Source organism: Phlebotomus argentipes, unplaced genomic scaffold, assembly GCF_947086385.1.
Source record: "Phlebotomus argentipes unplaced genomic scaffold, Phlebotomus argentipes genome assembly scaffold_4, whole genome shotgun sequence".
Lineage (NCBI taxonomy): Eukaryota > Metazoa > Arthropoda > Insecta > Diptera > Psychodidae > Phlebotomus > Phlebotomus argentipes.
Genome location: NW_026776174.1, coordinates 4,296,946 through 4,418,841, shown reverse-complemented (window position 1 = coordinate 4,418,841; position 121,896 = coordinate 4,296,946). Strand labels below are relative to the sequence as shown.

Genomic DNA, 121,896 nt, shown 5'->3' with positions numbered 1-121,896 from the left:
ATAACGAAATATGGTGCAATGACTTAACTTTTCTTCTCTAGAAATTACCATTCAAATTCTGCCACCCCGTGTGAATTCACATTTTTCTGTTCATTGGGTTCTTTTGATCGAAAATATAGTATCGATATTGTCCATAAATTTCACTCAAATAGAATTCAAATAAGAACGCCCAAAAGATTGTTTCTTTTGTACCACCTTTGGCACCCACTGATTCGTACAAAAGTCCACCCATTGCGATCTCCCATAAAATGCTCTCTCACGATCACCCATCAAATTAATACAATTGAAATCAATGAAAAGAACAGGGCGTTTTTTGTGTCGCCTCTTCTCGAGATCTCGAGGTTCTCCTTCCATGTGACTTTTGCCTCTCAATCTTTCCAGGGGTATGATAATATTAGAATTGTGTGAAAGAAATTCGTGAAACGGTAGCAATTGGCTTTGTCGGCAAAATATGGTGGAGTTCACCTGTGGTGTGTGCACATTATTAGAGGAGAATTGATGATTCTGCTTCCTCCTTTGTAATATTCCTTTCCTCATGTCTTCACCGCCTCGGCAAAATTCCCAATCAAGCGACGAACACTGTGAAGATGGCCCGCAACTCTTCCGTGTGGAGAAACCTTTTTTCTCACTGGGGCTTGAGTTGGAGAAAAAATTGAGATATTTCTCTAATAAGGTCCAAAACGCCTCATCAATGAATCTCTATTGAAATTCCTAATTTTTTGTGCTGCTCCACACTCTCTCTCTCTCTGGGCATCTTCGTGGATTTCTAGTTATTGATGAAATCTCCTATATTATTCCCTATTATAATATTTTTTGTGCCTCCTCTCGGATCGACCTGGAGGAGGCAGAAAGAGATACCGTGGAGGAGAACGTGTGAACATGATGAAAAAGAAAATGTCCAGTAGTTATTTCCTGACTGTGCTGGCCACTGTTTAACTATTTTTTATCCCTCAACGGCTCCCGCCTTGTCTCTCACTAGACACACAAATTACAGTGTTTAGCGTGAAAAATACCACAGATTTTTTTGATTGATTATCGCAATCTCAGAATGCCCCGATATCTCCTTCTGTTCTGACCCAGCATTTTTTCCGATGGGAAATTTCCTGCGCCGAAATTTCGTCTCATTTGCAAAGATTTACTCGTGTTCCGTGCGGAGACCTAATTAATGGGTATTTGTGGAATTCTCATATTCCCTCCAGATCGTCCTGATCAAACCACCACCACTGTGTTGAACGATTTTATTAATAAATCCTCAAGAGCGAGAGAAGGGTTTAACTGACTGGTTGAAGATACTTACATTGATAATGACCTTATGGAGTGAAAATAGTAATAATTGAGTTAACAACCCTTAAATTGATCGTAATCTACCCCCTATTCAATGAATTTGTGTACACATACTCCCGAGCGAGCTGTAATGGTCACGGAATGTCAATATATCACGAGAGGGTGAGATCAATTGTGAGATTTTCCCCATATTTTCCACGGCGTATTTGCGATTTTTATGATGATAGCGCATACAATTGAGGCACACAGTCCATCGAAAAATTGTAGACACATGTTTCCGATTTCTTTCCGGACAACTTGGTAGTGATTTTAATTGGAGTCGACAGCGTGGATATCAACATTATTAGGGGGATTGTTGTCACACCAACTAATCTCTCCTTTCCTGATCACAAAAGGGAATCACAAATAACCGAGACAATGGGTGTATGAGGGACTGATAAAGAGGCTCGAGCAAAATTTTCGACAGAGTTTTTCACAAAAATTCCCAAGAGGGTGAGAAAATGTCATGCACGCGGCCTACAATAATTGTGCAGTTTAGCTTGTTATCCTGGGAAAGGCGGCAATAGGGGGTGGAAATAATGAGCACTAGAAGGTGTGCTCAAAGGCTTGATATCACGACGCATTGCATGAAAAGCCACGAATAACTTTGCGCAAATTGTATGTATTGCCATGAATATTAAAGCTGAATTTTTAATTTATAGTTTTTTTTTGCAACTGAAATGTTAAATGTGATTCCTTTCAATGCATGATTGATTCTTTTGTGCTGCAGTCATGAAAATTCAGATGAAATACATCTCAATTCAAAATGTCTTTGCAATTCAAATTCCGTCACACTAAAAGTGAGAAAAAATGGCAAAATTTTCACATATGAATTACCAAAATTTGCACAATGATTGTGGTCGGGGTTTTTCAAAGTGATCAGTTCCGTGATAGTGATCATTAAGCATAAATAAATAAGACAGAAAATTACCCGGTATGGTCATTGGTATTCTCTCAGACGCAGAATATTCGCAAAATTCTTATCTAAATGATAGCCACTAAAGAGTGAATGAAATTCCTAGACAATTTTTAAGATTTATTCTACGTAGCTAGTCTTCCGCGACGTGGATGGTCAGCGGAAATCAGTAGAAATGTACAGCATAATTCTTTTCCTGTTGGCGTTTTTGTGCTCCCGCCACGGCTTGAGTAGTAGAAGGAGTGACCAAACAAACAGTTGGCACAACATCAATAAACGGTAACACCTCTGGAACAATAGAGCAACATTCTTCTGCCTCCCTCGCAGTGAGGCGACTAAGATGGTAATTTTCTCTCCTCTCCAACTACATGCAGTAATTTATTGCACTTTAACATCTCGTGTTGAGGTGAAAGATGACCCTCTAATGCCTTGTTTGTTTGAACAATGTTAAAGAACGGTGGGCAAAGGTGAGGTAGCTGCTGAGAAAATAATGGGAGACACGAGGGAGTTGTGGCTACCCAATTTGAATTCAACGCCATCCGAAACTGATTGTTGCACTGCGTAAAAGGAGGAAAAAAACGACTGATAAAAATATATTTAAATCGAGTGATTAATGATCTTTGGCACATGGACAACTATATTTTGAACTCCTTCATAGTGTTGCTTTATGCTCTTTGATAAATGACTGCAAGATAATTATCTCTGAATATGGTCTTATATCATATTTTTAGTATTCCTTCAATGCTGTTTGCTTTTTTCCACATCTTCATGTTGTATTAATTCCTTTATTTGTATTTTTTGCCTCCTCGCCAGGGAGCAGACACGATATGGCAACATTTTATGAAATTGAGATATTGTAGGGAATGAGAAATTGACGAAAAGAATTGGAGGCAGCGGCTCAAATTGAATTGTAAAGTGGATATATCATTAATTACAGAACATTCTTATGTTTTCGGGGCAAAACCATTACCAGTAGCTTCAATACTGACAAATTCAAATCCGAGTGATTTTGGATAACACTTTGAACATCACAGGGTGAGCCATTCTTGAGCACACATCTCACGAAATTCTTCGTATGCGATTAGAGAGCCGGAAAATGTGATAAATTTGAAAAGGTTTTGGGTTTTAATTTTTAACATTTATGTAGGGGTAAATGGGGCAGTTTCAGATTGGGGCAGCTTCAGATTTCTTAATTTTCTCAGTGATTTTTACATGAATAAATTCCTGGTCTTCACACAATGTTTGTAGTCCTTAAGGACTACAATTGACGAAAATTTGCACAGGATTTGTCTTGACTGTTTAGATAAAATAAGTGAAAATTGAAAATCACTCACAAACTAGAATTTTGCTGCCGAATTGATTGCGTGTTTTCTCCATTAAAAAAGCCACAATTCGCGTGAAACACAATCAAAGGTTATTGAGAATTAAGTAGAGATTCTAAATATGCCCGAACTTTTCCTCCTTGGCACGGCCCTTTTCAGTGGGTGGTGGAAAATGCACAAACACTGCACACGGGGCAGTTTCGGATCGCCACGGACTGACAACAGCGCGCTCTGACAGTCTGACGCAACATCACGGTCGAAATTTTCTTGTGGCAAATATTGAAGATTTTTCACAAAGTGCCGTTCTGTGCTGCATTGCTTCATCACGTTAAACGACTTCTTAGTGGAAAAGTGAGAAAATGCACGCGAAAATCACTGATTTGCACTGATTTGATTTGTGGTGGCACTGAAGTTGCCACCACTCACGCATGGTGGCGTTGCGACACAGGAAAAATGACGGGCAACTTGCTTTTCGCTCAGACATTTTGACAGTGCGTGCAAGGGTCCAGAAAAGTCGCGAAAATATTACTTTAAAGGCGATTCTTAGGGAATTAAACAGTTTCAGTGCGTAGAAGAGATATCAAAGTGATCATTTGTTCGCGATTCTACAATTCCACAATGGAATTTAAGGTAAATATCAGTGAAAATCTGAAGCTGCCCCAGAGCAATCCGAAACATCCCCGTGCGGGGCAGTTTCAGATAAATTACAATATTATTTTTATTCTCCTTTAGAGGAAAAACCATCAGTTTTAATGCCCAATGAAAGGCATTTTCTGAAGCTCAATAGACGAGAGTTTATTTGAGCGTTGGGATCATTTCAATATATTCAGCCGATTTTTCAAGAAAAAATCCTAAAGTTGGAACAGCATTTTGAATCTGAAGCTGCCCCACTTACCCCTAATTACAAAAACTGCCTTTCTCGTATAATTCTCCGGAGTGTGTGATCTTCGGCATAAACTTTGAGCACAGCAAGGAATTCTATTATAGAATAGTGGGTGTTCTCCTGAGAAGTGGCTCTCCAGAGGGGGTCCACAATTTTCTGCCCCTCGGGATGGAAATTCTGCCGCAATTCTCATCGTGAGTGCGAGAATGATGAATGTGAGGGTCAATTCGGTGACTTTTATGGTGTGCGGAATTTTTATGATATTCCATTTGTTCCCCTCCTAATCTTAAACTGGAAGATTCTCCGCTCCAGTTTCATTTTCATAAGCCGCAGACTGAGGAGGTGAAAGACAAAAAAAAATGAAGAAAATACAACACGAGGGAGAAAATGATTTATAATTTACATTTCATAAATACATGGTTTTTTCACTTTTATTTTTCAAGATATTTTATAGTCTGTTTTTCATTTTTGACAAGACATACCCTAAGTTTACCTTCCTTGTTAACTTTCTTGTAAAATGAGACACATTTTCATAATGAATTATGTTGAATTTATACATAATGATATTTATGCTCAGAGATCCCAAGGATTAGAGTGACTTGCAACGGAGGGGTCGATCCGAACACCCCCTTTTTTTCAAAATCAACAACAGATTAATAATACAGAGATAAGCTATGACCCATGAAAGAGTTATGTATTTGGGAAGAGACGAAAAAGGAAAAGTCTAGGGTTGAAATTCATTGATAGTCTTATCGAAGTATCAAAACTCACGAGAAGATTTTCCAAGAAATTCCCACATAAATCTCTCCTAGTCTTCTAATTTTCAATGTGCATGTGATGTTAAAGGAAATGTGAAAGACGCAGGGTTATGACAAAGTCACTATAAACCTCAAACATGCATACATGAGCCAAAGCATATGAAATTCAATACTCAAAAGCATGCGACCGGGTGTTCGCAAAGTTACAATATTTTAAAACCGCAACAAACATCTCAAATTTCAAACCATTTTCCCTCATATTCCACCAGACACTCGAGAGCTGAGAAACCAATTTTCAGATTGTACGGCTATTTTGAATTTTCGCCTACCGAAATCCTTGTGAATATGTGTCAAATTTCCCTGACGAGCTCGTCCTTTTTGCGCCTGACCTCATATTTCTTTGATCACTTCCTCCGCATTGCCAGACAAAAAGGATCATTTATTTCAGAGTCACAGACCTTGACAATTTCAAATCAGTTCCATCCCATTTCGTTTTAGGAACAGAAAAAACCCAGTGATTTCAAATCCTTCACAATCTCTTCAGAGTGAATGTCTGAATGAAGAAGATATTTCCCAATTTATGTGATGAGGAAGATCCTGCAGGTACAAAAAGTATGTTAATTGTCTGCGGTGGAGAGAGGAAGAGATAAAAGGTGAATGTTTGTGAAAATAAAGTGGCTTGTTTGCTCTGAAAGCAAATGAAGAGCGCCTGTGTCAACAATAAGGCGGCATGATGCCCTTCGGAAAAAACAGTGAGAGTCAATTCTTTCGGAACTCAATATATATATTTTCCTTTCCTCTTAACACTTACACTCTTGGCATCCGAAGAAGCCTCGCCAAGACGAATCGATAGTGAGAAGTTATGGAGTTAGACTGCTGCCTTATATTTTAAAGTTAGAAGCTGACTAGTTTTTATGTGTAATTTCTAGCTGCAAAGAAAAGTTCAATCTAAAAATTTAAATATTTTTTTCAGTAACTCCTAGTTTTGTTGTCATTATTGATGACCATATAAAAATTTCCTGATGATTGAAAGTATTTTTGTGCCTACAAAAACATATAGCTTAACCATTTTTGTGATTTTGTGAGCTCAATGATAAATCTTCGGGAAAAGTAACAACTTTACCGACAAGAAAATAAACACTCTAATAATATACTTCTCGGTGTTTATTAGTTATTGTCTTAGCAATAGGAAGAAGCAGAAAAAAGGTACACCGATGAACTCAAGTGGGAGATTTCTTACGCACATAAATTTCGTGCATTCTCTTAAGCTTTTTAAATCCCGTACGAGATTTTTATACCTTTTTTTTGTAACTTTGCTTCACGCAATTTTGACAGTTTTCCCGGCTGCCAGCCGGAGCCGACTGACTCCGGAATTATAATTTAAGCCGAATTGTAAATGAATAACAATAAAAATCTCCCGGTGAAATTTATAACTACATTTTTTCTGTCTCCGCGCCATCACAAATATTCTTCACACTGTTTTTCAACTTGTGCCTCTCGCGCTTTTCTACTCCACTTGGAACAACCTCGCGTCTTGCGAAACTCTTGATATTCCTCAATTATCAAGTTGGAGCGAAGTGAATTTACCTTCTTAATTAAAAATTGAGGCAACGGTTCATGCAAATAACGACTGCGAGCGTGTTTCACGTGCACTTGAGAGTTTGACGTGTGCATGAATTGTGACGCCGGCTGTGGATCCATTCATTTGCTGGGTGCACACCCTTGGCCAGAACAACCCTTAGTGCACCACAAGAACTCACATGGTATTATGACACGCATCGAACAATCACAATTTGTTTTTCCCATTCGCAAGCAATTGCTCGCCATTCCCGTCGATGGTCCATTGAAAATGAGCTGCGAGAGCTTGAGAGGTCTCGTGGCGGAATAACATTTCTCCCATGGATTGGCACAAAAAACACACACCCGAGGGGGTGGATGTCCTAACGAATATACTATAATCTCACGTGCAAGGCGCATTGTGCGGAGAAATGGAACCTGGAAGTATCCGAGGAGCAGACCTCCTCGAGGACTCCCTGCCACGAGGTGAGTCCATTGAGATGACTCGGTGCGCTCTTTCGACGTCAAAATCGCCTTAATAGCCCACAAAAATCTGCACGTGTTCATTGAAATTATTTTTTCGGCACGTGCAACAGACAAATCGCACAATTCCCTTTTCCATACCTCTGCACGCCCCTTCTCCCGCGCTCTGAAGGTGTGCGCGTGTGCATGTGTTTTTCGACGCAAGTAAAATTCGATTTGAGATCATTTTCAGGGTGTTCTCAACCTCACAAACACGATGCTTCAATGGAAAACTTACCCCCGACTGAGTGGGAGATTTCCTGCCTCTCAAATTGCGCTATTTTGCTTAATCAGCTTTAACGCTCGCCAGTCCCTGAACTGCAGTGGCAGAATAAAGAAAGATTAACTTAGCCAGATGTGGCGTGATCGGAAATCTTTCGGGTCGTATAACCGCTAACAGATTTTAGCGTGGCCTTTGAGGCCTAAAGTTAAGCTTAAGGGCGACATACTTCAGTATCTTATTTCTGTACCAACAATAACACAGGTAACTATAAAATTCTTACAAGAGATATAATATATTTTTCTTTATATTAAGTCTCTTCCTTGAAATTATCCACATAAATTATCTGCTTAATTCATATAACTAAGTGATCATAAAACTCTCAAAGTCTTCCACAGGAAACCATATTCAAATGGCAGCAAATTTTAACAAATTTTCACACTAAATTTAATTAGGCACATCAGCAGAATTTCTCGCCTAATTTATAATATGATGAGCATTTTTGAGATTTTATGATCAGCCAAAAATGTACGATAATGAGTGGAAGTGCGAAAAAATCATCTGTATCTAAGAAATTTAAATAATTACCCTATTTATATGGCTAAACTATATTTCTTCCCTCTTTATTACATTGTGCCTGAATTTTGATCAAAATATTCCTAATTGATGTAAGATATTCTGAAGTTTAGCAATGTAACGCCATCAGAGATGAGGAATTCTGAGGTGTGAAATTTAAAATTCCGCCAATTTGAAACATGAACAACATTATGTTGTGATTAAGGGATTTTCTTCAACATGAATTTAAGAGTTGCTAACAAGCAAAATTTTAATTACTGGTAATTTCTTGATAAGAATTCCAATGAGCGTAAATTATGCTACGACTGGAAAGTCGATGATCTCTGCGGACCACCTTTGATCTCGCAGCAAAAGTTGAGCAAAATTAATGAAAATGGTTCATTATTATTATCCTGCCGGTGAGAAACTATTAAAACATTTTATAATTAAGAAGGAACATTTCTAATTAGGAAATGCAAATTCACGTGAACGTTGCTCACTTTGCGAAATGAATGTCAATTGAATTCGAGTGTGATATTTTGAAAATCACAATAGTAAACAGAAAGCACTTGATTTTTGGTCCCCTATCGAGAAACCCACAGAGAAGTTCCCCACAGATTGAAACATCCCCATTAATTTGGCAGGCACCAGAAGATTCCACCATGGAAATCAATTGAAGCGTGAAGCACAAGTGGCTCAATTTAGGAGGGATATATCATGTGAAACATATGGAAAATTTCAACTACAACTTCCGTCCCTTTGGCGGAAAATCCCTCTGCGAGGGGTGAAAATTATCCACCACGCCAAAAGTCCGTCGATGTGCAGATTTGCCACAAATAACAATATGGATTTGATCCTTCCCGGCGTCCTCCTGAGTGGAAGGGCTCGTGGGGTGATTTGTGAATTTGATTCCCGTCCGCTTGACTGAGCGCCTCATTAAATTGACATGTGAGACGTTTGAGTGCCATGCGAGGGAAGAACCGTGAAATATCCTCAGCCAACAGGATTAAAGCTGCGCAGAAGTCAGCCTTGGATAGAGATTCCCTAAAGTATTCTTTCGATAACTCCACTTCTTATCAGCCTAATTAATTATTTATGAATTTGAACAAATTACAGAGAACAATGTATACGTCTTATTGGCTTACTACTGACATGCTCTATTTCTATCTCTGGGCAACTTGTCTATGCAGGATAAGAGAGTTCTTTTGACTACTCGATAAGTTAAACAAATTTCTGAGATAAAGCAAATGCTGAAAACATGTTCGGTCTTTTAATTGTTTATCTCGCCTTATCTTCTAAAATCCTGTTGAAGGCTCTAAATTCTCCCCTCGGGGCTTTTTAGTATGTCAGAAGCACACACAAAAAAATGAGAATAAATTTGAGCAAAGATGGTCAAACGGCAGAGCAGGTGTTGGCTAAAATCGCCCGATCAAGAGCAGAAAATTGAGTGAGATAGAGATTGAACGGCGCAATTGCGAGAACGTCGAATTAAATTATCAACCCTCGACGATAAGTCCTTATCAACCCTCTCGATCGTCACTTTATTTATATGCAAATTGCCCTCGATTCGGACAATATGCTACAGAGTTTTGCGCCAATTTAAATGTTTCGTTCTCTCCTTTGGTCTGCTCTATGTGCGCCTCCGAGGTTGCCTGTTGATCCCAAGAGCTCATGAGAGGCACGGGAAGAATCATTAATGTTCAACGGGTCGAGCATCAGCATTACCACCTAATTATTTAAATTGCACGCGAACTCCAGAGCAACATTCATATGAATTATTCGCTTTTAACCTCTTTTTTGTGCTCCTTCTCCTGTTCTGGCTTCTCTTTGCCCCTTCAAAAAATTATTCAGACAATTTTTTATCACTTCCCCCAATCGTAGTTTCATGTGACTCTCGCCTTGTCTCTTCATCAATGTCAAGCGCACATTTTTGTCAAGCTTTATCTAGCGTAAAGCATATTTTGATGTGGAGTCTTTCGTATGGCACACAAGAAGCATAACAAATAACCATCCATGTTGCATGTGGGATGAGATCCAAGAACACTTTTTCATCATTCTCAAATTGACCAATTTGTACTCAATTTACCTGGCGGATCTACTAACAAATTTCTGTAATTTAAATGATAAAATAAATTACGTGAATTTCGTTGCTTCTGGAAAATTATTTTCGCGGTGTTCTTTTAGTGGAGTTACATCGTCCTTGTAAAATTTCTTTGCCTCAATTCTTCTCATTCCTGGAAAGAATGATGCTCATTGTAGCTGGCAAAAGGAGAACAGTCAAATGATGCGTTAAAGTATAACATTTAAATTACTTGCTCAAAGCGCGTCATTTTTCGCAAATTTATTTTCTTCTCATTTGCAAAGAGATCCCTCTTGGCTTTCTCGCCAGAGAACCATCGCACCAAGCATCGCACTTTGCATGTTTCGTGGAGTGAAAATGTCTCTTCTCAGTATTATCGTCCCATTTGGCGTCATTTTAAGTGGGTGTGCGCCAAAAACTTTCTGTTTGTCATCGTTTCTACCCCAATTTGGGATAAAAATTTCACGCCCAGCAGTGCGGAATATTCTAAATGATACATAGCTTGTGATAGACTGTCATGGTGACTCCATGAGGGAACCTCTCGGCGTGATTGCGGCAATGTAAGTGCCAAAAGACATGGGGAGACAGCGTCGAGGTTTGACGGCGAAGAAGAAGCAATTTTGTGACTACGTCCATAGACATTGTGGGAAGTGGCTGACAAGGATGGGGAGAAAATTAAGCATGCGTTTAATGATACATGTGTTTTCAGGAGCTCGCAGCCACGCTGCGCTGCAGAGACATCTCAATGAGTGTGATTATTTCACATGATTTTCATTCTAGAAAATTACGGTTTTCTACTGCATGGGACTCCTTTCGAAAAATTCACAGTCATCAGATCAAATATCAATTGATTCGGCTGTAATTCAAATTCCTAGCGGCTCAATTTTCTCCAGACCAACGGACTACAGGGTGTTCCGCTAAGAGTGCCCCATGATGAATATTTTCTTCACCTTCATTGATTTCAAAAAATGTATTTGTGTAAAATTGAACACAGAGCTTCAATTTATGTGATACATTTTGTTTCACAAGTGTTACAATTGCAATTTCATAGAAAATCGTATTCAATTTTCACGACCACTTCAGTTGCATCGAGAACTTTAAGGCGATCCCAGTGAAATAAAGACAAACCCTTCAGAATATCCCTTTGCTCAGTGGTCCGCCGTTGAAAAGGCAAAGAATGGCGGCATCTGTCACCCTTGAAAGACATTGGATATCGCGGTGGCAATTCGTTATCCTCGATGCATTGTGGCCATGAAGACGCACTCGCACCAGTCATTCCTGTTCGGGACTGTGAATGGCCAAAGAACAGTAGGAGATTTCATGTGTACTCAAATGAAAGCTAATGAATAATTTATTGACTTTTAAAAATGGAATTCCTTCATGTGTCTTAAAACCACAAAAGCCGCTTCAAATGTCCATGCTCGTGATGTATTTCAAAGTTTCAGTGCCTCTCGGAACTCTCTTCGTGGCTGGCAAGTTTCTCTGGCATCTCTCTCGTGATATAGTGGTGACTTCTTGCATTCATACCTCTCCACCCATCACTTGTACCATCACTCATTCAATGTCGCCTCCATGGACAACAGAGCCTGGCCGGAGGGAAAGCCCCTGGAAAATTATTGCTGAGCACTGCTCGAGCAATTCTCTCACTCACACTTCATAGGCAATGCCTCAAAATGAGATGCGCCTTTAGAGATTGAATTGATATCTATAGAAGTAACGTGCGCGCACGCGGAAACTTTCAATAGAAAAGCAAGTGGAATAAATATAAATAAATTTCTGTTTTGCGAAAATGTTACATAAATAAATTCTCGTGCAGAAAAACGATAGTTGAGAATGTTTCTCTCGAATTCCCTCTCTTCGCTCGTTTTTTCCCTTGACAATCCCTCCCGTGAATACCCAGCCTCTTTCTTGGGCGATGACAAGAGTCATGACAAAAGTCAGCAATTGTACACAATTTTCTTCGTCTATTTTTCTTCATCATCTCCTATGCGGAATAAATTTCCACAAATCGCTTACTTGTCTGCTCCGTTCCGTCCGCCTCGGAGTCTCCTTGTGTTGGTTGGTGGCTGAAGTCCCTTGGTTATGCAAAAGGAGCTCACGAGATGGAAGAAAGAACACAAGAAAATTCAGGAGTGGTTCTTGTGGTCTCTCTTGCTATTCCTGCTTCCTTTCATATGCAGTCCACCTTCCTCGATTCGTCACAGCAGCGATAAAATACGAAACATCTGAATAACACTCTTTCTTCTCCGGACACAATCACAACTGCAGAAGTTTACTTCTGAAACCATTCTAACCACCGCAGATCCAATTGACAAAGAATACTTTTAAGAGGCTAATAATCACAAATTCAATTAACAATTCATGAATTAGAGCAAACTGTGAGACTTTTCCATTCAAAGTAAATTCATGTAATCGTGAATGAACATTTTAAAAATTTGAATTTTTTTTTAAACTAAAAAAGCAATGTTGAAAAATGCATAAATGTTGACTTTGGTTGTTTTGGGTCTTATTCCAATATTTAATAAAAGTATTACGTTTGAAAATGCAAATGTAAACTTCCACTTAACGAATATATAAAATGTGTTTTATTTCCAGAATCTTCACGCAATGGAACCTTTTGTGTGTGTTCTTCGGCAGCATTGCGTGTTCTATGTGAAAAACTACAGCCCATTGGATTGGTTATCCCTTTCGCATACAATGGGCAATTTCTAACTCGCCCTTCTGTCGCTTTTTCAGAGATAATCCGCGATTTCTTCTTCTGTGTGCACCTTGGCACGCGGGGCAACCAGAGGGGAAGCCAAGAGAAGAATTGAGAAACATTATTCCACCTCTGTGGCAGCCGCGCACATTTTGTGTTGTTTGCAGCACGATTGGTTTGGCTTCTTGCCAATAAAACAACATTTATGTATAGGAGAATTCGATCGCGAGACGATCACACAAGAACAATGGAATTGAATGAATTTTGTTGTTATGTCGTCCCTGTACGATCGTTCATTCGTTGACATTGTTTTAGCATTTTTATGTACGGCACATGTACACTTTATATGCCACCATGCTCTTATGTGGCGTGGCGAATACCAAAATGTCCTTTTCTTCTGGCACTCAAGTCCACACAGTTACTTTATAGAGAGATTATGTGGCACTGTTGCTGCAAATGCGGAAAAATGTTCGCTCATGCTCAAATTCCGCCCAGTAACTCGGTGGGCGCAAATTTTCAAGAAAAGCCTTGTCCCTGGGCTCTTTTTGGTCATATTGAGTATGCAACCTGTTAGTTTAAGAAAAAAATTGAACGATCGCGTCTCTGTCATTTCCTCTTTTTCTGGTCTTTCACGCTCTTTTGGCTTCGGTTGCCTTTTCGCCAAATAATAAATCTTTGACAGACGAAATAAAAGATACCACATGAAATTGAGCGCAAATATTATGTAAAACTGAATAAAATTTTAATTATTTAAGTCTGTGCTCTTTTCCTGGTAATCCCTACTGAGCCGAGACTCCAAGCAGCGAATATAAAAGTCATCGGAATACCTGACAGTGGTGTAAACTGGGAAGATGGCTTGTTCAGTTAGCAAAAGTAGCAATGCGATCATAGTTTTTTAATGAGGGGATAAAAATTAACATGAGAATTAGCACTACATTAAACATGGACTAATCATTATGCTCATGCTAATTATAACGCAATACATAAATTCACTAAACGACATTCTTGCCTACCATCTTGAGTGGCATAATCTCGTATGAATTACGCACATCTTGAGGGGTTTCTGCTCGCACTCAGCTCACTAATTGCCTTTTAATTGTCGATCTTGAATCTTTATAGAAAATTATTTAAATCCATCAGGTGTGCTCCCCACTTTTGAGCCATTCCACGGAGGTACACACACTCTGGCGCCTTGTTTACAAAATGCGCGTGAAATTGAATTATAAATTGCACAAAACGAATAAGAACATGTTGTGTGTTACAAAAGTTGAATAAGAAAGTCACAATTAATTACACATTTAACTTGTTAACTTCATTTTATATCTTCTCCTCGATAGTAATTTCTTTTGCTGCTCTTGTACCTCTCTTAATTCCCTTTAATCACGACGATACGCCATTACGTCACTGATCATGAACTTTGATTTCGTCTTGTGACCATTTCAATGCTTAATGCTAGTCTGTCTAAATTGTGTAAAAGCAAAGTGTACATACATATGTACCCTTGTGTGTACATATTTATTTCATATTAAAGCATGAACTTGACCAATTTTTCTACAGACTTTCGGATATGAACAATAGTAAGGTGTAAAATCTATTGCCTCAACTTAAACTCCTTATTTTAGCGCTGAAAATAAGAGATTTTCTAGACATTTATGCTAAACCATACCTCGAGTGATGAAGATGGAAAACAAGAGATAAATCAGTAACGACTACTGCATGGCATCATTCAGATGAGGAATGATTCCTGAATGAAGGTGTGTGAGTGCCGCGTTATGGAGAGCGAGAGCGCGCAGCTTCCCGCCTCTTTCGATGCAGAGAGAGCCTTCGGAGCATTTCACAGAAATCGAAATTGGTCGAACGACACACCAATGGCAGTCAAAGGGAGGGTTTCTCTCTCGCTCTCACTCGTCGCATTGTGTTTGAATACAAACAAATTACATCGACGGCAAAGTGTTCTAGAGCGAGAGAGGAAGAACCCCTCCGCGCGTAGCACAAAGGGGTAGAATTAACATGAAGAAAATACCCTTCTACCAAGGGTCCTTGTCTCCTTCTTACATCTCGGTGCGAAAGATATAGGGTGGCAAAAACATGGCGAGGAATCAATATAAATTCTTCTTTTCGCGACAAAGAATTTAAGCTAGAGTGCAAAAACTCAAGCATGATGTTCTTGCTCGGCCTCTACATACATAGTTCTCTATATATAGAAGACAGAACCTACGGAAAAATCGCCGAGTGAACACTAAAGTCAGTCAGCCACTATGTCAACACGCAACCGGAAATAGTTTATTAAGTAATTACCGGTTTTTCACTTGAAGCCACACTTGCGATGTTTCGTAGAGTTTCTTTGGCGCTAGAGAGGAAGGTGTGGAGAGCATAAAAAACGAGTGCACAGGTATACAAAAAGAGCCATGAGATCATAAATTAACATATTGATGCCATACCATCGATTTTATCAGGAAAATTCAATCGATACGAGATAAATCACTCGATTAAATCGGTTACAGTATTACACTTATTATGTTCTAATTGCGTCAATTATGCCATGCACATGCCATATGTAATTGATATCTTGATTTTTATTATCAGAAGAGGCGGAAAATTGCTTTCACCTCATCATATTTGGCACACTTATGCGCAGCACACCCTCCACACGTTTTAGATGCAGGTCCTGGGCTGTATTTCAGCGGAGAGTTACTTGAGTCATAACAGAAATTTTAATTACAATTTCCGTATGTATAAAAAGTTCGTTGAAAATCTCATTAGCAAGATGTAGTCATTTTCGCAGTATAAAATTATTGTGTAATCAAATTTTAATACTGGTTCCTTCTTTCCCCCAACCATGGAGAGAGCGAGAGAGCAAGCAGTGAGAGATAATTTTTATATTTTAATACGAAATTTGAATAATTCTATATTAATGAAATAACGTACGCGTTCATGTGGCAAATGTGGCAAATTGCTGTACGAAAAATGAAGAATGTGTGTATTTCTGAACTTTTATTCTTTTTCCTCCTCTACCCACTATTTAATCTACACGAAATACTTTAAATTAATTGCCATACGAAAATATTTTACTTCTTCACCGTTTACTAGATAGGTAGCACAAAGCGAATGGAAGATGAAATTGAGTAAAGGAGCATGTTCAAGAGCAAGTTGCAATGCTAATTTTGCTGATAATTTAAAATGTTGCTGGTGAAAACTTTTTATAGTACGAACCACTTAAAGACATTCCTGGTGCACAAGATAAGAAGGGGATGATACAGTATCATGAAGAATTACGGTAACACTGAGTATTTAAATAGCTTAGAATAAGAGATTATTCTAATAATGTTTTTTAAAATACGCTATGTGAATGTGGAATAATAAGCAAATGTTTATGAAATATGGTAAATTTAGAATGGTATGAATTCAGTACTGCTTCATTATTTATGGCTTTAAATTATTAATGCATAGTGTAGAAGTTCTGAGTCGACAAATTTGTAAATTACTCAGAAAAATGGAATTTTTTTTTTCAATTCTTCCTGTAATTTCTTGTTTGTGTAGCAGCAGAAAAGTTGATTCATCTTGAAAGTACAAAACAATTGTAAATACGTCGTTATTTTGTGATTAAAAAAAAGTTTTCCTCAGCCGAGTTTTCTGCCCTGAAAACTTTTTCTCGCATCTTTTAGGGTGGCGTGACCCTCCCACCCGAACAAAGGCGGGCTCTGTGAAGCAAAGTTACCCTTCTTTGGCACTGAGAATCTTTTGCTGAGCACGAATTCATCCCCTCGCTGAAAAAAGGTTTTCCCTACTTCGTATGCGAAAGCGAGATGTTGATATGCTCGGTGTCAGTTGATGTTTCCCTCTGAATTTTCCGACATGTCCCTCTCTGTCTCTCTCCTGGAGGGAAATCTCACCAACACAGCAGTGAGTTCTGTTTGATGACATGCAGTGATGAGTGGCAGAAGCTTGCTGGATTCGCGCTTTTTCATCGCGTCAAAACGTGTGGTGTTCCATGGAGTCGTCTCGGTAGTCATCATCTCTCTCGCCTCCGCTGATAATCTCGAGTGTGCGGCGAGCGGGTAAAAAACGGACCGACAGGAAAAACAAATAAAAATATCGGAGGGATAGAGACAAGGAGGACTCAATAGGGGTGCCATGAGAGGAGGGAAAAAATATATAGACGGAAGGCGGCAAAAAATCTCAACACAGTCACACAGTTCGTGGGGCAACACACAATCACGGGTGAAAACGCGAAGGAGAGGAGGATATTGAGAATTTTTCACGAAATAGTCGAATTCTTACCTCCGTTCTGAATGCATCCATCGCTCTGTGCCAGCGTGTTGTCATCACCTCCTGAGAAGTGTTTAGCACTGACCACGCCGTAATTGCCAATCTCACGCGTTCTCGCGAGACGCCACCATTGGATGCTGGGGCAGAGAGGAGAAAAAGCTGCTGTGTAGCCTTTCATTTGATTTATGACACGGCACACATCCAATTAGACTCTCTCACGGCGGAGTAATCCACGAGAGAGAGCTTCCGTTCCGCGGATCACGCCGATGCTCAGTGTCCCCGATCAGTGTCCTGATCGGGGCTCCTGCAGCCACATCAGGAGACCCCGGAAACCATCCTCTGGAGAGTGCATCAAGCGATGACGTGCGAATGAAAGTCGCGAAACCACAATAACCGCCCATGGCGCAATTTTGTGAATGATGTGTAATTTAATTAATTGCTTGTTTGATCATTAATCCGCGAAAAGGAGTGTGGTGTGTGTTAAAATTTAATTCGATGCACTACAATTAAAAGCCCGAGACAAGACGTGACCCGTGAAAATGGTAATTTGAATGGAACAAATTGCAGTGACTCTGTTTCCTTCAGCCAACATTACTCTTTGGCCTTCTCGAGGCAACAGTGCAACTTCACCCCACAGTTTGTCCACTCTTAACCGAGGTTAAGAATGAGACGCATCATTTTTTAATTATTTGGTGAAACACCTTAATGTGCGAATATTGCGGTTATTCACGCAATTCCTCAATGATTCGCCCCTTAAGATTGTTCCCCTCGCGAAATGCACCATAAGATAACACTGCAAAGTTTCCGCATGGCCAATGCATTTCGGTGGTAATTAAATAAATTGTGTAATTAATTAATTACACCATGCTACAGATTGCCACTCTATCAAAAGATTAGTGACAGGAGGCATAAAAGACTCAATTAGGTAGTCAGCGACAGAAACAGATGTTCTGTAACCGTTTGAAATCGCACCTATTAACTTTTTGACATCAACTTGAGCAGTTTATGTATAATTTTAAAGAATATTGCCGTATTAGAATTTTAAATTCTGATAATGAAGCTTTTTCAATTAACTCTGTCATATACATAGTATACATGTTATGTGCACATGAATAATCCTCATTTATTTCACTTTAATTCGCGATACACCCAAGAATAACGACATACTTCTTTAGAGGTCATATCCCAATTTCTTACACGTAATTTATCATCAGTTCTGGCTAATTACCGGAAAAAGTGCATCGACTTGAGTGAGGGTATAAAAAACGATGATTTTGTAAGACATTTTTCATGTTGCGACCTGGCAAAAGGGTGAAGAGGCCAAGAGAGTGCAATTAATCAATATGCGAGTCCTTACGCAAAGTGATGCCATCAGCGTTTAATTTAATTTAATTACCTAACATCGCTAAAGAGGTGGGAAAAGTCATTAAAAACCGATTGGGCTCTCTTGGCAAGGAGCACAATGCTGAAGGATCTCGTGTCGCCAGAGTCCGCCTCGGCGGAAAACACTTGTGCCGGCTGCGGATTATCCATCAAGGACAGGTGAGAATTGAGCAGTTTTTTGCCTCCCACCAGGAAGGGGAATCACGAGTCTCATTATATTGTCCGCACAATGTAGATTCTACCTTCTGGCGGCAGATCGTGCCTGGCATGGACAGTGCCTGAGATGCTGTCGCTGTTCGCAGCCCCTCGACACGGAGCTGAGCTGCTTCTGTCGCGGCGGCAACATCTACTGCAAAGAGGACTACTGTCGGTGAGTCATTGAACCACTTGGGTTCGGGTACAGGTGCAAAATAGTTCGGCCCTGGCGCAATTAAGGCGCTCTCGTGGTCACTGTTTTCACACTTCCTCCGGGGACAATGGGGCTGTCCGAGGCACTTGAGCACCTTCCCACGCGCTTATTTACCTTTCCTCGTCGCTTATGATATTTCCATCAATATTTATCTTTCATCGGAACACCTTCCATCAAATGCCATCGAGAGGGCTTCGCTCCACCCTCCAACATTCGACATCTCTTTTATGTCTTTTTTCCCTGTTGTCTCGAAACTTTCCATCATTGTTCCTGCGTATTTTCATGCGGTGAATCGGAAAATCAATAGAGCTTCCCAGTTGGCGTCCTTTGCTGGGGGGACGTTTTTTTATATATCGTCGTGCCAATGGTAGAAATGTGTGCGCGGCGCAATCGTACAAAGAGGCATCCCAAATGCAGAGTCACCATTGTATCTCTAGTGCGATGGTGCAAGAAATCAAAATTGATTTTACTCCATTCTCCTGACACTTTCTGTCTCACTTGAGTCTCCACCAGAGATTTTCCGCTTAAGGTGAGAGATAAAGCATTGCGGCGAATGCAAAGAACTCATGGTAGCACTGAATTACCTTTTCAAGAGAGGCAGAAATCGAAAAAGCTCCTCTTATCCAACAGAAGGCTCGTTTTCACTGCCACCTTATATGGGATGATTGAGAATTTTCTCGTGCGAGGTGAGACTGAAAGTTCTATAGGCGAACACAATTGCTCGAAAAGTGAAATGAGCATGCAATAGAATTTGTAAACAACACCTTTAATGAAGACTTGCTTTAGCGGGCAAACTTCTCTACATACATAGCCATATATATATATATATAAAGTGTTGATTGATCGTAATGGGGAATTTTTTCAAAATCTTGCCACATACATACAATTGCATTTAGTAGTGTAGGTAAGAGTATCTCCTACGGTTCATAAAAAATTCAAAGTCTACTTTGAGCCTTGATACTGTCAACTATTGTATTTGATATGTTTTTCTGTTGCTTCAAAAGTACATTATACAAACTGCTTCTTAATGGCTGCACACCATCTTTAGAGCATTGTGTTTGCTTGCATCCTCGGAGTCGTGCTCGCCTTTGACTTCACCGCGAGATGCCCATCCAACTGCGAGAAAAACTATCAATTTCCTCGACGCATGGCCCGAAGAGAACTCGTACTGATTACAAATTGACTCTCTCCCTAGGATATTCTCAACGACACGCTGTGCCAAATGTGGCGATGGCCTCAGCTCATCCGAACTGGTGATGCGAGCCAGAGAGATGGTCTTTCACGTCACCTGCTTCTCCTGCACACTTTGCGGTGCACCGCTGAGTGCCGGAGACACAGCCGCCATTCGCGGAGGAAGAGTTTTCTGTGGGGAGCACTATGACGCCGACATCCTCCAGCTCGAGAGGTAACACTTGTGGGATCTCGCCTTGGCCCTCGAGGGGAGTTTCAGGTCAAGAGTCTCATGATGGATCCATCATCTTTTTAGTAACGAACTCAATCTCACACCATCGCCCCAATTCTACTGCAGCAGCCCGCAGAAGGGCAGGCCACGGAAGAGGAAGCCACCATCGGTACAGCCCCAAGAGGCGCCACAGGATGGCATTGAGCAGCAAACTTCTTTGAGATTAGGTGAGTGAAAAGCAATTGAATTGTGCCTTTCTTACTCTAGCTAAAGAATTTTCCATTTCATTTTCATATGATTTAATCGAACTATTCTGTTTGAAATACAAAAAGAAACATGAGGGGAAATTAATTTTTTATTCCACATATACATATGAGGGTAGGAAGTGTTTTACACGCACTTTTTTCTGATGAACATATAAACATCTTCAGTCACTTATCGCAGGATCTCTCGCCTTTCAATCCTGGCGCCGTGTGAATTTGATTACGTGACTTTTCCTTCATGAGATACAAGAGATAACGTGATGTGCAGACTCTTATGCTATTTTTTATTGATTTACCTCTCATGCCTGAACCACTAGAGATGAACCCTCATAGATACGATAGTCTTTTTTGTTTGTCGTGGGAATTTTTCACTTTTTACCCATCACCAGGAGCTGTTCTCGCACTCTCATTGACGTGTTTATGAAAATGTTTGAAAATGTAACTGTTTCCTTTTTGTCCTGGCAGAGCTAATCTCATCGGACATTCAGAGCGGATCGCTGGATCTCTCCTACGACGGCAGCAGTCACTCACCTGGCTCCGGTGGCTGTCTCACGCCGCAGACGCGGACGAAACGTATGCGAACTTCCTTTAAACACCACCAATTGCGAACAATGAAATCTTATTTTGCAATCAATCAGAATCCGGATGCCAAAGACTTGAAGCAATTGGCCCAGAAAACTGGACTCTCCAAACGTGTTTTGCAAGTAAATTGTCTCTCCTTTTGCATCTTTCTCCCATTTTTTGGAGGCTTCTTTTCTGCATCGCCTCACTTTTTTCCCCATGCTGACGAGATTCATGAGTTTCACGTGAGATTTTAGCCACTGACTCGCTGTGTGTGTGTCAATTTGCAGGTCTGGTTCCAAAATGCGCGCGCCAAGTGGCGCAGGAATCTCATGAGGCAGGAAGCACAGCCCCAAATTCAGGGCTCTGGCAAGTCGACTGCCACAATGACGGGTCTCACGATCCCGGGTAGTGGACAGGGTGGCAACGGGGAGGGAAACCCGCCCACGGCCTCGTCCCACGTCCTCGACGAAATGCACCAAATGACTTTTGCCGAACTCTACTGAAAATGCCATAATTAGTCAGGGCGTATTTTACACACTGCAAAGAGATAATATTTGTAGATTTCATGCATATATTGTGATCAAATATAATTTATTAATGAATTCATTGGCGTTTCGCAAATTTTCCAGCTCCTGTGCCCACAGGAAATATGATATTTGCAGAAATTACTCGCGCAATTCTTTCCTCCATATTTCCGGTTCTGGTTAGTTTGGTTTCTCAGCGTGAATGATTTATTTATAAAATGTCGTTTTGTTAAATGATTCCTGAATAATTCATCTGCGTGGAGAAATCTCAAAATGCCAAAATGTTCATGCACAAGGTTTTTGCGTTGCAGAAAAAAAATCATACAAGTGAAAATGAAGACGATGCAGTTTGTAAATACTGATGAGGATAACGATTGGAAATCCATAAAAATTTATCTTTCCTCTTCCAAAAGTCGTACAATCTCACGGAATATTTAATCATTTCCTCAATTGCTCGGCAATCGACAATCTAAATAAATTGTTTCATGTATGCATCATTTTCTTCTCTGTTTGCAAATTGACTTTCGAGCTGGCTTTCAAAATGAAATGCTGACGGAAAAAAGGAAGAAGAATTAAAAGTGCACCGGATTAAGCTTTTAGCGAAATTCGTTGTGTGCATTTTATGATTTGACCAAAAGGCAATGGAAATTTCGTGAGAGAATTGCAAGAAGTGGACAAAGGATTAAAAGATGGGATAAACCTGCTGTCTTGCTTTCCGTCTTCTCTTTTTTTTTTTCATCTCAGCCTAAGAATATCGTCTGCGGGCCGAAAAAAGAATGCCCTTCGCCAGAACAAGTGACACAATAAAAGGATGAACGAATAATAAAAGCGATGGCGAGGAAAGTACAGAGCGAGGGAAAAAGAACATCCCAGAGACAAACATCGATTTGGTCGATCAGCGGAATTTTTATTAGGAATTCGGATCCAATTAACAAATTTCTTTCCCCGGACTTTTCTCAACGGTCGAACGCAGCCGGAGCAGAAGCCTCCGCCATTGGCGAGGACAACGGTGAGTGCGGGAGATGCGCGGTCCGCGCCACAAAAAGTAGCCCGCAAAGAAGTTGGACAATTCCTGTTGGCATTGTTGGTGACCATTTTAGAGGACCGAAAAACCGGGTTCCAATTTTTGCTGCGGTCGCGCGAAAGAGAAGACCACTGAGGAAATTTATTGCCACTGCGTATCGCTCCGCATCTTCCGCCCTGCGTGGCCACGATTCCGCTGCCTCCGCGACTGGCTGCTGGAAGAGACTCCGAGTCTCTCAGAGTCAAGCACTGAATTCCCCGGCCGCCACTGCTGCAGGCACACTCTCTCTACGTATTTCAGCAACGGTTTTGCCCTCACAGAAAAACCAAGAAACTACTTGAGAAAAGACAGCGCAGAAAATTCAACCTTTATCGAGCTTCCTCGCATGATAAACTTTACAGAAATTGAATTACACAGACTCAATAAAGAATAAAGGACTATCCATCAGAAACCCAAAGAGACAAAGATCATATTCACTTTCTAATGCATTTTATCATTCAGAAGATCTGAGTGGATAAACTGCTCTTTTCTACGTCATCTTAAGAAGTGTTTAACACGCGCGAGATGCAGGAAATGCTGAGCAAACAAATATTCATACCTGCTATAAATATTTGGCGTCATCGGTGCAAAAAGGCCGTCAAGAAGATTCACACACCCCCGCGTGTTTAGCTGGTGAAAAATATTGGCAATTCGCAGCAATTTGTGGAGGTGCAACAGAGAAGAAATTGATGTAAATATGCCACAAATCACACTTCATGACTCTACCCTCCAACTACCAGCGATGCTGAGCGCTGAAGAGATTTATGTCCGGCTCGTCGTGTGGCCAGGAGGACGAGGAAAAAATCGCCCGCGAAATGGGAAGATCTCCAACACATTCGCGAATTGACAGTGGATTTATTGCACCACATAAATATATAACACCTCAATTTTCAATCCAATACTCCATCGAGAGCCCTCGTGGCCCAAGATAAATGACTTCTAGGCCAATGTAATTTATATTTCCCAACACAGCTGGAAAAGGTGGTACTTTGATAGTGCGGATGGACTTTTTCTTATAGTAAAAATCTCCGAATGAATTTTAATAATCCCCAGAATAGTTGAGAAGCTTTTTAGAAAGAGTCATAATTTTTTAATACACCGTATTCATAAAACCATTTTACAGTGTACAGGTCAGGTGAAAAATTGCAAAAACAATCAATAACGTCAACACACAGTTGAAAACGACGCTAAAACGAACGAAAAAGGTGTAAAATATCCACAAAATTGAGAATTGAGACGGCGCGAGAGCCACACAGAGAGAAAAACCAATATTGCGAATGAAATCAGCTTTAAATCTTTCAGCTCAATCGATTGCATATCGCGCTATGCTCGCGAGAATACAAATTTATTGCATCCAATAAATAATGCAAAATATGAATGGGGCGATATTGGATTGTTTGTAAACAATCTGCACACTGGCAGTTTCAATTTCCCACTTTGTTCACTCGACATGGGTGGAGGTGGAAAGGTCCTCCGCCATGATATATGACCACTTCTCTGGTTATTTATGCTAAATTAAGTGACTTTTCAATTACTTTGCGCCCTTCTTTCAGCTCTTTCGTGCTCTATTGTTCCTGAGTTCATCTGTTAATTTCAAAGTGTGAGTTTTGCATACATTCCGGCTAAATACCAGCTCGCCGAAGTGCCCTCTGTCGGTGGACATTGCTCAGGCTGAAATGTGAGTGAAGGAAGGAAGAAGTCAGAGTGTTGTTTTCCCTTTTATAAAACCGCATTTACACACAAAATATCAAATGTAATCGGATAATTGAAGTAAAAATCAGATACAGGATGTCCACAATGTATAAATCACTAGCAAGTGTTGTAAGGTAAGTCAGCTGAGTGTCAAATCTAGCGATTTTTGTAATTCAACCTCACTTTTTCAGGGGTCCGGTGTCTCCGTTCCTCTGCCGGGCCATGTCCATGTACAATCCACACTTTGTGGAGCCCGTGTTTCGCAAGGACCAGCAAGCGGTTCTCAAGGAGACTGGAGAGGCTGAAAAACTGGTTCATGTTCGCGTGAAAGCGGCCCGAAATAATGAAACTTCTTCCGTGTTCTTCGACGATCGTGTCCGGAAGTTCACGAACTACATCATGAAGGGCGGACGGAAGGAATTGGCCAGAGATCTGCTGTTCAAGTGCTTCGAGAACATCAAGAGAATCCAATTGGAGCGATATAATCTTGCTACAGCTGAGGAGAAGGATAAAATCAAGACGAATCCCGTGGATATCTTCTACGATGCCGTGGAAAATTGTCGTCCGCTGCTCCAGCTGACGCCCATCAAGAGAGGTGGGCAGTGGTATCAAGTGCCTGTGCCCGTCACCGACAATCGCTCATACTTCCTGTCGATGAAGTGGATCCTCGAGGCGGCGAAGGATAAAGAGCGCCGCGTTCATCTTCCGGAGAAACTGGCGTGGGAATTGCTAGACGCCGCTTCATACCAGGGACGCGTAATCAAGAGGAAGCAGGATCTGCACAGGCAGTGCGAGGCAAACAGAGCATACGCCCACTACAGATGGAGCTAAATGACCAGAAGATGTATTAAATAGTCTGTTCTATTTAGTGGGCCTAAACTAAGTCATAGCCGAAGATGCTGCCAAACTTTTCTATATCCTCGAAGGCTCCTCCCTTGTAAAACACTATATACTTCTCCTTGGAACCGTGGAACGCCAGTGGGTAGAAGAATTTGATCTTCGTAGGCGGCAGATCATCGGCTCTGATCACATCCTTCACCAAGTATTCCACTTCTTTGCGTTGTCCGAGGAAACCGACGTACGCCAGCTTTATCTTCTGCTCAGTGCTATCCAGATAAATGAATCCCACTAAATTCTTTAGCAGCAAACTATATATGGACAGTGCAAGAAAGCCGGTCACGCCTGGAAGTCAAAGATCAGTTTAGGCGGAGAAACACTTCGAAAACTCTGCACTCTTTACCTATTATTGTTACAGTGTTGAAAGTTCCTTGTGGAAGGATCGAACTGCTTTCAGCCGCCCAGGAGAGAGGAGCGATAAGTACCGTGAGGATTCCCTGGTAGACTTTTATCTTTCCTGCTACGGAAAAGAGCCGAATTGGTGGATACTTGTAAATTGGTCTCCATTCGTGAGAAGTTTCAGGGATATTTTCAGATCTTGAGACTTTTGAGCAATTCCTGAGTACATGAGCGGTGGCAAAGCTCCTAATAGATAGCGTGTTACGCAGTATTTTACAAGAATTCAAGGAAATCCTGAGCAGCATCTTGCACACCACAACTTAACCTCCAAAATGAAAACACAAACGGCACATTTTTCTGGATTAATAAACCCTCCGGTGTGTCAAGTGTTATGAGAGCGCGTGGTTCCTAACTTGTTGTTTTCTTGCGGAAAATGCTGTGAAAATCCATCAAAGATGTCGAAAAGCCATGCAAAGGAATCGTAAGTTCATCCAGACGATCATTTCTTATCAAGTTGCCTTACAATTTTGTGCTGTTTTGCAGATTTGAGGTGGAGAATGAGTACGAGGCTTTCTACAAGTCCGGCTTTCTGGCATGGGCAGGAGAAGAAATAGTTTGCCAGGACGCTGAGAAGATCAACTTCGTGAATGTGGAGAGTGGCAAAGTGGATCGCTCGATTCACGGAGGAGCCGATGTCGAGGGCGAAGATGTGATCTACACGTTCGCCGTGAGTTCCAGCGGCGAATCTGTTCTGACGGCACACAAAAGTGGCCTCCTGAAGCTCTGGGACGGCAAATCCTGCGCCCAGGTTAGAATGTGGAAGGGAATTCACAATGGCCCGATCTCCAGAGTGACCTTTCATCCCACCACTGAGCTGGTTGCCAGCGGAGGATGCGACGCTTCCGTGAGAATCTGGGATTACACCAAGAAGATCTGCCTGGCGAATCTTCGCGGATGTCAGGGCGTCATCGGCCTTGTGACCTTCACGAAATCAGGGTCTTGCATTTACGCCGTTGGCGATGACAATCGGATTCTGGGTTGGGACTACAAGACCAGGCAAGTCATTGCGTCCCTGGAAGGCCACTACAGCCGAGTGACTTCACTCTCGCTCACGGATAATGAGGAATTTCTGGTGTCCACAAGCAGAGATAAGGTCCTGATTCTGTGGGATCTGAAACAGAAGAAGAGCATAAAAGTAATTCCCGTTTACGAGACTCTGGAGAGCGCAATCATCCTCCCGAATGGCATTAATCTGCCCGGAGGTCTGCTTGTGCCATCGGAGGGCATCCATGTGGCTGTGGGCGGCGAATCGGGCGTGATAAAAGTGTGGGAGATGACAAAGGCGAAGCTCATCTTTACGCAGACCAACAGCTTGGTCTCCAAGTCCGAAGAGGAAGGCGGTTTGGCAATAACTCAACTGGTGTGGAGCCCGAAATCCCAACAAATCGGCGTCGCGACCGCAGATCATAACATTCTAATCCACAATATCGGCACTTTTCACTGTGCCAAACAGCTCATCGGCTTCAGCGATGAGATCCTGGACATGGCTTTCGTGGGGAAGAAGGACAGATACTTGGCAGTGGCTACAAATAGCCAGGATATCAAGTTCTACGATACGACGACTATGAATTGCCAGGTGCTGAAAGGACACACCGACATTGTGATGGCTCTGTCAGGTGAGCATTTAATTATTTCCATACATTTCTCTTAAAATAATTGGATCTTGTGTTGATTAACAGGAAGAGGAAAGCTGTTTGCCTCTGCGAGTAAAGATTCAAGCGTGAGGCTGTGGAGCTTGAAGCCAGACTGCTTCGAGGTGACTTGCATTGGTGTGGGCAGCAAACACACGTCTTCAGTCAGTTCAATCGCCATGAGTCGATCGGGAACGTCTTTCTTCGCTTCCGTGAGTCAGGATCTGTGCCTGAAGCTGTGGACGATTCCTAAGGAAAGCTCAGAAGCTGCGCCTCTTGTCTGTTCAGCCACCCAAATTGTCCACGACAAGGAGATCAATTCAGTGTCTGTGGCGCCCAATGACAAACTCCTAGCGACCGCTTCGCAGGACAAGACGGCGAAGATCTGGAACGCCAGCGATTTGTCTCTCGTGGGAGTGCTGAAGGGACACAAGAGAGGAGTTTGGTGTGTGCGATTCTCGCCCGTGGATCAGGTGATTCTGACCAGTTCGGCCGACGGAAGCATTCGCATTTGGGCAGTGAACTCGCTGTCGTGCCTGAAGAGTCTGGAGGGACACGAATCGTCGGTCCTGAGGGTGGAATTCATCTCTCGTGGAATGCAAATTCTCTCGACGGCCGCCGATGGACTCCTGAAGCTGTGGAGCATCAAGACTAGTGAGTGTGTGACGACGCTGGAGCGTCACGAGGGCAGAGTGTGGACTGTGGCGCTGCCGGCAAGCGAGAAGTTCTTCTTCAGTGGAGGATCAGATTCGAGGCTGATTCAGTGGCGCGACGTGACGGAAGAGAAGAAGACGGAGGAGAAGAAGAAGGTGCAGGAGACAGTTCTGCAGGAGCAGGAACTGAACAATCTGCTGCACCAGAAGAAGTACCTAAAAGCCCTCAGAGTGGCCATTCGGCTGGAGAAGCCGCAAATGACGCTGAAAATTGTGAAGAGCATCGTGGAAGTGCAGGAGGAAGGCGTCGAGGAGACGATTAGTGGGCTGAATGAGATGGACAAGGAGACTCTCTTAAATCACGCCGCCAAGTGGAACACAAACAGCAAAAACTGCCGCGCAGCTCAGTTAGTCATCAACATCCTGCTGAAGGATATGCTCGCAGGCAGCTTCAGACCAAGTGGTGCATTCAGAATTGTGGAGACACTCTTGCCTTACACGGATCGCCATCTGAGGAGAGTCACAGAGTACATGAAGGACTTAAACTTTGTGGAATACACCTTAAAGGCAATGCAACCGCATGCGGATGCAAGTTGAGTATGAGGAGTATAAGAGTTCTAGATAAAGAATTGACGAATATCTATGAATTTGTTTTACATGGAAAATTAAATAGGAATTCAAACGATGTTGAGTTGTGATTTTGTTGACCTAGCATTCACAGTTCGAGGGTAGATAACAGATGGCGCACAGTCATTCTCAGCCAAGACAACACACTGAGTGGTGTGCACCTTGACTAATTAGGACTAAGCAATTTATACTGTTCTGATGAATGAAAACCACAACGTCGGAGGAAGGAAAATCTCTTTAACTTTGTAGATAAAATTTATAGCTTTTTTATTTGTCTTAAAAGTGAAATTTCAGATAAAACAGACAATCCTCAGAGACTCTGCATAAAGTCAACACTTTAAAAATTCTTTATTCACAAGGAATAAAAGGTTTCTGAACATTTCCCCGTCATGCAATCACCGGAGAAATATAGTTTCTGACAAAATTCTCTATCCTTTGGCTTTTTGAGAGCTTCTGTCTCTACTATGTTTTCTATTGAGGAGTAAAATCATTTGTAAAATATCATTTGTTTAAGAGTAAAAAGTATATAAAAAGGGAAAATTCATGATAAAAAAGATTTGTTCATTCGCTAAATGAGAGAAAAAAAAATCGTATTTTGGCTATAAATGCATTTTAAATTAAAACGTTTCTTCTGTATTGGATCAGTTTTCACTTGGTAAATAAGTAAGTGAAGTAAGTATTTTCTCTCTTTTCTCTCACTTTTCGTCACTATACTAAAAAGAAATCTTGAGTTCACAATCTCGAGGTGATATTGAGTGTGTGCTTCTGATCACACTCGAGGAAGATAAAATCTAAGCGCTAGGGAGGGACAATAAATGGTAAGTGATTCAATTCTTCTTGCCAGGCTCCTTGGTGGTGGCATTTGGTGGCTGAACGTGGACGTTGTTGGGCATCGCGAGACGCCTGGACACTCCCAGTGGCACAGCGGCGCGCTGATCCTCCATCCGTCCGCCCTGGACGCGCGAGATCAGCGAGAAAAAGTCCTCATCAGGTACGGTGGCGCCAATGTTTGACCGGCCCCTGCGAGTGCCCTCCTCGCTGTCCTCCAGAATATCGCCCGGCCGCGGCAGCTCCGACCGCTGCTCTTCCAGTCGCGAGCCCTGGCACCGCATCAGCATGTCCAGGAACGCGTCATCCGGCGCCACACCCGTCGCACCCGGCGGCGGCTTCAGCGCCAGCCCAGCGCGATTCACCAGTCCAGGCAACGTCGCTCGCTGCTCGTCCATTCGCTCCGACTGCAGATCCGCGATCATCTCCAGCAGCGCATTCCTGTTGTCCTTCGTCTGCGGTGGGTTTCTGTTCTGCGCTGTCAGCGGCTTCCGCATCGCGCCCTCCACAACCGACACAGATCCGCCGGCCACCTTCAACGTGCACCGCTGATCGTCCATCCTCTTGCTCTGCGAGTTCGTCAGGAGATCGAAGAAGTCGTCCTCCTGCATAATTGTACCACTCTCGCTCTTCGTGTGATGCTCCACTTTCTTCCCGTCCGGCGTCAGCTGAAGCAGAACAAGGAATATCAGTAAATTTTCCCTCAATTCGCCCCAAAACCATCAATAAGAGTGCACACAAAATGGGTGAAATAATAAGAAAAACAAAATAAAACCTTAAGCAAATCCAATTGTTCCATGCTTTGCCTTCGTACCCGATATTGGCGCACCGTCTGTGCAGTCTCTTGCTCCTCGGGCGACGACTTGGACCGCTGGCTGTCCGATGACATGGCATCAAAGTCTGTGGGTGTGATTTCAGGCAATCCCAGAACCTTCCGCAAGTCCGTGATATTCATGCGAGCCGTGGATTCACCAACAGGATCGCCGAGCTGCAAACACACACAAAAATGTCCAAAATTAATCACTATATCTTCTGATCGAGTATCGCTTGTCTTTCATATCACGTCCAACAAATTTGTATTTGGCAATGCATAGCAACGCTCGCATGATTGTGATTGTACGTTTGGGCCTCAAAGACACCCATAAAGGAAAGTGTTGGACACAATCTTCACTTGAATTTCCGTGACCACGTGTTGCTTCTCATAAAACACTGTCGCACATTTTAGTCATCAATATTCTGGACAACTCTTTTGTGGATAAAAATACAATTGAAAACAGCCCGAGCAATATTTCAACTGATTACCAGGAAGATACAAAGCGTGTGACATTCATAGTTGCGAACTTTCAAGTGAAAGACGAAAAGGCACAGCTACGAAAAGAACTTACTTCTGTGGCTAAACTGTAGTGCGACTGGGCGTAGTGGAGGGCTTTCTCGTAGTTACCGATGGCTGAGTACGCATTCCCGAGGCTCCAGCAGGCTCTGGCCTCGCCCACCTTGTCGCCCAGCTCCTGGGCGATGGCCAAATGCCTCTGGTGGTATTCGATGGCGAGCGAGAAGTCCTTCAGCAGCGTGTAGGTGTTGCCCAGGCTGTAGCACGCCTGAGCTTCCACCGCCCGCTCGCCGAGCTCAATGGCCAGCGACAGCGTCCGCTTGTAGTTCTCCGCCGCCAATTCGAACTGCCCGAGGAAGATATGAGAATTTCCCAGATTGCTGTTGGCGCGTCGCTCAGCCGCCTTGTCGCCAAACTCGCGCGCAATGCTGAGTCGCTCCTGATGATGGACGATTGCCGCTTGGAAGTCTCCGAGGAGATAGTAAGTATTGCCCAGGTTGCCACAGGCTCGGCCTTGAGCCCCGCGATCCCCAATCTGACGCATTAGGGCGAGGTTTTGCCTGGAAAGAGTAGTAAAATGATGAATGTAAACACTTCTCCTCAATGCTTCTCAACTCTGCGCGAGTTGCTGATGAAGTGAGGCGAATGGATTGTTTCTTTTGGCTAGAGAATGTCAATACTTGAGTGCGTGTAAATCACAATGCTCGTCACGAGCTGATCATGGCACTCTTTAGCCTTCTTTTCTAATGTTGTCAACAAGAACAATGCTGAAATGTTGTGTATGTGCGCTGTATTCAAATATCCTTATCTATCATCATTAAGGAATTAATTTAGAAAATACGTCTATACTGAATCTGTTGCAAATCTAACTAATTTGTCTCTTTATTTGCAATGAATTTCCATTGATTTCTTGGAATAATATCACAAAATGCACTACAAATTCCAATCAATCACTTGATTTCCGCTCAATTTCACTCTATTTCAATTTACCAAACATTTTTTGGACACTTCTTCTTGAGCAAACACTATAAATTGCGCGAAGTTTAAACAGATTTCAGGTCAGCATCACACAGCCAAAGCTCCAACGAAAAGCATTCGCATCTGTATATTTAGACTAAAAGGGGGCTATAAAATGGACCGTGTTGAGTAAATATACATCTATGTTTGGCTTCAATTTTCCTACTCTGTCGATGCCGATATTCATCCATTTAGAATTCCCATACAAAAACAAATTTCCCATTGGAAACATTAGAGTAAACTTTCCTTGTTTGCACAGGACAATTGTAATTTGAAGAACAATCAACCACCACTCTGCCCGTGTGAATTGTCCCCAACAATGCCAATCGAACAAGCGCTCAGCGAAAGTCGCTATAAATGTAGTTGCACACCGGAGGCGTTCATCTGCTCTCTTATTGTGCGCTATGAAGGGTCAAAGGACATACTCGGAGATGCGAACATAGAAGCAATTCATGAATCAGAGTGATTCTAATTGCTTCTCTGCCAGCATTGCGGAGGAAGTTCATTTGTCTCAACAAACAGTGGCGTCAATTGTGAGTGTGAGAAGTAGTAAAACGCCGTTTATGATTCCAATGAGAGGAATTTGTTAGAGACCTAATGAGCATGACCAATAAAAGTGTGGGCAATTAATTGTGTGTGATTTTCAGCCTCTTCGTCACTTTTCCGTGAACAGACTCTCTCTCTCTTTTACACACACACTTTCATTCGCGAGGACTTACTGATAGTATCCCACGGCCTTCATGAGGGCCTCCTTCACGTCATCGGAAAAGTCGCCCGGATCGCGCTGTCCCATGTGCTTCCCCTTGGAATGATACACATTGCCGAGGTTGTACAGCGCTCGGCTCTCACTCAGGCGGTCTCCCAGCTGCCGCGCTAGCGTGAGGTGTCGTTCGCAGCAGATGGCCGCCTCGTCGAAGCGCCCCATCACCTTCAGCGTGTTCCCCAGGTTGCCCGATGACTTGGCCTCGCCCAGCTTGTCGTTCATGGAGCGCGCCAGCGTGAGGTCCAGCTTGTGGAAGTCCATGGCTTTGGCGTAGTCGCCCAGGTAGAAGTAGGCGTTGCCCAGTTGGCTGTAGATGGCACTCAAAATCCGGAGATCATCAGTTCCCGCCTGGATGGCAGCCTGCAATGCAAAGAATGTCGTCAATTTCCTGTCTTCCGCGCCTCCAGAGACGCCTCATTACCTGGAAGAATGCGACTCCTGCTCTGCAGTCGCCACTTTTGCAGAGCCTCTCGCCCTCGAGGGCCAGCTCGAGACACATGGAAGAGCCATCGTTGGTCTGGAAAGGCGTTAATTGGACGCAATTAGAGTCATTCCATGACGAATTCACACAGTTCAAGTGATATGTGATTCACGGTGACTCATCTTCAGCCTCTCCCTCTTTCCGTGCACTTTCAACACTGTCTTGACGAAGAGGCGGAAGTGCTGGAAATCTTAAGATTGTGCCTGGCTTGGCTTTATCGTGTAGGAAAATTATTCCTCAAAGGATAATCTCTTTTTCACCCAATTCCTTCAATTCTCAGAATAAAAAACCCATGAACTTTCACCCAGATCACTTGCATATGAGCATTGCACAATAATTTCCCGGAAAATTCACATGGAAAAGTGTGAAATTACAAGAAATGCGATGTTGTTGTGGGTGGGAAAACCAACCTGGGTGTCTGTTAGATTTTCCGCACTTGCAGAGAGGGAGGACATATTTCTGGCTATTTCACACACAATCACAACACATTCGTCACCCCGTCACACATTAATGAACGCGTTTTCACGGAAAATATCGTAGAAATGGGGGAAATTTTTGATTTTCTTCACGGAAGAATTCGTCTTTGTAAACGTCCAGCCTCGCGTCGAACACTCGCGGCGGCGCCACCAGCAGTCGATGAGTCGACTGGCCGACATGCTGTCAGTCAGGGATTGTCAAATGCTTTGTCGATCGGCTACAAAAAAAACATCAATTTCGCCATAGATAAAATTTATCGTGCATTTTGCGTGGATTTTGCTGTGATAGGGTCCCAGAAGAGAGTATTTCTGTCATTTGTGATGCAATTAGTGTGATGAACAGCACGGCAGCGATGAACGGTGGTCGTAAATGTGAGGAAAAGCGCGAGGAAAGTGAAGAGAAGCATCTCCACAGGGTGCTCAGTGTTTTCCTAGAGCCGGGAGTTCGTATCAACAATGATGTTTATTTAGAAATGCTAATTACACACTTATCCGGAAAGAACAGAAATGCTGAAGGTGTGTTATCTGGTCTATTTGCCGTCTGAGATTACTGTGCACTGATAACCAGGCGCTTCTTTTTCTCCAGATTGCACGAAATTCCTCAAGTCACCAAAGATTCTGGCCTGGATCGAGAGGGCAGTGGATCAATGGGGTGCAAAGGGTCTCCCGGATCATCACATTGTGGGTTTTACACTCAGACTACTTGCCTTATACATTGAAGATTCCTTAAACTTTGCTGTGGTAAAAGAAAAGCATCTTCTGGACAGGTAATCTTCTGGCGCCAGGCGAATTTCGCAATTCTAGTCAATTTTTTGGGTGTCTGGGCGTGCCTTCCCTCTCTCCGGACAGTCAATAAGCACCCTGAGATGGCTGAAATGTTTCAGTGCGGAAAAGTAAACATCTTCAGTGATACTTTACACTTGGGAGCAAATTTGCTGTAAACTATCAAATTCTTTATCACGTGTTATCTTATACGTGCCTCCCCGGAAAAAAAGGTTCTCTGATAAAAGCATTGAACTCTTCTGCTGATAATTATATTTACTCTATACAAAATATTTAATCATTCGAGTAATTTGCTACGTCTTCCCTCAATTCGAGGTCAAACTTTTTTCTTAAATCGCGTTGAAGTTTCCTATTGAAATTTTTTTTTTCGCTTGCTGATAGAGAAAAATTGTGTGATGGGTTAATTGGACAAGTTCACAGCATTGTAAGCTATCAAGGACATCAATAAGTCAGTAAATTATAATTGAATAAATGTAGTTTTGTCCTCCTGATTCATTTGCGATAGGAAAAGATATAAATAAATCGATTCCTTTGTGCTTTCAGGGTCCACGAGATTATTAACAGCCCATCGACTACCCAAACACCATCCATTCAACTTGCCAATGTGATCCTCCTGGCGGGGATTGCGAAACACGATGCCGGCCTGGCGTGGATCAGAGACAAGAGAGCCTGGCTGATCACCGTCGACTACTGTCACACCGATCGCACCGTGTACGTCGTTCGTGAGGCACTGAACTTCATTCACGGCATCATCGGAAAGTACTGCTTCAGCGAAGATCGCAGCACATGCATTGAGATCTTCGGGGAGATCTGCAAGCCGCTGGAGGAGATAAAGAAGACAGATTTGAGTCCCGTGCTATCAGTGGACGATTCGGAGATGCAGAAGTACGTCACGCCGACTCTCCACATCCTGGGCTACATTCTGTACAAGACCATCAAGGGGAACGAGTGTGGAAAGATCTCCAAGTACATCATCGAGACGTGTGAGTTGGAGCACTATTTGTGGCGTCTGGCGGCTGTGACGCACGATCATCGCTTCCTCGGGAAGCTCATGAGGATCTTCGTGCTGACGAACTTCGCACAGGTGCAGGTGCGCCGGAGCGAGATGGGACACGACGAGGAGAACTTCAATGAGTTCGGCGTGAGATTCTTCAACTGCATGAACTTCTGCATCCAGCGTCGCAGCGGCGGAAACATCCTGATGATGGCCGAGCTGAGTCACATCCTGTGGAAGTCTCTCAATCCCCCACCGCCCATCGAAGTGGCCATGGAGAACCAGAAGATTCAGTTCGAGGATCAATTCATCGTGCTGCAAATAATGCCGGTGATCTTCAAGATTCACAGCCGTCGCGAGGACACGGCGTGTCTGGACATGTACACGATGAAGCTCCTCAATGTGTCTTCCGAGCACACCATCCGCCTCTGCTACGCCTTCAGGGATCTCATGCTCACCGTGGACAGCGAAACGGTGACGGATTTCGCGTGCAGAGCCATCCAGAGCATCATGGGAATGAAGGAGGTTCTCACGCGTGAGAGAGCAGTGATTGTTTTCCAGGCCCTGATCTACTGTCTGTACTCTGTGGAGCCGAAGAACAGCTGTCTGCTCGATCGGCCCAATATCATCTCCACGGATCTGCTGGTGAAATCCCCCAATCTCCTATCTTTCGTGCTCACGGGACTGCATGGCCTCGTGAAAGAGTACAAAATCACGTGGAAAGAGTGCCTTGAATCCACAATAGTGATAAACTTCATGCTGGCACTGCTCGAGGATCCGAATTTGTCATCGCGGGTGAGTTTATCTCATGATTGCATTTGATTTGGTGGCCTTATCAATGCTATTTTTTCCACCAGCACGTCGTTCAAGCACTTCAGCTCACTCAACTGTCCATTGAGCACTTTTTGGCGCCCAACTTGGCGCTTCTCGTGGACACGCTGAAGGGATCGGCGATGGAGGGATTAGGTCAGATGATCTTCAAGAAGCTCCACGATAACTCCTGGGAGACGAGAGACAGCACACTCGAGCTGCTGTCTGCGATGGTGATGATTTCTGAGCAGAGTGAGTAAAATAATTGCAATTTATTGGGCGAATCTTGAAATCAAATAATTTGCTTGTATTGGCAGAATTCCCGGCCTTTCAGCAGCATATCTTGGACAATAAACTGTGTCCAATTGTGGGCAGCATGGCGAAGAATGACACAGAGCCTTATGTGAGGGCATCCGCTCTTCACTGCATGTACAAAATGATGAGCATTCCGGGATATTGGGAGAAATCACTGAATTCCCTGGATCTGGTGGTAAGATTCTGTGGCTTCTCTGCAAATTGAGATGTTTTACGGATGTTTTCTCTTTTCAGAATCACCTACTCAGGGCCCTGGGCAATGAAAGCGAGGGTGTGGTGAGAAGAGAAGCCGTGTGTCTTCTCTGTTCCTTGTACGATCACCAAAAAGTGCCCAAGGCTCAGCTAGATTCCGTTCTCTCGACAATGGCGCACTGTGCTGTGAATGATCTGCACTGGGAGGTGAAGATCAATGGTCTTCTCTTCTGGAGGAATGTCATAAGGCGTCAGTGTCAGCATCAGGGTGTGATTGATGGCGTGTTTCCGTCAGTGACCTTTTCGAAGGAGAACAAAAAGATCGTGACACTAAACGAAAGGGAGATCTCCCTCCGGATAGGGCGGATTCTCGATGAATTGTCTGTCCGGGGGTGTTTGGGAGTGCTGCTCGAGTGTCTCAAAGATGACTGTGACTTGGCCGTGGTGAAGGAAGCTGTGAAGATTATTGAGAATGTCAAGGTGTTTCTGTCGAAGTACAACTATCTCGAGTCAAGGAAGAAACTCGAGCAGGAGAGCCCGCGAGAGCAGCCGGTGTATGATGTGCCCTACCAGAAATCACCGCCCAAAGTGCCCGAAGGCGGCAGTCTGGAGAGGAATAATGCTGATGTGTCTCCAGGGTGCAATCCTGATGTGGTCATTGAGTCTATTCTCGATGCCACGGATGTGAATCTGCTGGCCATAGCGTATGAGAATCAGATGAGCGTAAATGGGTGCGAAGAGGAAGCGCAGAAAGAGTCTCCCATCGATCCAGAGCTGTACAAGCAGTTTGCCAAGGTGTCGCCGAATGAATTCCTAACGGCACTGCTGAAGATTGACCTGAACGAACTGGTAAAGTCCAAATCGGAATGGATCTCGCAGACAGAGAGCTTCAGTTCCCTCCTGGACGACATTCTTCTCTCGTTCAAGGACATCAAGGTGAACGATGCCGATTGCTATTGAGAAAAGGTGTTTCTCTAGTGATGCACTGAGAGCTTTTAATAATGATTGTAACTATGTACACGAATTTCGCTATGAAATAAATATCAGGGTGATTATAGAGAATGTGTTACATTTCCGGGAGATTCCTTGGAAGATTCTCAAGTATGTTAACGCGCAAAATCACCTCTATCAAGACTATTCTTCGCCAGGTGGCGCTTGGTCTGCAGTGATCGACACTCATCGACTCTCCAAAATTGTCAGTTCCGTAAAGAAATAGAAGAATTCATTTGATTTCTCTTGGTGAAAAACACAAATATTTTCTCTCAAATGTGATTATCTGGGCGTGAAAAGGCGTGAGTCGTGATTGAATGTGAAAATCGGCTGGGGCAGTGACTGCGGCAGCACAATGGACAACAATCACGAGTCCTTCTGGCGGCACAATAGCCGTGCTGTGCCCGGGAAAACCGTGGCTGCCACTGTGAAGAGCAAGTCCCAGCAGATGGGATCCACGTCATTTCAGGACTTTCAGGAGTCTGTGCGGGACGCCTGGGAGCTCGGCGACGACGAGTTCTGCATTATGTCAGGCATTGGGGATGGGAGGGCGAGCAAGCGCAGCGCCGGGCCGTCCGCCGCTCTCACCGTCAAGACTCACCGTAGCAATTTGGGCAGAGCCCCCGATGTCAAGCCGGCCGTCCAGGCGCCCCCGCAGAACCACACGCAGGAGAGCAACAATGTGCCTGACGACCTGATAAACGAGCTCAGTCTGGTGGACGACGCCATCAGCCGGGAGCGCGCAAGTTCCGAGCCAAGGTCTGTCCATTGACTCCCAAGATCGGCACTTCCTGATCGTTGGGAATCTGCTTCCAATGCGATTCCATACAAGAGGTTCTCTCGGCCAGTTTGGCACGATTGCCTTGAAGCCACTACCCAGAGATAATCTCGAGACTATTGGCGGAAACGTGCCTGAATGCATGGGAATTTTGTAAATTAATTACATTTATCTGCTTGTTTATCAAATAGCACGAATGGCACGACAATTAGTCAGCACAGAGCGACAAATTGCAAAAGAACGTGCGTTTCCTCAGAATATTACCTAAATTACAGGGTTGAAGATTGCTCTCAGGGGATGCATAGAACTTGTCATTTTCATTAACACATTTTCCGTGCTATTTTTAGTCACACACAAAGTGTAAGGTAAAACCAACTAAAAGCCAAATTTACACACTTGAAAGAATTCTCTAAAATTTATCAAATTTCCACCTGCTACGTGTTTATAGTTGGCTAATTTCATTGTGGCTCTGTTACAATTGTGATAAGAACTCAACCAAACGCATAAAATAGTAAATACATATGCAGTTGAATTTCATTTGATTCGATATTATTGTTACGAAAAGAGAAACATTACAAACTGAGGCTTGAGCAATCTTATGAGAATCACAAAAAAACCATAATCAATTCCATACGTTATATTCGGAAATTTGACGTTATCTTGAGTACCAAAAAAACTACCGCATAGACACTTGAATTGATAGAAGAACTCCTTAAAATTTCCACCGGAAAATGATGACTCTGCGTTGCGTTGCAGGAAGCGTTATCGCCAGTTTCACACATATCCAGGACGTCCTCAGCTCCTCAAACTGTCTTCGAGTTGCCTATCCAAGGATGAGAACAATGAGTCCAAGCTAGAGAAATTCACGGTGCTGCTAGAGGAACCGTTGCTCAACTTAATCGCTCTGAAACAGCTCAGCTGGTCGGGCATCCCGAAGAAGATGCGTCCTGTGACGTGGCGTCTCCTCTCCGGATACTTACCCACAAGTCTCGAGCGTCGCAATTCTGTGCTGGAGCGCAAGAGGCTCGACTATCATAAACTCGTATCTCAGTATTTCCCCGTCGACAGTCGAGACGAGGCTCAGCAGGACACTTATCGTGAGTCAGATCCACTGGCTGTCATAAATGCAGATTTGGGAGTGATTCTATTTTATCTTCAACAGATCAAATTCATATCGATGTGCCGCGAATGAATCCACACGTGCCACTCTTTCAGCAGCATCTCGTGCAGGAAATGTTCGAGAGGATTCTCTTCATTTGGGCCATCAGACACCCGGCCTCGGGATACGTTCAGGGGATTAATGATCTCGTGACGCCCTTCTTCATCATCTTCCTGCAAGAAACTCTTGATTCGAGTGAGTGATATTGATATGTTTATTATTGCTGAATGCATTTGAATGCCAAGAAAACTGCTGCCAATTTTTTGAGTTATTTTGAGAAAAAAGAAAAGTGAGAAAACATTCGAAATTTTGCAGAAGTTGAGCTTGAGACCTTCAAATTGGAGGATTTGTCGGAGGAGCAGCGAAACATCATTGAGGCGGACTCTTTCTGGTGTCTCTCGAAGTTCCTCGACTGCATTCAGGACAACTACATTTTCGCCCAGCTCGGTATTCAGGCGAAGGTGAACCATCTGAAGGAGCTGATTCAGCGCATTGATGGGAATCTGCACAAGCATCTCGTGCAACACGGCGTGGATTATCTGCAGTTCTCTTTCCGCTGGATGAACAATCTCCTGACACGAGAGCTGCCGCTCCACTGCACCATTCGTCTGTGGGACACGTACTTGGCCGAGTCGGATGGCTTCGCCGTGTTCCAGCTGTACGTCTGTGCGGCGTTCCTCCTGCACTGGCGGGAGCAGTTGCTGCAGGAGAAGGATTTCCAGGTGAGATGAGCCACGAAGAGCCAATTTCCAGAGTACTTGAGGGATTCCTTTTGCACTTTCAGGGCCTCATGCTGATGCTGCAGAATTTACCCACTCACAACTGGATGGATTCCCACATCAGCATCCTCGTGGCGGAGGCTTTTCGACTGAAGTTCACTTATGCAGACGCTCCGAAGCACTTCGAGGGCAAGAGTTGACAACCGCTAGGCACGAGCAAATTCATTGGCTGATTTGATCCTTCTCCACAAATCCCTCTGTCCACCAAGCGGATGAAACTGGCCAAAGGGATGCGGTGAACGAGTTTATAAGCGAACTTCTATGGGACGAGAGAATGCATAACAAGTTTAAATTGATAATTCCTGATAGTTGAACTCTTTTGAGAGGTAGCGGACCCCGGAAACGGATGCGATTTTGATGTGTGAGATGCATATTGCAAATTGTATGTAATTTTAAGGAAAAAATTTGGAACACGGACAATCCTGGAGGATTGGTTTTTATTAGATCTCGCCCAGGACTGCCGATCAACTACTTTGAAAATATCGATTGAACTGGAATATTAGAACTTTTTAAATTTATAATAAGTAATAAATATGGCTAAATATATGACTTCAATGTCACGGAAATATGGATTTTGAGTCTTTTTGATTGTTTTCTGGGTTTTTTGAGAGAGAATTTTGGCGGAACATTTTTCCCGCCGGGCCGGGAATTCAATCTGTCAGACACATAACCTCACAACATCTGGGCGGAGGAGCGATAAAAACAACGCGTTTCTGCCGTATTCTTTTGCATTTTTCGTTGCCTCTGCTCATTTGCTTTCGTGCCGTGAGATCGAATTGTGAAGATGAAGTAGTGCTCTTGCAACGTGTGATGAGATCGTGCGAATCTGCTGTTAGTGAAAGTACTTAAGTTTTGGTGAAAGTTTCAACGTCAACGAGAGCTCCAGATCGCTCCAAATTCTCTCTCTGTTTACCGCTCGGGGAAGTCCATTCTAATCGCGATCACGGCGAGATAGTCCAGAGAACGTGCCCGATAGCAGGTGGAAGGCAATGACATACTTGCGGGAGTCGCTGGAGAAGGGTAATGCTGTGCGTGGTGTAAATCAGAAAGTGCCGGACAAGAAAATGGAGAACAAGGTGACGAAAGAGACGCTCCCGGAGGGCTCAGCTACGCACAAAACCGTGTACGTGGTGTTCCTGTCTCTGCTGCTGGATCTGCTGGCCTTCACCATGATCCTTCCACTGCTACCATCACTGCTCGAGTACTATCGGCAGCACGACAAGCAGGGACTCTACCACAGGCTCTCGGAGAGCATCAGCTTCTTTCAAGAGACTGTCGGAGCGCCCGAGAAGTACAATTCTGTTCTCTTCGGTGGCTTCCTGGGATCCATGTTTAGTTTCCTGCAATTCGTGGCGAGTCCCATCGTTGGAGCCCTTTCAGATGTCTATGGCCGGAAAAGGATTATGATGATTTGCATGGTAAGGCTTCCTCAAGTCCCTCTAATCTGGTCTCAATTTACAATTATCGGGAATTTCTCGATTTCAAAGCTGTCTGTCTGGGAATTTTCTTATCGATGATTTATTAATGAATTGTGATTAGTTTGCAAAACCTCTTTTCAGGTCACAAAACGAAAATGCTTCATTTTGCTTTCGTATTTGCTGAATTTGCGAATTCTTTCACATATTCTTCCCCATCAGTTCGTTAATTAAAAGTGCTAATTTACTTTTCCAGAGTGGGATTGCTCTCTCTTATCTGCTGTGGGCTGTGTCAAGCAATTTTGCCATTTTTGTGATTGCGCGCTTCGTTGGAGGCCTCAGCAAGGGGAACATCTCTCTGGCCATGGCGATCATCACGGATGTCTCCAACAGCAAGAATCGCGGAAAAGGAATGGCTCTGGTTGGCATTGCCTTCTCACTGGGTTTCATCGTTGGCCCCATGATTGGAGCGATCTTCTCCAGATACAGTGATAAGAGCTCACCAGACTGGTTTTGGCTTCCTGCCGCTTTTGCAATGTTCCTGGCCATCGCAGATATCCTATTTCTCGGGGTTTGTCTTCAGGAGACACTCCCTCAGGTAATAATCTCTTTTTACCGTACAATAGCCTGATGCTTAATGCTCTTCTTTTCGTGTATTTGCAGAAGAAGCGCGCTAAGAAAGTGCTCATTTCTCTCTCAAGAGCTTTTGAATACATTAATCCTGCATCGCTCTTCAAGTTCGATGCTGTGAAGAATCTCTCAGCGAAAGATCTCGAATCCCTAAAGAGACTAGGTTTTATCTACTTTGTCTACTTGTTCATTTACTCAGGACTGGAGTTCACAGTGACGTTTTTGATGTATCACAAGTTCAGTTTCACGTCCATCGACCAAGCTAAAGTATTCCTCACCACTGGAGTTGTGATGGCTCTGCTTCAGGGATCCGTTGTGCGGCGCTTGCCGGAGAGATTGACCCAGAAGTCAGCTGTATTGGGACTGTACTTAATTGTCCCATCATTTATAGTCGTCGGATTGGCTCAATCATCTTCAATGCTTTATCTAGGGATGATTCTTTTTGCCATTTGTAAGTATTTAGTGTTTGTTTTTTGCGAATAATTGTACTAATTAGATACTCTCTTTATCAGCTACTGCATTTGTGGTCACCTGCATGACAACACTCACCTCAAAGTATGGAAACTTTGACCAGAAAGGCACCGTTTTGGGGATATTCAGGTCTTTGGGTGCTTTGGCGAGAGCTCTGGGACCAATTGTCGCTTCCATGGGTGAGTAATTAACTTTATTCTCCGTTATGTTGCCAATATATAATTATTTTCTTCTTTTTCGATCGTTATTGCAGCATTTTGGAGCATAGGCTCATCATATACGTATATAATTGGTGGTATTTCTTTGTTCTATCCATCACTTTTGCTCCAATTCACAGTATTATCGTAGAAGTCCACCCACAAATACTCTATTATCCTGTGTATACTTAAGAAGAAAAGGCATTTTCTACGATTTTACATGTATTAGTTTATTTGCTTCATGCCTCTTTGATAATATTTAGACTCTATAGCAATATTAACATTAACAAAAGTATTTTTACATACAATTTTTTTTTATCTAATAAATTATACACAGAATTTTCTACAATCTTGCACCTTTTTCTTGAGCAATTGGGAGAGAATAAATAGGGAAATACTCATCAAGATGCGACTCTAACGTAGTATTTGGCAACGGCTGAGATGTTATCTCGTTCTTTGACTGATAGCAGACTCTGTGTGACGACGGGTGGTTCAGTTTAGTAGCACGAGTGCCAGAGAAAGTGTGAGAAACGTGAGAATTCTGCTGGGCGATAGAGTTGGTGATAAGGAACACTCGCCGTTAATATTCACGAGACCCTCCATGCACACGCATCGGCCCTCTTGGCACATGGAGAACGGGTCCAAGGAACAATTTTCATCCATTTCACAGATTCCACCGACTTCCACAGACACGAAGCAAGCCTGAAAGGCAGAGAAATCTTGTTAATTTATGAAACATTAGAGGTGAATGTATTTTTGAAATGAATTGATTAGCTTTCTGGACACGTTTGTGATTAGTGATAAGTTAATAAGCCACGTCTAGAACAAGGTTAATGCAGTTAATTACTCAAAACGTTTGAAGTGTGATTTTTTTTAAACAAATTATGTGTCTCTGATCACTTTGGTTAATTCCAACTAAGTAATATTTGCATGTAATTTTCATTACGTTCTGCCAAACTGAATGACTGTAGTTTGACGACTTTAATTGGAATGCTTACGCCATTGGGCATGATCTTCAAACCCAATGTATGCGACTTCTGAAGTAATTTTCTACTGAATTCTATCGATTTCTTCATTAGTGTTCAATGTCACTATTCACTCAATGTTGATTAATTGAGAAAGTATAGGGTGAGATCGAATTTACCCCGTTGGACTCGTGATATCCGTGCCGACATTTGCACTTTCCCACCGTCTCGGAATCATAGTCAAAGTCACAGCTCGAGTAATTGAGCTGATAAGTACACTGGATAGACTCTTCACACTCGTCGTACAACTGCTCGGCAACTGTAAAGAAAATCCAAGCGTCAGATTAAAGAGTCTCAAGATCACGATTAGATACACTCACTCTTCAAGCATTTCGTACGATCATGACTTAGAACGTGACTCACGCGGCAGCGACAGATATCGTGGCAGCGCGAGTTGTTGGCCACACACTGGGAATCCCTGAAGCAAGACTCTCCGAGTGCGATGTCGTCCTCGCACTCCGTGAAGTCCTCATTTGGGTGCTTGTTGAAAGGACACAGACACACACCCGATCGGCAGACAGTTCCCTCGCCCAGGCAATTGTTTGTCAAGCGGCACCAGTCGTTGATCTCTGTGAAAGACGATGGGGCTTTTAAGTTAAGAGATCGGATTTTCGATGAACGTGTAAATTGATTTGATCCATGAATGTTCTCATTAGCGATTTGCTGGAAGATTTTCTCGTGAATTCTCGCCGCCACTTCCATCTGCATGTTTGTTTGTTTGGTGGAAGCTACAATTTCTCAATACGATATTTTTAGTCGAGGTCTGACTTCAATCAAATGAAAGCTTAGCCTTAAGTGGAGGATCGTTGAATGACTTCAGACAGTGCGTATAAAATTGAATATGGAGGAAAGTAATGAAATAATTCAGTTTCGCCAACGATTTAATGTAAGATCAGATAACATTCAGGGCTGTTTTTCACGCAGAGACAACAGTAATAATTTTGAGGCTTTCAAAAGTGATGTTTTGCAATTTTTGGGGAATCTTCACTCATTGCTTCATGACCAATGCTTATAAGGAGATGAACTTACTGACACTTTTGTAGCAGGTGTTCTCGCGCCTGACAAAGTGCGTTCCTAGTTTGCAGTCGCACCTTCCCTGGAAGCACTCTGATTCCGTACTGAAAGCCATTTGACACTGATCATCGTGCGTGCAAGAATCTCCCAGATTCTTCGCCACCGGATAGCACTCGCGTTTCTTGTTCTCCGCCACAATGATGTAGCCAGGATTGCAGACACACTGGCCGGTGTCGAGAGGATCTGCATTGTACTCGCAGTACGCGTTCGGTGGACAAACGCTGCTCGACTGACATACATTGCTGGTACCTGGCCGGAAGAGAGAACACAATTGTCAGTTGTCTTCCCACAATCTGAGTTGATCTCAGTTCACAACAATGCCAAAAATATGGGAGAAAACTGTTGAAATCTCTTTTCAATCAGTGTGACAGAGAAAATTAATGTGAGGAAAATGTGCCAGTGCATTCTAGCTATTTTTCCTTCCCAGCTCCAGCCTTGGACCACCCATTGCATAACTCCCTGACTCATTTACTACGCATCAGAGAATCTGCCTGAAAGAGATTGTTGTCTAGTGAGCTCAGAGTATTCAATATGTTACCATTTCTGATGATTCTTTGTCATGGAGATTTTATGGAGCTTGAGAAAAATGAGAGGAAATCCACTCAATGTGGGTCATTTGAGTTCACTCTGGGTGAGAGTGTCTCTTTCCCGTGTCGGAAATTTAGTAAATTGCCCCACTAGCAATTTTAATTTAATTTAATTACATTGAGAGATTCAAAATTCTCCTCAATTGCGCCTCACTTTGGATCGGAGTGTCTTCAAAAGAGTGCCCATTTATTCTCTGAAGAGGCCACAGAGTCGAGTTTCGGCGATTACGATTCTTACAAGATAAGATATTTCATCGAAGAATGGTAGTCCCATCAGATTAGGCGACGATTTAAGATTAGGGTTTAGGGAGTGAAGGTGAAAGTTATAGTTGAACATAATGAAGACCATAAATGCCCACAATTCTTAACGATATTTGTATTCGATCTTCAAGAATGATTCATGTAATTTAATTTACATATTTAGTATTCTTATTGTGCGCCCTAAATGCATTCCTAATAGGGCGATAAATCAGCTTTTTTATTGATCAAGACGATCGAGTTGGAAATGCGCCTCGATCTATTATCTGAGTGAATTGTAACTCTGAAACTCTGAAAAAGAACGATCATTGTCTTCAATAAAATCGCAATGGCTTCCATCGAGACGTTCCACTCGAGCAATTTTGATAATTTTTCACGATTTTACCATTTTCAATAGGGTGACTCTCATTCTTTGTAACATATCAGCTTGAGAATGTTCTCACCTAAGTAGGACCGAAAAGATCGTCAAACACGATCACGTCAGGGCAAATGAGCAAGAGTTCTCATGTGTATTTTTGTTAATTGATTAACATCTGTGACTTTTTGTCTAGCTTTCTTGCTGGCTTTTTCCTCCCATCTTGCACTCGCATGTGTCGAATCCAGAAGGAGGAAGAGAAATTGGAGATGAGAGTGAAAAATGATCGTGAAAACTTTCCCGGGAAGACCATTGAAATTTTATCCACACTTTTTGTTCCTCCTTTTATCTCAGCTGGTGTACCGCGAGGTAAAGAGTTTGTGGTTCAATCAACAATAACGGATGAGGAATTTCTGTGAGAATTCTGTCGAATCACGGTGCACAGGAATATTTTTTTTCCACCTCAAACTCACACTGAAATTATCTCGAGAGTGAGAGAGAGAGCGAAAATGTTGGCTGAAAAATCAAATAGAACGGTGATTGTCATGATAATTTTATTCTCCTTTTGACTTCCTTCTCGCTCTCACACAAAATTACTAAAAATAGTCATGAAATGAAAATTATGCTCAGTGAAGGTGAATGTTTGTTCATAGTGGCGAACGGAAAGTGATGGGAATTTCTCACTTCCAATTGAAATTCTGTCTCAAAGTTTGTCTTGCACAATTATTTGCACTCACGAGCGATAACATATTTAATACAAAAGTGAGTAATATTTCGTAATCCAACCGATAACAAGCCAATCGTAAGGTTTTCCCCGGTGAAGATCATCTGAAGATCACTTCTAATTTACATCAGAAAATTAACTGACAGTCGCTGATGGTAAAGTATCACTTCGAGTGTCGGAAATTGTGCGCGGAATTGCCTTTACGCAAGCAGAAAGCGCGATCTTCATGAGTGATCTTTCAATGAAAATTGGACAGAAGATAATTGAGGAAAATTTCACAACGCCAAAATGAGCAATGAATGTCCGAAGGAGACTCTGTCTTTATGTTTTTGGCTCCCAAGAAAAGCATTTGAAGAACCATCAATTTTTCCAAATTTACGATCACGATCTTTCATAAAGGCATTCGATGAAATATTATGAAGTCAAACACTTGTATTGCAAGATGAACATTCAAATGGAGAATTTGTTGTCTGTTTTCCCAAGTGTTGTTTACATGGCAAGACAATCTATTTATACAGCTAAAATGTATCTTTAATAAAAGACTAGATTAGACACTCAAGGAATGAGAGGCAAATATTCGAGTAATATCTAAATATTGTGATAGATTGAACATAAATTATTTTACAATCTCAGTTCTTTTGGTCAAATCCAATTAGAGTGTCTGAAAAGTGTGAGAGTAATGAATAGGTTGGAAAAAGTTGAGATAATGAGGACATGAATTATTCAAATTTCCTTTCGTCAATAAATTTTCACATACAAGCACATTAGGAGCGATAATAAAGGGATTATCTTTACACTTTTATGTTTGTTTTATGCGATAAGAAGTGTAGAAATAGAAAGTTGTCTGCCATCTATAGTCTCTTGAGGGGACGTGCATTGAAATAATCTATTTCCTTTCAACATAAAATAGTAGATCACATTTGAGAAAGGGAATAACAAATCGGAGAAAAAAACGCATTTGAAGAGCATTACCTGGGATAAAATGCAGTGATTCGAGTCAGTTGTTTTATTCAGCTTATAAAATTCTAACACGTTTCCCGACTGCTCTATCATTTCCTTTTACTCTTATTGATCAACATATAAAATACCTCGAATGTCGTTGCACCAAACTTTCCCTATACAGCTCTGTAATTAAACGCACAAAGAACTAAAAATATTCTTCATAAAAATACAGTATCGATTTAACACTCGGAGAATTTAAATGTTTCATTATATGAAACGTCGTTGGTCCCAAATATGACGCGCTTTCGGAGCCTTGAGCAATAAATCAATATGGAATTTCTCATTACATCTCATCACAGACGACGTAGTTGGTCTTGAGAGCCACACACAACATAGTCATGAAGGGTTCCTAATCAAAAAGTCACACCAATGATGCTCTCTTCGGGAATTGATTGGGTGAATGATCAATAGATCACAAATGAGAGATCACTTTTAGTGACTTGTGAAGAATTTATAATTTAACTGTGACAGATGCGTGTTAGGCACGAGTTAAGAACTACTTTGTAAGCACCTTCTTGGGAGTCAGTGTGGAAAATATGGAAAACACGAGAATGTGACATTGATATAAATTTATATTTAATATGTAAATTGAGATTACGCCAACAAATGGCCATAAAAAAGAGGGGAAACAACACAAAAAACCACACGCAATTGAGCTAAGGTAAAAACTGAGGAAAATCGGCATTGTATTTGAGGGGATAATCATATTAATTAGAAGTGATGAAAACATCCATAATAGACGTGCTGCCAAATATTCATGTGCTGGATTTATTTAACAATTCAATCACTTTTCAACTATTCGTAGAATGTCGTCTAATAATGCATAAAGTATGACATTTAGTTGAAATGTATATAAATTGCAGTAATGACGATCCCTTTCATTTATTGTAAATTGAGATGTGTTTGCTATACTTACGTCGCCTCACCAAGTCTTGAGCACTGCCAGAAATGAGAAGGCTGCAAATGAGGATGGTGCCGAGGGTGAGAGCTTGGACACGCTTCTTGGGCAGCATTTTTGGCTTCCTCTGGTAAAATGTTAAGGTACACTATGGGGGAGTCTCAAATGTACACCGCACATAATTCTATCTCACTCCTCTTCACACACCACGCCACGGAATTGGCGCAATTCTCGAATTTCCCTTCCTTTTCGCTGCACAATTCGAGCGGGTGGACGTTTTTGTAGTTCACTTTTTTCAGCAGCAAACTCCGCGATGCGAGACCATATTCTTCCTCTGTCACTGAATCCGTGAAAGTGAGCCAGCGGAAATCACTCGTGGGAGAGACACGATTCTGGAATGTCTTATCACACTGTGCAAGACGCTCTCCTGAGGGACACTTATCAAGTGTGTGCACCCACGAACTTCACTCCAAGCACTGAACGGCCGCGGCTCTTGAGGTGAAACTCTCCACCTGCTGAGCCCACACACACGCAGAGCCTCGGTTCTATGTACAATGATAACACAGAATTTTCTATACTGAGCACCTGAGAGTCGCCGACGCACGGAGTTGGAATTTCGGTGGGAAAGTGTGGGCGGTGGAGATTAGAATTTCCTCTCGGGAGGTGAGAAATGCACCGGCAACTGAGGTGAGGGAAATTGAGGGAAAATACCGAAGGACGCGCGCGCGCGAGATCGAGACGCCAGAGTTTGTTGATGCTTTGACTTCTCGGTGGAAACTGAGAGACTTGGTCAGTTGAAGATCACGAATTGAAGATCGCGGAGAATGAGATGTGTAGAGAGAGGAATAAAAAATAATGGAAGGGAACAAGAGAGCGAGAGAGAACAACGAATGGCACTCAGCGTGGTATTTTTTTTACTCCTTATTATTCTTATTGTTCTTTTTTTCACCTATTTATATGTTTTATTTCCAAAGTGCCTTTTATTACACATTGAGCTGGTCTACCTTCCCACCGCCGTCCAGAATCACTCTCCTGCGCACCGACACAAAAAAGCACTCTCTTACGAGAAGGTAAAGGCTTCTAAGTGAAATGGGTCAAGTTGGATCGTGATGCGATCGTCATGGCGGCTCTGATCACACTGCGTACTCCTGACTGCGGAAAATGGAATTTATGGGAGGAGGAGGCGAAGTCATGCATCGTGCCCATACGGTCGAAATTTCAGCGAGTTTGACGATCGTGGCTGGAGATGGCAAATGATCGTGGTGTTGCGGGAAGGAAAGACAAATTACAATTTAAATTTCCCACACTGACTTTACTCTGGCGAGCAACAATAGTTGATTGCTCAGGAATGAAATGGGAGAAAGAGAATTTGTAGTACAAATACACAAAGAAAAGATGGGAAATTGATTCACTGAAGACTATGGAAGCCGACAATTTTGGCGCTTAAACGGTCGACAAATTGTGTACGACTTGGTGTACGATAGAGTGCTGTGTCGATGGTGGAAACCACCAGAGGGCCATGAGAAAAGTAGCGAAGACACACTTCGTGCGCATAAAATTGTTATACAAGAAGTATTGTTCTTGGAAAGCTGATAATCATTGAAGAATCGTAATCATTGAGCAAAATGACTTATCATCTGATAATTGAAATTATCTGAATTTTATATGAAATATATTTGTGATAATATTTATAACTTTTGTTGATTGTTGAACGCACATTGATCCAGTGATTGGCGAATGAGACCCCAGATTAAAATCCAATCAAAATGAATGATTTTGCAATTACTCATAATATACTCGCAAGGTTTAATTGCTCTTGTGAATTAGTTCATGATTATTTTTGGCCATATCGATGGTTATCACGAAGCCAAATAAAATTTCTGATAACACTCCATGAAGTCTCTCTCATGGAAATGTGAATCAGAAGAAAAGTCTTCAATCGAAGTCATAAAATGACGCAAATGCCTCTGAAAAACTTACACCTCAAGTCCAAGAGTTCATGTTGACGAATAGAAGGCAGAATTTTATTGGATTTCGATTGGATTTTCTATCTATATAATACTGACAATTTTGCAAGAGCTATTCGATCGTGATTATGACACATTTATGGGTGAGTTGGATTCTTCAAAATTGTCGTCCTCATCGGATGAAGTATCATTTTGCTGGGCTTTTGCACTGGAGTTGTATTTCGTGTTGGGTCCAGTCAAATTCAGAGGCGGAGTTGCATTATCATCCGAATGGGTGTCTGAAGGTCCTGTATTGGGAGAGTCCAGAGTTGTTGCACCATTGTTGGATCTTCTCCACTTGGCACGTCTGTTTTGGAACCATGTCTTAACCTGTTGACAGAGAAATCTCCTTATTATTTGAAAATGATCTGTGGTACTATTATGCTTAACCTGTCGATCGCTAAGTTTCAGTTGCATGGCCAAGTGTCTTCGGTCTTCGGGCGAGAGGTATTTGTGATTGGAGAATCTTCGCTCTAGACTTTGTGTCTGCTGCGGTGTGAATCGCACCTGTCCGCCTTTTCTCTTTGACCCGCAAGGTGGGAGTAGGTAGCCGCCATAGGGATGAGGATAGAAAGGCCAGAGGCGTGGCGATGCTGAAAGAATAAGAAAACAAGAAAAAACAACATTAAAGCTTTAACCGAATGTAAACACTTCACTATCGCAGAAAATATCACGAGTGCTACAGGTAGAGAAATCCACCATGATATCGCAAGAGCGAGTGTAAAGTAATTTAAGACCATTATTATGAGTGGATTGATCTCGTATCGCGAAGGCAATTAATTTCTCGGCAAATCACATTTTATCTTCAAATTAAATTGCCATATTATTGGGTCGGTGGCATTTTACTTGAAGTGGGCTCACGGAGACATTTCACCCACTGAAGGATTCCGACAAAACACAGTTCCTCAATACTCTACGCCAAGTAGCGAGTGAGATAAGGAGAAAAATGGCTCAGCGGTGGTGATAGCGTGTCGGCAAAATGAATTTATTGGAGTGGCCCATACAATATTGAACCGAGGATCAGCAATATAACACTCCTAAATTGAGGGAATGATCGATTTGATTGATTATCAGATTTACAATACTCTCCAGGGCGACTCACAACACTCCAAATAGAAATGCTCTTTCAACGCTACGCGCGAGGCTCTTGAGAATTTCTCGCGGAAAATATACGATCACCGTGATGTGGTTAATGCAGCTGAGCAAATTGCCAAAAAAAAAATTCCATATCAATCCACACGAGAATCTCACGCGATTTTTCCACGGTGAAAATACGTGGTGCGTGCTATTCTGCACAGTGACAATATTTCAGGGTGAATAATTGGTAACACATGCAAGTTTTGCGATAAATCAGAGCTTTTATGTATTTTGTGATTAACACGCTTTTCCACTTCTTCCAAATAGCCAAATATTTTGTCCCCTTCCTCAATCACGGTGATAGCTCCTCATGAGGCTCTGATAATGTCGAAATGAGTGGTGATATCAGAGGGTCTAGCTCAGCGTTTTTGACTGAAAAATGGATCACCCGTTGTTATTATTTTCAATCATGCAACAGCGGAAAAAGCTCTAAAACAAGATTTCGGGTAAGTACCCCAATATAGAATTAAAAGATCACTAGAAACAAATGATGATTCATTAAAATTTTTGCCTAACTTGATTAAAATGCGTGCTGTAACAATGATATTTCGAGTGCATGAGGCTCTGTATTACCCTATCAATTGCTGTTACTGATTGATAAAAGGGTGTCAGTGGCAATTTATGTTGATTATGGAAGATGACACGATGGTTGGAAAACACGGGTTCGGGACATATTTTGTATGAAATTGAGCACGGTGATGGCAGGAAGGACAGAAAGGTAAATAATTTCAGTGTAATCTCAGCTACTGGACGTAATTGATGACTTCCATCGCGTTTCGCTCTTATCGATTAGGTGATTGAGTATCGAATGATGGTGTTCAATTAGATGTTTGATTTTTTCTATTCGACATTTATTGATGTTTTCTGCGTCTCTGAATTTAATTTAGTTCAGAGTTTGATTGCACTATCACTCGTTTTTGTATAGAGACAAGTCCATAAGCCATAAATCAAACTCTATCAGAGTTTCAATTCAATTGCAAATGCTAGAAGATACACAAGCATAGAACATGCATATTTCATGAAATATTTCTTAATACAGCATAAAAATCTTTTTATTACTATTTTCGGGAGAAATAGAGTGTTTTTGTATGCATCTGACATGATATTGTCTTTTATATTTATTATTATTGTGTTAAACACTCGCGTGTGTGTCAACCAACACAATTTGATCATCATTTACCTGATATCGACGAGCGATAAAGTGGTATAGCAGTTAATTTACACGCTGGTAGAGATACTGAAGAAGTGGCTAAAATGTGTGTTTATTGGTTCAACCAAATTGATTTTTCCACAATGTTGGTGGTGTGTGCTGACGATCGCACTTAATATTTGTCAACTCTCTCAAAATTGATGGCGAAATTCATTTGTGGCAGTGAAATGGGATTTACAATCACGGACAGACAACGATATTGAAGACATTCGAAGCGATTTGAGGGAATTTTTTCTTCACGGAAAATTAATTTCAAACTGATAAGTTGAGCTAGATTTTTTGATGGACTACATGACATTCGTATATTTCTTTAAACGCAATTCTCATTGGTTTTTCGATACAACTATTCCTGTGTTAAATCGCTTCAACAGAATCAACATAATTAAGTCAATAATTTATATATATACAGTGAATTAATAATTGGATAAATATTTCACCGATAATGCAAGGGTCTTAAATAACAGATGGAATTGACTAAAATCCATCCACATGACAAAATAATGCAGCGTCACAAATGATAATGCTTTATCAAATGAAGAAGATTATGGGGGAGAATTAGACGATCGTGCTCACTGGAATAAGTCTCTTCGTGGATATCAATTGATGTGAAAATGTTATCAAATCACTAATCAAAGCGTTTGTCTGTCTACGAGGGACCTGAGACCTCGAGAGGCAAATTCACGATAAAATAGCAACTTTTCGTCTTCGATGTGGTTATAATTTAGCAGTAGATAAAAATGCAATTAATTTTCTGACGAACTCATTCGAATGTGATTAGCAGATTATTTGAGCCACACTCACTCAGGCAAACGTGGTAAATCCTCTTTCAATTAATTAGGAAATCATTATCAGCGTGAAAAGCATACGTGGATTAAGTATCTAAATTGCCTGTTTTTCGCCTCAAATTCCATCATTTGCGCACTGATTAAGTGGTCTTGAGCACTACAGGGTGAGTTTCACATTTTTTCTCTTTGAGCGGTTTTATGCGTATTTCAGGAGCAATAACTCAATGCGACAGAGTCGAAGAATTGGAAATTTTCAGCGGCTAAATATGAAGTCATCGAGAGCGGCTTCTTTTGATCTGGAGTGGTGCAAAAAGGTTCTCGCTTCCAGTAAATACATTTATTGGAAGATTTTCTCTAAATAGACCTCATTCAAGTCCGCCACTTTGTGTGTAATCAAGAGGCTTATTAAACGTGATAAAATGTTTTTTGGACTCTGATATAACCACAGAAATATTAGTCATAATCCCTTCACACACTCGGCATTCTGATATATTCTAATCATGTGCACTGTTGAACTCGTATTTGCACTTTTATTGTGCGGGTGTGATCATCATTTTGAGGGTAATGAATGTGAAAGTAATCCTCAGTGCGACGGTGGGGTGGAGGGAAGAAAATCAAATTCCAATTATCACAACTTGATGACGGATTGCTTTTTGGAAAAAGGTGTATTCTTCACAAATATGATATCAACACCGAAATTGATCCCCAATGGCGCCAAGTCACTATCTGTTCTTACAATTGATGTTCAACTTTCGAAAAATGTATGATCTAATTGTGAAATACTTTGTCAATTGACACAGGAATTTGTGTGATTTTCTGTTCATTTATGATGAAGTAATTCTTATTGCATTCTTTGTTTGTTTTGTCATGCAATCATTAATTTTAGACAGATTTTAGATTCGATTTCAGATAATGTTAATTCTTTCTCATACATCATGAAACTCGCTATAACAAATTTCATTTCAGTCAATGAGACTTAAGAGAAGTTATTCTATTTGTAATTACTAATAGCCGTTGGAATGCCAGTGACACATTTTATTGCCAATAGATTTTTCATTTTCTTTTCAATTGGGTAATTTTGGCGTTGTTGATGAACTGAAACACTCAGTTTGGCTTCTTAATCTTCCCAAGACTTTTGTTCCGCTTTTAGAAAACAGGAAGGAGATGCGATTAGGATTATCGTTATCAATTGCTTTACTTAATTGTTGCAATATATTCTCGCTTGTGTACATGATAATAAATTGTATAATTAAACACAAACCTTTGTGTAGCGCATTGGCATAGTGCTCGAGGTACGCGGCGGCTGGTGAAAAGGGCTGAGGGAATCCCACAGGAATGGGGAAGCATAGATTGGGTGCCTTTTGCAAATCGAGCATTTGAGGGTAGATGGGTGTGGGCTTTCTGGGCGACTCCCTGCCAGACTGCAGAGCGTTTGACGACGACACAGTGGATGCTGAGAGATCAGGTGGCGGAGAAGATGATCGGTTGCTGGAAGTGGCTTCCATGTCACTGTTCTTGATCACTGTGTTGGTTTGCTGACGCTGCGTGGCCATCTGATGCTCTGTCTGTTGCTGCAGAATATCATCAATCCGGAATGAAGATTTGCGTTTCGATGAGCCCATAGCACGAAGTATTACTTGCTGGCAATTCTTCAAGTGTCCTTTTATTGATACAATCCTACACAAGCACTCGGCCAAAAAAACAAGCCTACAGTTCGATGTGCTCACGATGAGGTCTAAATAGTAACTAAATATTTTATCAATTGGCAGAGGCCACATAGAAGGCTTAAGGCATGAGCTTATATCAGGGAAAAAACTCTTTCCCGATAAAGTCATGATAAAAGACTCAAATGGATTTCATATTTGGGCATTAATGGGCTGCGTTTGACGTTTTATTCCTCAGTTTGCTCGAAAAATCACACACAATAAATTACACAAATTTCAACTTTATGCGCCATTAAAGCTGTGCTTCAGAGAGATGAAACGGCATCAGTTTTCTTTCTCAAAATGCTCCATAGAAATTTTTCAAAGGAATTTTCCAATTCTATTTCTCCTTATCAAGTGCTTAAAGTGATAATAATCTGCTTTTCCGTCCATATGCAATGTGATTTGTATCATCCAATAAGCTTCGTGATTCATAATCTTAGATTAAGATAGTGATAAGGTCATTCCTACTGTGGTATTTAGTGACGCTTATGATAATGAAACGCTAGAAGTTCCACGAGAAAGACAAGAAAAGCGATCAAAAGTCCCATGGCTAAGACAAAAAGAGCTCCTGAAATATGGGAAACCTGCAGCTCAATAACACCTGGATTCATGTGATGACCGCTGGCGATGTGCTGAAGAACGAGTTCAGTCGTCACATCGAAGTATTTCGCTGTGCTCCTCCGTTCCCAAAAATCAAAAAGTCCATGCTGAAGGACTTCGAGGAGGTGCTTGTTGAAGTATTCCATCAATGGCCATCCTCTAACAGCATTAGGTGTGCTCCATTCGAAGAAGAGGAATTTCTTAAAAAGCTGAAAATTACACATTTTACATATCTCATATTTCTGTAAAATTGAATTTAGCAATTTTCCAACCTCGAAATGATCCAGAACATCCAGTTTGATATGAGGGCCAAAAGCATATCTTCCAGAAGTTGTCTTTTCAAATGCTAATCCATAGTCATGTCTGAATGATAGCTCTCGGAGCTTTTCCACTGGATGGACTTCAAAGTTCTTGATTAATGCCTGATAATCAGGATCTTCTGCTCGCATTATAGTGTTAACCCAAGCGAGTGACGGTCCTCCCCATTTATATCCTTTATCCACAATTTTTCGAACAGTGTCAACTGAGTCTTCGTATGATGGCACCGTGAGGACACTGGACAGGGCTCCACCATATGAATTTCCCAAGACGAGACTAGAAACGAGGAGAATAGCTACGAGACCTCGCACTGAAGAGTCTTTCTTCGTATCCGGAATGCACTGTTGAAGGTAAATTCCTCCGACAATCAGCATTGCAGAGCTCCAACTTGACTCCTTGCCTGACTCTTTCAATGAGTGCCATCCGAGCCAATAGTAAACGAGGATGTCTATAAGAATTGTAAGCGTTATTCCCAGCCAAACTTTCCATGTGAAGGGCAGTAATGGTGCTATAGCTGGGGGTAACATTTTAGCAGCGGGAATGATAAGAACTACAGTGGATGCAGCGTTTACGTGAGAGTAATCCAACAGTTCGTAATACCTGAGAAAAGGAAGGGAGAAATTACTTACATAATAATCTTTAATCATCATTACAAATTATTTACCACAATGACGTGCAGCCAAACCCAAAATCAATATTTTTTAGGTAAATATTTCCAAGTATACCTTCTCCTGTGCCGTTGGCATAAATAGATCCGAACTCCTCAATTCCAACTGAAGGGATTTAAGGATTAAATTAATTGAAAATCACTTTAACGTATTATAACTTACACATTTTGAATTTCATAGTGAAATTCTTGAGTCGGCTGAATTCAATCACCATTATTGCTTCAGTTCCATCAATAAACAAAGTCTTTGGTTGATCTTCACCCAATTCATCAACATTTCCTTTGTTCCCATTATATGGAGCTTTCTGTATGACTGAATACGGGAGATAAGTGTGAGTGCCCATCGGAATGTCCCTGCCTTGCAAGTTATTCAATTTGTCAGGGAATATTGCAGCATTTTCTTTCAAGGAACCGTCCTTTTGAAGAATATCTAGCAGCATGCCCTCTTCATTATTGAAATTACTGACAAATTTCTGTGTTATCAAGTCAAAGGTTCCATTTTTGGAGTTTCTCACTATTAAGTGTGATGGATATACTGGAAAATATATAAATATATAAATTTACTTATTTTAAATTGCGTGTATGATTTTCATACTTACGTTTCATTGCACTATGATGAAGGATCTCTTGCGTGAGGCTGCCGTCTTGGTCATCAAGAAGAAAGATGAAATAGTCATTCCGACGGTGTAGAATTGACTTCTGCGTAACGTTGTATTTCAGTGTGATAAAGTCCTTAACCCTTGGAGTCGCAACTATGTATCCTTGACATCCCAAATTCGCAACTGAGAGAATTCTGTCCTCGAAACTTTTATCTTCCTGTGATTTATTCAGAGAAATCCATGTGATTGGAGGGTAAGAATGCAATTTCAAGAAGTTCTCGAGCCCATTTGTGTATTCCCAGTAAATATCACTCGATGGCTTCTCATCCATCACAACTGCGAGAGAGTGTAGTTCTGAGAAGTTCTGAGGAACTATAAGAATTGGAACCGTTGAGAAAATTTGTTTAATGAAGGGAAATTGATTCTTGAAATAAACCAACCGATTTGATTGAAGAGAGAAATAATGGAAATATTTAGAATGACGCCACCAGCCAAAATATCCATTTAAAATTTTGTTCCGTTCAATTTCTCACTGCGATTTGCCACAAGAATCTGTGTATCAAGAAGCTTTGGAAAGTTTCTACAGAAGTTGTGGTGTTTGAGTGTGGGATTTTTATACCACATGGAGAATTGTTTACTTACTCAATGACTTTCTTTGCCTTGCGCATATGAATGCTTAATGTGTTTTCTGTTGAAATAATTACAAATGTTGATGTTTCATCTCTTTTTCAAAAGGAGCAAACAATGTGGCTATGGCATGAAGCAATCAGCCAATTTGAATTATTGATCTTATTTGAGATTGTCTGGCTTTCTGCGCAAATGTACTGTCTCTTATCGTGAAATTGCTTCATCGCAAGAGACAGTCACAGACGATAATTGCCATTGACGGGGAATTAGTGAAAATTAACTATATGAAGCTCTTATTAGCAATTTAGTTCATGTCGTCAGTGGAAAATCTCTTAAAATTCCATCAATCATGGGAACTCTGTCTCTCGAAGAGGGAAGAAGTCGTGTGACGGAATTGTGTGAAAAGAGCCACATTTCGGCCCAAAAGCCACACACGCAGTGAAAATGGTATCAGAGATGATTTTACACACTTGTAGCGTCCACAGAAGCCGCCTCTCTTGCCGTCGTCATCCCTATGATGTTGCCTAATGGCATTTCCAATGTGATGGCAAAACACACAGTGATCCAATAGAAAGTGAAATGCGTAAGTAAATGCACACAAGAAAAGGGTTAGTCAATGCGGAATTCCACTCTTGGCCTTTGAGAAGGTAAATTGTGTAATTTTCTTTTTATTCCTATGCATGCAAAATCTGCAACTGGAGCAATAGAACAAAAATCGATTATAGCATATCTAAAATAAATAAGTACAAAATATTTAGAATTGACTTCCCTCTGAGACATCATGAGCCTTGATCTATTCCCTTTAATCCTCAATTTCAACAAAATAACAAAATATGAAAAGTAAGAGTTATTCTTGGAGCTGATGCACCGAAGAAAGTAAATGCTCAACATATTCATTGAGTATCAGGTTATTCTGTGTGATATTTTTGGGTAATCACACCCTCGAAGAAAAAGCAAGTAATAGATACCAATTTTCATCTTCAGTAGTGAATAAATGTGGCAGAATGAATTGCGCTGTGTTTGAACAATTGAGACAAGAGTTTATTTGTCTTTGGGAAAGCAAGATCATTAGGGACCTCCATCTACACGTCTTGAGTGTATCCTGGGCTTAGGAAAAGCAATAACACCTCATGTTTGTTTACACAGTGGCTTTTTTCTGCTATTCAGGCTCATCGAGCCGCCGTCGAGCCATTAGCCTCCATCAAAATATCACTTTGTGTGGTTTCCTCGGCAAATATCAAATTTCCATCTGGTGCAAATCATTGTGTAGCACATCACGAAAATTCTCAGGCGGTATTGCTGTATCTCCGAGGGTGTGTTCAGCGCTCACGCTCAGCGTTTTCGTATCAGGCTCTAGAGTGTCTCTGGCCAGAGATAACGCAATCTCCGACGAGGATTGGATAGAGAGTGCTTCAACGCATTCGGTGGGTAGACTTTTGGCCACGCCCTGGAGGAAAATTCACTGCGCACGAGGGGAAAATCCGCCTGGATGATCCTCGTTGTGAGACTTGAGGGGAAAATGTTACCAGCATCTTCAACAGAATCCCACGATTTGTGTAACTGTCTCGCGCGTGTATCTTTCTCCATCCATCTGTGGACACAAGAGACATCCTTGGATTGGTTTGACTCATCATTTAGCTGTTGGTAGTTCGAGTGATAATCTCGTTTGTGGTGAATCCTCTTGAGAATCCACGGCGTTCAGCTGTTGAAGTGATGTCAAGTGGGAAAAGCTCAAAGATTCTCAATCCGCGAGTGCCAAAGTGTGCCCGTTGCCGGAACCACGGAGTCATTTCAGGGCTGCGAGGTCACAAGAAGCAATGTAGCTATCGAAATTGTCGCTGTGCCAAGTGTGAACTCATCCACGAGAGACAGAGGATTATGGCTGCTCAGGTGACGAATTTTCCTGCAAAAATCTATCCTCCACCAAAATCCTCTTCAGTATTTTGCGATTTTGATTCCTCTGTTTACCAAAGAAATCAAAGAATCCGGAATGCTTGTTGACTCATGAAATAAGATCCTAATCGAATTTATCAATTCATCGCGCTCATCCCTCTGCTCAATTTCATTTGATACCCCCAAATCACTCTTCATGATATTTTTCCATTATGCTTCATGATGTTCAAACAAGATTCACCGCAATCTTGGCTCTTCCTCACCCTTTGGTCGTCCCTCATTTCCAAATAAATCCCGCAGTGTCCTCGCAGAGTTCCAAATTGGTAAAATAAACACATCCTCGAGGCCATTTCTCCTGTTTGTCTTTGCATCCTTCCAGTGGTGAGTGAAAATTGTACTGAGAATATTAATGGTGTGGCATTTCCTCGGTGATTTTTCAGGTTGCCCTGAAGCGTCAGCAAGCAGTTGAAGATGCCATTGCACTCCGCTTGGCATCCAATGAATCTGGCACATCTCTCGACAGTTTGCCACCGGGAAAGATATTTGGGATGAATGTTACAGAGCCAAGAATGACTCCACCGCCAAAAGAAGCAGTGACAACAGCGAAAATTGAGGAATCTCCTTCGAAATCTAACGGTGAGTTGAGGAATATGAAAAAAGGATATTTGAGAGCTTCATATAATTTTTATTACAATCTCAGCAGCTTCTCCTATTCCAAGTCAAAATGGATCAGTTTCTCAAACTGCCATTGACATGCTGGCTCAGCTATTTCCGCATCGCAAGAGATCCGTTTTGGAACTGGTCCTTAAGAGGTGTGACCTGGATCTGTTGAAAGCAATTGAACAGTGCGGATCAGCGACTCCGAGTGCATTTAAACCACCAACAACTGCGAGTCAGGTGTGTATTTATCCACTTCTCCTCTGCATGACTTCTCAAATATTATTGCGACCATATAGGTAAATTTGCAGACTTCGCCTGCCCGGCCAGTCCAGATTCAGTCTTCTTTGCAGCACCAGCAGACGCCGCCGCCGACGCTTCCGCCGCAGCCACACTACACACCCCTGATTGCGTACCCAAAGTGGCTGTTCCCAATCTCGGGCATTCCCGTCCACCTGCCGAATCTGGCGCCTCGATGCACGCTTCCAAACTGCCCGATGTGTCTCCACATCTAGAGTAACACGTGAACGGCCTCTGTGCACATCGCCAGCACGCCAGCGAGAGGGAGTGTGAAAAAACTGTGTTTTGGCTCTAAATATCCCACCAATATGTTTTAAGAATTGTTTATGAGACGCGCTGCTAAATCGCGGAAATTTAACAAAATTCAGGAATGTAGGTTAATTGCGTCCTGAAGCCCGTGTGCACGTTTTTCTTCTCGAGAGAGCTCTCTACACATTACATAAAACACGATAAACAGTGCAATAAACGAGTGTAGGACCAACGCGGTGTGTTCTCCTTCTGGCAAACGTCATAACATCAGATGTGCAGAATTACCTTGGCAAATATGTATTCCCGAAAATGCTTTCATTTACGTATTGCGCTAAAAATTATCTCGATGGTGTTTACTCGAGAATCATTCGATTGTGTGATGCAAAATATTGGCTCAAGCTGTTAGATTCTCAGTTAATAGGAAGTTCACAATTGGCAGTTTCTAATTTTCACTACTGCATCACGCGTGTAAATATTTTCTATTTGCTCAGAATACTTTCCATTAGCCAATGTCAAGTTTATGCGATGTTCTAAGCACACGGAGAGATTGAGAACGATATATGTACCTATCCAAAATATAATCTTATCAGCTTCGAAATTCTAGTGCATATTTGTATTACTCTTGAGAGGCCCAGATTTTCCTGTAAATTGTACGCAATATGCGGAGAAGTAAAACAATTTTATCAGGAAGGAAAGAAATACTCTTCAAACATTTTCTATTTGGAAAAGAAACGACGGTAAAATTTGTATTTTGCTTGTCTTGTGTTAAGTCCTATTTTGGGCAGCTCATGCAAATAAGCAGATTTTTATTTTGGCAAAGTATATTCAAGTGATTTGTGGGCGAACAACGCATGAAGTCGTTAGCATAAATTTCAATGTAATTGATTATTTTGTAAATATTAAATAGAGGAAATGATTAGACAAATTTAATTTTAAGTATGATGATAAGTGAATATAAAATGTATTAAAGCCACAATGAAAATTATACTGAAATATTTAAATATGATTAGATTTAATTTTATTTCTTGACGTAAATAAACATTAGATAAATAAGTCACTTGACTTTTTAAAATTCACACCAAAAGTCTGCTTGATTCTATTATGCATTACAGGAGTGTAAAAATGAGAGCGAATATTTATTTTTAATCGCTTAACTTTGCTCTCGTTTTGTCTGAAATGATAGTCCCAATAGTCCTAAACCACTTTTTCGCGAATTACGCGGAGAAAAGCGAGCTGAAAATCAACAAAAGATTGTAACAATCGACAGCCACGCAGAGTTCATCAAAAAGTCTCACATGATGCAACAGATATAAAATTTACAGAGTTGAAATTGGCTAAAAATCAAATGAATCACAAAGCTAAAAGAAGTTTAATAATTATACTGAATCGTACGACTTTTTTCACGTGGTGTTGAGATAATACCACACAGTAAGACTGTGTGTGTGTGGTGAAAAAGCTGAAACTTTTACAATTTTACATTGACTTTTTATGCATTCAGAATTCATCCTCAGTAGAAGTGAAAAACTATTTCATGGTCAGAAGACGCGAGTGATTGAAAAATAATGAAAATGACACTTTAACTGTTTTATTATGCTTCCATTGCTGATCTTGTTCACACTTCTGTTTAGACATTTTCATTGGATTTCATTCCATTTGCATTTCACTGCGATCGCCCCCGAGGTGTGCGAGCTCGCGAGATGATTTGAAATTGTGTGTAAAGATCTTCGGCCGCGAGATGTTACAAGTGTTATTTTTAGTTTGAAAAATTAATTGTACAACTGCAATGTAATGAGGTTCAAGTGCGTTCAAGCACTAAACATCTTTTTTATCTCGCCACTAACTCTGGCTGATCGGTCCGTGATCGTGCATTTCTCGCATCAATTTCATGCCTACGTGACAGTGATCACTTTTTTCGAGCGACTTTTGTGGGCCAAAGAATTAACGAGAGGTTCTCCATAAAAAAAAGCTGCTGTCCTCTAAAATGGACGAAGAGGCGAAGAACAAAAAGCGGTCAAAAGCGATGACCGATTTGATGAAATGAGGAAAGTTGCATCATGCACTTTACGGTGTAAGAATCGCCCATACATTCGCACAATCACATGGCGAGTGTAGCAGTGTGAGTCACAACCATGAGGCTTGTGAGCCGTTGAGCTCATATCGGCCGGCCAATTGTATCAAAACTGGCCGTGACGTGTATATTATTGTGTATGTGTGAAATAAGCTCCAGAACATTCCGAACACGACACTATATTCTTCTCTAAAATGCTGCCTTTCACTTTCCAATATCTCTCCATAAAAGCCTCCCATCTTTTATTTCCTCTTCCTGACATCCCAGAGCAGCTCTTGCGATGTTGAGACGAAGTTTCATGTGATTGCGGGAGAATGAGGAAGAAAATGAGCATCGCACAAAGAAAGTATATGAAACAGAAATACCATCAATTTATGCGTGATAAACATAAGGAGAATCCATTATTCCCCCGCATACATTTTCGACTTGTCCCCAATGTCACGTAAAATTATAATCAAGAGAGTCACATTTGAATTACAATCTTAAGTAAATATAGTCGCAGAATAGTCTTTAAGAAGTCTCATGACAAATTCATGTGTCGATGCCAGTGAATTTTTTCTTAGGAAAAGGTGATATTGGCGCGAACAAGCGAACTTATCGTGCACCAGAAATGACTGAATAGGAGATGTCATGAGTGTTTAGGGAAATTCCACGAAGTGTGAGCTATTTTGAAGATGAGAGAAGCTGTTCTATTTTCACTTAATGTGTTCGATGAGGAAATAATTGCGTGAGAAACAGAGCAGAATACAAGACGGAAGAACAATGAGAATCTCCTCCACACCTTCTTCAAAATGCGTCTTTTTGGAGTCTCACTCTCACAGAGGTTACACTTTCAATCTGCGAGAAAAAAGTGGAACTCCAACATCAATTGAATGTAATATAGAAAGTGTGGCGCCTCGGAAGACCAACTTATCAGCGCTCAAGGGGCTTAAGTGTCGTCAAGAAAGCCAGAACCGCGTCTACTCTCATTAAAAATAAATTTTTAGTAGTCCAAATTCAGATTGAATCTCCTTAGAAAGAATGCGGCAATATCTCAATGTGTCACGAATATTGCCTACGACTTCAACTTAAAATTAAAAATATTTGAGCTTGGCTATACTCACTATTTATCTCATGTATTTTCCTCGGTGTTTTTCCCTTAGTTCTGAAAGAATTTCAAATCATTTCCCAATGACCTACAATTTCTGTAAACAAACATATGTGATGTGATAATCATCCGTTTCGATGAAACGAGAATCTTATCACAAGAGAATCTCATTTAATCTGCAATTGATATTTCATCACAATCATTAAACTCACGTAAAGTTATGAAATTCAGAGAATTCCTATATGCACAAATTTTAGTCAAAATAAGAGATGCCGCGGAAAATCATGTGCAAAAAGAATCGTGATTTGCTCTTGCAAAAAGCCATAGTAAATTGCTCAGAAAGTGACGTCAAAGCAAGAGAAATTGCGGGAGAATTCCCTGGGATTGTTTATATGAGCTGAACTGAAGTGCAACTGTGAATAGGTTGTGGACGTGACAGAGGCAACGCAGGCAACGCATCCAACAATGCCTTTAACCAAACGATTGCGTGCGCTGGACACTGGCTCGTATGAGTTCATGAAAATAAATAAATTGTACGTCTTGTTGATCTTTTCTTCTTGTGGCTCTTGCCTCTATATCGTCAATAACATGGAAAGTATGATGAGTGTGCGATGAAAACCTGTGATGGTTTTGCAAAAATTTTCATGTTTTCTCAGCAATATAATCTGCTGATTTTACTCTGTAGTGCTCGGCACGTGGTTTTCTCAAAGTTTCAAGCCAGTCAGATTGGGGAAAATGCGCAATTTCTCTGAGAATTTGCGAGAGCGCGGAAAGCAAAAAATCACCAGCTAAACACCAAATAGTCTGGCTAGAAAATAAAACTCTAGCTAACACATTGAGAGCACCTTCTCGTACGATTGCTGACGTAATTCAAAATCTCAAATGACTTGGTGTGAGAGAGTCTCTTATCACATGGAAATATTAAATCTCTCTGCACTCGCGGGCGCTCTTGGAGTTGTGGGTGGAAGTGCCGGAAGGATAGGAGTTTATGTTGTCTCAAGAGAGAGGTGGGAATATGCGAAAATTTATTTATCTGCCCTTTCGAGTCATAAATCATGGTGCGGAGATCTAAAAATTTTAAATAGAATTTCACCACTTGCGCAGCTGCTAAAGTGTGGTGAAAAGATGAGTGAGAATCGCGGCCAATGTAAGACGAGCCGCGGCGGGGCGGACTATACAATTTACTCTTATTGAATCTACACAAAATATGCCTTTGGATCAATCGCCATCAAGTAATGGAAAAATTTAAGAAATAATAAATGTTTAAAAAATATGCAAAATCAGGCGTGAAAAATTTAATAATTCCAAATTTGCTTTGTCAGAGCTCGAATTTCCCGAGCAAAGTGTTCTTCGCCGGTGGAAAGTCCGCTGGCTCTCACTTGTGTGGTGAATATTTCTTGGCAAATAAAGAAACGCAACAATCCGACATTGCGCACGTACACAGCACGCACACACTCGCATGGGGAATGGTGCGACTCGGCGCTGTGAGTCGAAAACAGCATGGCGACGCGTGTACGTGCACGGAAAGTGAGCGAGTGTGCGAGATCGGGAGCCGCTAGAGAGGTATCGGGCGAGGTGCGACGTCAATTGCGCTTCAGTCGGAATTCAAACATCAAAGGGATTGTGTGTAAAATGGAGCGGTAGCTAAATTGAATGAAACATCGGCCTTTGTCCGCTATTTTAGCGTTTATTTAACATCATTTTCGAAAATCTTGCGCGAGTTTTTGTGAGTGTTTTTGATTGAGGAGGAGAGAGCAAGCCACCTTAGAGCACTTTGAGGAGGGCTGAACCAGTGAGCAGATATTGTATGTGCAAAGTCACATAAAGGAAAAAAAACACGTCAAAACCCACGAAATCGGTGCAGAAAGAGGAGGAGAGAAAAGAAATCGATAATCTTTTTTCTTCCTCTACCAACCAAAAAACCATCTACATTGTTTTCCAACCAAGCCAGCAGAATTCATCTGATTGTGAAATCATTTCGGTTTGATTTTCATGCAAGAAACCATCTTCTTTGAATTGAGGATTGACTCCAAAAACCCGAGACTTTGAAAGAAGATTTTCCGTCATCGGTGGAAAATTGGAAGCATCAGCAGCAGCAGCAGACCGATGAGGAAATTCTTGTAAAAAAAAAAGTAGAAGCGGCAAAGGAATTCAACGAGGAAAAGAGCTCCTTTTGAGAGTGCTTGAAATATAACATCGGATATTTCTTCGCTTTCTGGAGACGAGAGGAACACACAGAACATCTCTTTGACAAAGAACAGTCCACTCGCATCAGAAAGACACCTTTTTGAGGAAGGAAAACGCTATAACTCACAATCTCCTAGTGACTCCTTCAGAGAATATCAAGTTGATCATTGAAGAGCAGCAGTTCAAGGATAGCCACATCCGTGATACAGTACAATCTTTGATACCTTCTTTTCTCTGTTGTTTTTGACCACTTTCGGAAGCAGAACTATATTTTCCCTTTATCCGCGGAAGAACTTGTGTGTGCATTTCTTTTTGAATCATAAAGACCCTTCCCCCAGTTCTGTGCAAACATTGCAACAATGGTGGAGCGAATTCTGGAGGAATCTGACGTTGGCGTGATACCTATATCGAATGGTGAGTAGACTTTTCATCTCGTCACATCGCGTACAGTTGCGGCTTCCAATGCAAATGGCAGCTTCGACTCACACTGCTGTGAAATTGGGTGGGCTGTGAAACTGAGTTGATTTTTGGGGACTTTTCCCCGAATATCCCTTCGATTGCCAGTTGCAGAGTGCTTGTGCATCATCCGGTTTTTTCCACTCTCCTTCTTGCTCCGTCCTGGGCCGAGGGAGAGGGATAGCCGAGGTGCAATCGTAACTTTCAGGCAGAATAGAGACCTTTTCCATCGGGTTTTCCTTTTGCTACGCAATTCGGCTGCGAGGTGGTGTGAGTGTGAGGCAATTTCAAGTTTCTCCCGCAGTGGGGAGTGTGTGTGCGTGCGAGAGAGCTCAATTGGAATTGCGGGCGCAGAAGAGAGACAAAGGTAGTGGGCTTGATTGGCAGGGCTGACAAGCATCACCGCGAGTGTAACTGAATTTTTGGCCCTGCCGAAAAAGGGACGCCATGTCAAGGGGTGGCTCTGGGGGTGAAATCCCAATAGGCGACGGGCTGCCTATCAATTGACTTCTCTCATTTTCGAGGGCACCACTACAACTGTCGCCTCACGGGTTCCATTTGTACACCACCAGAAAGCCCCCCGTGAGTGAGTGCACAAAAGGAGGAGGAAAAGGGGAAAGACTAAAGTTATCGAACAGCTGGTTCCCTATTTCTGTCCTTCCGAGAACCGTTACTAGGAACTTTTCCACTCCATTATTCGAAATCTGCCACCTTTCGAATTTCCCTCATCTGTCCAATCGAGAAATTCATCCATTTATGATGGCATGATACGTGAAATTTTTCATGAAACGGTAAAACGATGAGAGAGAGAGAAAGAGAGAAAATTTATAGAGGAAAATTTGTGCCAATGCACTGAATGGAAAAAAGAGAGAAAATTCGCTCTGGCTAAAAGCGAGACAACATCGATGAATGGCTTTTTGGTGTATTTTGCAAGGCCAAATTGCATAATTTTCTATTCTGCGGTCGATGACTCGAGCGCAGAGCGCTTCAAATCCACTTCTCGCTGCATTTATATCAAATTTTAATTGAACGTACAATTTATTTCCCATTCTCTTGACATTTGACGTGGAGATCTCTTTTTACCCACACGCCGTGTGGGAATTTTCACGGGGAATTAACAGTCAATTTCCGTAATATCTTCGCAGGGAAAATTGTATCTCAATCAAAGAGACTTTGTGTGCGCCATAAAATCGATATTTAGATTGAATAGAAGAAGAGGTAGAACCTGATGAAGGTGTGCATCAAAATCACGCTCAGCTGTTCCAATTTTCTAAGTCACTCGCTCTCTCTCTCTGGAACATTCTCGAAAAGTGCAGAGAGTTTACGGGGAAATCAAGTTGGTGGAACAGGAAATGTAAAAGAAATATCGCAGCATTATCTATTCATGAGGCATTACAGCGACCAACTAGAATTCTAGAAATTAGATGTGATACGGCTGATTTGCTTAGTGTGATGATATCGGGAAACTTTTTATTTAAGTTCCTTTGCGTCGTTCTCCAGTTAACAATGTTCGCATTTCACAGAGAACATCTTAACGATATATCGTTAGCATTTTAATTTTTAAATTCTAAGGCTATTAAATTTAATTGTCTGCTTTCTTAACACTCTAGTACTGAAAACATTCTGATGGATAGTTAAAAGAAATTACGCAAAAATAGGAGAATAATTCATGTGAATTTTCAGGATATAATTAAGAACATAATGATAAGTGTTAATGTTATTTTTGGGATCTCCCGAGAAGTCAGGTGTTAATACATTATTAGGTGTTAATTTTATTTTATCTTCAAAATATACCCAAAAATATGGCGCTTGTTATGTAATGAATCCAAAGTAAGTGTAAAATTGTTATAACAACTGGAAATTTGTGATTTTAATTAATTTTCCATATAATTTCGTGAAATAGCGCAATTAAGTGGTCTCGATCACGAACGAATGTGACTACAAATGTCTTAATATGGTTCAGATTATCGCGAGAAACGATATTATTTTAGTTGACTCATCATTTCCTATTTAATTTTCAAGGTGCATTAAATATAATTAATTGAAATATGTAAGTTGATAATTGGACAGGTCGTTTGAGGAGAAGTACATATAAAGTATTGGCACTTTATCCATCCCTAGAGGTGCACAAGAAATAATAATAATAAGATGAATATTCAGGTTTCGGTTTTCACTTTCCCTTCAAGTGTAACCCTCTGAATTTTCCCCTCAATCCGACTCTGAGCGTAACTGAAAATTCAACAGCGAGAGAGAGAATTAGTGAAAGAAGGGAAAAATTTACAAAACTGGTTATTTGAGTGTGTGTTTGATATAAATGCATTTTATATGAAAAAGAGAGGGACAATGGGGTCGGGGATTTCAGTGAGTGTACCTATCTCTCTTGACTTGAAAGAGTTGGATGATGTAAATTCATTTTCCATCTATGTAGAGTTGCAATTGAATTTTTGCATCACGAGTTTTTCTTCTGTTTAAAAGAGTCTAGTTAATTCGAAATGCGCGGTGAAAGATAACGAAAAACTTGTGAGATTTCTCTGCAAAATAACCACATTTTCACAGTCATTTCCACTTACGCTTCCTTGTGGCTCTTTTCTTTGCAGTTTCTCATGCTGAGGTGACGCGTTACAGCAGTGAGGAAATTTCTGGAAATGAGTCCACGGAGACGCGTGTTCTCACGGAGACGGAGAGACAGGCTGACTTCAATCGGCACAAGGAGGAGATGAAGAGGAAGCGCCGCAGGAAGAATAGAACCAACTCTTCTCTTCAATCATCCACTTTCCAGGGTGAGTTTCAAACACTTTCATTATAGTTCTGGATTGTTTCGACTAATCGCAAATCAATTAAACTTTTCTACTGAGTCATTTCATGTTGTATTTCAAGAGGTATTTTGATACGAAGTCTTTATTTTGAGGTCGCGATAACTCAATTTCTCAGAACCGGCTGCTGATTTCGTGCGATTCTAAAAATTTGGAGTACCGATTCCTAAATCTATTTTAAGTTTCCTATTGATTTATTGATATCACATTGCATGTATTTGTTGAGACGACAATTTGGAGATGGTTGCTTCAGTTCTGCACTGTTTGTGATAAGTGAAATGAACTGTGACTTGCGATCTTGCTCAAAGCGGGGAGAAATTTATCGGTCAGTCACGTTTAATTTTGATATGAAGCTTATGAGCTGTTAAATTCAAATATAGATGAGATAGATATAAACCTTCACGTAGTTTCGAGATATTTCTTGCGAAGAAAGTGAGCAGGTCACAGAGTTCACCGAAGGTTATCCCCCCACCGTTGACATTAAAGTGTATGTACAGTTGAAGAGGATATCCCCATAATGGCGCTTTCTATCTCTCTCGCTACAGAATTGTACAAGCTGACTGGAGAAATATTGGGCGAGGGTGCTTATGCATCTGTGCAGACGTGTGTCAATATCTACACGGACCTGGAATACGCTGTGAAGATAATTGATAAGATTCCCGGACATGCTCGTGCTCGTGTATTTCGCGAGGTGGAGACTTTTCATCACTGTCAAGGACATCCGGGTATCCTTCAGTTGATTGAATTCTTCGAGGACGACGAGAAATTCTATCTGGTCTTTGAGAAGGTGAGTTATTTTGCTAAATTGTCACTATCTGCAAATGCTACAGTTTTTGCCAATTTCCAGATTAACGGAGGACCCCTGCTGACGCGCATTCAGGAGTATGTGTGCTTCTCGGAACACGAGGCGGCGCAGATAATTCGGGAGATTGCGTCAGGATTGGATTTCTTGCATAAGAAAGGAATCGCCCATCGCGATCTGAAGCCTGAGAATATTCTCTGTGTGCATACGGACAAGCTGTGCCCCATCAAAATTTGTGATTTCGATCTTGGGTCTGGCATTAAGTTTACCACCAACATCTCGTCACCGGCCGCGACGCCACAACTATTGACGCCGGTAAGTCTAATTTTATCACATATCTTCTCGCAATTATTTATTGAAAATGACGACTCTTCTACTCTTTGTATTTTGTTCCCCATTCCATTTAAATTTTGACTTGAGAAAGAGAGAGAGTAATAATCTGTCTATTTTCGTCGTGTACTTTTCACCGATGCGTTGTCGTGATGAAAATTATCCACGGCAACGACATTCTTTCGACCCTGTGTTTGTTGGATCTTCCTCAGTTTGATATGACTTGCCATTGACGGTTTCAAGAGCACCTTTTCGGGCCATATTCTCTGCTTCACATCTTTTTTCCGCTGACGCAAGAAGCACTTCGTGTTTTCATACAATCAGCCACTCTTCGTTTATTTTTCTCTTTCCCTTCTGTTCGCTCCTTCAAATGTGATGATATTCCTCCTTTGGTCACTTGTGCTGTATGGAAATTTCTTTCCTTGCCATTGCACAGGACATATGGAAATATTTCGTCACGCTCTGTGGGCTCATTAGGAACTTTTTGCCTCTGTGTTTTTATTTCCCTCAAAAACTGTGTTCGACTGTTTGGCTTGCAAGACGAGAGAATTGGGGCGCATTTAATGCTGTCAATTACTGCTTGTATCAACGCTATGACCTCCTCTCCCAGAAAAATTATCAGTAGGAAAGGTGTTGTCACTATCACTATTGATCTTCACGAAGTTGGTTTTTTTCCGCTGCCTAAATATGGCATTATACGAATTCTATAAATAATTAAGTGGATTTGTTTACCGGACTGTAATGTGGTACTATTATATAATACATATGAAAATGGACTGGAGTGAGTTTGAAGCACTTCTTGGTTCTATTTGCTAAATGAAACAGAATTTATTTGATTACCCTGAATGATAAATTGCAAACACAATGATTTTTGAGGGTTGATTCAATTCGATTTTGAGGTAAATATGTTTGAATTCCCGCCAGCACATGTACATGTTTAATTTGTCTATTTCGAAGCGCATCTCTTCGCATAGCTGTATAATTTTGATTCAATGCGTATTAATTTGTCTCATTCAAATCTGTTTATAATTGGAAAATAATGATTTTTAATTTGATTGTAATTTTATCCAATTTCACTCAGAGTCATAAATTTGGCGATGCTGTCACAGGAAATAAATAAATCAATAATAAATTAGCAATTTCGGATGAAATTATTTAACTAACAACCACGTTGTCTTCTCGCATTAAAAACCTCAATTATATACTGATGACCTCTGCAATGAAGAGTGAATGATAAATTGCTTGACATGATGATTGCACAGCAAAATGATTTTCGCACTCAAAAGAATTGCTCTTTTATAAACGGGTTAAAGTGGAAGATATATGTATAAAAAGCATTCTTGTTGCATTTATAAATTGCAATTCGCTCAAAGAAATCCCCAATCAATTTGTCAGTGAGAAATTCAGCAAGTTTCTTTTGAAGCCGCTGATGTTGACTAAAAAAATGCTGTTTGCGATTCACTGGCCAAAAGATCAACTCCTTATTTAGAGTGCGATGTTGAAAGGAGGAAAAAGACTTGAGTGTGTGCCTCTAGCGGGAATAAGATCTTGTCGGTTGTGTCACCTCATAGCTCCATAGACATGGAGATTATGTATGAGCTTTGTTACGAAATTCCCATGAATTTAATGCGAAAATAGCTCGCTAAGCTCGAATCTGCGACAGAGAAGCATATAGAAGGCAACTTTGGCGTTGGAAGTTGGGGAGGAGACAGTGCGGGAAAATCAATTGAATGGCTGGACTTTTCTATTTGACGCCAGAGAAATAGATGGAAATTGATTGATAATTTGTTGGCGTGGTGCGATAGTGGCATAGGAAAAGGTTAACAGCACTTTGTCTGCCTTGGAGAGCGAATGATAGACAGCGCGCGGTGGGCTTGAACTGCAGAGGGAGAGGACACGATAGGTTTATCAAATTCAAACAAATAACTGTGGCCGCGATAGAAGTGCAAAGTTATCTGTATTAAGCAGTGAAAAATATAACAATAAAGGAGGGGAGTCTAAACAAATGGTGATATAATGCCATGATTACACATTTTGCTATTTATTTTATATTTAGGATTGTTATTGTGGGAATTGTATGAGATGGTTTTATTATAAATAATGTGCCTGTTTTCGCCTTATGTGCCCCTTTATTTCCTCAATTGTGCACTATACGAAAAAAAAGCGCAGCTCCATATAGAGACTATATAGTGGGATGATAACGCAGTTGGATGTATGACATTTAAACTCTCTTCTCCAATTCCCACACTGTGTAAAATGAGACAGACAGAAAGCACAGTATAATTTCTTCAGAATGTGTGGCATATTATACGCGAGACTAGAGAGACAGTGGAGTTCACATATAAAATGATTTAAAATGGAAGCAAATTGGATGAGGGATAAAAAGGCAAAATATCGAGTGGAGAAATATAGAGCCAATAGAAAACACACCATATGACTTGAAATGCTGGCGTGTGTCTCTCTCTTTCACTGTCTCAACTTTGACGATCACCTCATCCAGAATTACAATAAAAATGCAAAAGTGACGACGAGAAAAGGTGTGAGAGAGTTCCGAGCAACATTTCAACCTCATATTCACTGCGAAGCGTGTACGATAAATTTTCTGTATCTGTTTTGAAGTAATAGCAGTGGTTTTCAAACTTTCACGTCCATTTTGGACAGTTTTACGACACGAAGCGGAGTTTCTAAGACTGTAACAAAGTAACTTAAGGGAAGACTAATTTATGTTTAGTAAAAGTTTTCGGTGTGTTTGAAAATGATTTTTTAAAATTACTGCAATTTAAGAAATATAATCGGTTTTTGGAAATCGCAACATTTTCACGCGCTAAGGCTGGACAGATTGGATTAATGAAGGTTAGCAAAATATGAGTTTGTGAAACATCCATAGAGGCTAAATACATTAAACGAAGCCACACCCTTAAAATTCTCTAACTAGGACATTTTATTTACATTGTCGTTAATCAAAGTCATCATTGAAAAACTCGCTTCAGCGTTCAGAAAAAGATCAAACAGATTTATTGGTTAATTTGTGTAGTCTTATTTGATGTATTGACCCTCGAGTGATGCTCGTGTAAATACTCAAGTACGAGTGGAGAGAGTTCAATGGAGGGGGTTTAACTTATAATTGGAGACTGATAAGATAATATAATTATAAATAGTGGGCATGATTGAAGACATACATACGTCGTTTGGGAAAAATGGGCATATAATCACAGTCTTGTCTATACGGTTGAGAAACACTACGAAGGGGTCTTGACTGACGCGCAAAAGTCACAATCGCACGATCACAAGCGAGGCAAAGGCACATTTTGAAGACATCAGGCGATTTCTTGTCTGTTTGTTTTTAATGTTTCCAAAAGCATTAAATATTTCTATTCTCTCTCGCTTAAGCTCTTTCGCTTGTTTTCTTCTTCCATCACGTTTTTTTTTCAACTGCTGAATTTTAATCCACCCAAAGACAGAATTAAGAAATCTAGAGAAATGGCTATAAAGAGATTCAAATTCCAGCACTGAGCTGCTAAACATACAAGTCTGTCTTGGCAGGAGATAGAGAGTGAGAGATTTTGTGTGATGTTCTTTTCTCCATCGGCCATAGACTTGTAAGACAATTGTGGCCAATTGAGCTATTTGGTTGATCAACAAAACCCACAAATTAATTTTAATTCAAGGTTGATACAATTCTTTTTTGCCCTCTCGGCTATTTGTTTTCTCTGGTGTGGCTTTTTTCGGATGAAGACTGCGAGCAATTGAATAAATTTAACCCATTTTTGAGTATTCGCGATCTCTTGGCAGTGGAAGAAAAATACACTTATTTGCAAAATGGTGGGAGAACGATCGTGATCACTTTAGTGGCTCTTTTACCACACAATCTCGACCCAAAGTTGTGAATGTGGCTCTTTCATGGTAGCTTATTAGTCACCGCGAAGAGATCGACTGAACTCTCTAATTGAAGATCTCTGCACAGTCGATAGTGATCACTAATATTTCGATCAAACTGAGCTTGTCGGTTGAAGATCACATAAATTTTACCTTGAGACGAAGATAATGGATGCGTGGTACATTTAGAAAGCTCTCTCGAGGTGTTATATTCAAATAATGCACCGTAAAATGGATTATGAGATTAATGTACATATTAATTTAAATATTAAATTATATACGCGATCTTTTTTTATTCCACCTTCTCGCCAAATGAATGGAACTCTTCCACCCAAGCACATTGCAATTCAACGATGAACTTTCCCATTTGTATGTGCAAGAAATTTATATTAGATTTTAGACAATCGTTGTCTGGGAAAGTATTTTCAAAAGGTACATACATAAAGTTTATGTGTAGCATAGGTAAATGATCTTCATGTACACAACACGATGTTAAAGTGTAGATGGAAAATGCTGAGTCTTTGAAAGGAAAGAATAAAAATGCTAAATTGCACAGGTATCAAGAGAGAAATGTGTGTGTGTGTTTGTGTTGCGATAGGAATAGCAAATTGTGAGTCAGAAGAGGTTTTTCAATAGGTGAACCAGCAGAAAAGAGGAAACAATAAGGTGAACCGATGAAAAACAGCCATGGAATTGAGGAAAAAAATAGTCGCAAAATAAACAGTTGGATATTCAATGAAATGACGGTGTTTTTGACTGGTAATGCTTCCCAAGTAGGAATGCTTTTGGCAGTTAGTGGAATATTTTTGTGGAGAAGTATAAGATTAGAAAATGTTGAAAATCAAGAGTCACTCGATTAACCGGCTAATTTTGAAAAAATCCCACAGAGCAGAGTTGTTTTAAATAATTCTTTGATTTCTTTGGGGGTTTTCAAGTGAATTTCATTGAATGTGTTCAGCACCACTCCAGGAAAATAAAGACATTGAATTGGCTAAATATCTTGCAACTTCAACTGATTAGAGTTTTCTTTTTGATACTGAATGGAGTGACTTGCTGAGCTCGCATAAATCTTTTCATCGCGACCCGTTAGAGGATTCTATCGGTGAATAAAATTAAATGGGAAAATACCAGAGTGAAAAATTTTCATTGATCGTCTTAAAGAGTTGTTTGTTTTCCCTGTCTTATTAACTGGTTTCCTACCACAACAATTTATTTTGTTTGCAACAACGTACTCAAGACTAGTTCTGGCGTTTAATGCTCTCTCTCTCTCACTCACTCCGGGATGGTATTCTCAGCGGTGTGCACTATTTCGCAGAATATATCAATGTACGAAGTGCATTTATCAAACAAGAAAGTCTCTTTAAGAGTTTACAACAAATTGCAAATTATGTGTTCAGGGTTCTTCCGGCATTTTACTGTGAGTTGGAGTCTTGCATAAAAGAGCTCTGAAAGAGAGAAAGAGATAAACATCATCTGCATAGGAATGATAACAATAACAAGTAATTAATATATTAGTCGCGTGTAGGCGTTGGAGCAGTCAAACATAAGATAGATGTAGTTCTCTCCATTGTTTGGTCCTGAGATTGTGTGCAGAGCAGATTCAAATAGTCACTTGAATAAGGCGTTGAGATTGATTTAAGTCCAAACTGTGGGTTTCTAAGGTGAATATAATAAAGGGAAGGTGTATGGATTACATGCCCGAAATATGATCTTGCGCGCGACTCGTGCGATGTATGATAAACACAGGGGCTCATGGTCGTTTGTAATTTCATGAGTATAGAAAGAACGTAGAGGACGAAAAATTGCAAGCCTGGCAAGATTCCTGCATACTCAACAATCCCTATCAAGTGTTTAAGCAAAATATGTAGATCTATGTGTGTTGTTGTTTTTTAACCTATACTTTCTGAATCACGTGTTTTGTTGTCCCCTGTGTTTGCTCACCGCAAGCTTTCATGCTGATTCACTAATGAATTGATTGAGTAGTTGTTTTTCATTTGAAAATATCAAGTGGCGCGTTTCTCAATAGCTTTTCTGCAAACAGCGAGAAAATCTCATGCGAGATGTGTTTGCTGCAACTTATATGGGGTGGGCAAAGGAGGAAAAATTATTTAATGCACTCTGCGAGGTCATTAAATTATGATTGTGTACAGTTGTATTAGCTCATGTTGTTTACGTTAGGGGGGAAAAACGGCGCAATTGAAAAGGTGATAAATATTTATGCGTAAATTTAACGTATTTTTAGTCACATGCTCCAACATTTGTGTGAAAGGGAAAGACACTCTCCTCGCGTCGTGTGGTGTGTGGAAATTTTCACAGTCCGCTCGTGATAATAAATATAATCTTAGAGCGAGAATAAAAAAAGAGATCATGCTTTTGCTGTTTTTTCCCCTCAGCATGTTTTATTTCCACTCTGCGTCGCACTTTCTTATGCAATTCGAGGAAGAAGAAAAGATTGATAAAAATATCAGTGAAAACACTGTGACCATATGTTAATTCTGTACACATTGTTTCATATCGCCTTTGATAGTTTCTCGTGCGTCATTTAATTAATTTTCGTGGTTAGTGGGGAAGAAAATAAACGAAATACACAATATTGAATTCTGTAGACTACTTTTTTTCTCATAATAATAGATTACAAGTGCAAACATTCAATGCATTGATGGATCAATTATTAATTAGAGGAGACTCACTGAAAATTAGCGCAGAGTCTATTGATGAAAATTTTCACGTGAAAACAATGTGCGTTTCACACTTTTTTCTTTCTTATGGTTGAATTCAAGTGAAAATTTTCGTTTATTTCTCATTCATATAGAAAACTTTTACACAATTATACCGCTATTCTTGACATATCCAAATGCGAGAGTTGGTGTGAGAAAAGCATTTCACAATTTTATTTCATTTGGCTTTATAAATATGTCTCGAAAACAATCAGATTGATGTTGAAATGTAACTCGTTTAGTTAGTCCACTCTATGGCCTATAAAGTTTTATGGCTCCTCTCTCAAAATACACACGAGAATTTTGTATTAAAATGCAAATTATTGATATTCGCAAGTGAGAATCAAGAGGTGTGCAGAAAAATAAGGGAGTTTCTCAGCGCTGACACGCTGGTTGACTAAGGTGAACTCGGTAGGAATGTCTTTCTGGTGGCACGACTCCTCAACCCTGATCCATGACTTGCATTGATGAATTTCGAAAATGGTCGGTAACGTGCAAAATGCTATTTTGTGCCATTCTTACCAGCAAAACACAGCAACATGTTTGAGTGACTTTACGATGGTGTCACCGAACTATTGTCCCAATTCAATGGCGCTTAAGTGTTGTTTTGTGCTGTTGTATGGTGGTTTCTGATGCAAATAAAATGCAGTTGATACAGAGGAGAAACTCATTAGGTGTCGCCAGTGCAATTTTAGAGAGTGCATTGCAATTGCATGTCTCTTGATTGTGTCACTTTTACGAACGACGGCGCACAAGACACGAAAAATGGCATGACACACAAGTAATTGGAGGAAAGCGCTAATTCGTATGATCAGATAAAAAATGAGTTTCTTTTGAGAGCAAAATTAATTGATTTAGTGAGATGAGAAATTGAGTGGTGTGCAAAAAAAACACCACAATTGCAGACTGTGGTGTGCAATTGAGAATTTTTATTTTTCACGTGCATGATTTTCTCTTTTGAAGATGAGACGCTGAAAAGGAGTGTCAAGCCCCTTTTCGAGGTATTTCATTTGGCAGAGTACCAAACACACGACAGACTAGTAAAACATGAAATTTTATTTTGTCGTGTGGTGCAATTTTTAGTTATACTAACTATTAAGTTGCACCCGTGCAGTTGTGGGCAACGAATGATGTCTCAACTTTTGGATCAGGAAGAGATTCTGGCTGTGCATAAATTTTCACTTAAACTGCCTGACAATTGCAGTTGGTTCCTCAAAGTCTTTAGCCTACATTGTTAGGCAGTATAAAATTGCGTAGGAATTAGCGGTTTTCAGACTCATCAGCACCATTAAATGTTTTGCCTTGCCTCTTGTTTATTGAAATGACAATATTATGATTGTGATATCGAGTATCTAAGAGATTCTCTTATCACTTGCGATAGATTACGGGTTATTCCAAATCGCACAGAATTACACCGACGATTAAGGTGAATGTGATTAAAAATGTTCACAGTGGAAAACAACTTTAGATACTTTAATCTTCAATGTATCTCAAGTAGCTAGCTTTACACACGCGCGTCAGCTAAGAAATGGGGGATGGAAAATGCGACTAATTGAGTTTTTTTTGCACTTGTGATCGGGATACAATTAAATGCTAAGAGGAAATTTCACAAGAGCCACTTTAGTTAAAATTACAAGATGAAACAACGACGTGGAGCTTTTCCAATGTGCGCTGTATTCTGTTTCCTCCAAAGTATCAATTTCTTTTACGATGTATAGCAGCAAATTTCATCTTGATACGAACTTTTTTACACAACGCGAAAACCAGTCGAAGCGAGTCTCATGAAAATGCTGATGCCCAAGTCTCAGGGCGTATATTGATTCCATGATTCATTAAGCCTGGCGTCACTGTGAGAGTCATTTGAAAACGTGGACCGATTGGGTACAGAAAAAGAGCGATCTCGCGGTCTAGTGGGCGCGATCACGGGGAGATCGCGCTACGTGATCTCTCTGAGGTGTACAAGATTGCATGCATCTCTTCAGAGGAGTGAGAAAGAGTTCAAATGAAATGGCAAAACTGGCTAAGCAGGACCATTAATTAAATGTCTAAATGCACATAAAATAATGTCAGTGGAGTTTTTTTTTCTTCTTTAATCGATCTTCAAGAAAGCTCTCAAATGGAATGGCCGATGCACCTTGGACCCTTACTTTGCGTTTCTGTCTGGCCGTTTTTCTCTCTCGACGAGTGTATTGACACACTAAAAGGATTCACGGTACAACCTTTACGGTTAATCAATTCATCTCTTTATTGTCTGGGGCAGAGGAGGCAATAATGAGAGAAAAAGAAGAAAATTTCAATGCAATTGGGTCGCGCACAGAGAAACTGAGCTCAAGTGATCAGAAACCACAAAAAGGTGATCGTTCCTACATACAGATAAATTGGGTGAATGCATTTCAGAGGTGCATTCTTGTGTCGCGCGGTGCAACAATGGGGATTTTCTTTCACGATATGTCCACATCCAATGCTCACGTTATCATTGACTTGTAACGCTTGTAACTCACAAAATGTACGACACTTTGTGACTGAAACACGAGACTCATAACTTCACAGTGTGTCGCGCCGAAGATTAATTTCCGCATTTGTGTGCTGGAAAAATATTGTCCAAAATTGCCGTGGTGAACGCGAAGAGAATGCCAAATAGATTCTGCACGAAGAGACAAAAGGCATGAGGCGAATGGAATTGAAAGATCAATTAAGGTGAAGAAAATAAGGAATAATAGAAAGTCACCTCTTTGTATACAGTGTTATTTATTGCTGACGATGCAGATGACCCAAAAAAAGCTGCGAAAAAATTCAATGTACTCCACCGTGTATGGTTTTATTGCAAAACAATAAGCCCTTTCAGGTACAATCTGCATCGTGCCATATGAAGTGAGGCACGAGAACAATAAAATTTTACTGTGAATTCTACTTTTTATTTTTTTTTTGAAGCGATACACCTTCTTCTCAATGTACGTTTCGTACTATTGTTCATAGAATTCAGTAAATCAATCGATGACAAATTATTTTACAATTGCAACTTCTCAATGGAATTATGCCCCTATGACAGGCACTTGAAGCAATCATGAGCGAGATATTCTTTTTAAGCGGCGTTGCTTGGAAAACACTTCTTTGTTACTTGATGATTATTGTTTTAAGTTAACTACTTGGTTTGCAGATAGCTTGAATATTAATCTCATCGTTGTCACACTTTGTGAGTCCCTGAAATGATTTGCACGGATTTAGAGTGAATAACGAAATTCTTTTAGAAACTGCTCAGTTGATTTTGTAGATTTATGGTGTACTTTTCCTTTTTCTACACGTCATTCCTTGATAATTACTTGGCAATATAATGATGTGTTCAGCGAGACTCACTCGCATTTTAATTCTCACATAGTTTATAGGCGTGAAATAAAACATGATTCTCTTATTGTGCTCTATTTAAAACATCACGCAATTGCGAATGTCCTTGAAATCTTCCCCAGTGACTTTTGTTCTTGGAATTTGTGGTCTATACGCAATTAACGCGGCTCTAGCCATCTAATTACCATTCAGTCTGTTGGGGATTTATGAGATCTGAGAGACAATTTGTCTCATCGAGGGTGGATGTATTTTCTCTAATATTTCTTTTTCTCTCGGAAGAATAGTAATTTTTTGTTGTAATCTTGGAATATTTCTTAGCATCTCAGTGGATTCTTTTCGTCTTTCCAATCATGAAAGAGTTGAATTAATTGCTTTGTCGCAATTAAAAAGCCCAAGAGAGATTGCGATGTGGGGCAAAAGTAGAATAATTTCTTGCTTGGTTTCTCGATTCTTCTTCTCTTGCCTTCGAGCAACTGAGATCCAAAAGAAGAATGACCACTTCTGTGTTGGAGAGAGAATAAAACGAAGACATGAGAAGAAAATAGAGAATGAGAGAAGAAAAAAAAACTCCTCGATTATGTCATAAATAATGAAGCTTTGTTGATGTTTTCGCTTGGCTTGACCAATAACATCGTGAGAGAGAGAAGAAGAAGAAGAAGAGGAACCGAGAAAGAATAATTTGCACAGAAGCGAATTAAATTAAAAAGTAACATGGAAATTGCTATTTTGGTAACCTTGAAGTTAATACACTTAACTCTTTGCACAGATGATGTGTGAGCGAAGCAGGAGAATTCTTCTGCGACGCCACACACAGAAAAGGTCGAAGAGGAGAGAGAGAAAGAGTGGTGAAAAAAAAACACTATATGGCGTTGTATAGTGTTAGTGGAATATACTACGCACTGCCGACTTGGTAAATTTCCATGAGAAACCCCGTGGTGTACATATCAAACAATACCAAATAAATTTTGCTGGATGAGTGAGAAGAGGGAATATATTCAGTTGTGCCGGCTGATGTGATTGGTGAATTTCACATGAACGGGATTGATAATGAGAGTGGCAAAAAATCACACTGTACCATTTGACAAATTAAGGGATATTTGCATGTGAATTGTATGCAAACATGGGAATGAATGTGTGGAATGTTTTCGTGGGATAAAAGCTGTTTTAATATAGATTCAAAAAATTATTTTTGTATCGCCTGCTATTATTGTTTACCCAGAAATGTTAAAAATGTCATTCAAGTACGCTTTGATTAATTGGGGTTGGATTGCATTTAAAAATTTTGCATCGTGCAAATATATGTGCATACTTCAGTGTTGCAAAAATTTTAATTGTTCGCCCGACGTGACAAATAAATCTCATGAGAGTGGGGCTGAGTTAAGACTGCTATTTTGGGTGAAAGTCTTCCTTTTGTCTCATTTTGGATATTTGATGCTGTATTTAATTTGCAAATGCCAATTAATATTCGTTTTCATCCATATTTTTCGGTTGTTGCGTCCTCCAAAGCAGAAATTTCCATTGATGAAGAATTCCTTGAAGCCTGGAACCTTCCATTTCTGTTGACAATAGTCTGATGTTCTTAGCAGGACCTTCGGTGTATGATTTCATGCACACGGGTTAATGCTTGTTTGGCTTGGGTGTTTATCCATTACATAATATTCTCACAATTTGTCAAGACGACAAGAGAACGACTGATGGAGATGATTCTTACATTAAATATATGTCTATGTCTATTTGCTTTCTGACGATGAAGAGAAATAGCAGCTGATGGTCCGTGTTTGTTGATCGTGTGAAGGAGACTTAGGCAATGAACGTCTGTGCAATACCTGAGACACTCTGTGTTCTCCTGATTGAGGATTGTTAAAGGCATTTTTCCGCACAATGGAAGCTCGTGTGTGAAATTTTATTTGCCGTTCATTATCGGCGAATTCATTTATCTGATGGGCTCGAGAGTATCTCTCCAGGTTTAGTGAAGAAAGTCTGCAATTGACAGTGTATTTATTTGTTTTCGCGATGGCATGACAAGAGGCGGGCAGAGGAGGTGAAAGCTGCGCCTTCTGTTCGAGCCCGGTGCAATTTCATGAAAGATGACTTGACTGATCGGTTCTGGAGAATATTTTTTCCTCTCCGCCTCAATATTCAATGCATGTCAATGACTCTTGGCCGAAGGCAAGACGCATACGCGGAAGATGATGAAAAGTTAATTTACGGCAAATATCAACGGGAGATGACAATTATTCGCCTTCTTCAGTTGTTGCAGCGCTTTGTGGAACTCCGATGCCTTTTTTGTACAATTAAAGGTCATTTGTGCTTGAGATGCGATATGGTTCTGTGCCAAATTATTTCCGTCTTTGTGGGCGTTTTTTTTTCTATATATTTGCAAAATTGTAATCAACATTTTTTTTTTAAAATTCGTCTGTTATCAGTTTTATTGTGCGGTCTCGCAAAATGATTCCTCATTTCCTCAAATTTCAGAGAGATAGTAATTTTTTGTGATGAGAAATTGTTTTTGGTTTGAAATCGCGAAAAGTTCAATTTTGAAATTGCAATCGCGTTTGAGTATACAATTATGCTAAAATCCTTCAATTTTACATATAGTTTTCTTCCTTCTGCCAAACGTCAATGACTTTGTTTTCTGGCAGAACGATTTATTCTGACTTTGTCCTCGAGATTTTTCTGCGAGGAGCATAAAACTCTCATTAATCACTTTTATAAACAAAATAAAATTCTCGATAACGCTAATCGCCACCGCCGATATTGCTCTAATTAGATTTTCAGCATTTTGAAGAAGTGTAGTTAAAATTCCAATTAGACTGTTATGACCATTTCACGCTATAAATACCATGATCGCGAGGCTTTTGCGCCACAATTTTGATGATATCCTCACAGCCAAAGACCTTTTTGATGATGATCCTCTTGGGTGTTTGATTCACTATAAAAAATTAATAGTTTGGCCTTTTTGTGCCACTGAATTTGCGATGCGTAGTAAAGTGTGCAAATTTATTATGCGATATTGGCACAGAAAAACAACTTCTGTCGATCGAATGTTCTGGATTTTGAGCATCAGAAAAAATTTCCATACTCAATCTATTGAATATCAAACATTCTTCTGTCGAGAGCTCGTGATAGTGTGTGCCATTTTTTTTTGTCGATGGCTATAAATGAATGAAGATCGCCTGTTTTCTAGCCACGATCGCGTCGATCCTCAGCATCGCAGAAGATATGGTTGTTTTGGTCAGTTGAACATGAGATATGAGAGAGAAACTCACCGTGTGACTTGTCTCATTTATTTATTTGTAACAACCACACGGCAATATCAAGTGAATTTATCTATAGCACTCAAATAGGATAAATGAAGGCTTGTTTATGTTTTTGCGTGTAAATGGGTGCTTTTGGCATATATTTCGGCATATACGCCGGGCATGTTTGTGTTTTCCCGTGGTATATGGATGGTAAAAAATGTTCAAGGGCATCCACAATTTCCTGACGAGTGGCGCGCAAAAAAAACGTGGCGTAGAATTTTTGCAAAAAAAGCCGTTGAAATAGAGAGTCTGAGGAAGTCAGCGATGCGGGAATATAAATAAGGCATTTTGACGAGGGGAATAGAGTATAAATCACTCATGATCGCTCTGTTTTGTCTCTTCCTCAGGTGGGCAGTGCCGAATTCATGGCACCCGAGGTGGTGGATTTGTTTGTCGGCGAGGCGAATCACTATGATAAGCGGTGCGATCTCTGGTCCTTGGGTGTCATCGCCTACATCCTCTTGTGCGGCTATCCGCCATTCTCAGGGAACTGCGAGCAGGACTGCGGGTGGAATCGTGGCGAGAATTGTCGTACCTGTCAGGAGTTGCTGTTCGAGTCCATCCAGGATGGCCGGTTCGGCTTCCCCGAGCCCGAGTGGGATGGTGTCAGTGACGAGGCTAAGGACCTGATCAAGGGGCTCCTGGTGAAGGAGGCTCCGAAGCGCCTCAGCGCCGAGGCCGTGCTCCACCATTCTTGGATCAGGATGGCCGATGAGGAGGACACCATCGACGGGGTGGTGAGAGAGCAGAGGCGCAGGGCTCTCCAGACACCCGGTATTATTCGCCGGTAAGTCTCTCATGGTTTAAATTATGCCTTCCATCTGTTATCGGTGCGTTATCTCAATGATAGATAGAACAGTGTTTTGACTTTGAAGAAGGTGGAGAAAAATTATGCGTAGATATTGCGATAACTTTTATATTTATTTTGGTAGCATATAAAGCAAATATCGAAAAGTGGTGTTATTTCTGGTATGAATAATTCCTTTGAGACAGAAATTGTAGGAAAACATGGAAATGTAGGAAAAATTTGATAAGAACTGTGGACGAAGAGTAGGTTGAGCACCACTTGGGGAATATTTGGAAAAGTAAATCAATTCAAGTGGGGAATAAATCAAAATTATGGCGAAAACATTTGGACATTTCAAGTGACATTGAAAGCGACTAAGAATGTATAATCTGAGTCTTTGGGAGGAAAATATGGGAATATCTTTGGAACAAAGAGAGACACCTATTTATAGATGGAGATAAAAATATGCAGATCTCCGCTGAGAGAAATTTTCCGGGGAAATCCCATGCCAGAAAAGACATCATCGTGAAATTTTATTTATGAAAATTTCTCTCCTCGATGACATCAAACGAGCCCATCTTTCGACTATGGCGGCTATAAAGAAAAGCGAGGAGAGAAAGAGAGAAACTTCGAGGGGGAGATACAATACAATACAAAATAATAAAAAAAAAGACGAGGAAATGATATCAATTTGCAGCAAATTTATTATAGTAAGCGTATTTTAAGACATGTGGAGTGAAAGAAATGTTCGTAAAGTGATCTAATTGAGGCACACTGTTGCGTCTTGAGGGTACATTTTATGGCCACAGATTGCATAAAGCGCAATCCAATTAGCATATTTATTAAATAATGATCTAGACATTTTGTTTGCCATTTATAAGATCACTTTCATCGCGACATGTACTGCAAGATGTTTCCCCCAAGGAAGTTCAAAGTGTTTATCATTCGAAACATGTGCGCACACTTGGGAGATTATCGAAACATTTACAACTCTGCCACAATATAATTTTATCTGGCTGGATTGAGTATAAAATCCCACGAGATTGTCGAGAAAACAAGTCGTTTTTTTGTTGTTGGTTGATTGTCAGGAGAGGAGAAAATGATGAGTTCTCTTTTCTGCGTGCCAGTCACAATATCCGAGCACAAGAGTCACCTTCCTTATCTTTATCTTGAGCGATGGAAAATTTTTTTCTTCCATAGCGCCAAAGAATGCCCTGGATGAAACTGGATGAAGCCGGAAAAGCCCCAATTTCCTGAATGCGCACTTTCAGACCTCAAAATAGTATCAGAAATCTCACTGAATTGCTTCCACCTTCATGAGTGATAAAGTGATTGAGGGAGATCGAGAGAGACCTTGTCCCATTTCCTTTTTTGGCCATTTTCCATGCATATGTGGTCGCCCGGCAAAAAATGGCAAATCGTTATCAGAGCAGAATTGAAAAACAAAAACATAACTCCTTATCGCGCGAGCAATTTTTCTGGGTGGTATTTCTTCACTCACAACAGTCGCATTGAACTGATAACGTACCAGCTAAACATACACTCATAAATTTGCTGATAGAGGAAAAAAAATTGAAGGAGATGTCGATAGAATTTAAAGAAGTAATGACTAATTGCAGGGCACAAGAACGATGAGTTTCTATTTATAAGACTATTACACTCGTGTCAATGTTTCCTACAATGTCAAGGCAATGGATGACTGGAGTTTTTCTCAAGATTTTTAAAAGTGTAGCCATAAAGTCAATAATAGCATTTTTGCTTCTAATGCGGAATTGCTAAATTCGAATCTTTTGCGCTGAAATGACTGGAAGAGAATTTAATTGCTCATCTTGTGATTGAGTTAAGTGAACAGAAATTAACATGATCAAGTTAGTGAGTCATTTCGGCTGTTCATCAATGAGATATCCAAATCTACACATCTAATCAACAAAATTTGGCACATCGAGAAATACTATTGAAATGGCTCAATTACTGATCTGTTACATATCTTAAATTGTGCGCAATTGCAAAGTGATATTCAATGAAATATCACTCGTGTGTTTTATCGCGTGATTGCTCTGTAAGATTTGACTATGAGCAAATTGTTCATATTAAAATAATGAGTTAGCTCAATTAATATGGTAGCTTTTATCGCTTACATTGTTATAAGAATAATTGAGATTTTTATATTGAGACACTATTTTACACACAAGATAACTCTTTACGTCATTTTACACTCATCTGCATTGAATTATACGTCAATTAAACAATTATAAAAGAATTTCTGATGTGTGATCTCGATCGAGAATCATCGGGATTAATTGGAAAAATTGCTAGTGAAGATGAAATTTAGGATGCTTTGTTAAGCTGCTGTGTTGTCTTATAGTATAGTAAAGCGCATGCCTTATCGTAACTTGCAGCTGACGTGAAAATATTTTTCTTCTGTTTCAGCAATCAATCGGCACGTGAATTGTCACAATTTGCTGAATCGGCAATGGCTGTGAAACGTGTAATTTTGCAGCATTTCTCAATGCGCTATGATTACATGACAAAAGAACGTCCAAATATCTATCAGCCATCGAAGAATGGCCTCGAGGACGCCAAGACGACTCTGCGTCAGCACATGGATCAGCACCAGGCGCGCACCAGTTCCGGCGTCGGCTCTGGGGCTTCGGGCAAGTACGGCAAGGGCCTCGAGACGAGTGGGGCGCCCAAGGGGGCGCTCGACAGTATTATGGAGCTGAAGGAGAAGTTGCCGGAGGCGGAGAAGGTGAGGCGCGAGGACTCAAACCGACGAAAGAATCCCACCAAGGGTGGCCAGATGGTGGCCAGAGGTATTCCACCTGAGGAGAATTGGCGCTACAGGAGTAGCACATCGGCTGATAAATATCCACTAGGCTTTAGGAATTATCGTAGTTTTAACAATCAGCAATACAGCAACAATCACATCCGCAATTGGCGCAATGAGTGCGTCTTCGCCCGGCCATGCGGCATGTCCGTCGTGCCGTCCAACACTGGGGCGAACGGTGGCGGCGCTGAGGACGACCACGGGGGCAGCAACTGCATTGGGCTGTCGCCGCCCAGTGAGAGTCTCCTCATGCAGCGCCGCCTGAGGTCCATCTCCTCGCGCGCCTCTAGCATCGAGATCCGCGGCGGAACGGCGGCCACGGCCAGTGGCTAGACTCAGGTGCACGTCCTTCCAACTCATTCACCCTTCCCGGAACCCCAACTATCATGGAATTTCACCCCTCCCGACCGGCATGCTAGTGCTGGGCACACCCGTGGAATTTGTTCTTCCAAGTTGCGAGTGAAGGATATTGTCAGGAACAGAAGTTATTTAGTTTGGATGAACCACGAAGAATTGATTTCTTTGTAACTTGAATTGAAAATTCAATTTGTGTACAGCATAATTTTAGATCTTTGCCACATGTGATTGATAGGATACTATCACTTTTGAAGTTACTGTGATCACTCTTGGAAGAGTAGATCTTTTGCTTTCGAAGGGAAGTTATTCTAATGTCACGTTTTTCTTTTGTATATGAAATAAAAGTGATGAAAAGTTGAAAAATGATTCTGGAAGTGACAACAGCAATTTCTGGAGTGATAGTAACTGTCTTTAAGAACATGATCGGGTACTTTCGAAAGTGATACTACATGATTTAAGAAAGTGATAAGCACCACAATCTCGAAGATCACACTATTTCTTTCACAAAGGGACTATTCGAAGAATAGTCCATCAATTGCGAAGGGGTATAATGTCATCTTCGACAGTTTATCCTCACTCGCATAACAAACTGTCATTTTAGCTCTATAGATTTGGTTTTTAGCACCAATAAAACCCCTTCTTTACTCCATGCTAAAACAATCATAATCACAAGAGAAGAAACAGAAATCCATTATTGAAGTAAAAAAAGAAAATAACAATTATATTGAGAGAAATGAATGGGGACAAATCACACATTCATCCATCCGAGAATCCTTTCATTTCTCTCACGTGAAAGCTTTTGGTGTGAGCGTGCGTGAATGTGAACACAATATTCTGGCAAAAATTTTGAAGACAACGAAGTGAAAGAAAAAAAAAATCCCCTTTCCGTTGTTTTTCTACAATACATATTTAGGTGTGACTGCGAACAAGAGTGTGCTAAGAAATCTGTGAAGACAACAATACGAGAAAAGATGTGGAAAGCAACAAGAATGAATGAGGAAGAAAATTCTGTGGAGGAGAAAAAGTATAATAAAAAATGTGATCATTTGTCAGTCATTCAATTTACATTTTGCATAAAAGAGATGGAATATGAATAATTTTTATAACCATTTAATTAATTATTGAAGATGCTAACGAAGGAACTACGGCAAGGGTAGTGTTGATGAGAAAGATATGGAAAAAAAAGAGAGAGGAGAAGAACACACTTAAAAAAAAATATCCAACATAATCGATGAAAGTCACATGAATAAGTTGCCATGTTATATTTTATAATTTTTGCAAATCTTTTTGTGTACAATTGAAGTCATAAAAAATTGTCAGGATATGAGAAAGAGAAGAGCTGCTCTCCCATGATAGGGAGTGCGGAAATTGTTGAGCAAAATGAAAGTTTTTTTTTTTTAATGTATGATGAGAGAAGAAGTCCAGCACATTTGCTGGTTATCGAGTAACATTGAAGTTTAAGATCATCTCCCAGTGTCAGAGCATTTATTAATTATTTCTTTTGTAAGTTAACAAACCCTGAAAGACCCTCCTCTGGCTGAGTTGCGCAAGGGGGCAAAAGTACATTTCATCGACTGGAATCCATTTGATTTGCAAAATTACTTCCCATACTTAGTATAGTATGTATAGTCATGAAATCACCCATGAAAAAGCATCTCATTTTGACAAAAAAGAATCATGGTAATTTTGTGAGAAATTTCACATTTCACTCATATCATCATTGTAACATTTTTTCAATTGTACTAATTGATGAAGAATAATTGCTAAAAATGAGAAAATACCTTACAAATACCTAAAGATAGTAATTTTAAAGAAAAAAAATATTTACCTTCTAATAAATACCTTTATGTACAACTCTTACATTTAATTAATACCTTGTCAAGTTGACTACAGAAAGTCAACGTGTGGAGAAAATTTGATGAAATTTTTTGTGAATTTTGGTGAGAATTATGATGAGGAGCGAGAGAAAGATGAGATTTTTATGAATGGATTATACAGAGAAAAATATTTTGTAGTAATTTCGAAATATTGTGGTGTAGCAAGATTAAAAAGAAGAAGAAAAGATGTTAGAATTTTTTTCATGCCTCAAAGTGAATTTAGCATAGGCAAAAACAAGAGAGAGAGAGAGAGAGAGAGAACCAAGAGCGAAATTCACTTTGGATTCTGGTCAAAATGTGTGTAGAGAATTCTTTCTTATGTGAAATTTCATTTTAGAAATGTCTTAAAGAATCCTAAAAGAAAGTTATGAGATCGAATAGAGGAAAAGTCTTTGATTGAAACACCATCAAATATTAGAGATGTTAAATTTAAAGAAAAATATATATTTTTATATATGATGAGTGGCGATGGAAGTGAAATGAAATAATACGATGCGAACTGCTCTGTTCTCTTTTCCCATTGGTTTTTATTTCAGAGAGCACAGGGAAAAGAGAATACAGTGATCATCGTGGGAAAAAAAATTGTTTAATCTCTCTTTATTTAGAGGCTCATACGAAAGAGTATGCAAAAAGAAGAAGGAAATTCAGGAGATCGCTGAGAATTTCGAACGGGGAAACTAAAAAGCATGAGCCCGGTATAAAATGCTTCCAAGTAATTATTATTGATAAAAGAGATGAATAATTACTAAGAAATACAAATAATAGAGAAAACCTCACAAAAAAAACTAAAAAAAATCATTTTAAAAAATCTCTAGAAAAAAAATCCACAAAAACTTTTAAAAATCTTTACTATAAAAAGTGTTACTAAAAGGAAAATCTTTAAGATGAGTAAAACTTTTATTGATAATAAGTGAAACGCAATTTTTTCAGATTCAAATCACGATTGAAATTGAATTTCATCTGTTTCTTTCTTTTTCTAATGTTAATCCTACAGAAATTTGAATTTTTTTTTGTCACTTGAGAAAGTATTACAGTTTTTACAAAAAAAAACAAGTAAATGTTTTCTAACAAGCATTTTACTATTTCCATTAATTTTTGAATATCTGGTTTCAGAGAAAAAAAAATGAAAAATTAAAGTTTAGGCTAACTCAGAAAGCTTGAATGAAAATTTGGGTGTAATTTGTCCGTGACATTATTTTTTTCGCATGGATATGTAGGAGCCTAAACTACGCAAAAGAGCAGTTGCAATTTGCAAAGAAAAATTTTACCTCCTTCTCACCACTATTTATATACAAACATTTTTCTCTTTCAAACGGCCATGAAGTTAGTGAACAAAATTCTTATGGATTACAAAACATAGAGATAAGGACAGAATAGAAGTCGAATGTAAAAAAAGGAGCGTTAAAACACAAGAAAAGCTAAAATTTAACTTTTTGTGGAATAAGTCAAGAGATATTTTTCAGAAACTGCAAACAACATCGCATGCTAAAGGAACGAAAAGGAGAAAAATACTGAAAAGTTGGGAGAAATGTTTTTTTTTTAAATGAGAAGAAGAAGAAAAAAACAATATATTTGTGATAAAAGCACTGAATAAAATTGTGAGACGTGAAAGAAGAAGGTGAACAAATAATTTGAAGAGTGACAAGATTCTCGAAAAGGAAAAAAGAAGAAGAAGAGAGAAATCGGATTCAAAAAAGCAATAGAAGTGTTTCGATCGAGTTTGAAAAATAAAAAAGAAGAAGAATGGAGGTAAGAAAATCCGTGAAGAATGATAATAAAGTGAAAGAATTGGAAAGAATGTGGAATAAAACAGCAAACAATACAAGAAGTAGATTTAAAATCTCTATTTTTTCCTTTTATACACTTGTTTACATGTAATTTTAAATGCTTCCAGAGTTCTTTTTTCGCTAAGCAGCAAAATTCAACTTAGTTGTTAACATGAAAAACTATGTAACTGCATAATGAATTTACTTATAACAAACTCTTGACGACTTTGAAATATTATTTTTACTATCTTACACTTTTGCTTGTCTATTTCTACAACTATACACAGATGAATTATTTCTTAGGATTATTTTTTGTCGAAAAAAAAATCAGAAAAACTACTTAAGCATGTAATGTTAACTGAGAATCGGGCCGCCACTCTTAACATAAGCGTGACGGTGAGAAGTGTACCCTAAATTTGCAAGAAATTTGAAAGATAAAACTAGATTTAAGTTCTTTTATACATTTGAAATATACTACAACTTTTTTGTTATTGCTTATGAGAAGAAGAGAAGCCCAACACTGATAGAATGAACACAAAACTACAAAAAAAATGAGGAGGAAATTTGTCATACTATATTGAGAAAGACTGTAATTGAGGAATTTTTTTCATAATAATGTCCAATGTGAAAATTGCGAAGGTGAATTATGGAAAAAAAGTTCTCTAAAAAATATATGAAAAAATATATGGATAAAAATCACTGGAAAAAAATAAGAAAACCAAAATCTTACATTCTCTTTCATATCTAAATAGATGGATTAAAATTAAATGAAAGCAACTAATTAGTTTCTATAATAGCAACAGTAAGGATAAAATATTTCCTAATTAATCATTGCAGGAGATTTTGATTGTGAAGTTCTAACCGTGAAATTTAAATGCAATTTGATTTTTTTAATTGAAATAGTCTTATGCAATATTGTCAAATATGAAAGAAATGTCTCAATAAAAGTGATTTTCCAGAATATTCTTGTTTTTCTTGGGCTGGGAAGTTGAAAAATCGGGATTCCAGGAGGAATTGATGTTTAATGTTGTTCTAGGTTTCATGATTTCATATGTTTCAATGCGATTTCATGTTACAAATTTCGATTTTCATTTTGACGAAAGCGGTTGGTGTCTCGAATATTGACATTTCATTGTTTTTGATAACCTGCTTGTTTACATTTTGTGTGTGTCGTTTTTCTCTCGTTTCCACTAAAAACACTTGTGTAAGATTAGAAAAAACCTTGTGATTTTACTCAATCCTTGACAAAGAAGTAATTTGTAACATTGTCATGGACATCCTTAGAGCGGAAATTGCCAGAAAGCGAAAACTGCTGGAGGAAAAGCAATTGCTCGTAAGTTCTTGCCTTCCAATGTTTACATTCAATATTCCACATTTTCTGAGTTCAAATTGCAGAACAGCAACAAGAAGTACTTCAAGAGAGGCGAGCTGCTGGCCAAGGAGAAGGAGGAGTACTTCCAGAAGTTTGGCGAGAGGGAGGAACAAGCTGAGACCACGAGTTCCGGGAGTTGTGTGACCAGCACCGACGTTACGAGTGAACACTCAATTCTGCCGCGTCCGGAAGTGATCAGGAGACTCAGAGAGCGCTGCGAGCCAATCCTGCTGTTCGGAGAGACGGAGAATGAAGCCTTTCGGCGCCTGAGACAGTGTGAAATCACAGAACCGGAGATTAATCGGGGTTTCCGGAATGACTTCCAAGAGGCGATGGAACAAGTGGATCAGGCGTATCTCGATGAAATCCTCACCTCTCATGGAGCTGAGAGCAGCAGTTCGCGTGAAAAGACTTCCGCTGAAGACTTCAGTGAGGACGACAGTGTCACATGGGAGGCGATTCAGGAGATGGCGAAGCGTCTGGGCCGAGGAAACAAGGATCACGACATGAATGTCATCACTTCTCTGCTGCAGTACGTGCTGAAGCTGTGGAACAACAACCTCAATGAGTGCTCACCAGCCGAAAGGATGTCCACGAAGATGAAAATCGCCCGGGCGACTTTCACGCAGACACGCGTTTACATGAAGCCTCTGTTTCGGAAGTTGAAGAACAAGACTCTGCCCGAGGACATTCTGGACAGCCTCACAGACATTGCTCGTGCTCTTCTAGAGCGAAACTATATTGCCGCGAGTGACGCTTACCTGCAAATGGCAATCGGCAATGCGCCGTGGCCAATCGGAGTCACAATGGTGGGAATTCACGCGCGAACAGGACGTGAGAAGATCTTCAGTAAGAATGTGGCTCACGTGCTGAACGACGAGACGCAGCGGAAGTACATTCAGGGCTTGAAGAGGCTCATGACCAAGTGCCAGGAGTTCTTCCCCACCAATCCATCGAGATGTGTGGAGTACGTGAGCAAGAAAGATCAGGTAGAGTAAAGAGTTCTGTTAAATCCTCAATAGACGACTCTCATCTCCGAAATGATTCTCATTTTGGTATGAAAGATGAAATTCATTTCCATAAAGTTCCAAAATAAACAAAATCATGACGAAAACAATGAAAATACTTTAATTTAGATTAATATTTGTTGAGTCATCAGAATTGACATTGTTTTCTGATTGGATTTAGAACAAGGCTTTTTCTGTCAGCAAAAACTATTTGAAAACCATTTTGCACTGATTCGAGAAGCTCAGAAAGGATCGAACGTACACAGTGATGCCAGAGAAGGGGATAGAGAATGCGTTGGCAGTGAATGTAAAATGAAGAGCAGAACTATAAGTAATTTATATTATGTACAGTAGACAGCTTCATCTATTTCCTAGTGTTTTCACGGATCGAGCGATTGTGGACTGATGTGTCTAGAGCGATGGAACAAGCTTCAATAGCATTCGGCCAACAACAGAAGCGGATGACACACAATCAATTTGTGTCATTCAATCCATCCACAGTGAATTTCCGACCTTTTTCATCCACCCTCTGTCCTCGCGCGGCCTGCATTTGACCCGAAGATTTGTAAACTGACACACTTTCGCTCACTCTGGCAATGGCGTCTAACAAAGGGCAGCGCTGATAACTCTCCACCCACAAAGTCGAGTGATTTTCCACTTTTCCTTCTCCCTCTTATGGTCCAGCATATTGCAGAAAAGGTCATTCTCGAGTGTGTGATTGGGGAAATTGTAATTGAAATTAGCAACAAAAGATTCGCTGGTGAATATCGGATGCCCAGCGTGCAAAGCGACTCTCTCCGACAAATTGGTGCTATTTGCAATTAAGCTCGAGTTTAATTGATAAAACATCACTCAACATGCGGGCTGAGTCTGCAGAGGATGCCAAATATTTAACCATTCCTCAGTGAAAGGGACAATCAATCACAATTTAGCGAGCACGTCACTCATTATTTCATAAAGTCCAATTAAAAGTTGCACGAATGTGCAAGAAAAGTTTCGGCACATGGTATATGATCAGAAAATCAACATTGAAAGCACGGAAATACGGGTTGAGATACAACCAAATCATTTGACACTGCCAAAAGGAGCTCAATTAGTCAGATGTTCCCCAAATACTTGGAGTTTCGGAGATTAATCTCTCAACACGAATACTTGCACATGAGTTATAGTGATATTCCAGAGTTAGAAGAGTTATTCGCAGTTCACATATTGGAGATGTTGCATTCTCGAGAGACTGCGAAAAGTTCTTGATTTAAATGATTGTGATTTTTCGTGAGAATATGAATTTGTGCTACCTATTCAAGTTCTCTTTATATTTCTCTCTGAATAATTCCCGGAAAATTTAATTCCATCTAATGATTTACTTGACTGGCTGTAACATTTTTCTACTTTCTGGCAGAAGATGCTCTAATTGAATGTCTTGTTTAACTATAATTATATAGAAGATGTGGAAGTACAGCTATTCTGATGCAGAAATTGAGGAATGTTTTCGCTCTGAGTCGCTCTCATTAAAGAGAATGAATTTCTGTTTGAAGCAATGGGAAAGTATTCGGCAAAGAAATATGAAAGTTCACGATGAAGTCGTATCAAGATTCACATCTTCTCCTTTATGAGGGAATAATTCATTTTCTTATAAATTAACCATGGCAGTGAGCAGACATCTGAGAACATTTGTATGACATCCAGAAATATGAATTTTCTCCCGTTTTTATTTCAATAGCAAAAACTTGCTGGCATGCTTTTTCATCAAATTTTAATTTCACCTTCATAAAATCATTATTTTCACTCAAAGGATATTATTCTACATTCATCAGGATATTCTTAGATGCTTCCACGTGCATAATATACCTATATAGAGTCGTAAATATCCTTCCTGGATTTACCATGATTATTCCACTTTTGCCAGCTTGGAATGCGAGAAATAAAAATAATAATTCAGGAAAAGTGTCTGAACTCCCGTCTTTGTGCTTTTTCAACTCTCATTAAAGTGCAATCTCGAGTTGTCTTAAATCTTGTCAGGTGGAAAACTTTCCTTGGCTCACAGGCATTTTTCTCTTCTAAACCCCCTTTGGAAGAGATTGATTAAAAACAGTGAATTTTCCCAGAGACCCTCTCGCCAATTCTTGGCCAGAAACGCGGAAAGTCAGCTTGAGGCTGAGAAATGTTTCTGGTGTAACTCATGAATACGGACAAAAAGCGAAAGGGGATAATTTTCAATTTGTCTCAATGATCTAATGTCAACCATCCATTCCTTCTGCCCAGGGAAATTCTTCCATTTCACCCGGCACCTCTTCAGTGACGGTTTATTTAACAAAAGTGACAAAGAAACACGCACCCAGTCAACGTGTTGAGCCAATCATCCACTTTCGCGTGCAAGAAAAAAAAGGTAAATTGAATTACTTTTCTCACACCCGGGCCGCAGGAAAAAAAAATCAGAAGAAGGAATTACTGAAGCAGAGCGAGCACGGGGAAAAATGGAGGACACGACGGTGATTTTTAAAGTTGCGCTCTTAAATTGGGAGCTCGAGCTGGAATGGTCTCGGAAGGAAGATTTAAGCATTTTGTCACCGATCTCTCAGGAATTTTTCAATAGGTCCACACCAGAAGGTGAAAACACGATTTTGCCCATATTTTCACCTTCTCGCCGAACACAGAGCATCGCAAGTAGAGAGACTTTTTAAAATATTCATGCCATTTCTCGGTGAGTCCTCCAATGGGATTTCCTAAAGAGGCCAAAGGTGCTACAAATACTCGAGTGTCGTTAGCCGAGAAAAAAAGTCGGCGAGCAGTGAATAATTTACAGTGGACCTCTTTTACTTTGCAAAAGTGTTCAGAAGTACCCATTGGAATAAGTGGGATTGCAAGAGGTTTGATTTTTAAGAAATTGTGTATAAGAGAATTCCACCCCTGCAAGCATAAATCAGCCATACTTTGAGCTCTTCCCTTGAAAACTCAATAAAAGCCACGCAGAGTGTGGTGAATGGGAAATTTCTCGGCCGAAATTTCCAATCAATTGTGTGTAATCAGAAAGTAAATCAATAAAGGAAGTTCTCTTCGTCTTTGAATGAATCAACAGGATTGCGAAGAGGGAACAAATAAAAAAGCTCTGTCGCTTCTTCCAATATTTCTTCACCCGCGCCAAAACTCATCGTAACATGGCAGAATACTTTGAAAATTAATTTCAATTTTACAAACGGGAAGAGTCAAATAAGCCCATTAGCATTTTATCTCTTCTCAGCGCGCTCTTGTTCGAGCGCCCAAATGCGAATTTCGCCCAGTAAAACTTCCTTCCGCTGCCTCTCAACCCCAATGGCGGTTTGCGGAAGGTTTCCTCACCCGTCGCCCCGTGCCATCGATGGAAAAAAGAAGAAGTTACAAGAACTGAACATGAACAATTTTTGCTCAATGAACGTGAATCGGCGGGTGAGTGGGTGGCAGAAGAGGTGGAAAATTGAACGCACTTGAAGAAAATTTATGGGAATCGGGAAAATATGAATAAAACATATTGGATTTCGCGCTTAATATCCTCAAATACACAACCACATTACTGTATCTACCACGGATACATTTAGCATTCATCCTTCTCACTCATCCTCCCGATTCCCAAATGATTCAGGGCGGCATCCTCGGGGACTCGGAGGCACAAGTGGTTGTTTTTCTGACGGAGAGCAATAACAGTCATGATTTTCTATGCCCTAACGGTGGCCACACGCTGCCGGAAAACATCTCTCGTCCACGAGAGATGTTTTCAGTTCACCACCCACTTCATGCTTGTTGAGGTGATTTATCTGCTATATTTCGCCTCCTTTTCCGCAACGATGCAAAGTGCAGAATAATTTCTTTCGTCTCGCTCAAATACGCACCCTTTTGCTTTCGGAAGGGTTCTTGCTTTGAGAACTTGTTGTAAATCTCTGAGTCATTCAATCTAATCAAGGCTTATTTTCCGTCTTTCTTCTTTCTTTCCAACCTTCATTAAGTTCAACTGAACGCCTTTCAGCCTAGAAATGTTATGTTACGCAATCTAAAGCATATTAATTTTGCCTACTTTTAAAGCGCAACAACAGGAGTTTTGTGTAAAGTGTCACAAGGATATTTCAACAATAATCACGTGCATATATTGATATTCTGCACTATAGAATTGTTGAATAAAGGAAGTGAGTAGTTGAATTGATTCCATAGCAAGTTAATGAAACTCAGCTGCAATTTTCCTTCTGGTTTCACCCTCACCAAATTATCCTTTTCCTACACCTGGTGATGCCTTAAGGAATGGAAATATTATTGGTGCTTCCGGGCAAGGATTGTCTCGTGTCGGAAAGCAAAAACTCCGTGTTCCCGGATAATCCCTCGCGTTCTCACCCTAAAGCCTAGTTGCATGATGGGGTGGCAAAGCTCAGGGGAATGCTTTTGGCGAGTCACACTGCGAAAGCTCAGCTGAAGCTACAATTCTGCCAACTAAGCCCTTCATTCCTTGTCTCCCTCGGCGTCTTGAGACAAGGGAAAGTAAACAACTGAAGGATTTTGCGTATATTTTTCCACTATGCAGTGATGAATAAAACAATCAATAGACAGAAATAGAAGAGATTGCGGAAATGACTGCTTTGATTCTTTATTAAAATTCTCCTGCTCAACATGACAATTATTAACAGTGGAAAGTTTGTAAATTTTGATAAGATCATTGTCAAATATTAAACTTTGCTTCCTACTCTCGGTTTTTGAGATTTCAGATATACACATAGAAAGTTGTATAAATTTATTTCTGATGGATGCTCTCATTTTCGCGAAATTCCATGTGAGATAGAAGACAATAAGATATTCTCTTCCTCATTTCCACGAATTCCTTTCTCTTTTGTGTGGTCACACGAGTTTCCTTTTCTCCTTCGTGAAATGTCAATTAAAAGTAGAAAGGAGAAAATATCAAGGGAGAAAAGCTCAAGTATGAAAGTGGTGGGTGGTAAATTAAAAGAAACTTCATCAATATATTGATATTTTTGAACTGTTTTTGAACTTTCAATAAGTTTCAAGTTTCACTTTGGGTCTTTTTCAGTCGCTGCATTGTTGTGCACCCAAGATGCCCCTGGGAAAAGGGCTGAACTCCCAGCGCGCGAGGGTGGCCAGTAATTTAATGTGCTTCCATTAAGTTCATGTTGTGCAATTAATGGAAGAAAACATGGAAGTGCTCGACTCACACAGGCAATGTGATAATGGCGTAAGTCTCTCCATCCTTGAATTGCAGTGTTTAGCACATTTTACTGTCCCACCCGGCTCTCCTCGTGAAATTGCATACCTTTCAACTCACTCAATGGCCCCGAGTGAAAAGCTCCCAGCTGTGACCAAGTGGATTCTGCATAGTCAAAGAGAGCTCTCTGAGTGGTTAACACCCATTCTCCATATCGTCTTCAAATTCAAATTTACGCCAACAAAATCACATGCAACTCCGCTCAATCTAACCCACATTCCAACCACAAGAGCCTTGCGTGTGTTGAATGCATCACACAGGAAAGGGCTTTAAATAGGACAATTTCCCTTTTTGCGCCTAACATATACTTCGCGCACTCTACACTTTCTTGTTTTGTACATGAGCGGCGACGAGAGCGGATGAAGGCATACTTACCTGGCGTAGGGGCTACCGTGATCATTAAGGCGGTTCCCCCGAGGCGAGGCCTTGCCATTGCACTCCGGCTGGGTTGACCCTTGCGATTATCTCTAATGTAGATAACTCGTGCGCACAATTTTTGATAGCCGGGACTGCGTACGCGCTGTCCCGATTCTTATGCCGCAAAAACTCGCCCGGGAAATTCATCTTGTGGGCACAGCAGAGAACCCTTTTCTGAGATTGTCAATCATTGCGTCAAGACGAGAGATAAAATTCTTTCGAGACAGAAATTCCCAGACAAGGGATTTTCTCTCTGGGGTGTTTCATTGTGTGTCATAAAGAAGGAGAATCTGTTGTTCACAATGGCAAAGCGGTGGTGAAATGCGTAGAGGCGGAGAGAGTGGGAAGACTTTCATGGACAAAAGAAGGTCTGCGTATTCCTATTAAGGGCGTGTGATTGATCATTTGAGACACTCACGAGATGCCTCCGTGATTTCGCTGGGTGGATGCTCAATGGGGGAAAATTGCAGACATCCCAAATATGAACACGGGAATCTAATAAAATAACAATGCCGGGTGGGAATGGTATTCCATTCTGCTCAGGCGGCTCTAAAGTCCGCGTGGGCCAGTTCGAATGGAGGTCAGAAGTCTCAACGCAAGGGATTTCCACCCAGCTCAGCTGGATATGGAGAGACCCCTCGAGGGGGTGTGTAAGCACTTTAACTTTTTTTATGTTTGCACTCAACTTGGAAATGATAAAGTTTAGTCCCTGTTTGATTTGTCATGTACATAATATGATTGTATTGCTCGGGATATGGGAGAATAAACATTTTCCCACTTCCCTCGACTTTTACACATTATCCCTTGGCATCACATATGGATTTTTATGGGGGAGCATTCGGGAGAGACTCTTTGAGGGTCGGGGGTGGTTTTGCGAAAGAAAAATAGAAGAAATACCTTCACGCTCTTCGTGGTGGGTGTTTGAATTCCCCGAGCTTTGAAGACTCCGTTCCTAACTTCACTTCCCCGGACATGTTTCCTCTTGAGGGCTCCAAAGGATGACAAAGACACGTACATATTCTAAATGTGATTAAAATGGTAGAAATTGGCTGTACTCTTATGCCCATCGATCAATTATTCAGAGAAAATAAAAATATAGAGGAAGATTGTTAGATGTTAAGAAGAAAAATTTGTTAATTCTTCTTCTCCGACATTCACGCATTAATCAGAATAAATATATTTTATCTCAAATACACTGCCAATAATGTATATGTATTTTCTGTGAATGTAAAATTTTCTCTCAAAGACCTTTAGAAAAATATACACATAAACTTGGGGTGGATTTTTTCGTCAATTAAAATGCACACGGTAAATTGAACAGCATTGCGAGAAGAAGTTCTTGCAAATCAAGAGAGAACAGAAATAAATGCATTCGTGGTTTCTGTGGGGAATTCACATTGTGTGCTTGAGCTGGGGGAACATTAGGAGAATTGTGAGGCATAAGTGCAAGAAAGGGAGTGATTTAAGGGTGTAAAGGGATTTAGAATAAATCATCTGCCTCCCATGAAAGGAGTTATTAAAAAAGAACGTAACATTCCAAGTAAGGAAAACTGAATTGCAATTTGCAATCTCTTTTGGAGAATCATTAAAGCGATACCTTCTCTAACAGGAAAAAGGAGGAAAAAAACACCCCTCAGGTAGAAACCGCAGAGATGAATGAATCTCCACTGGAGGAACTTGAAATATATCCACTCGTTAGATTATCACATGTTTTGGAAAAGTGCGTTTGCTTCTCTCTTCTCAAGACGGTTTGTCGGCTGAGTGACGTGGAAAGTGCGCGAGTGGGGTTTAAAGGTACGAAATTTATTGCTTTTCTTCGCGCAGAAAGCTCACATTATGTGAAACATATTTCAAGTTTCATCGAAGAAGCGTAAGCGTGTGAGGTTTCCGCTCCTTCTTCTCAACATTTCAACTGATTGTATGTCAAAGAAATGCTGAGTGGATGGAGAATGGCTGCCCCATTCTCTGTATTTGATTCCAATTCCAGAAGCCTATTTATTTTTATGTGATTCCACCGGTTTCGCGTAAGAGGGTTTGGGAATGTTAATGCGGAAAATGTGGCAAAAATCATCTTCCATTGCCACTGAGGGAGATTATGATAAGGCAAGGAGGAAAAATCGTCGTTCTCTATATGGCTTTAGGGATGTCTTGCGGTGAAAAAGTACCCGAATTTTACATTCCTCGAGGATACGATGGAATACACGAGAAAATTTCCCGTGTTTTCCCTTCGACAAAATTGTTAAACACAATTTTCAATTAAGAAGTTTTCATATAATTTACAATAAAAATTCAAGTCAATTATCTCGCTATACAAATGTTCAAACTTTTCTCGTCTTTTTAGTTTTTCAAAATTGAGATAGAGATATACAATTTTTATGGCAAAATGGAAATTCACAAAGGAGACAAGTGTTACAGCCTGATTATACCCAGGATCATGATAAATTGAAGCTTTGGCAGAAGTATAGTTTGACTAAACGAATCTGAACTTACATTTCATTCTTATTCTTATACAATGTTTAAGATATATAAATATAATAACAATAATGGCATTTTTTACAATCGCTATACATTGTTTTCCCCATAAATGAATAATAAAATTTGAGTAGAAACATGGAAAGAGATGAGACATGAAAATAAATGCATTGGCAGTAAAATCAGCATGTGGTATTTGTGAGCTATGAGATTTTAGTTTGACGATCAGACCATGAATTTTCCTCCACATTCGAGGGCAAATCATTCAGGAAAAATGACAATATTTTCAAAATATTCCCAGACCATCTGTGTCAGATTTTCATTTCATTAAATTTAATGATTCTATAATGAGTGTCTTAATTTGTGGAACAGCAGAGTTTAAAAAGACTATCATGTATCATATGTAAATGGGCGCTGGAATTATCAGCCCTCATGTTGTCCTGCTTCACTGCATTTTTGTGCTGTCCCACAAGCAATGTATTTGATTGTAAACAAATGAAGAGCTTTTAATTAATCAAATCAATCACATTTTACATCCTGTGAATGGATGTTTGTGCATTTTTCCCCCCATTCATCAAACAAAGAGCACCAGCTGGGATGGAACAACTTATATGCATCATGAATGACTATGCAATTTTGGTGCTTTTTGTTGGACAAATAAAAAAAAAGTCCTCATTAGACTTTATATCAATTTACTGGTACGTTTTTGTATTGATATAGAACATATGTACGTGTTTTCTTTAATTATACTGGAATATAATTTATGAAAGTGCTAGAATGTTGTAAGAGAAAATGAAGTAATACTTATACTCATCCATTTAGAAATAAATTGCTTATGTCAGGATCAAGATCCATTGGGAGAGCGCCATGGAAGAGAGCTTGGAAAATATTCAAGAGTTTCAAGTGAAATCCGTTGCACTCTCGAGTCTTTCTAAAGTTTGCGCACTTGAGTGGTGTTTGTAAAAAAAAAGGGAGAAAGAAATTCATTTAATTTTGCTCTTCCTTCTGCAAACTTCTAGCACAGGGCGCTTTAAGAGCTTAAAATGTCATCATTACAATAAACCCGAGAGAAATGGAAATTGCTCGGTGTTGGAAGTCCTAAATGGGAGATGCGGGATAAAATTCCCTTATATAGATTTTCATTGAAACTGGGTGTGTGTGTTTATTTTTATTTAGTCCCAAAGAAATGGACCTAATAGGGTAATATTGGAAGATTAGACGATGTCTGTGTGTAAATTTAAATCACTTCCGTAATCTCATTTCGTAATGTTTTCTTGATATTGCTGAGCAAGAATGGGACAATTAACTGGGTGATGTGCCAAGGAAATATCTCTTTAATATGGCACACTGGAAATTTATACATGCATTGTTGGATTTCATTACAGGGGAATAAATAACGAACAACGTATATAAAACGGAGATATTGACGCTTGTGCGGAGTTTGGTTATAAGGGTTTCGTGTGATTTACATCGATAATAAAATCTCTGTCGAGGCTCTGCGGTCATTATTCGGTCTGTTTGGTGTTTTACAGGCTCAAGAAGCAGGATGGAAGGGGGTTTATATTGAAGGCCTGGGAGCGGATGTTGGAGGATAACCGAGGGAGAGAAAACAAAAAGTTACTCTCAGAAACTCTCATCCGAAATCCCTCAAATTCTTTCCGTTCTGCAAAGCTTCAGAAGTTGCGAAAGCTCTTGCAATTTTAGACACATGTTTATGATCGTGGCTAAAACTGACGTCAATTCATATCTTTACCGTGAAATATTAAGGAAGAGTAATTTGAAATTGACAGAATGGGAAGAATTATATCGAATTTATTGAGACAGTGACAGAATTTTCAAACAAATAAACGAAGAAAATCAATTTAAAGTACACGGAAGACGTTCAGCAGAGATTTATGATGGGACCACAATGAGGAAAATTTGAACAATTTTCTCAGTGTGTGACCAATCTTTTGTGTTTGGTTGCCCACTTCTTCCGTCGCCCTTACAATCGCAATGTTCGTCTCTTCTATAATGGGCAAGAATCCTCGGTAACGTACCTCGAATATTAATGAGACGGGCAAATAAAACACAAACAGCAAGTGAGAGAATACACAAAGAAATCCGAAATTTGCACCAGATGCTGCTCATTCTTTTAAGGTTTCGTGGTGGCAAATAATATTTTTGGGCAAAGAAGGGGAGCTTTACGCATCAGGAAAAGCTTCAAGAAACTTTTTCCTCCACAGGCGACACAATTCAAACTCACACCACGATTGCGTGTGGCAGGAAGTTGGTGATATCTTTTGACTTGGGCCTTAATTCCTGCTGTGTCGTCAGAATCTCTCACCATCACCTTACTTTTGTGTGCTTCCCTTTGTGCTCTCTGCCACAGGGAGAATTGCAGAGTGTTATCTTTTTCTTCTCTAGATATATCTCTTATCGCACGCTTCTTGTATTGGTGAAGAGAATGATGTGAAAATGCAAATTGAAATTATTTTTCACAATATTCGAATAAACATGCGGATACAGCCGAAGGTTGATCCCACATCTGGAAGGTTTGCAACTCTCTTCGTGTGTTCGCTTTGAGCTTAGGTTGTAGCCGAGCCACTCCATTGTCAACGAAACGGCACACTCTCGAGTCAACAATGGAAGCGAATAATTAGTCGAAGGAAAAGGTGGTAGAAGAAAAGACAAGAAAATTCCTCCCGAGACTGTATCGTGGAATTGGCATATTTCAAAATGGATTACTTATTATCTTTTATTGCTTACTCTCCTGGAGCTCCTTCGCCGATCCCATTGAAACTCAATTCACCCTGGGCGAAGGAATCTGCTGACGAAGGGACCGGGGGCCTTCTTTTTCAGTGTAAAGTGAGCCATTTGATACAAGTTGATGCTCATTAATGCTTCTTAATTGCTCCACATCGGGACTGTTTCCAGTGGAGCGTGGCTGAGGAGCGGGGAGAAGAGAGACCGTCTTGTGTTTGTCTTGTACCCCAGTGGCAAATTTTCACAAGCCCAGGAATAATGAGACCGAGGAAATTCTTGCATTACTATGCACTTTAGGGAAAGTTTCTAAAATCCCTCTTTTGATTCGGCAGTGTTGAGAAGTTGATGTGGAACAATTACCACTTATGCTCACTGCGAAATACTTTATTTAACTATTATGCTTAATTCCGTAATCTTTTAATTAAATTACAAATTTACACTCTCATCAAGTTTCTCATGCTTGTCGAACAATACCGATGTGGGTAGCAGATTTTCAGCTGTTGGATCAGTTTAGGTGAAGTAATGCGATATGTACGTATATGTAGCACTCCAGCGCCTTTTCTCACCAATTTGCGAGTAGTGGCGTAGAAAAAAACGTAAAATTTCTTACACAGAGGCAAAATGAGAATAGAATGGGAAAGAAACTTTATTCATTTGAGCAAATACAAACAGGAGTTTTCTGGGAATTGGAAGTTTTTCGTTAAACTTTCAGCAAAATTTTCTGCTGCAAAATGTGTAAATAATTCCATCGTGAATTTTACTTTTCACACAAACATTACACAATTATACGAGGGAGAGAGTATAATTCTTGGAAAAGTAAAAACTTGCTCATTGAATAATTTTCAGATTCTTCACCACACTTTTTGTATTTAATATTTCTTATGCGAAGCGCCCTTTTCCCCTCATAGATGTTCATGGGCAGAAAATAGTAGTGAACTTTTTTCGAAATACAAATTTCACGCGATAAGTAAGTAAAAATCATTGAAGCATAATTGCACGTTGAAATATTGTTGACTTTTCCATTTTTAAAAACCTTTTTTCGACTCCCGATGTTTTTACTCTCGAGTGTGTGAATCACAACACAGTTTTATGTCAGTTTAATAGCTTTTATTCCACTTGATGTTGTAACACAAAAAAAGAGATTTACGATAATTCCGAATGTGCAAGATTTGCCAGAATCTAATTAGGGTGCTATATAAAGGATTGAAGGGATTGTGCTTGATTTTATCTCCCCGGGATTGAAGAATGATTTGTTTGTCGAGCACCCAGTGCGTCTCCGTTTCCTGAATCCGTCTCAATTTCATTGGATTCCACATTTTGATCTTCACCAGACAATTTTCATACAGCAATATTTACAGCGCAAACGGAGCTCAGCGAGGAGTGGGAGAATGGCTTGGCAATTGAAGGCGGATTGTCTGGACAAGAGAGCAGCATTTATTGTGTATCCCATTGTATATTCCAGAGATAAAAGAGCGCCAAATGCTATACATATGTGTTGCGGGCAAAATTACTCTTCCGAAAGCAATCCAAGTGGTGAAATCCTGAGGAATCGCAATTGCTGTCGGGTGGAGGGCTCAAAGTAAATCGATAGAGCAAACAATTCGAGGGAAAAATGGGGGTTCCCAAATTGCATTCTTATGCTCTGAAGGTGAGGGAGGGCATTATCGGATTTCCATGTGCAAAGACAGTGCAAGTGTGCGATAGGGATTCAGCACGAGGCAGAAAGAGAGATGGCCAGGGATACCATGAGGGCGCCAGTATCACGTTCTTAGCACCATATAAAAGGAAAAGTACCACATTCGTACGTTGAAGATACACTCAAAACAAACACGCACTCTATCCTTTTTTTTTAGCGAAATAGAAATTAAAGAAATGGTCTACAGAACATTTTAGAAACCCTACATTTATCCCTGAAATATTCAGAATAGTATAATATTTTATTCAAATTGTATTTAAATTCTTTTTATCTGAGTACAATCAATGCATTTTTCCTGTCGGGATCGAATTCCAATACCCCAAATCGAGGTTTACTCATGCCACTTCTCATTTCTTCTGAAGTAAGAATAATATTTATCTATCACTTCTAAGGATTTTGTATGGATTTTCATTGAATAGAAATCATTCTCTTTGTTTGCCGTAACATGCAACATTTTTGCTATCATCGAGGATTGCTAAAATCTCCTTCTATGTCTAGAAATTGTCATTTCCCAGTTCTTTCTATCCAAAATAATTCAGAATATTCTTGCACCACTGGTTCTTGTCTTTATTAAGTTGCTTCGCGGCATTAATTTCGTAACGTGAGAGTTTAGAGCAGGTGCTAAATTCAATGTGATAAGAGAGTGATGTGATTTTGCGGAGAATTTGCAGAGGAAATTTCTTCATTGAGCCACCACATCCTGGGGAGAAGCGTGGACTTTTGTGTGGTGAAAGGAAATTAGTCAGCGGAAGCTCTTAATTGAATTCCTAAGTGGATTAACACAGGGCAGTCGAGTGCAGTGAATTTATGCACCTTTTATGACACCACCCCCGAGACATGGGCGGTCAGTGTGGTTCGCAGGCGGATATCCATTGAGTTGCCGGCGGGATGAAATAATCACGAGGCCGCGTCTTGAGGAAGGAAGAGGCTGCTGTGCCAAAAGAGGCAACCCGGAAGTGCAGGGCAAGCGCGAGAAGTAAATCAACGTCCTCCCACTGCAGCTGGGCTGGAGCGCGTCGCAATGTAACTTAGTGCCCCGAGAAACTTGCGCGATAAATTACCTGGAAGGTGTTTATGTCATTAACTTGGATGATTTAGGTTAAATGCCAACACAAACTTCACACATTGCCCTCGTATTCTTCTTCATTCTTTATTTTTTTATGCTTCCCCGTGACTTAGGCTCAGGACGTGAGGAGTCAAGGACGATTTTTTTTACAGCGCAAAAGAAAATAGCTGAGAAAAGCGTGACGTTGAATTATTTCTATTCTCTGAAAGTTTCTCGATATGAGATGAGTTTACGATAGTCTTCTAAGAAATAGGTGCACATATATTTCATAATTAAATCGTTTAGTGCATTTTCATAACACAAAATCACCCTCAAACAATAATAAAGACGATATATTACTCTTACGTATATAACAAATCAAATGAAATACTGTGTCATACATTTATTAATTCGAGGATTTCTTTGCAATAGAAATTTCTCTAATCACGCCTACCAAAGCCAACATTTAATATCATTTGTGGGATACAATTCATATAAAAATAACTTGCTCTATATACGCATTGCTTTGAGGGGGAAAGCTGTGTTATAAATAGAGATTGGAGATGATGGCTTGAATGTTTCTTTAATTATCCTGGAAATGTGACGAATAGGGTGGAATGTGGGATGCACAATAGGACCAAAATCCATATATCTGCTTGGATTTCCTTCACACTCTCCCCGCTGAATGGCGAGAAGGGATTTGGCGACCCTCTTGCGGGTGAGAAAAACGTCTGCCACGAACTGATATCTTTCCCTGGACAAGGTGATTCGATCCACGCACCCCAAATCTCAGCTCATACATGCCATCGAGGGACTTTCACAATATTATAAGCCGTCGCCTGGATTGTGACCAATAAATAATTCCTTTATACGCGCGTTTTGATCGTGATTTGAAATTGCTTTCTTGCATTATTTCCGTGCGACACGGTGAGATGAGGCGAGCCGGGCCGTTGGCAATGACCAGAGGGTCGTAAATAAGGGTGCTTAATGGTCATTTCTGGCGGGTGGCAGACGTGGAGAGGATGTGTGGCCAGTGAAAGTGCCATGTGATGAAATAATTCCTCCACTGCGTAACTTCCCTATAATGTCTTCTTGCCACGTAGTTGCCATAATCATATTTACTTATATTTAGCCCACACCGAGCCAGAGCGAAGAATGCCATAACGCCACATCTCACATTCCATCCCTGGGAAATATTTACGTGAAATCTCGCCCACTCTGGCCCAGGAATCAAATGTTGTGTGGCTCCAGTAGCGTGAAGGCAGTAATGAAATTGAATTTTGAGTCACATCGGAAGACGCGAGAGAACAGAAATTACACTGGACAGAATTTTCCACTAAATTGAACAAATTGTTTACGTAAATCAACCGAAACACATTCACTTTCACCCACGCACTCACGGAGCAAATCTACTTTTCTCCGCTCACCCCTCCTGAATTAGGTCCTGTCGAGGTATTGGGAAAAAAAATTCAATGAACATTCAAAAGTGGAAGTCAATGAACGAACAGGAGAAACAGTAGAGGAGGAAGAAAAAATTGTAGAAAATTTCCACGAGCTCATAACAATTTTCCACTTCGGCCTCTTCTTTCCACTTCATCCAACGCACGCGTTTTCGACGGAGGGTTGTCATTGAGAAGTTGCTTGAATTCACAGTTTTGCCGATAATCACATTACAAATTTTCCAATTTGAAGTAGAATGAATGTTTCGCAAAGAATTTACTTGCTTGCGTATTTTATAATTTCTATTTTCATTCAATATGCGAGAAATCATTCAGGTAAAAGCCACAATACATCGAATGCCAAAATAACAATCCCCTTGCCATTGTGCGAGTATGTCCTGAAGAATGTGGCATGAGAGTGAAGTATCATCGAGGGAAGTTTCTAATATTGAAAGAAAATTCCAATTATTGGCGGCGGAGTGGGAGACTTTGACACTCGCAAAAAGTGGCGGGAAATTCTTTAACCGTAGAGCGTGAGGTTTTTGTGATCCGAAGAAGCATTTGGGAGAACCACGATGAAAATGATTTTTGCCGAGCTCAGTGGAATCTCACGTACTTGTATTGATGATCTCTTAGCTTCGGCGAAAATTATTCAGTGAAATTCATTAGAATCCTAATGACATTGAATTATGGGGACTTTTGAGTGGATTTCATCTAATTTCACTCCATAAATTTCCTCTGGGATGATATCATGAAAATTGATGGAGGAGACCTTCGAGGACCGGATGAGTCTCGACTCTTCCCTCCCATTCGCAATTCTGCTCGATGGGATTTTTTCTGCACTTGCGAATTAACACAGAATATTAGAATGTTGGCAAAGTTGGAACGTGAATGGAGAGGTCAATTTAGCTAAAGCTAGATTTACCTTAATACCAACTTTTGTTCTTCGTCTTGGGTGGTGAATTTTTGTGTGTTTTTTTTCACGATGTTTCCGGTCGTCTAGCTTCCTGAGAGTGTCTCCTCTGAATACTTTCTTGGCTGTAAAAGTGATGGATGGGCGTGTGTAAAATTGTATGTAAACAATACAAAGTGGCGGCAGACGACACCATTTAAATATTCCAAGCGCGAACTTGCGAAGAAGTGTATCGAAATCAATTATGTGTTCTTGAATAACATTTCTGTGGCACTCATCCAGAATCCCTCCGCTTCCCTCCGCCTTCCTTCCCCTTCATACATCAGTGAACTTGAGAATGGATGCGGCACGAGGGAGACCCAAATCGATTTAAGGACGCAACATTTCCCTCATCTCGTGGGATGCTGTATGTGAATGAGGAGAAAAGTTTTAAAATTGTAGGACAGACTTTCGCTTTGGACCTTTTTCCTTTTCTCCCAGTTCTTCACGAAAAAGCTTCCTGAAAGGCTCATGGGAAATTGGTTTCGCTCGTGAGACTGAATTCGGCATCTTCTTGTATTATAATCAGTGTAAATTAATGCTGCTGAAGCTCTACGTACTATTGTGAATTGAAATTGTATGATTTCTTAATCAGACACTTTAGGTATAGCCTATTGAATACCTACAATCATTTCTAGTTAAGAGAAAATGACGCACAATTTCGTGTTCATGCATTTCATACTTTTTATGCTGACAAAATTTTCAAGAGGAAACATAAAACAAAAGTTAAAATGAGAATTCTTGAGGATAGTCATGCTCAAATTCTGCTATAAAATGCAATCAAAAGTTTTATTAGATGACATTGTGCAGTTGAAGTTCCTCTGCATGCTTTTCTTCCTGTATGCGAAATGTTTGTATTTGTCACATATTGTTGTTGAAGGATATGAATCCAATTTGTGCACACCATTATATGTACATTGAAAATTCTAATTGATTTTTCTGAAGCTAAAAATAACCGAAGTGGAGACATATTTTCCATTAATTTATTTATTGATTCTTTTACGTGAAAACTTGTATTGATTTCTCAATCAATTTAATTGGTAATAATTTCTGTCATTTTTTTCTACAGATGTGCAAGAGTATTCCTTTGATGCTGCACCCACTCCGTTCTCAATCGATGAATCTGTGAAATGTCCCTGCGACGCGGTAAGTGCAATTCTCTGTTTTCTATAAAAGAACCACACAAAATTGAGCTCTCAAGTGAAATTGATTTTATCCCACACTTCCTGGCCACCGATGTCCTCAATCTCATCCCGCATTGTCGCGATGTGAATGACATGGATGGTGGCCAGAGAGCAAGGAGATAGGGAATCACATTAGCAAAATCTTCAGGGAATTAACTCACTGACTCCCCTGTGATTGATTACTCTTGTGTGGGGGTGTCATTAAGTCAAAAACTTCCCACATAAGTTTTTTTTCCCTCGTTTTCACCCTCAAAGTGGATATATAGAATGTTTCTTTTTTCTGTCATTTGCACATTAACAGTGAGAGTAGAGATTTTAGAGAATTATTCTGTCAATATTTCATCTTCACTCACTCAATGATGAATCATGCGGTGATTCTACAATAGAATTTTTGAATGCATGTTTTCTTGCATTCTCGCAAAATGTGAACATTTACGCTGCATTGATGGTAAATTTTCCTCATTTTCCCCCATGAATTTATGGCCACAAACTCAAAGTTAATGGTTTTTTGATATTCACTCTATTGAATAAGTGAGGGTGTCTCTAGTAAATGAATGGCGCTGAAGATTGTCATCTAAATGCAACCTCTGAGGTGAATAAGAAATAGTGAAGGAGATGGGGTGAGCTTGATTGAATTGGAAAGGGACATTCCTTAAATGATAAATGTGCATGGTCATAAATTTTTCACCTTTTCCCTGGAATATTCCTTGTGAGAAAATCCATATGAGATATTTTCCGTGGTATTTCTGCACCTCGAATTCATGTCACTGATTCACCGAAAATCTATCTCTCCCCACTTTTCGGCATCCTCCCTTCAGCATCTTCTTTGGAATTTTCCCCATTTATTCTCATACCTTTTCCACTCCCCCAAAAATTGCTATATGAAGAAATAAACGATTTTCTGTTTGAGATGGGGAGGAGTGAGAAAAGAAGCAATTTCAATAATTATTATTTCTCTACTCACACCCCATTTAATTCTTTTGTTCTCTCCCACGTCTCCCATGGTTGTTTCTCCTTCACTCCAAGACGAAAATTATACAGAGAAAAATTATTTGAGTATTAAATTACATGAATTATTAGTAGAGCGTCACAAGAAAGCGAAGAACAAAAAGAGGGTAGACTACACGCAAAACTGTAGTTATCCACAGGCCGGGTGGCCTGAGATGGTGGAGTGTAGGGGATAAAGAAATATTTTCGGTGGGGTAGGGCTGGCAGGGAATTTCTCGTATACAATGGCTAGGAGTCATTAATTGAAACCAAAACCTTTCAATTATGGAAAATTACAATTTTGACATGCTCACTGTGAGAATTCCAGTTATTTCTGATTGCTATGACTAAACTACATTTTGATTTAAGAAAAAAAAGATGTGAAAGCAATTGAAGTCCTTGATTGATACACATTATATGATTGGAAGAAGCCCAAATTGAATCAAATATGAATGCAATTTACACGGTTGAATGCAACCAGTAGAGGTTTTGAAACTACCAGCACCTTCAGTTTTCAGAAGAGTAATCTCGAAAGCAAGACATGAGGACAATGAAATGAGAGTAAAGCGTTACAGATCTGACTAATAGAAATCGGAAGTTGACAAACAGCCACGTTGACACCCCAGTAATGCTTCAACTGCCGCTCATGCAGTGTGGAGCACTGAGTGCTGATGTCACAGGGTCAGTGGGCGTCATGATTTCTGAAGGATGTCCTAGAGATACTGAATCACTCGGGAAATTGGAAATTTGCTTAATAAAGCATGTGACGGTGTATCAGAGAGAAGCACATGTACTCAATCAATTGATTGCAATTGGTCAAAGTTCTTCATTTCACCCTTGTGCTTTCCTCATATCACCTGGACGTCTCTGACTCCAGACACTGGGATTGCAGAGCTCGTCACATGGGAGCATGTGATTCGTGCAAAAGGTATAAGCTTCATTTAATTGAGATTGCAATTTCCTATGTTTGCTCTATACATATGCACAGCAGAGGTACACATTTGCAATTGCCCTGCTTCATTAGAAAAGTTTCACAGAAATAATTACACTGCACCCAAGCACAGTCAATATTACAAACGTCATTGCAATTAATTAAAAATGAATTAGAAAATACTAAACATTTGCACATTTGAGTTCTATTTCTGTGAAATAATTGCCACAAAATAATCAGCACTGCGCCATTATTTGTGTCCTTTAAAGCTCGATACGAATAAATTTATTGCCGATAGCCCAAACATTAATGCAATGATTCGGTGATCATGTTAAATAAATCCATCATGAATAATAAGCTTTAAGCACTTTTTAGACCGTTAATTGACAGTTTTTCTCTCTATATTTTTTTTCGCAGAGCTATTTTACATCCATTTGTCCCTTTGTCAGAATGACACATTGACACGATCTAATTTAAAATTGCAAATTGTCGGATATTAAATGTACTCTCATTGCTCTCGTGTGGTAAATATGATGAATTTGCATATGGAGACAATCATGACCGAATCAGTGAAGCTCCAAAAATACCTTTGAGATGAAAATGAACCAAATGGGAAAATTTATATGCCACAGGCAGCATTTTAGAGTTACTGATTCGTTTAATTGTCAATTTTCACGGTGGTTACATAAAATAATACTGTTACATTACTATAAATGCTCACCATTCATTTGCGTTATTTATGAGCACGTGTACTTAAATTAGTTTTCAAATTCAGTCATGTTATTGATACTAAATTGTATATTATCTCGTCATGAAGGATACATGTGGAAAAATTATAGCATAATTTTGTAAATGATTTTCCATTGATTTGTCCATAGTTTCTCAACAACTTCTTCACTGCTCAAATCACGTAAAATAGCTTGATTCAACTTGAAATAGATTTGTGTGATTGTCATTTTCTTTCTAAAGCAATAAAAGTTACTTAAAGTCACAAAATGATGGAGGCAGCAATTTGTGGTTGGACTTAACGTGAAATTTTACACAGCGCTTTTCTGAAAAGTGCTGCAAAACTACAAAGTTAACTCTGCAGAGAAGTTGCTCGTTATTCTCACGTGAGTCCCACAGTCATTAATACTTGCACGTGGGTGGATGAGGAGTGTGAGTAGTGTTTATTTCATTTCTTCCGCATTACTTTTCCCTCAGCTCTAACACTCGCGTAGGCTAGTAATAGTTTTATGTCGCCAGACATCAATCATTCTGTATATTATTTGTTTATTTAGCTGCCATTTGACTTTTGTGTGCTGTATGAAGTGTTGCATAGCGCCTTTAGTTGTGTGATTGCGTTGTGTGTGCATAAAATTAACACGGAGTCTCTTGAATATCATAATAAGTTGATTTTTCGAAATTCTTAGATATTATCTAGCAATATGCATAGTTTCCTAATTGTTTTATAATACATATTATACTATTTGAGCATAAAATTTATGGAATGTTCAGATCATAAATTACACATATTTTTGTATTTTACGTCAAAGTATCCCAGAGAGCTTTTCTCAGTATTAATTTTTAATTATACGCTTTTCTTTGTAGTTCACTAAGCAGGAGTAAAATGTCAGTCAGCTCTCTATCGATTAATCACTTGACGGAGAAACTCCAAGCCAATCAAATGCATTCTCTTTCACCGTTCTCTGTTTAAGGGATGCTGGGGACTCACAATAGGGATTGGGGTTGTGTACAGCGATGGAAAATTGCGAACAGGGACAAAGTGTGAAGCGGCGAGTGATATTATCAGTCTACTTTCCCATTTCTCAAATGATAAAACTCACATACAGAATAAATTTAAATCACATCGAGATAGTCGTGAAATAGAAACGGAATCTGAGATATTTGTTTGGATTTTACGGGAGGAAATCTCTTGGAATTGAGCTATTGGAGGAAAAAGTAATCAGTCTCTAATCCCAAGATAAGAACACATTACATCAAAGCTGTAATCAATTTTCAGTCAGAGACATCTAATATATTCCTTCTGCGTACATTTTTTTCCTCTGAGATGTTTTAAAGAGAGGCTTTGCTGATGATGGAATATAGCAAAATTGATGGCAAACTGTGCTGTGAAGGTTCTTTAAAGAGCATAAAGTGACCGAACTGAATGAAATTCTACCAGTTTCTATTTTGGTGCGCTTCGCGACCACCGCAGGCAGAATCACCTCTTTGGTCAATGAATCAAAAATGCTGACTTTTCGCGTTGCAGACTACCGTGAATATTTCAGTCAATATCAATTATGTACGATGACACAACAGAACACGAGTAGTTTATGCAATATTGATGAAACATCCACAAATTCCATATTGAATGCCCTTAAAAATTAAACGTTTTCCACTTTGATGAACTTTCACTCTCCCAAAAAGTACCACTGGGGTCCTCAAAGAGGCAAACTGTCACTTTGAGTACACGGAAAGTTGGTTGAGTTCTCGTTTGGGAGTGAAGGAGCGACTGAAAAGTGTGAAAATCTCACGCGCATCAATTTTCCTGGCACTTGCCGTCACACAATTCGTATTTGCATCCTGAAGGAGTGTCGTAATAATCAATTATGCAAAATTTCAGATGCTTCTTTGAAATTCTGCTGACTCCTCCGAGGTTAAAAAGGCGCATGAAAGCATATCATTAGCTTATCTTCATTGAAATAGTCGATAATATTTTTTTTTTTATACCAAATACTGTTTTTACGCTATTGCTATTTCATGTTTTTATATTTAGTCAAATCATTTTATTCTTTGTTTGGTCCACCAGGTAAAAATTTCATCGGGAATAATGTGTGCTGTTGTTCAGGGAGTAAATTACTCGAAAGCATTTTAAAGTGTAAATTAACTATTTGCCATGGTTGCACCCTGGCTCAATAACAAGAGCACAAATAACGAAATAATTCAAAATTCTCGTCGCGACGACCACACAAATTTCGTTATCGTGATGTTGTCACATAAATATTATCCCCGCAATGAGTGGCTCAAGGGGAAAGTTTTGGGATGCTTCCATATGTGATGTGGGGGTGAAAAACGCATTTTGGGCGAGATTAACTTTGTGGGAATCTAACAATATGTATTGTACATACGCGGACTGCGGTGAGTTATGTAAACAAAGGCAACGAATAATTGTATCTAATCATTAAATTGCTTTGTGCGGTCACTTGTCAGTGTATTCTGGGGGATTTTCACGCCCAAAATACAATCATCCGCAGTTTCTTTTTTGTCCAGTTGATCATGTTCAAAATTTTATAAAACACCACTGACAACCCAATGGAAATTGGTGGATAGTAAGCGGGAAATGTCAATATTTCGCTAATTGTATGAAAAATATACGTACATGTATGGATTGCGCATGCATCGCATGCAATATATTTTTTTGAGCAAGCAGAAAAGGAAAAATAAAATGTTGGGTGTTTGATGTAAAATTATCACCGCAGGGCGCATCAGATGTCCAGAATTTTCATATTAAATTTCATCTGATCCCCCGTCCACACCATGTATTCCTTTTGAATTTTTCACCCCCGCCCAGTTTGTCGAGACTCGCAATTCAAACGAATATTACAAAACTCACACCCATATAAATGAGTAAAGCTACAAAAAGCATCATTCATATTTTAATATTACGCACTGAAAAAGAGTTATTAAATGGGAAAAATATTTGGAGGGCTGCACCGAACCGGAGCAGACAGTAGAATTGGGGAAAAATATCAAGTCACATAGGAAAAAAAATTGGTCTGTCCTTTTCCTCTGGCGGATTTTGCCTTCAAAATAATATTTTATTGGTTAGTTTTTTTGCGAATTGTAGCACAACACTATCTTGCGTTGAATCAATATTTTCCAACGTGCATTTTGCCTCTCGAAGCTCACAAAATTGAGTTTATTTTTGTACTTATAAATTCATTGAGCCGGATTTTGCTGCATAAACTGGCAATATTTTTCCGGGAATGGATTTATAATTTCATCATTTCTCATTTTTGCGTTTTCGTGGAAATTATTAGGCATATGATATGTTTCAATTGATATTTTCACGGAATCTGATGATACATGGGATGAATTTTTTTCTTTCAATTCCCTCTGGAAAATCTCTTGTCTGAAGTGTGAGTGCGACGACAAAGGAAAGAGTTGGTAAACATATTTATATTTTATACGTCTTTCTGTCTCAAATTGAGAAATTTCACATGGGTGGGAGAACGATAAAAAGGGATGGTAAGTGAAATTTAGGCCTCAATCTTTCATATTCGCATTACTTTCAACACATTTCCGGCGTCGTGCAGAGGGAGAGCAACTCTTCGCAATTTCGTGGAAGGTTTTTCCACCACGGGCATTTCTTTAGCTTATTCTCAAGCTTCCAGTGTTTCGCACTCTGAGCAGAGTGTGAGGAAAGTATATTTTTCTCCGGGTGCGTTGGGATGTTTTTGTCGAAGAGAGCTTATTTACAAATTCACTTTCATTCCCAAGGTCCCATTCTGTCTCTGACAATATGAAAATTCTTCATGCACACACATGAGTGGGTGGCAAAAAGCTCTCCTCTCTATTTCGCCCCTTTTTCCCTCGGCTCCGTTACACCCACAGAGCTTTTCTCTGTGTCACATACATGAGAAATGTAAAATGCAAAGCGTGAACTTTCCTTCGGTGGTGATGGAGAAATTTTTACAGATCATTAAATATTAAGAGACATAAGAAGAATTGAGGGTTTTGTGTCTTCATAATGGTGTGTGTTGTGTGCTCTGCACGACAATAAGCTTAAGACAGTGAACAACAGGAAATGTACTTAGAGTGGCAAGCAATGGGTGAGCGGGGGAGGGTCTGTGAGAAAAAAGACGTGCCGGAGAATGAATTTATCTGCCAAAAAGGAGGCACACAGCTATAGAGGGTTGTGCCATCTTCTGACATGTTGGAAAATAAATCACAGAAATTGCAATATCTTCTCCACACAAGTGTCACAGGCAAGACTTTAATGGAATATTTCAGATTGATTCACCCGCCTTTCAGACTTACCTCCAGCTTTTTTGTACTTGTTGAGCTTTTTGCGCCACCATCGCCTAATGCAATTCAGTGTGGCGTGAAAGGCAGATGGATGGAACCCTTTCGCGAACACTGATGGTGGTTATTTGATATATGTGTGAAATTTAGTCAATATTTTGCCAGATATCTACATATTTTAGCACAGTCTGTCTATTCAGAGTGTATATGTTGTGATGTTAAGCCCAGATTAGAAAATAACTATTCTTGACATCTCTATATTATTACGTAAACTGCTGCGCCATTTGTATGTGTTGCAGAAGTTTATTTATATTCAATATAATATTTTTAAAAGCCGGAATGCTTTTCTTCTAACCTAGCGAAAAAATGTGAAATTTAATGAAATTTATACCTCGAAAAGCAATTCACGCTGCAGAACGACTCCCCAGTTGTTTCAGATTGTAGAAAAGTGTTGGGGAGCACAAGTGGAGGAATAAAAGTGTCCTAATAATTTAGATTAACATCCACCTCATTATTTCCACTATTATTGCACCAACGAGTGGCGACTATTAAATGTAACGATATGGAATAAAACTAACAGCACGGTCTTGGGGCGGTGACACAGAGTCTTTCGCAAATTTCCTACTACGTATCACGACGACATACGTGGGAACTCTCTTAGGGATGAGGATCTGTGAGTAATGAAGTGACCAAGGTGGGATTTTGGCGAAACAGGGCGATGTGGTCATTTTTCGGTTAAATTCTTAATCCAATTTCCCGCCTTATAGCCTTCGTTAGTCCCCAAATGATAATGGATGCGAAGTGTGATGATGAATTTTCCGCACAATTATTACTTATAGGGTAATGTTGGGGTGGGAAAGGATATCTAGGACACATTCGTGAGACGCTGTTTTTTTTTTTGAGAAATTGCACTGTAAATTATATAGACTGTCTGTAATTCAATTTGACATGGTGGGAAAAAGTCGAAGAAGCGCCATAACAGAATTTACGCAAAAATCAAATAAAAGTCCCGAATTATGCTACCACAGCCCTGTGAATAGGACGGAAAGAAGTTTTCCTAGGGAATGGAGAGAGTCTGTTGGCATGTCACCGACCCACTTGAGGAAATTGATCCTCGAGTCCCCAACTGAGGATACAGAAAGTGTTGTTCACTTCATATCTTGTCCGTAATAAAGTTTAAGTTTATCCAAGTGTCTCCTCAAATAAACACAAAAGCTACCAAATACTTCATAGCGGGTATGAGATCTCTCTTCTTTTCTATCCTTTTTTCGCATTCTTGTCCTACATGTGAGGGCGCAAGGGAAAAAGTGAAAAGAGTTTCATTGTCGTGCTCAGATACACGAAGAGAAGAGACGAGAAGAGTACCATGGAAATTTCTTTCTTCAAGTGTAATCCAAAAGAGAAATAATAATCATGATGACTAAACAACTTTTTCTCTCTTCTAGTGCTTGGATTCCAGAGGGAGAGATTTCATGCGAAAAAAAAATCCTTCTCGGCCCAATTGGGTCATGATGGAAAGTGCGTCAAATTGGCTCTATTCTCCGGAAAATTTAATCAAACTTGCACCTCTTTTTCCCATTCGCATGGATTTAAAGGTCGAAAAGGCAAATAATGTTAAAGTCATGACATTGCAATGGATTCAGCGTGGAGAAACCTCAAATCACTCATGACCTGAGACTGCTTCTTGCTCTACATTTCTAATTCGCAATGCTAAACAAGAAATTACTACATGTTTTATCCTTATTTGTGTGAAAAGTGAGAAGATAAATGTGTCTGGTAGGTGTCGTAATTTTGAGGTTCTTCCGCTCACTCTCATCTTTTTTCCACTTCCACTTTTCTACCTTCGAGATGGGAAACCGCAAAACTATACAGACTTAATGGTGGCTTAAAGTTGTGTTTGTGCGGAATAACTTTGGAAATAGTAACAGTGGAAGGGACCACGGCGGAGAGGAAGTTGAAACCATTTTGATCAAAAACTTCTTCATTAGAAATTATATTCGATGGAGGTTTTGTGGTTATGAGGTAACTCTCGTTTCACGAGTTTGGGTGTGGGTTTGGCTTTTTGGGTGCAATCTACCAACTATCCCGACATGCTCATCGTGGCGACATGGGGCGTGTGTCAGCCGAACGCAATTTACACTTTAATACATATAATATTGAATTTGTTACACGAATAATCAATTAATCAATTTCACCAAACTTTGCAGCGCTCTACAATCTCCATCAAAGCATATCTAAAACAATTTGTGTCTTGACATTCACGTGCATCCTATATGATACACTTTGGGGGAGCAGTTTGGGAAATATTACACACTACGTGTATCTATAATATCCCTTTTCCTTGTGTGAACAGCAATTTTTCAGTATAATGCAACCTTTAGTCCTTCTCAATTGTTCCGAAAATTTGTGTATTGTGTGATATTCGTGGCTCATTTGATACACATGCGCTAGGAAAATCAACCTGTAATGTTAGTAAATTCGGCAATTTCGTATACCGAAAATAAGGATACAAACCCACTTTTCTTTCCAATAATTTTGGGGTGATTCTGCAAGAAACATCGTGGGAAATCTCAGAAAAAGTAACTTTGCCTCCAGTTGGAAATTGTGTGAACTCGTTTCTCGGCATTTTTTCTATACTCCACAACATCATCCACCCATAACTTCTCTCGGAACTTGGTCCAATTTTCATGGGGGAAGACCACACTTGTGGATAGCTCTCGTACCTTTTACTGGGTGATCTAACAATTCTATCCCCAAAAACGAAATACAAATGAGAAATTGAACACAAACACCAATCGATTTGCTGCACATTATTGCTGAGGTTTATAACTCTCGCCCCGTTTCCGATTCGTGTAGAGTTATTTCGTTGCTGTGGGGGTGGTAAATTGAAACAGGAGAGAGATTTTCCACTATGAGTTTGTGTATAAATGAGGAAATGTTGAGTTTGTTTCTTGTATCGCACTCGAGTGTGTTTCTATTTCGTTATTATGGCGAGTGATTTGTTGGTTTATACGGCGAAAGTTCGATTTTCTACTGGCTCATGTGGGAATTACTGTCGTTTTTCTGGGGATTGAGTTAATTCATGGTCGAAGAACAAGTGAGAAAGTCGAAGAAATG

General features: G+C 40.2%; 14 protein-coding genes and 1 non-coding gene across 17 annotated transcripts; 10 read left to right on the top strand and 5 right to left on the bottom strand.

Annotated features, from left to right (window-relative positions):
* Positions 1-18,404: 18,404 nt before the first annotated feature.
* LOC132257366 (LIM/homeobox protein Lhx9-like) lies at positions 18,405-21,663 on the top strand. The gene is made up of 6 exons (XM_059754230.1): positions 18,405-18,645; positions 18,722-18,856; positions 20,091-20,300; positions 20,382-20,524; positions 21,026-21,264; positions 21,412-21,663. Exons 1-6 carry the CDS (start codon positions 18,566-18,568, stop codon positions 21,625-21,627), a joined length of 1,023 nt encoding a protein of 340 aa, XP_059610213.1. The 5' UTR covers positions 18,405-18,565; the 3' UTR covers positions 21,628-21,663.
* A 2,708-nt stretch (positions 21,664-24,371) lies between these two features.
* On the top strand, positions 24,372-25,293 carry LOC132257364 (small ribosomal subunit protein uS7m). The gene is made up of 2 exons (XM_059754228.1): positions 24,372-24,537; positions 24,595-25,293. Exons 1-2 carry the CDS (start codon positions 24,500-24,502, stop codon positions 25,232-25,234), a joined length of 678 nt encoding a protein of 225 aa, XP_059610211.1. The 5' UTR covers positions 24,372-24,499; the 3' UTR covers positions 25,235-25,293.
* On the bottom strand, positions 25,249-26,018 carry LOC132257365 (uncharacterized). The gene is made up of 2 exons (XM_059754229.1): positions 25,644-26,018; positions 25,249-25,585 (listed from the first exon to the last, which is right to left on the bottom strand). Exons 1-2 carry the CDS (start codon positions 25,942-25,944, stop codon positions 25,278-25,280), a joined length of 609 nt encoding a protein of 202 aa, XP_059610212.1. The 5' UTR covers positions 25,945-26,018; the 3' UTR covers positions 25,249-25,277.
* Positions 26,005-28,662, top strand: LOC132257360 (transducin beta-like protein 3). Its single transcript, XM_059754225.1, has 3 exons — positions 26,005-26,120; positions 26,183-27,315; positions 27,379-28,662. The coding sequence occupies exons 1-3, from the start codon at positions 26,095-26,097 to the stop codon at positions 28,578-28,580; spliced, it is 2,361 nt and encodes a 786-aa protein (XP_059610208.1). The 5' UTR covers positions 26,005-26,094; the 3' UTR covers positions 28,581-28,662.
* A 190-nt stretch (positions 28,663-28,852) lies between these two features.
* LOC132258889 (G-protein-signaling modulator 2) lies at positions 28,853-33,658 on the bottom strand. 2 transcript variants are annotated; one of them, XM_059756426.1, is made up of 6 exons: positions 33,440-33,658; positions 32,970-33,065; positions 32,505-32,908; positions 30,824-31,328; positions 30,214-30,426; positions 28,853-30,106 (listed from the first exon to the last, which is right to left on the bottom strand). In XM_059756426.1, the coding sequence occupies exons 1-6, from the start codon at positions 33,482-33,484 to the stop codon at positions 29,438-29,440; spliced, it is 1,932 nt and encodes a 643-aa protein (XP_059612409.1). In that variant the 5' UTR covers positions 33,485-33,658; the 3' UTR covers positions 28,853-29,437. The 2 variants fall into 2 exon arrangements, with proteins under 2 accessions (XP_059612409.1, XP_059612410.1); XM_059756427.1 differs by having other exon boundaries at positions 30,253-30,426.
* Positions 33,659-33,683: 25 nt separating this feature from the next.
* LOC132258888 (uncharacterized) lies at positions 33,684-37,669 on the top strand. Its single transcript, XM_059756425.1, has 6 exons — positions 33,684-34,021; positions 34,092-34,272; positions 34,832-36,077; positions 36,140-36,344; positions 36,410-36,582; positions 36,642-37,669. The coding sequence occupies exons 1-6, from the start codon at positions 33,841-33,843 to the stop codon at positions 37,557-37,559; spliced, it is 2,904 nt and encodes a 967-aa protein (XP_059612408.1). The 5' UTR covers positions 33,684-33,840; the 3' UTR covers positions 37,560-37,669.
* Positions 37,670-37,832: 163 nt separating this feature from the next.
* On the top strand, positions 37,833-40,875 carry LOC132258891 (TBC1 domain family member 22B). Its single transcript, XM_059756428.1, has 5 exons — positions 37,833-38,348; positions 39,124-39,464; positions 39,530-39,721; positions 39,842-40,248; positions 40,311-40,875. The coding sequence occupies exons 1-5, from the start codon at positions 37,945-37,947 to the stop codon at positions 40,443-40,445; spliced, it is 1,479 nt and encodes a 492-aa protein (XP_059612411.1). The 5' UTR covers positions 37,833-37,944; the 3' UTR covers positions 40,446-40,875.
* Positions 40,876-40,966: 91 nt separating this feature from the next.
* LOC132258892 (major facilitator superfamily domain-containing protein 10) lies at positions 40,967-43,179 on the top strand. Its single transcript, XM_059756429.1, has 5 exons — positions 40,967-41,723; positions 41,977-42,318; positions 42,384-42,801; positions 42,863-43,000; positions 43,075-43,179. The coding sequence occupies exons 1-5, from the start codon at positions 41,295-41,297 to the stop codon at positions 43,167-43,169; spliced, it is 1,422 nt and encodes a 473-aa protein (XP_059612412.1). The 5' UTR covers positions 40,967-41,294; the 3' UTR covers positions 43,170-43,179.
* LOC132258893 (prion-like-(Q/N-rich) domain-bearing protein 25) lies at positions 42,998-50,199 on the bottom strand. 2 transcript variants are annotated; one of them, XM_059756432.1, is made up of 6 exons: positions 49,891-50,199; positions 48,960-49,486; positions 45,073-45,366; positions 44,364-44,612; positions 44,163-44,302; positions 42,998-43,720 (listed from the first exon to the last, which is right to left on the bottom strand). In XM_059756432.1, the coding sequence occupies exons 2-6, from the start codon at positions 49,054-49,056 to the stop codon at positions 43,511-43,513; spliced, it is 990 nt and encodes a 329-aa protein (XP_059612415.1). In that variant the 5' UTR covers positions 49,057-49,486; positions 49,891-50,199; the 3' UTR covers positions 42,998-43,510. The 2 variants fall into 2 exon arrangements, with proteins under 2 accessions (XP_059612415.1, XP_059612413.1); XM_059756430.1 differs by having other exon boundaries at positions 48,960-50,199.
* Positions 50,200-50,959: 760 nt separating this feature from the next.
* On the bottom strand, positions 50,960-55,810 carry LOC132258015 (hematopoietically-expressed homeobox protein Hhex). The gene is made up of 3 exons (XM_059755110.1): positions 55,341-55,810; positions 51,338-51,540; positions 50,960-51,277 (listed from the first exon to the last, which is right to left on the bottom strand). Exons 1-3 carry the CDS (start codon positions 55,699-55,701, stop codon positions 51,035-51,037), a joined length of 807 nt encoding a protein of 268 aa, XP_059611093.1. The 5' UTR covers positions 55,702-55,810; the 3' UTR covers positions 50,960-51,034.
* A 254-nt stretch (positions 55,811-56,064) lies between these two features.
* On the bottom strand, positions 56,065-58,300 carry LOC132257966 (uncharacterized). Its single transcript, XM_059755047.1, has 5 exons — positions 57,970-58,300; positions 57,534-57,905; positions 57,368-57,476; positions 56,658-57,303; positions 56,065-56,594 (listed from the first exon to the last, which is right to left on the bottom strand). Exons 1-5 carry the CDS (start codon positions 58,298-58,300, stop codon positions 56,262-56,264), a joined length of 1,791 nt encoding a protein of 596 aa, XP_059611030.1. The 3' UTR covers positions 56,065-56,261.
* A 2,009-nt stretch (positions 58,301-60,309) lies between these two features.
* On the top strand, positions 60,310-61,661 carry LOC132257955 (doublesex- and mab-3-related transcription factor A2). The gene is made up of 4 exons (XM_059755031.1): positions 60,310-60,486; positions 60,930-61,125; positions 61,193-61,386; positions 61,488-61,661. The coding sequence occupies exons 1-4, from the start codon at positions 60,310-60,312 to the stop codon at positions 61,659-61,661; spliced, it is 741 nt and encodes a 246-aa protein (XP_059611014.1).
* A 4,784-nt stretch (positions 61,662-66,445) lies between these two features.
* LOC132258321 (MAP kinase-interacting serine/threonine-protein kinase 1) lies at positions 66,446-92,199 on the top strand. Its single transcript, XM_059755584.1, has 6 exons — positions 66,446-67,451; positions 70,091-70,273; positions 70,852-71,093; positions 71,154-71,423; positions 85,023-85,462; positions 87,893-92,199. Exons 1-6 carry the CDS (start codon positions 67,397-67,399, stop codon positions 88,620-88,622), a joined length of 1,920 nt encoding a protein of 639 aa, XP_059611567.1. The 5' UTR covers positions 66,446-67,396; the 3' UTR covers positions 88,623-92,199.
* A 1,218-nt stretch (positions 92,200-93,417) lies between these two features.
* Positions 93,418-94,767, top strand: LOC132257648 (pre-mRNA-splicing factor 18). The gene is made up of 2 exons (XM_059754636.1): positions 93,418-93,622; positions 93,685-94,767. Exons 1-2 carry the CDS (start codon positions 93,560-93,562, stop codon positions 94,657-94,659), a joined length of 1,038 nt encoding a protein of 345 aa, XP_059610619.1. The 5' UTR covers positions 93,418-93,559; the 3' UTR covers positions 94,660-94,767.
* Positions 94,768-100,271: 5,504 nt separating this feature from the next.
* Positions 100,272-100,433, top strand: LOC132258978 (U1 spliceosomal RNA). Its single transcript, XR_009468297.1, has one exon. It is a non-coding gene; the product is annotated as a U1 spliceosomal RNA (small nuclear RNA).
* The last annotated feature ends 21,463 nt before the right edge of the window (positions 100,434-121,896 follow it).

Bases quoted from the DNA above. Each gene is read 5' to 3' on its own strand.
- LOC132257366 (XM_059754230.1), top strand. From the start codon at position 18,566: ATGCTGAAGGATCTCGTGTCGCCAGAGTCCGCCTCGGCGGAAAACACT. The intron at 18,857-20,090 runs GTGAGTCATTGA...CTCTCTCCCTAG, and splicing joins TGCAAAGAGGACTACTGTCG to GATATTCTCAACGACACGCT. The intron at 20,525-21,025 runs GTGAGTGAAAAG...TTGTCCTGGCAG, and splicing joins GCAAACTTCTTTGAGATTAG to AGCTAATCTCATCGGACATT.
- LOC132257364 (XM_059754228.1), top strand. From the start codon at position 24,500: ATGTCCACAATGTATAAATCACTAGCAAGTGTTGTAAG. The intron at 24,538-24,594 runs GTAAGTCAGCTG...TCACTTTTTCAG, and splicing joins TCACTAGCAAGTGTTGTAAG to GGGTCCGGTGTCTCCGTTCC.
- LOC132257365 (XM_059754229.1), bottom strand. From the start codon at position 25,944: ATGCTGCTCAGGATTTCCTTGAATTCTTGTAAAATACTGCGTAACACG. The intron at 25,586-25,643 runs GTAAAGAGTGCA...TTTGACTTCCAG, and splicing joins CAACACTGTAACAATAATAG to GCGTGACCGGCTTTCTTGCA.
- LOC132257360 (XM_059754225.1), top strand. From the start codon at position 26,095: ATGTCGAAAAGCCATGCAAAGGAATC. The intron at 26,121-26,182 runs GTAAGTTCATCC...GCTGTTTTGCAG, and splicing joins AAAAGCCATGCAAAGGAATC to ATTTGAGGTGGAGAATGAGT. The intron at 27,316-27,378 runs GTGAGCATTTAA...GTTGATTAACAG, and splicing joins CATTGTGATGGCTCTGTCAG to GAAGAGGAAAGCTGTTTGCC.
- LOC132258889 (XM_059756426.1), bottom strand. From the start codon at position 33,484: ATGTCCTCCCTCTCTGCAAGTGCGGAAAATCTAACAGACACCCAG. The intron at 33,066-33,439 runs GTTGGTTTTCCC...ACGCCTTTCCAG, and splicing joins AAAATCTAACAGACACCCAG to ACCAACGATGGCTCTTCCAT. The intron at 31,329-32,504 runs GTAAGTCCTCGC...TACTCTTTCCAG, and splicing joins AAGGCCGTGGGATACTATCA to GCAAAACCTCGCCCTAATGC.
- LOC132258888 (XM_059756425.1), top strand. From the start codon at position 33,841: ATGAACAGCACGGCAGCGATGAACGGTGGTCGTAAATGTGAGGAAAAG. The intron at 34,022-34,091 runs GTGTGTTATCTG...CTTTTTCTCCAG, and splicing joins AAAGAACAGAAATGCTGAAG to ATTGCACGAAATTCCTCAAG. The intron at 34,273-34,831 runs GTAATCTTCTGG...TTGTGCTTTCAG, and splicing joins GAAAAGCATCTTCTGGACAG to GGTCCACGAGATTATTAACA.
- LOC132258891 (XM_059756428.1), top strand. From the start codon at position 37,945: ATGGACAACAATCACGAGTCCTTCTGGCGGCACAATAGCCGTGCTGTG. The intron at 39,722-39,841 runs GTGAGTGATATT...GAAATTTTGCAG, and splicing joins GCAAGAAACTCTTGATTCGA to AAGTTGAGCTTGAGACCTTC. The intron at 40,249-40,310 runs GTGAGATGAGCC...TTGCACTTTCAG, and splicing joins TGCAGGAGAAGGATTTCCAG to GGCCTCATGCTGATGCTGCA.
- LOC132258892 (XM_059756429.1), top strand. From the start codon at position 41,295: ATGACATACTTGCGGGAGTCGCTGGAGAAGGGTAATGCTGTGCGTGGT. The intron at 41,724-41,976 runs GTAAGGCTTCCT...TTACTTTTCCAG, and splicing joins GGATTATGATGATTTGCATG to AGTGGGATTGCTCTCTCTTA. The intron at 42,802-42,862 runs GTAAGTATTTAG...TCTCTTTATCAG, and splicing joins GATGATTCTTTTTGCCATTT to CTACTGCATTTGTGGTCACC.
- LOC132258893 (XM_059756430.1), bottom strand. From the start codon at position 49,056: ATGCTGCCCAAGAAGCGTGTCCAAGCTCTCACCCTCGGCACCATCCTC. The intron at 44,303-44,363 runs GTGAGTGTATCT...TTTTCTTTACAG, and splicing joins TCGTACGAAATGCTTGAAGA to TTGCCGAGCAGTTGTACGAC. The intron at 43,721-44,162 runs GTAAATTCGATC...TCTGCCTTTCAG, and splicing joins GATATCACGAGTCCAACGGG to GCTTGCTTCGTGTCTGTGGA.
- LOC132258015 (XM_059755110.1), bottom strand. From the start codon at position 55,701: ATGGGCTCATCGAAACGCAAATCTTCATTCCGGATTGATGATATTCTG. The intron at 51,541-55,340 runs GTTTGTGTTTAA...TTATTCTTTCAG, and splicing joins TGCCAATGCGCTACACAAAG to CATCGCCACGCCTCTGGCCT. The intron at 51,278-51,337 runs GTTAAGCATAAT...CTCTGTCAACAG, and splicing joins TGAAACTTAGCGATCGACAG to GTTAAGACATGGTTCCAAAA.
- LOC132257966 (XM_059755047.1), bottom strand. From the start codon at position 58,300: ATGGATGAGAAGCCATCGAGTGATATTTACTGGGAATACACAAATGGG. The intron at 57,477-57,533 runs GTAAGTTATAAT...AAATCCCTTCAG, and splicing joins CACTATGAAATTCAAAATGT to TTGGAATTGAGGAGTTCGGA. The intron at 57,304-57,367 runs GTAAATAATTTG...TCCTTTTCTCAG, and splicing joins TTTGGCTGCACGTCATTGTG to GTATTACGAACTGTTGGATT.
- LOC132257955 (XM_059755031.1), top strand. From the start codon at position 60,310: ATGTCAAGTGGGAAAAGCTCAAAGATTCTCAATCCGCGAGTGCCAAAG. The intron at 61,126-61,192 runs GTGAGTTGAGGA...CAATCTCAGCAG, and splicing joins ATCTCCTTCGAAATCTAACG to CTTCTCCTATTCCAAGTCAA. The intron at 61,387-61,487 runs GTGTGTATTTAT...GTCCAGATTCAG, and splicing joins CACCAACAACTGCGAGTCAG to TCTTCTTTGCAGCACCAGCA.
- LOC132258321 (XM_059755584.1), top strand. From the start codon at position 67,397: ATGGTGGAGCGAATTCTGGAGGAATCTGACGTTGGCGTGATACCTATA. The intron at 71,094-71,153 runs GTGAGTTATTTT...GCCAATTTCCAG, and splicing joins TCTATCTGGTCTTTGAGAAG to ATTAACGGAGGACCCCTGCT. The intron at 85,463-87,892 runs GTAAGTCTCTCA...CTTCTGTTTCAG, and splicing joins ACACCCGGTATTATTCGCCG to CAATCAATCGGCACGTGAAT.
- LOC132257648 (XM_059754636.1), top strand. From the start codon at position 93,560: ATGGACATCCTTAGAGCGGAAATTGCCAGAAAGCGAAAACTGCTGGAG. The intron at 93,623-93,684 runs GTAAGTTCTTGC...TTCAAATTGCAG, and splicing joins TGGAGGAAAAGCAATTGCTC to AACAGCAACAAGAAGTACTT.